This window comes from Chelonia mydas, chromosome 11 (assembly GCF_015237465.2).
Source record: "Chelonia mydas isolate rCheMyd1 chromosome 11, rCheMyd1.pri.v2, whole genome shotgun sequence".
Classification (NCBI taxonomy): domain Eukaryota; kingdom Metazoa; phylum Chordata; order Testudines; family Cheloniidae; genus Chelonia; species Chelonia mydas.
The window spans coordinates 4,773,102-4,876,199 of record NC_051251.2 but is presented as its reverse complement, the minus strand read 5'-3'; the positions used below and the strand labels follow the sequence as shown (position 1 = coordinate 4,876,199).

Genomic DNA, 103,098 nt, shown 5'->3' with positions numbered 1-103,098 from the left:
CACCCTCTGTTTGCTGCAGGCCTCAGATTAACTTGTGACTGTGCTGGCAGCCATGCAGTTACTGCGCAGACCCAGGGCAGTTTTATACATTTGCTAGAATTTCATAGACGGGGAAGAAACTCCCTAGAATTCATTAGTTGCCTAAATCGTTCAGGGGATCATTTGAGAGTCCCCTGTTCCTTCCATGCTAGTGATAGTAGAGGAGAACCCACATCTACCCATAGGACTGAGAGAGAAGACAGGGTTGCATACTGGAACCCACTTACTCTTTGGTTGTGTCTGCTCCACACAAAAATACCCTCATGGCAGCGACTGTGAGCCTCGGTCAACTGACTCCGGCTTGCAGGGCTTGTGCTCCGGGGCTAAAAATAGCTGCGTAGACAGTAGGGGTCAGGCTGGAGCAAGGGGGGAAGGTCCCAGAACCTTGGCTGCAGCCTAAGCCCAAACATCTGCTCTGCTGTTTTTAGCCCCTGTAGCGTTAGCCCGAGTTGTTTGTGCTCTGAGACTTCTGCCATGGGCTGGGGTTGTGGGGTTTTTTTGCAGACGTACCCAAAGACTCCTTGCTGTTGTTTACAGCTGTACGAGGGAGCTTCCCTAGGAATCCAACATTCTCGACCATTGTCCCTGTCTGTACCATTTGAAAGTGGGGTTGCTGAGTCTGGTTTCCCCTTGCGTCAGTAGAAACATCAAAGGATGTGCATCCCATGCTGACTTACTCAAGAGCAGTCCTGCTCTTCCTGGTAGGGGAGGGCAAACCCTTAATTAGACCTTCTGTGTTATTTTCTCTTGGCCAACAGCGGCTACTCCTTGAAAAAAACTGGCTCATCTTTCCCAGTAAGGGCTCAGTGGGGGACAGAGCAGGAGAATAAGACCCACCAGAATGGACACAGAGGAGACCTAGCTTCCTTACAACGAAGTTCAGGCATCCGTAAAAGACTGGTGGTACCTTATTATGTTGTCCTGAAAATGGTAAGCGGGTGTTCCTGGTATGACGCATGTTGCCATGAGGGAATTCCCTTCCTGGAGGAGCAGATACGAAATTCCTCCTTCTAGTCCAGAGTGAAGGTTGAGGGGGCTCAGGATCCTGTTGTGATGGGACAGGACCAAGGTGCTGGACCTAGGGAAGAAGGTCGTCAGCCTATTTGACCTATCACCTCCAGAGTTGTTGGGACACCATTTTTCAGGGGAGTATAAGAGATAAGTAAACAGTTTCTAATAGTTGCACTAGCACAGGGGTGGGCAAACATTTGACCCTGCGTAGGCCACTCCTGACTGCACCCTTTCAAGCAACAGGCCCCAGCCCTTCACTTCTCTCCAGGTGAAATCCCTTGATTCACCCCGCTGGTAGATCAGGCCTACAGCGTCCCTGTGTACTAACCATGATTCTTCCTCAGGTCTGGCCATGTTTGGCCACCTAAACAGATTCACTTTTGGGAGCGATGACTATGAGATGATACAGAGACTCAGAATGGCATCTTCAAACCAAAATATTTATTTGTATCAGTAGATGTGACAGGATCCCTGGGGTACAATCTGGGACTGCTGTGCCCCTTTAACTCTCCAGCGTAGACTGGCTCTCAAGATGCTTTGCTAGTGACAAGCAGTAAAACCCCTCCAGGTGCTGTTATCACTTAGGAGCATACAGAGACACACCCAGCTAAATTGCATGAATGGTCTGTAAGTCACTCATGAACTGTATAGAAAGAGACACCAGCAAATGCCCCCAGCCAAGTCTATTAACTGCAGAAAGATAGATTTTAAGTGATTATAAATAAGGCTGTGATGAAGTCACGGATTCCATGACTTCCAAAGATTTCCGTGACTTCAGCCAGCGCTGGCTGGAAGCTGCAGGGTCCTCCCCTGCCTGCGGAGGCAGGGAGCTGTTAGGTACCCAGGCAGCAGGAGCCCCCACAGGTCCCGGCCACCGCCAGTGGCAGGCGGACCCCCTACAAGTCCTGGCCATGCGGGTAGCAGGGGGATTCCCGCAGCTCCCCGCTGGTGGCAGGGGGGATTCCTGGAGCTCCCGGCAGCTACGGGTTGTGGAGGGACCCCTGCTGTTCCCTGCTACCGTAGGCAGCAGGGGGTATCCCCAGAGCTCTCAGCTGCCGCAGATGGCAGGGGGGACTCCCAGAGCTCTCTGCCTCCGTGGGCAGCAGGGGGGACCCCTGGAGTTCTCTGCAGGAGGCAGGGGGGACCCCTGCAGCTCCGAGCTGCCAGCAGAGGGGGACCCTGGAGCTCCCAGCCCTCCCGCAGCTGCCCAGGCTGCCCATCTGGTCATGGATATTTTTAGTAAAAGTCAGGGACAAGTCACAGGCTTCCGTGAATTTTTCATTATTGCCCATGACCTGTCCCTGACTTTTATGAAAAATGTCCGTGACAAAATCTTAGACTTAATTATAAGTGGTTAGAGATGTTTACTTTTTATTTTCTTAGGTCACTATGCATTCTAAATCCTAAATGCATAAGAACGGCCATACTGGGTCAGACCAATGGTCCATCTAGCCCAGTATCCTGCCTTCCTGCAGTGGTCAATGCCAGGTGCTCCAGAGGGAATGAACAGAACAGGTCATCATCAAGTGATCCATCCCCGTCGCCCATTCCCCGCTTCTGACAAACAGAGGCCAGGGACGTCCAGAGCATGGGGTTGCATCCCAGACCAATGCTAGCCATTGATGGACCTATCTTCCATGAGATCATGGAGGTGATCAGTTAGAAAATACAGCTAAGAGGGGATATAGATTAGAGAGGAATAAAGGAAATAAAGGGGGGGCGCTTTTCTTGACCTGCTGCTCACAAACCGGGTAGAATTAGTGGGGGAAGCAAAAGTGGATGGGAATCTGGGAGGCAGTGACCATGAGTTGGTTGAGTTCAGGATCCTGACGCAGGGAAGAAAGGTAAGCAGCAGGATACGGACCCTGGACTTCAGGAAAGCAGACTTTGACTCCCTCAGGGAACAGATGGCCAGGATCCCCTGGGGGACTAACATGAAGGGGAAGGGAGTCCAGGAGAGCTGGCTGTATTTCAAGGAATCCCTGTTGAGGTTACAGGGACAAACCATCCCGATGAGTCGAAAGAATAGTAAATATGGCAGGCGACCAGCTTGGCTTAATGGTGAAATCCTAGCGGATCTTAAACATAAAAAAGAAGCTTACAAGAAGTGGAAGGTTGGACATATGACCAGGGAAGAGTATAAAAATATTGCTCGGGCATGTAGGAAAGATATCAGGAGGGCCAAATCGCACCTGGAGCTGCAGCTAGCAAGAGATGTCAAGAGTAACAAGAAGGGTTTCTTCAGGTATGTTGGCAACAAGAAGAAAGCCAAGGAAAGTGTGGGCCCCTTACTGAATGAGGGAGGCAACCTAGTGACAGAGGATGTGGAAAAAGCTAATGTACTCAATGCTTTTTTTGCCTCTGTTTTCACTAACAAGGTCAGCTCCCAGACTGCTGTGCTGGGCATCACAAAATGGGGAAGAGATGGCCAGCCCTCTGTAGAGATAGAGGTGGTTAGGGACTATTTAGAAAAGCTGGACGTGCACAAGTCCATGGGGCCGGACGAATTGCATCCGAGAGTGCTGAAGGAATTGGCGGCTGTGATTGCAGAGCCCTTGGCCATTATCTTTGAAAACTCGTGGCGAACGGGGGAAGTCCCGGATGACTGGAAAAAGGCTAATGTAGTGCCCATCTTTAAAAAAGGGAAGAAGGAGGATCCTGGGAACTACAGGCCAGTCAGCCTCACCTCAGTCCCTGGAAAAATCATGGAGCAGGTCCTCAAAGAATCAATCCTGAAGCACTTAGAGGAGAGGAAAGTGATCAGGAACAGTCAGCATGGATTCACCAAGGGAAGGTCATGCCTGACTAATCTAATCGCCTTTTATGATGAGATTACTGGTTCTGTGGATGAAGGGAAAGCAGTGGATGTATTGTTTCTTGACTTTAGCAAAGCTTTTGACACGGTCTCCCACAGCATTCTTGTCAGCAAGTTAAGGAAGTATGGGCTGGATGAATGCACTATAAGGTGGGTAGAAAGCTGGCTAGATTGTCGGGCTCAACGGGTAGTGATCAATGGCTCCATGTCTAGTTGGCAGCCGGTGTCAAGTGGCGTGCCCCAGGGGTCGGTCCTGGGGCCCGTTTTGTTCAATATCTTCATAAATGATCTGGAGGATGGTGTGGATTGCACTCTGAGCAAATTTGCGGATGATACTAAACTGGGAGGAGTGGTAGATACGCTGGAGGGGAGGGATAGGATACAGAAGGACCTAGACAAATTGGAGGATTGGGCCAAAAGAAATCTGATGAGGTTCAATAAGGATAAGTGCAGGGTCCTGCACTTAGGATGGAAGAATCCAATGCACCGCTACAGACTAGGGACCGAATGGCTAGGCAGCAGTTCTGCGGAAAAGGACCTAGGGGTGACAGTAGACGAGAAGCTGGATATGAGTCAGCAGTGTGCCCTTGTTGCCAAGAAGGCCAATGGCATTTTGGGATGTATAAGTAGGGGCATAGCGAGCAGATCGAGGGACGTGATCGTTCCCCTCTATTCGACACTGGTGAGGCCTCATCTGGAGTACTGTGTCCAGTTTTGGGCCCCACACTACAAGAAGGATGTGGATAAATTGGAAAGAGTCCAGCGAAAGGCAACAAAAATGATTAGGGGTCTAGAGCACATGACTTATGAGGAGAGGCTGAGGGAGCTGGGATTGTTTAGTCTGCAGAAGAGAAGAATGAGGGGGGATTTGATAGCTGCTTTCAACTACCTGAAAGGGGGTTCCAAAGAGGATGGCTCTAGACTGTTCTCAATGGTAGCAGATGGCAGAACGAGGAGTAATGGTTTCAAGTTGCAATGGGGGAGGTTTAGATTGGATATTAGGAAAAACTTTTTCACTAAGAGGGTGGTGAAACACTGGAATGCGTTACCTAGGGAGGTGGTAGAATCTCCTTCCTTAGAGGTTTTTAAGGTCAGGCTTGACAAAGCCCTGGCTGGGATGATTTAACTGGGACTTGGTCCTGCTTTGAGCAGGGGGTTGGACTAGATGACCTTCTGGGGTCCCTTCCAACCCTGATATTCTATGATTCTATGAAATGCAGTTTGTTTTACTCTAGTCGGGCTGCTCATGCACTTGCAGCTGTGCTCCTAGCAGTTCAAAATATGAAAGGCAAACTGCAGTGCTTCTACCATGCCTGTGCTGGGCATTAATCCAGCAAATCCTGGTTTAGCTGGCACAAGGAGACCATGCTCTTAATTCCTTCCTTCCACCTGCTGTTTCAGTGCATCTCATCAGACCATCAAGGTGGCAGCTTCCAATCTGATTGTTAACTGTGGCATTTCTATGGCATATTTATGATGTTAAAAAACTATTTGCAGTGAGTTGCCTTTCTTTGTAATTAGATACAATTAGTGGAACCCTGGAGATTTTCCTTAATATTTAATGGTAGAAGAAGTGTGTGAGGTGTCAATAAATGCCACTGATTTTGATAGCACCCGTAGAGTTTTATTCAAATGAGTACCCCTGTAATTTAAAAATGAGCATCATCAGGAACCAGGGCACTAGTGTCCACATAGAACAAAGAGCAGAGAGAGGGGGGTTGTACTGTTCCCAAAGAACATCTGTAATAATAAGATACTTTAGTCTGTCTGGTTTCAGAGTTTTAGTCTGTCTGTCCTCCTACAATGTGTGTAGCATCCCTGCCCTCTACCGAATGACGTGTTAGACCTGATCAAATGTCTGTGAGAAAGGTTACTTTGTGGTGACCAAATGCAAACTACACTAATGCTCTCTCTGAAGTGTGGATGATTATGTTGCCCTCTACTGGTTGCAGTCCACAGAGACTATAAACCTTGATAAGGACTGTTTGAAATATCTTGCTACAAAATGAGACATGCAACGATTTGAAATTTATTTTGAAAATCCAATTTTTTAAAAAAAACCCACGTTTGTCAAAAGTCCCAAAAAACTCCAAATTTTTGCAGAAACGAAGTCTCCTGGCTGGAAATTGCAAACATATTCACATTTCCCTCCACCATTTTTGCACAGCCACGCCTGTGATAGTTTTGTGGATTAGCACCAGGTTATATACACGAAGAACAGAATCTTTGCTTTTGAATCTGAAACAATTCTGGCTGCGATTCAAACAGTACTGCATATAGCTCCGCTCCGTTGCATTGCCTGACTCTCTGACTATATAAGGCTGCTTCCAGTGCCCGAAATGGAAGCATATTAGGGTTTATATCAATGAAAGGCTATTTATAATAATTAAAGGCTAAGAAAAGGCTACTCTGGAGGCTGGCCATCATGTCAAGCTGCATCACATCCTAAAATATCCTACTTCTGGGGTGCACAAACTAGATAATTGCTCCGATAAAAACTGCTTCCCCAACCTTCATCTTTCCAGCATAATTCCAATCAAGTTCTAGTAGCTGGAAGTTAAGTGGGACTTCCAGAGTGGGTTCATCCATTCCGCTAGGAAAGAGAGTCACGTACAGCCTTTGCAATGCAGAGGTTTGCTCTCTGCCTGCCTTACAGACAGATGAAGAATCTCTCTCCCCCGTCCCTCAGCCGTCTCTCTCTCTGATTTGATGAATGTGGGACAAATTCCTCTTCCATGAGGACTAATCTGTGGCCCTCGTGAGTGTGTGTATGCGTGTAGGCACACTGTTGGTGGGGGTGGGGATGGTGGGATTTAGAGGATTTCATTTATTCTGAACCAAATGCAGAAGCTTGATGGCATTAATTATTTTAGCCATGTTGCCCAGAAAACCACACTGCGTGAAAGCATTTCCTAGGAAAGCAGCAGCTGCATCTGGATTGCTAAAGGCAACAAACAAACAATAACCTACTGCATAAACACAGGAATGCAAGAGAGCTACAGATGACCTGATTGTGAAACTGAGAGCACGTAAAGAATAAGAAGTGTAGGATGGTGCTTCTGAGATAATCTAGTTTTCGGTAACCTATAGCACAATAGTGGCCAGTGCCTCACTTCTAGGCAGAATGTAGCCCTGCTGAGTTCTACCATGCCTGTTTTTTTTTTCCTGCTGTCCAAATTGCAATGTCATTTGGCCCCATATTTATTATCTCTTTCTCACCTATTTACCTTGTCTGTTCTCCTTTATTCCAGATTCACCCAATCTATTTGCTATAGTTTTGAAAGGTTTCCACTCCTCCTACCAACCTGGAGCCATGACCTTTGATAGAAGAACCCTCTTGACCTACTGTTTAAGGACCCAGTCCTGCAACCCTTATATAAGCAACCCTAGTGAAGCCACAGGGGCTACTCATGAATAAATAAAATCAGGCACCAAATTGGAGATAGCAATATAAATCATGGTAATGCAAACATACGTTGGAGCAGATTTATACATCTAACCCAGCAAAATCTACTTCAGAATTATTTTAATACCAGGGACAGCTGTCAGGTTGCCAGTAGCTTTACAATGAGTAATATTTTGCCTTTTGCAATACTAGAATTAAAGTGTCTTTCATCGTCTCCTTTAGAAACTTTTTGTTAACCCAAGGATTTAGAACTTAGTCATGACATCAGTACTCGGAGCAGAAACCCGGTGTATCAGGGCTCTGCCGCGGGGGAATCTTTTAACAACAAATGTTTAAGAAGTGGAAATTCAGGGAAGGGCTGTTGGGTTTTTGTTTTTTTTTTTTTTTAGTCTAGGGTACTTTTCTGCAGTTGTTGAATTCATAAATCCCTTTGCTAAATTTGGGATCCTACTACAAAAAATGTACTGGCTGGTGAGTATGTTACTAATCCCCTGCACAGGAGAAAATGCTTGATCTGCTTAAATGTGATCATGTTGCCCTCCACTGGCTAGTCTACAAAGAGGAAAAATAACCTAACATAAGCTACAGTGACATCCAAAAAACTATGTTAAAAGATCTTTAAAGTTGCAAATCAAGAATAAAAAAAATTAGGAAATGCCAGATTTAAGGTTTAAGGTCAGGCTTTCATCATTATAACTTGGGGGTGGGGGGTCAAGATTTTCTCCCACATGCATCATAGTACCCTGGGCCTGCCGTTAGCCGCTTGCTTCACTATGTGAAACCTGGGGCAGACTCCCAGGTCATGTCTTGTTTTGCAGGCCCATGTAGTTAAGGCTCTGCCCTGTAAGAGGACCCAGGCAGGTCTCCTAATATGATCTGATGTAACCCTTCTGTGAAAGGTTATTTATTTCAATAAAGTTATTGGGCTGTTCCCCCAGACTTTAACACTCCCCACTCCATTTCCCACCCTGTGGAATTTTGGCTGCAGGAACCCTTAGTCAGGATCTACATTATGTTCTATAGCTCCAGCAGGGAGAAAGGCGAAAGAGCTATCGCTCACCTCACCCTGAACCCATTCACGCTTGACAAGGGCTGCCAGGCCCAGCTGGGTCACAGCTGCAGCTGCCTGGATAATGCACTCCTTCTTGTAACAAAACAGGGAGGCTATTTTCCTTGCTCCATTGGAAAGGGGCTGAATGAAGTCAAGCAGCCTCCTCATAACTACTGTCTTAGGCTGTGTTTGTTCAAGCCAGGCCTTGTTTTCCTGGGGTACCAAGAAAGAACCAAAGGCAGAAAGGAATGAGAGCACCTTCTGTTGAGGAAGGTGACGAGACTAGGATTCCCAGTCCCTTTGTTGCAGGCAGGATTATCTGGATTGCCCTGGCTTCTTCTTCTGTGTAGATTTCACATGTTTATTATTTATATCTAGAGCCTGGCATTCTGTAAAATGAAAATAACCAATTAATCAAGTCTCTTTGGCAGGCATTTTAAGCAAAGACATTTCAGTTTCAATCCAGGCCAGAAATGCTCTGGCATCCCCAGATGGAGTCCATTAATCAATCCTGATGACAAGGAGGCTCTGTGTAGACTTGCGGGAGATGAGATCAAGAACTGAAACTTGATTCAGAAGTGATTAGAGAGGGTTTCTTTCGATGGTGTAAATAGACCCCAGGAGGTGGGGAGTGAGGTTGTTTGGGTTAATTGTCTGTGTATTTCACTGAGATATTTATAAAATCACATATATTCAAGGATGGATATTAGGAAAAACTTTTTCACTAGGAGGGTGGTGAAGCACTGGAATGCGTTACCTAGGGAGGTGGTGGAATCTTCTTCCTTTGAGGTTTTTAAGGTCAGGCTTGACAAAGCCCTGGCTGGGATGATTTAGTTGGGGATTGGTCCTGCTTTGAGCAGGGGGTTGGACTAGATGATCTCCTGAGGTCCCTTCCAACCCTGATATTCTATGATTCTATGAAGAGACAGTAACAAATGCCTACTGCAGAAGAAAGAGGATTACAAATGGGAGGAAGATTACATGGTTTCAACTTTTAACATTGAGTCAGTTTCACCAGCCTTTCCGCACATCTGAGCCAGTGCCTAGGACCAGGGTTCATTGGGGAATGGACGGAGATGGTTCTGAGCCAACATCTGGAAGAAGGGTTTTGGCACAATGCCTGCAGCTAGGTTTCTAGGTCAACTCTAGGGTTTCAGGGGAACACCTAGGCCATGGTTCAGAAAAAACACCAGGATATTGAGCAAATGCCGGGGGCTGGAATTTCATCCTTTACTCTGGAATAGAGTAACCAAAAATCAGGACCTCATTATCCTCTTTCAGATCCCTCCTTCAAACTCTCCTTTGCTGTGAGGTGTACAAAAAACTTTACAATGGTTAAGAGGCTGGTGCACTGAGACCCCTGTGGATTACACTGACCAATATTGTCCCATTGTTTCCTTGTATTTCCCCATCCGTCTGTGTGCCTCCATCTGTTGTTTCTTCTCTTATGTTCTCAGGGTGATGAACCTGAGCAGTGAATGAATAAATAAGGCAGTGCCTTGTTTCCCCCCCATGCAGTTGTTCCCCGGGTTTTCCCTGTACCTGCTTTCCTGTAACATTTTCACTACGCTGCCTAGCTACCCTGTATTTCTGGACAACGGGAGTGTGCTGGGGTGAGGGAATCCCTTAAGCACCAGCATCCTCAAAGCAGGCTGACACAGGATTGGCGCATTGGTGGGTTTTGGCGGGAACTGTGTTCAGAGATCATTGGACAGTAAGACGAGGATGCCATATATGATAGACATGGAATTGCTATGTACTAATCTATGAATTAGTAACCGTTTTATGAAGACTGTGTATGACCAGGCTAGTGAGGGGAAGTGATTGTATATTGGGTTCCTAGAATTTTTTTTATGACTGTATTGCTTTAATTTATTAGGGGTCTGTGGAGGGAGCAATACAGCAGATCTAGGTAAGGACACCCCGGAACACAACTGAAAGACCACTGGTCAAGCTGTTAGCGTCAAGAATCTTGTCTCCAGTCCCAAGTAAGCTGCAAGTTTTGTTTTGCTGAAGTTAGGCAGCTAGAGATCAAAAGAACATGAAAGAGCTAAAAAGTTTTTCTTGGGGGACAAAAGAGGGTTACTTGTCAGCAAGTCTAGGGAGACGGCTGTGACAGAGACTCTGTGGAGGGCGTCTAAGCAGGGGGCCTTCCCAGAGCCAGGGAATCAATGGCTGGAGATGCAGACAGAATGTTTTATCGCTTTTAAGATATGTTTTTTCTGAAATGCTTTCATTCTAAATCAGTGATACTTTGCTTTAAGGAGGCTGTGTGGTCACTGCTTGCCACTGTCATTGCCCCAGCAGGGACAGAACTGCAGGGTCTGCAATGAAGTCAGATCTGGTGAGGTCAATCAGAGCTGATACACAGAGGACTGCAGCAAAGAATCACCAGACTCCACTCTGAGACTCCCTAGAGCACCCCACAGTGGGTGAGGGGACTGAGGTCATGGAGGCTCAATTTAGGGGTGGGTTCCAGCCCTGGCCCTCCTCCATTTCACCTCTCCCCCTTTCCCTCTACCTTCTCCCTCTCCATCCTCCCGTTCTCCTCTCCTCCTTTCCCTCTACATCTTCCCCCTCCGTCCTCCCCTTCTCCTTTCCCCCTGCACCTTCCCCCTCCATCCTCCATTCCCCCCCCCTTCCATCTAACTTCCTCCCGTCCATCCACCATCCCCCCTTCCATCTAACTTCCTCCCGTCCATCCTCCCCTTCTCCTCTCCCCCTTTCTCTCTTCACTTTCCTCCCTCCATCCTCCCCTTCTCCTCTCCCCCTTTTCCCCTACACCTTCCCCCTCCGTCCTCCCCTTCTCCTTTCCCCCTACACCCTCCATTCCCCCTCTCGCCCTTTCCATCTTCACTTTTCCCCCTCCATCCTCCCCCTCCATCCTCCCCCTCTCCTCTCCTCTCCCCGTCTCCCTCTCCCCCTTCCCCCTCCATCCTCCCCCTCTCCTCTCCCCCTTTCCCTCTTCACTTTCTCCCCTCCGTCCTCGCCTTCTCCTCTCCTCCTTCCCCCCTCCATCCTCCCCCTCCCCTTCTCCTCTCCCCCTTCCCCCTCCATTCCCCCCTCCCCCCACACCTTCCTCCTCCGTCCTCCCCTTCTTCTGTCTCCCTTCCCCTTCCATCCTCCATCCTCCCCTCTCCCCCTCCCCCTCCATCCTCCCCTTCTCCTCTCCCCCTTCCCCTCTACACCTCCCCCGCTCCCCGCCGCCTTGCCCCGCCCGGCTGCAGCGCATGCGCGGGGCGCGCGCTAGGTGGCGCTGTGGGGCCGGAACGCGAGCGCGGCGGGGCCGGTTGCCGGCCGGACGCGGAGAGCGCGGGACCCGCCGGCCCGGTTCGGGGCGCGAGATGGCGCGGGGAGGCGGCAAGGTAAGGGCGGGCGCGGGGGGGCTGGGCAGGGCAGGGCCCTCCGCGGTCCCATAAGGCTTCGGGCCCCTCTCATCCCTGTGGAGCGGTTCCCACCCCCCCGCTCCCGTGAGGGGGGCTCGGGCGCCGGCAGCGCTTCCTCCTCGCTCCGACCGGGGGCGTGAGCTGGGCCCGACTCCCTCTGCTGCCGGGCCAGCGCCCCCCCCCGGGGGGGGGTTCCAGCCTCCGCCCGGCCAGAGGTCCCCTCCCCCCCCCGGGGTCCCGGCCTCTGGCTGGTCAGTTCCCCCTCACCCGGGTCCCCATCCCCCCTCTGCCCACCAGTGCCCAATCCCCCGCCCCCCCCCCCGCGGGTTTTCAGCATCTTCCCGGGCCGCGACCCCCCCCCCCCCCCCCGGGGTCAGCCTCTGCCAGGTGGGGATGAGTCTTTACCCCCGTTGTACAGCTGGAAATGGGGGCGGGACTGGGCCAGGACCCCCCCCCCCCCCGGGCCAGGCTGCGGCCGAGCTGGGAGCCAGACCCTGATCTCCCCACTCTTGGCCAAGTGCCTGCATCACCAGGTTGTCCTTCGTTCGTAGAGGGTGCCCGGTGACGAACCGCTGCTGAGAGTGCCTTGCCCGCTCCGACCATTGGCCTGTGTACCCGGGCGTGCTCCCAGGGTGCAGCTGGGTCACTGCCAGGAGTGTGAATGCACCTGGTATTGACATACCCACTCCAGCTAGCTCCCTCAAAATAGAAGCGAAGACGTTTCAGTGCCGGCTGCACAGGCCTGCTTACCCCTTCTCTCTTGTGCAACCAGCACTGAAGCCAGCATCACGGTGTCTTCACCTTTATTGCTAGTGAGAGTACTAGTAGGTCTACACCAGGGACAGGCAAACTTTTTGGCCTGAGGCCTACATCGGGTTTCCAAAATTGTACGGAGGGCCAGTTAGGGAGGCTGTGTCTCCTCAAACAGCCAGGTGTAGCCCGGCCCCCGCCTCCTATGCAACACCCCCCACCTTCTTGCCCCCTGGTGGCTCCCCCGGGAATCCTGCCCCATCCAACACCCCCTGTGCCCTGACCACTCCCGGACCCCCCACCCCTGACTGCTCCCTGCCACCCCATCCACCCCACCCTCATTCCTTACTTGCCCCCCGGTACCCCTGCTCCATCCAACCACCCCTTCTCCCTGTCCCCTAACTGCCCCCAGAACCCTTGCCCCTGACTGCCCCCTGCCACCCCATCCAACCTCCCCCTCCTTCCTGCCTGCCCCATCCAACGCCCCTGCCCCAACTCTCCTGCCTGCCCTGCCCCCATCCACACCCCCGCCCCCAACTCTCCTGCCTGACCCCTCACTGAGCTGCCTGGAGCACCGGTGGCTGGCGGCGCTACAGCTGCGCTGCCTAGAGCACCAGGTCAGGCCGCAGCTCTGCAACTGCACTGCCCAACTGCCCAGAGCATTGTGCTGCACTGAGGCTGCAGGGGAGGGGGAAAGCAGGGGCCGGGGGTGAGCCTCCCAGGCCAGGAGCTCAGGGGCTGGGCAGGAGTGTCCCCCAGGTTGGATGTGGCCCACGAGCCGTAGTTTGCCCACCTCTGGTCTACACATTGACCTTCACATCCACAGCTGCAATGTGGATATACCCTCATCCACTTTGCCTGAATCCAGATCCCTTCCTTGGTTAAGCACTGGGAGAGTCATGAAACTAGGACCTGTGAACTGAGGTTTAGGACTGTAATAGTGCCTTTCTGTAAAATGCCACCTGGTTTCAGCTTAGATATCCAGAAAGCTTTGAACACTGTTTCAGATATTGTTAATCCTGTCTGCATTAGGAAATTTAACTGCTGCCTGAAAGGGGTTCCAGCAATGGATCCTTGAAGCTGATATTGAAAATTAGATGCAGGCTAATCATAGAACTGGAAGGGACCTTGAGAGGTCATCTAGTCCAGTCCCTTGCACTCAAGGCAGGACTAAGTATTATCTAGAGTCTTCTAGACCATCCCTGACAGGTGTTTGTTCAACCTACTCTTAAAGATCCCCAATGATGGAGATTTCACGACCTCCCTAGGCAATTTATTTCAGTGCTTAACCACTCTGACAGAAAGTTTTTCCTCATGTCCAATCTAAACTGCCCTTGCTGCAATTTAAGCCTATTGCTTCTTGTCCTATCCTCAGAGGTTAAGAAGAAACAATTTTTCTCCCTCCTCCTTGTAACAACCTTTTATGTACTTGAAAATGTAGACCTGAGAGAGTCGTTTTCAGCACTGTTTCAGAAAGAGTGTTTGCTTGTTGGAGAGTGGTGTCTGTCAAGTTCTCTGAAATGGTATTGGAAACAATTTTGTCTGATCTATCATTCAAACCATTTTCAGTATCAGTTTAGGGAAAACCATTGTAAGCACTCTTCCAGTGTGGACCAGGTGAGTGATCCATCCAATATAGTAAGTAGCCTGTCTCTGACAGTAACAGCACTAGATACTGCAGAGGAAGAGTGCACAAAGCTTAGTAATGAACAATAAAAAAAGAGACAAGGTGGGTGAGGTAATATCTTTTTTTGGACCAATTTCTGTTGATGAAAGAGAACTCTGGGCAAGCTCAAAAGCTTGTCTCTTTCACCAACAGAAGTTGGTTCAATAAAAGATATTACCTCACCCACCTTGTCTCTCTAATATCCTGGGACCAACAAGGTTAGAACAACACTGCAGATGACACACACAAAAAGAGCATTAAAAGAATTGTCCCTGTGCATCTCTGGCAGATTAAATTCCTTAAAGACATGCTATCAGCTTGACTTTTTAAAAATAAATTGTTTGAAAACATAGTTTTCACAGACAGCGCCTTTTAAATAGAATGACCTGAATTTTAAAAAAGTGCCTTTGGACAAGTAATAAAAAGGGGAAGTTTCTTGCTGATACTTAGAGGGGTGTTTGGTGTTGCTCTCAGGTCCACCCAAAAGGTATTTAACTCTCCCCCCTCCTTCTTCGAGCATGTGCCCCCTTTTCAGTTTTCTTTCTTGTTACTTGTACTGGCAAACACCATCCAAGTGAGGTTCCCCTGCAGAGCACTGCACAAGAATAATCTCATCATGCTGGTGCATGAGGGAGGAAGTGCAGTTGACGATACACAAAGTGCTGTTAAGTGCACAAATAAACTGAACAAAAAGGGTTTTTCTTTAATCTTTCACTTTCAGTAAAGTTAAATGCAACTTATTACAATAGTAGGTATAAAATGTTCAGATGGAACTGTGGTTTTTCAAGTGTCATTTTATACCTTTTCCATAAAAAAGACAGCAATAGAAAAAGAACATTTCTGCTGTTTCTTTCTGCTCCACTGTCTCAGAAGCCCCAAAAAGATGAGGATAACAACTTATTTTTGGCAAACTTAAAGTGAGACTTTTTCCCAGCGATTTTTGGCAGCATTAGATTTGTTACAATCTCCTCCCATGGAGAAAGTAGATCTAGCTAGTGACTTAGCTACCAGAGACTGGTGTATAAACCCAGGTACCACTGTTTACCTGGGTATCTTTGTACTCAAGGTGTAATGCAGTTTTGTGTTTGGTCATGTCTACTTAATATAATCTATACATTTCCTCACCCCACCACTTAACAACTGCTGCTACAAACTCCAGAAAATGAAGTGCTGTGTTGTTCTACAGTCAAAGCTGTCTATAAATTTAATAAATCTCTCTAAATGTATAGCGTTTGATTATTTTCTTCATTCTTATTGGCTATAACATTTCAGTGTTTTACTTAAAATAGTTTTGCAGTATTACCTGGAAGTAGAAGCAAAAGATGAGTAATAAAACTTTTCACTTCCAGTGGAGGATCTCGAAGTGCTCTGAAAATGTTAATGAAGTTTTACAGTATCCTTAAGAGAACCAGGAGTTAAAGTTGATGCAAAGGGATTGACTTAGCCAGGTTAACACAGCAGGTCAGGGACTATGACCAATATCTATTGATTCTCATCCTGTGCTTTAATACCCAGATCCTTCCAATTCTGTTACTTGGCCATTCATTATTATTAATCATGTTTATTACTGTAGTGCCTATGGGTCAACCAAGAATTGCGTCCCATTGTGCTAAGCATTGTAAAAACACATAGTCCCTGTCCTGAAGAGCTTGCTGTTATGGGTTGGGTTAAGGCTTCTTATGGCCAGGCATGCTGCTGCCTTATATTTGGAATAAATGTAAAGAAGCCATTGTAATCAGGTGGCTGAAACAACAGCAGTAACACCCCAAAACACAGGCACATGGAAAAGCTGAGTAGAAGCTTAATCTAAGAGGGTTCAAATGCAAGGGCTAGAGCTTTAATTGATGGAACTGTTTTGGTCAGCAAGTGAGTATCTGTTTGAGAGAGACAGCAAAGGGAGAGATACAGAGAGCAGAACGAAAGCCAAGCAGATACAGCCTGGAAGCATGGTGGGTGGCCCTGGGATAAGCCTAGAGAAAAGTTTTGCATCAGAGTGCTGGCTGAAAGAGTTTGATGCTATGAGCAGGGAAGCTGTTTGCTGATTTTTGGTTCCTTCTGTGTTTGGAGAAACAGGACTTAAATTCTTTGTAAATAAACAAGATTGAATCAAAGATATCTGAGTCCATCATTAATTTCTCCCAGGTGGAACAGCATGAAGGGCCCCGAACTTAGACTAGCCATTTGGATCAAAAGGGATAACATTACTATCTAAATAGAGCAGGTGGACACAGGGTACGGGGAAGTGGTATAACAGGAAAGCAGGGTGAACAATGTGATGGCAGCAAATGTAATGTTAGATGTACACTCAGATGTACGTTCTTTTCAGAAAAAAGATGACTGACTCCAAGCTAGAAAAAGCCCTATTTACCAGCAACCCAGGAAAACCAAACATTTTTGTTCTAGGCTTGTGTAATTTTAATTTGCTGCCCACCAGACAAGCTGTTGAAGAGCACTTAAAAATCCTTGGTTCAGCCTGTGGCTGAAAATGAAAACTGGCCTTTTGTCACTTTCTTTGCAAATGCCACCTAAGGGCATAACAAATGGATGATTTGCCCATCTAGCTCCTTTGCTGAATTAATCTTCTGGCTTTGTTCATCCAGATGACACAATTATTTAGCAAAAAGAAAAGGAGTACTTGTGGCACCTTAGAGGCGAACAAATTTATTTGAGCATAAGCTTTCGTGAGCTGCAGCTCACTTCATCGGCTGCATTCAGTGGAAAATACAGTTATTTAGGTTCATCAAGACAAGTGGAGACTGAGGAACTTCAGAGGGACCTAACAAAGCTGGCTGAATGGGCAACACAATGGTAGATTAAACATTAATAGGTCCAAAGTAATATTGCTTCCAAAACTGACAAACTGTTTGTGTGGACCCTGCTGACACACGTTAACTGTCTGTTAATGTACTTTGATCTAGTCCCATTTCAAAGAGGATAGATCAAAGCGCATTACCCAGGTGTTAATTCACGTGAACAGGGTCCACGCAGAGTTAGTCGGTGCAGGCTAGATTCAAACCCCAGCTTGTCGCAAACTAAGGGTTCATGTAGCTAAACCCTGAGACATAATACTGGACTAAATGGACCACTAGTTTGATCCAGTATGGGAAGTCCTATATTCTTATCCTCTGCACAAACATGTCAAATTAGCAATTAAAATAACAATAGGGATTAGTAATGCAGTAAAGTGAAATGTATGTTTTATGTTGATCAAGGAGTGAATTAGCTCCTTTAAATGATTTCACTTAAGTGTGCCCCATCATATTCTAATTGAGTTTGGTACTTTCTTCTAGGCAGCCATAGTGCTGTGTATGGATGTAGGCTTTGCAATGAGCAATTCTGCTCCTGGAGAGGAGTCTCCGTTTGAACAAGCCAAGAAGATGATGACGATGTTCGTGCAGCGACAGGTACGTGTGATTTCCGTTTGAGTATGATACACTTAAAAGGTTAGAAATGAAAGAAGGAAAACAGTGAGGCTTGCTAGACTCTTTTCTTCGCTCTTTTTATTTGATTACATTTTGTTTAGCTGGGAAAGTAGTTAGAATTATTCTAAATGACTGTTTCATGTGAGAGCAACACTAGCCTTTCTCCCAGCAGATTTTTGTGGATGACAAGTGCACCAAATGCATCCGATGAAGTGAGCTGTAGCTCACGAAAGCTTATGCTCAAATAAATTTGTTAGTCTCTAAGGTGCCACAAGTCCTCCTTTTCTAAGTGCACCTAGCTTGATCACTCCCTTTTTTTAAGCTAGAGGAGACTTTTATGGGAAAAAGTGCTGTCTTCTTATAAAATGTTTCAGCATTGTTAAAATTTAGCATCATGTAGAATTACTCTAGGAACTGAGTGATCTGATTTTACTCATTTCCCCCATATGTTGATCAGTAGTACTCATAGCAGCATGCTAGCTGAATTTAATTCTAAGTTAATGAGCTCTGCATATGCATACATTTTGGAAGGGCTGTGTATGTGGTAACATGGAGTCTGCTGTAATTGATACCTAGTTGCAAAATTTGTATAATACGTTTTCTATTTTACATATGTATGTACAACACAGTGTGTATTTTTGGATTTTTTTTTTGTACCTTCTCCATCTCCAGGTGTTTGCTGAGAGCAAAGATGAAGTCTCTGTAGTTTTGTTTGGCACAGATGGTACAGAGAATACCCTTGCCAGTGGTGATCAGTATCAGAACATTACTGTACAGAGACACCTGATGCTACCGGATTTTGATTTGCTGGAGGACATACAAAACGCGATTCAACCAGGCTCTGAACAAGCAGACTGTATCCTCTCTGGCTGTACAAAATCTCTGAACCAGATAAAGTTGCATGGAGGACTGGGAGCTTATGTTGTGAAACTGTACCAGAAGTGCTGTTGAAGTCATAACTACTATTAAACATATATTGTCCTTTTGAATTTAGGAGTTGACAGTTTGCACAAGGGCCAGTTTTCCAGATTAACCAATTTTCAAAGTTCTTTATAAGACGTTAGGGGGAGTCTTGGCCCCAGTGAATTGTTTCTAGTATAAAGTGATTCTTGTATCTTCTCCATGAGACTGAGAGAGAAAAATATACAGCAAAGAGACAATGTCAGATTAGGGTCCAAAAATTTTTTTCAAGGGACTTAAAAAGCCTAATGCAAAATAGGTTTTCATCAAATTAAACCTATGGAAACCTTTTTTAAAAAAATCAACGCTCCCACCAAAAGGGAAGCCCAACACAGTTGCGTGTGCATAGGCATTTCAGATTGATCAGTCCTCATTTCACTGTGAAATGCACACATTATGAAAAGTCACTTTTGTTAGTAACATAGGTGAGAGTTTTTCAAAGTATTCCTCTGAACATTTCATTTGAAAGTTTTTCCCATTTCTCCCTGTTCTCCTTCTCCACCCAAAAACTAATTGTTTCAAGCTGTAGTCAGGTTGGCAGAGTAGCATCAGGGGAGCCTGCAGCCAGTCAACTGTATGTTGCCACAACCTGAATCATATTCTCGGTTTGATGGGTAAGGAGGTATGTACATGGATGCGCTCTATCATGGGACTTAGGTGTGTAAATCCTGTTTTTAGGCACCATTGCGATTCACAGAACTCCAATTCAGCTGCCCCCTAACCTGTAGATGCCTAAACTCACTTGGTACCTAATTTTTTTCCTCTGGGTGTGTACACTGCAGCCTCACTCTAGGTGCCTGGTCACCTACCTCCCACCTGAGCATGCACACTACTGCCTTGCAATAGGTCATCTGGACACCTCTCTCTCATGTAAGCCCCAGAGTAATTCACAGACTGGGAAATATAGGCGTCTGGCTGCCTAAGTTGCATGATGGGGTCTGATCCAGTAGGTGGCCTCTGAGTATTGCTGCTGGATCCGGGTCCCTCAGGTGAGTTCACACACAAAAGCTGGGGATGGAAGGAGAGGAACCTCTTGTAACCTTTCGCCCGGTGGATAGGGTACTCACCCAGGATGTTAGAGGCTCCCGTTTAAGTCCCCTATCCTCCTGAGAGAGAAAAGGGATTGAACAAGGATCTGGCCCCTGTCAGGCTAACAGTAGGCTATGGAATATTCTGATATGGGTCTCCGTCAGTCTCTCCAGTTGAAGTTGTTCCACTTTTATTAAACAATTGAACAATTAAATATGAATTGAACCAGTGAAAAAGTTAGTGTAACTATATAGCCTAGTGGTTAGGGCCTTCACCTGAGAGGTAGCTGATCCCTCAGGAGGAGGTGGGACTTGAACTGGGGGTCTCCCACATTCCGAATGAGTCTCCTATCTATTAGGCTAAAAGTTATAAGGGAGGTCTGCCACCCCAACCCACCAGGCTGTTTTGTTTCAGACCCCCACACAAACTTAGGTGGCCTAATGCCTGCCTTCCTTCAAGTCATGGATTGCTATCAGAGCTAGGCGACTCCTTGCAGCCTGGACTAATGTGCCTATCTCTGAGAGAGGGGTGGGACTTAATACCCCCCCTCTGGTTGGCATCTCTCACTGGCTAGCTCAGGCGGCTCCCTGCCTAGTGTGCTGGCTTTGTTGTTCGCAGTCTAAGGTGCCTGTCTCTCCCCATTTGTTGTATGGGTAGCCTAGGTGCCTAACTCAGTCTGTGTGGTTGGCAGTGTTGTGCCCGTGATTTTCTAGGCACCTAAAAGTTAGGTGCCATGATGCTCAGTATTGCGGTGCCTAAGTCCCTCTGTGGATCTGGGCCACAGATCTCTGAGCGCAGAGATAAGAGCACATCTTCAATTAAATTACTTGAGAAGAGAAATGTATCAAGATGTCAGAAATAGATGTTTATTATGAAAAGGGGAATTAGCGTGAAAAATTATGTCATATTTTGAAACTACATGTAGTTTTCAGTCATGGATTCCAAATAAAGAGATGATAATACAAAAAGTCTAGGTGATAAATGTTTTCATTGGGCTCGATCCTGCTCCTATCACAGCTTTGCTCTTGACTTCAATAGCAGGATTGGTCCCTGGTAACAGTCTTCCCTTTAAAAGTGCAGGGAAAATAGAGGGTTGTAGGAAAGGGAATAGATTGTTTTAATAGGTGCTAGTTTGGTTGTCATACACTAAAATGCTTTAACTGTCTCTGCAACCGCTAAAATAAAGAGAAAAACCATGCATGTTTGTGACACAGTCTTGTTCTAAATGTCTTTTGTCTTTAACTCACTTAGTCCTGGATGCACTTGTCGTGTGCATGGACTTGCTTCAGAAGGAAACAATGTAAGTACTACAGCCTGAGGACTTGCACAAGAATTCTGAAATGGAGTTTTGAGATCTGAGCTGACTCCACTTTAATGCTTCAAGGTTGTGTGACGAGGGAAGAAGCTGCTTTTTAAAAAAATCACCACAATGAAAAGCTATTCCTAAAAAACCCACTAGAGAGACCCAACCTCCCCAAGCAATTTAAGTCACTTGAATAAGAGCTTGCCCACATAGGGAAGTTATACTGGTATAAACTAAGGGCTTGGTTACACTTACATTTTATAGCGCTCTAACTTGCTGGCTCAGGGGTGTGAAAAATCACCCCCTGAGCGCAGCAAGTCAGAGCGCTTTAAAGTGCTAGTGTAAACAGGCTTCAAGCGCTGGGAGCCGTGCTCCCAGTGCTCGGAGCTAATCCCCTCGTGGAGGTGGATTACCAGGAGTGCTGGGAGAGCTCTCCCAGCACTCGTGTGCAACCACACTTGCACTTCAAACTGCTGCTGCGAGAGCACTCTTGTGACAGCGCTTTGACGTTTCCAGTGTAGCCGTGCCCTAAGATGTGAATCTAAACCAACATAATCATACCAATCCAGCTCTTTGGGTCGACACCCATATTCTGGTTATAAGAACGCTTTTGTTGCTTGGGCGGGGTTTAAGATAACTGAATAAAGCCACTCTTAACTGGTAAAACTTTCCTGTGTAGACAAGCCCTAAACAGGTTTTACAGTGTGCTCTTCAGATCAATAAATTTGGACTTGTTTGGACTAGTGAGGGAAGTAAACCCTTGAGAATACCTTGTATCCAACTGCCTAGGGATGAAATCCATATACTTAATTGGAGCATCCTAGCTAATTGTCACTGTCAGGAAGGAGCTTAAGTGTACAGAAGTCGCCTCTAAGGGTATGTCTAAACTGCTGCTGAGATCAGGCTTCCCAGCACAGGTGGACAGACATGCGCTAGCTCTGATCGAGCTAGTGAGCTAAAAGCAGAAGTGGGGCTGTGACAGCCCGGGCAGCAGCTTGGGCTAGCCTCCTGAGTATATACGCAGGGGGTTGGGTAAGACGCACTCTGCTGGCTAGCCTGAGCCACCTCCCCTGCTGCCAGTGCCTAGTGCACTAGCTGGAGGAGTATGTCTATGCATGCTGGGAATTACACCTCCCAGTGGCAGTGTAGACAAATCCTAGAGACCTGCCTAGATAAAGAAAAATGCTTTTTTCAGTTGTGTGAGCTTAACAGGATTGGGGGGAAAAAAACCCTTAACATCCATGTAGACACAGTTTAACACCTTTATAATCATGGTCTTGCAGCCTCGGAGGAATTAGCCAGCACCTTTAATAAACACCACAGACCAGATCTTCATTGGTATACACTGGCATAGCTCCATTGACTTCAATGTAGTTAAACTAATTTATGTCAGCTGAGGGCTAGGCTTTCCATTCACTTGGTGGGGAAAACATCAGAAAAAGGACACGGACTTCCCCTGAATAATAATAAGAAAGAACAAACTATGCTGACTGGATGTATTCTTCTTGTACTTAAGGGCAGCATGTCTTGATGTTTATGGACTTCTGTTACAAGAAGTCCTAAACTTTATTAGAGACACAGTTTTACATTTTTTTAAATAAGTGTTCAGCAAATGATGCAACAGGATTGTTTTATTTCTACAAATCTTCTGTTTATATTGTTTAAGAGGAAAGAAATATGAGAAACGACACATTGAGGTGTTTACAGACCTTAGCAGTCCCTTTAGTGAGGATCAGCTGGAAATTATCATCGCTAACTTGAAGAAAACGGGAATCTCACTGCAATTTTTGTAAGTGTGGAAATAGCTCTAAAGCATCTTTACAGCTCTGTGCCATTTTCATTACATAATTATAACCATCTTAAATTGCTGTTGTGGTAAGATGCTGTGGTTTGGTGTAAAGGTGCCACTCCCTGTAATATTATTATTTGAATTACTGTAGTGCGTAGGAATCACAGAACAGGACCTCATGGTGCTAGGAGCTATACAAACTCGGAAATAAAAAGATGGCCCCTTCCCCAAAGACCTGGCAATCTCAGTATAAAACAAGAGACAATAGATACAGACAGACGGACGGATGTGGGGAATACAAGGAAACAATAAGTATTGGTCAGTAGGATAGGCAGTAGACTCAGCACACCAGCAGCCAACTATTCTCAAGTTTTTTTTGTAGACTTCAGAGAAAAGGAGGATAATGAGGTAACTTGATTTTTATGGGGAGCTCCTCCCAACCGTGAGGGGCAGCATGGAAGAAAGCACAAAGGTGTTTGAAAATTAAACAAGTAGGAAATTTAACAGTAGAAAATATACGGGTATTGTCAGGGAGATGGAATAGATCACCTCACAGGTCTTTTTCTAGACGGGCTTCTGTTATTCTTAGATAACTTAATGACATTGTTTGGGGTACAGCAAAATATCATTTCCTCTAGAGATGCTAGTTAAACTCTAACCCAGATTGTAACCTACAGGAAAGTGTCAATTTTATTCATGAATTCACCAGCTATTACAGGCTATTAAAACCTCCTACAGAATAACAGTTATTACAGGAATGATGAATAGCATAGCTATAATTAAGGGATTGGGAGGGTACTCTTTGCTGGGGCTTAGAACTGACATTTGAAAGGGCATCAGGCTGAAGAAAGGGTCAATCCAAATGCAATTTTTGTCTCTTTTTTTTAATCATCCAAAATGAGTTAGTTGTTTTAGTTAAGTAGCAAAATAAATTAACTGTTTTTAATTGTATTCTTAGCTTGCCGTTTCCAGTGGATGATGAAGATGGAAGTGGGGATACGGGCGATGGTCGACATTCTGATATGTGCAGAAACTCTTTTCCAAGGAAGGGCTTAACCGAGCAGCAGAAAGAAGGCATCTGTATGGTGAGAAAATTGATGTTTGCTTTAGAGGAAGAAGGAGGCCTGGATGAAATTTACACTTTCAGGTAAACTTGAATACTCCCCTTTCAGATGCTGGAAGTTTAGTTTCTAATTTCATCCACAAAAAGCTTTAATGAATGAGGTGGCATTTTGTAGTTGTGTAACTTATCACAAATTTGGGTGGGTCCTTTAAATCAACTTCAGTGGCTTTGATTCAAAGAACAGATATGAGAATTATATAATGGAAAGTGAATTTTCCTTCATATGGTACTCTGTCTTTATAGAAAGTATCCCTTATTCCTCCTCTGTCTTGTGTTTCTCAGAATTTTTTAAGGAGGGTGATCCTCTAAATGAGACTTCAAAAACATATTGAATATAAGGTATTTAGCAGATGAATGCTATTTTAAAATGTGTGTGCAGTGCATGTAAAGCATTTGCACATAATGGTAGCCCTGGTTTCCTGATCTCAGATTGGTTGCAGATCAACTAGTTTATCAAACTCCCCCAGACAGATTGTGACTGATGGTTGCTTCTTGAAGCTCATGGCTTAATAGCAAACTGCTGTGCTATTGTGTCTAACAATGGACTGTTTCAGTAGAATTGCTAATGCGAGGATAGAAAGATTGTTTTACGGTTTGGTGTCTCCACAGTGAAACAATAAAAATGTGTGTGTATCTTAGAAACACTGCAGTTGCTGCTATGCCTGAGACTTCTCCCCGACGTGTTTTAGATTGGTAGCTTCCTCCCCTCATCCTGCCCAACTTATCATTTGGTACCTCTCTTCTTTTGTAGCCATTATATATTTTTCCTCATCTCGGCCTCCATGGCTGGTTAGAGTATGTTATATGAGAAGGGAAATTTAGACCTTTTATTTGTGAGGAAATATAACACCACTGCTACGTATTTATTTTCTATTTGACTACAAAGCAGCCTGAGATTTTTCAATGGCAATAAGAACAGGCTTTGTTGCTGCACCCCAAAACCAAACCAAACAATATATTTTTGATCATGATTATCCTTTAGGATAATCCACATGCATGAAACTATCAGGTGTTCTAAGTCTCCCCCGCCCCAAAGCCTCCCCCAGCCTCCTTTCTCAGTCACTGTGGAAATACCACTATCCTGCCTGTCACTCAGACCTGTAACCTGTGCATCAGCTTTGACTTGGACCTTTCTCTGTCTAGGTCCTCACCTCAGGCTATATCTAAATCCTGCAGATTCTTTTTGCATAATGCCTCTTAGCATGTAGCCTTTCTTATTCAGTCACACAGCTAGAACTTCAATGCAGGCTCTCATCGTCCCGCTTCTTAATTACTGCAGCATCCTTTTTTCTGGCTGTGACAAACGCAGTCTTGCCCCACTCATATGCATTCTGTCTATAGCCATCTGTAGTGCTGCCTCTTGTCTTATACATAGATTATACAGACTCTTCGGGGCAGGGACCGTCTTTCTGTTCTGTGTTTGTATAGCACCTAGGCCAATGGGATCCTGTTCCTTCACTAGGGCTCCTAGGAGTTATTGTAATACAAATAATAAATGCCTCTTTTATCTTTACCTTTCCTATCCTGGGCTATAAATGCAGTACAGCCCTGCTTACTCCCTGGTTTCAGGGGAGGCCTGAAACCTTTGGATAAATGCGGGTTTGGCTAACAGATTAAAGCTTTAGTGCAGTTTAAGTTGTTTAAGAATATATGAAGCTTTAGGTCAGTTTATTCAGCTTTTATAAAGCAACCTTGCAAAACTTTCATGAAAATTTACTATCCCAGACACAATATCTCCTTTCCTCTTTTTACTATGCTGCTGATCAAAAATATTTTTCCCCCTTATAAAAATAAATAATTTATCCAAGCAGATGGGCAAGTAGAATTTTGTAATATGGTTTTAAGGTCTGATATTGGTTTAAACTGGAGGGGGGAAGTCAAGAAACACAATGTGGGACCAAGAAGGCTGGCTACAGGGCAAGAGGCATTTATGCTGTCTTTAGGCTTTTTTTAAAATACAAGTTTATCAAAGTCCACGTGTGTGTATATATGGAGTTGTGTATTATGTAGTAATCAGTTAACTATTGGCCTGTGCTGTCTGCAAGTCTACAGGGGCAAAATTTGCTTATGGACTTGGTCTTCACTGTCGGGGAGAACTGGAAATCTATTTCTTCTAAAAAACATAGGAAATTAAATCTAAAGAACTCTGTTAATACAGAATTAAGGTAGCACAATTAAGCATTAAAAAGTTAAGAAATGTAAAAGTTAAAATTGAGTTTTTTACTTTAACTTAGCCCCTTGAGTGCATGAATTATAATAGTTTTAATTACATGGACACAGGTTTTTAAATACACATGTAACCTAGGTTGTACAAAATGCTATTGAATTATCTTGCATTATTTGATATGACTGTGGCTATGTTTATATTGCCAAAAGGGTGTATTTTTTACAGTGGGATAACTAACATGTGTTAGGTAGTTAAAACCTAATGGAGACAAGATGCAGGTAGTTTTTACTGCATTGTGGCTAGGTGAGGTCAACATTATACTCCCCAGCTGTGGTTGACCTCTCTGAGCTACATAGCTGTAAAAACTACATAGCCTTGTCTCCACTAGGATTTTACAGCAAGATAACTACTATCTAACTGTAAAAGCATGCCTTTGTTGGTCGTGAAGACACATCTTTGTGATCATACAAAAGATGTAATGTAATAAATATTCCCTGAATTAAGACTGTATTTTCAATCTTAATTTTCACATGTTCTGACTTTGAGCTGTGCAACCTTATGCAATGTTGTGTTTTGTAATTTTAATGTACAGTCATTTAAAAAAAACTTTTTTTGCCTTATGAGGTTTTTTTATCTGCTGTTTGGCTGAGAGATATTCAAAGTAGCTGATTTTATCCTAACTGAGCTGCGAAAAGAGTGTGTATTCATTAACAACTTATTAAAAATGTGTGGAGTGTTAAATACTAAACAAACAAAATAATGTTAATTGAAACAGGATTCTTTATTTTTTCATCTCCAGCCCAGGAAACATCTTACCAGTCAGAGGTGTCTTTTGTAATTTGGGCTGTTCAGCTAGCTAAATTACTTAATTGGGTTAATGTTAGCTAACTGCAAAATGCTTCCTAAACAACTGTGTAATCTCTTCTTCCCCATAAGAACTGACATGCTGTCTTTAACCTTAATGTCATAGAGATTTTAGATGGAAAACACCTACTAGGTCATCTTCTCTGCCCCCTTCTTACTATGATCAGTAACAGGAATGTTCTATGTAGTTTATTTTCTAGTGCTTTGTGCAATCCAAGCCAAGCCAGTTGGGCTTCCACCCTTTCCTGAGGAGATTGCATTTTCTGGATTGTTTTATTTTAGCTTATCAAAGAATTCATCTCTCTTTTTTTGATTCTTTAATTTAGAGAGAGCCTGGAGCGTCTTTCAATGTTTAAGAAAATCGAAAGAAGACCTATGGCTTGGCCTTGCCAGCTAACTATAGGTTCTAATCTGTCTATAAGGATTGTGGCATACAAATCAGTAAGTTACTAAAATCACATATTTAAGTATACTTTGGCAGGAGCATAGTTAGCTGCACCTTCATTTTTTCCTTAAAGACAAGAAAATTAAATACCTTAAGCTAGATGAAGGAAAACATTATGGTGAGATTTTACATGCGCAAAAACCAATAAATCTAAAGTTATAGTTCTCACAGCAACCATAACTTTGCCATATTAGACATGCATGTTAAAGCATTAAAGTTAACAATATTCAGAAAGAGAAAGTAATTCCTATCCACAATGTGACATTTAATTGTATAAAATTTACAAACCTGACTTAGGGTGCTGCATTCACATGGAGCATTCCAACTGGCTGTCTCTGAAATGCCCAGAAATAAATGAGGCTTAATATTTTCCTTATTTCTCAGGGGAAATTGTACTTTTTTTTTAGAAATAGTAATAAGGTTACCCTCAATTTGAAATCACATTTGTGGGCATAAGTGTTTTACTTACTGTTGTTACAAGTCACATGTAAGATTCTAATAACTTTAAAAGATTAGTGAAAATATTTTCACTCTTTTTTCAGTGTTTGCTTTTTGCAATTTGGCAGGACCTTACATATAGTCAGTTTCACTGTTCAGTCTGTTTCCCCTATTGTTTGTGTGGGTCTTTCACACAGCAATAAGAGGAAAAACATTTTAAAAGTAGGAAAACGTGTAACACCTCAGCTGCCTATCATGTAAATAGTAGCTAGGCAGCCATGTAGTTCAGTGATACTGAAGTGATTTTGGTGAAATAGAGTTTAACTGGTTCATCACCTGAACCTAAAAATAGGATTCTCTTCAGTATTCTGTTGCTTCAAGGCGAAAGACTCTAATTCAGTAATATGCCTGATGTCTAGAAGGTGGATTTATTAGGCTTGGGTAAGGTCTAATCACTACAGGCTTCCCTTGCCAGCTTCCTGTTTCTCCTCATTTATAATAATAATTATTATAATTATTTGATTATGGTGTTGTGCTAGGCACTATACTAAGGCAGAGTAAGAGACAGCCTCTACCCCCAAAGACTTTACAATTTAAATAGGCAAGACCAGCAAGGGTTGGAGGGAAATGAGAGCCATTTGTTTAATCTGAAATGAGAATTGTCAATATAAGTAGAGCACTAGTGATGGTCAGAGCAGCAAATGCTGTTTATTGGTAAAATGACCCAGCACTTGGTCAAGAGAAATGATTCTAGGAATTGATTCTCATGTTGTGGTGGGGACCAGCCCCAAATGAGATTTAAATATTCCTTTTCTTTCAATGTTGACACAAAGCTCACAGAAGAGAAGGTGAAAAAGTCCTGGACTCTTGTGGATGCCAAGACCTTAAAAAAAGAAGATGTGCAAAAAGAGACTGTCTACTGCTTGGATGATGACGATGAAACAGAAGTTCAGAAAGATGATCTTGTTCAAGGTATGGGTTATTCTGTCTGTGCCCTCTTAAGACATTTAGGCTTAAATTTTAGGACTTGTTCTCCTAAGTCACTTAAGTGTATTTGAAAATCCCACCCTTAGGTGCCTAAAGACGGATTTAGAAGTCCAACTGTGGCCTTAGATTGTAAACTCTTGGGTGTAGGGAGCTTGTCATCTTGTATATCTGTAAAATTCATATTGTTGCCACTGTAGCTAGAGCTGCATGTTTTTTACAAAGACAAAATAATACAACAACAAAAAATGGATACAGCAAAATAAAACAAAAAACCTCATCCTGCAGTTGTGGCTCCTGGTGCACTAGGTCGCACTGCCACTTCATCATGATCAGCGTATGATGGCTGGCGGGATTGCTGGGCCAAACCCGAGCAGTGCTGTGACCCCGTGCGCCAGGTCCAAATACCCAGAGCAGGAAGCCAGGCCCAGCCCTGCAGGACCAGAGCCACCACTGCAGGGTGAGTGAGGGGTGGGCTCACTCTCCAATCCCCACCTCGCCCCAGAATTCCCAGCACCCTCTCCACTCCCCATCCATCCCCTGTGTGGATAAAATGTATAACACGAAATAACACAAAATAACCTCCCACCCCAAAATTATAAAAAAATTAAAAGAATTTCACGGGACTCTAATATTGCAATAATAATAATGCCAGGTAGGAACTAGAAGGCAGTGTAGCAGTTCCCAAGCTGTGCTCTGTGGAGCACTTGTGCTCCGTGGTGGATGGGCTGGTGGAGGGTGCTGACTTTTTTTGTTTCCAGGTGTTAAATTGCATCAAAATATATCTAAAAATATATCAAATACCTTCCTACCGTTATAGCAGTTGCCTGCATGGAAAAGTATGTGCCACAAGGATATTATACAATTGTGAATGGAAGGGGCTGTGGTCTCTGTGATGATGAAAAGAAGGGGGTGTTTAGGGGATAATCTCTCTGTTAGATGTGGTTCTCACCATGAAAAAGTTTGAGAATTAGCTTTACCATTTAGACTAAAAGGAGGTTTGAGGTGCCACAGTGACGGAATGCAGGACAGTCCTCACAGCATGTAAATTTGTGTTTTGCACAGTTTAGTTTCTCTTTGAATGCAAAGAATTCAATTTCTTAGATGAATAAAGGCACATCGTCAACTTGAAATACAGTCCATTTTTAAAAATTTGAGTTAAAAATTGTTTCAAGGGCTATATCTGCTTCTCAGTCTCCCTGGGTATGTCTACCCAGCAAAGAAAAACCCGCAGCTGGCCCGTGCCAGCTGGCTTGGGCTTGTGGGGCTGTTTCATTGCTGTATAGACTTCCGGGCTTGGGGTGGAGACTGGGCTCTACGACCCTGTGAGGTGGGAGGATCCCAGAGCTTGGGCTCCAGCCTGAGCCTGGAAGCCTACACAGAAATGAAATAGCCACAAGCCCAAGTCGGCTGGCACAGGCCAGCCGTGGGTGTCTAGTTGCTATGTGGACACTCCCCTATACATTTTTGAGGGTACACAGTCACATTTTGCTATTTTAAAAAATGTTTCTTTCTCTTGGTGCTATTTAAAAGTCTTACACAAATGGGGGAAATAGAATAATTATACAGGGGAGACAGTGCATATGACTACAGAAGGTCAAGTGCACCAAGTAAAATGAAAATATAGAATTTTTTTTTCTCAACTCCTTTAATTGTACTAATCTTAGGTGTTGTTTGTAACAATACACCAGACCCTCGCTAGAACGCGCGTCTATATAATGCGAATTTGGATATAACATGGTCGTGGCCATGGATCCCAAATTTACGGGCAGTAGAGTACAATTTTTTTGAGTATAGACACGATAAATCGACTGCTGAGCGCTCTCCTGTCAACTCTAGTACACCACCAGAATGAGGAGCACAAGCGCAGTCGACGGGAGAGCGTCAGCTATTCATGTAGCTGAAGTTGCGTATCTTAGATCGACTCCCCGCTGTGGTGTAGACAAGCCCTAAGACGATTGCTGTAGGCCTAGAACGCCATACGAATGTAATGTAATAATAATTTACAGGTACAGTACTGTATTTATCTTTAGAAAGATGTCAAAAATGTCAGGCAAAAGGAAGGCTTACTCAGTGCAGGAGAAATTGGACGCTCTCGAACCACTTAGAAATGGCGAAACCCAGGCAAAGATTAACCGCGATATTTGCATTAACGAGTCCACCTTTCGTGGATGGCTAAAGAATGCTGACAAGCTTGGACCTTACATTCATAACCTGGATGAAGAGCATGGCCTTCAAAGAAAATGAGCCCGTTTAGCGAATGATGCTGATCTTGATTCTGTGGTGTACATGTGGTTTGTGAAAGAACAGCAGAAAGGCATTCCGATCTCTGGTCCGCTTATAGCCATGCAAGCGGAAAAATTCGACTGGGAACTTAATGGCAAATTCAGCAATTTTAAGGTGAGTTCAGGTTGGCTATGGTGATGTCAGAAAAGACACGGAATCTCTCAGATTGCAGTTTCGGGAGAAAAACGCTCTGATGACGACGACGCGCAATCGTACCCTGCAAAGCTGAGGGAAATTTTACAGGCAGAGGGTTACTCGGTGGAACAGGTTTATAATGCAGACGAAACAGGAATTTATTATAAAATGTTGCCTGATAAAACCCTGGCTGTCAGAACAGATGAACGTAAGAAAGAAGGATATAAACAAGCAAAAGATTGCCTTACTTCATTGTTTTGTGTGGATGCAACAGGCAAGCATAAATTAAAACCATTGCGCATTGGAAAGTCTCTCATGCCTCGGTGCTTTCATCACGTAAATGTGAATTGCCTGCTGTTTTCATACAAGAACTCCAAAAATTCCTGGATGACCAGAGAGATTTTTGAACAATGGTTCTTTACCGAATTTGTCCCTTTTGTGCGAAAGCATTTGCGGGCAAAACGCTTAGAAGAAAAGGCCGTTCTTTTGCTAGACAACTGTTCAGTGCATCCTCCGGCCGAAAGACTCAGAACCGGTGATGGTAAAATATGGGTTGAATACTTACCTAAAAACACGACTTCCAAAATCCAGCCGCTTGATCAAGGTGTTATCGCCATTTTTAAGCAGCACTATCGACAGAACTTGGTACGACAAATGATAGAAAGCAAGTTGTCTGTCACCGATTTTCTGAAGAAGTTGACTATAAAAGACTTCTTTTACATTGGCGGCAATTCCTGGAATTTATTACGCACTGAAACGATAAACTGCTGTTGGATGGTGGGACTGAGAGAGTCATTTGGCCATCCGCTCCTGGAAGAAAATGAAGAAAGCAGATGACAGTCTGACAAGGAATTCGACTTTGAGGGGTTTACAGAGGAGGAAGTTGGAAGAACAGACATGGAGTGGATGCAGGAGCTGTGCCAGCAACTGTCCGGGCTCGGGGTAACTGTTCTGCCACAAAATATTGCGTCCTGGATAAGAGGCGACGATGAAGCAGAAGAATTTTGTCCCGTTGTTGAAAGTCTAACGGATGACCAAATTCTTCAGGCCGTACGACCAGACAACATTCCAGAAGCTGAAGAATTGGCTTTCGCCATGGAAGAAGAAGAGGAAGATGAAGTGGACGTCGTTCCAACATCAACTGCGACCGTAGCTGGCTTAGAGACTGCTTTGAGATGGTTTTAGGCGCAAGACGTTGAGCCTATAAAAATCATGCAGCTACATAGCCTTTTGCAGTTTGCTAAGCGGAAGCAGCACAGCAGCAAGAAGCAAAAACAACTCACCGACTTTTTAAAGAAAAACTAGACTAGTTTATTGTAATGTCGACTTTAGATCTCTAATAAAACAACACTTTTTTTCTCGTTTATTGTTTCCGTCAAGTAGGAGTTTATTTTCTAAGGTTTTCTGTACTTTATGGATGTGACATTTACTGTATACAGTAATTTCATTTTAACGCAGTCCCTGCTATAACGCGGTACTTGGCATGGATCCCAAATCCCACGTTCTAGCGAGGGTCCGGTGTGGTAGGTTAAAAATGTTCATACATTTGTGTGATTTTAAGTTGACTGTGTCTCTTTAAGCAGAGATGATGTAGTTAGGAAAAAAGCTAGTAAGTAATGTTAATTTAGTGTTCTGTACATGTTTCATAATTTCAAACTTAAAAAAAATCCACTTATAGGGTAGATTTTAGGTAGGGTTCTCTTCGAATTCCCCAGCATCTTTTCCTGCTAAATTATTGCCATCACTCCAGTTAATTTGGGGACACTTTCTGTTTCCTTCAGTATGCTTAAATGTTTCAGATGAGTTTGTAATGGCCATGTCTTCAGTGAGAGCAGGATTGGGTCTTAAATATGGATCTATCCATGTAGACTTAGTGGGGGGGGGGGGGTGTACATTTATTTGCCTGTTAGTAGTAGTTCTCTAAGATGGCACTGTCCTTGGATCTAAACTAACTCACCTCTGGATAGTTTTTATATTTTGGGATTTGATTAATAGACTTTAAGGCCAGAACTGACCATTATGATAATCTAATCTGACCTCCATCGTAACAATGGGATTTTAGAGAGCGATTCCTGGACCACATCCACATGTTGTGGTTGAGCTACAGCATATTTTAAAAAAGAGGATAGAAGTTTATAATGTTGGTAACAAGGCTACGATATGTTACAATATATTGAAACACTCTTGATCCTTCCTCACACCAAAGCTGCTGCCTGCTTCCTCAAGCAGGGTCAGAACATTCTAGAAATCTTTGAGCATTCCTGACCTCCTTCTGCTGAAGTCCTGATCTGTGAATGCCTGTCAGATACTTTCTTCAGAGAAAAGCAGTAGTAAATAGGTACAATTTACTTTTGATTCCAATATCAAAATAAACTAAAGAGACCAAAGATGTCTTCACCCAGTGGCCTGACGTTCAACTGCAGTTAAAGAGCTCCTGATGTTTCATAGATATTGTTGGAGAACATTCTGTTTACAGAGTATTCTGCACATTGAGTGTGTTTTTTGAGTTTTGCTTTTTCATTTTCTTTTCAAATTCCTAAGGAAGTGTACATGCAAACAAGTTCTTCATTTTGGGATGTTCATTGCTTCTGGTGTTTATTCCCCACCTGAAGACATCATCCTCAGGCTCTGACAGCATCATCAGCTAAACAGAAGCTAATTGTGGTATTGCAAGCAGAATATTGTAACTTCAGATTGGGGAATAAGCAGCAAGAACCAGGTGATATGCTCCTAAGAAACAAAGATCCTGATTTCATGCAAATATCCCTAATAATAACAAGCAAAGGAAGCCAAATACAGAAATAAACACTAGATCAACTAGTCTCTTTACAGAAAGGTTTTTGCTTTTCCATGAGGCATCAGTAGTTCTTTAATATCCATTTTAATGGCACTTGGTCTCTGAATTTTTTGTGGATTCCTTTCTTTGAGTCTCCTGCTGATTTGTGTTATTTTTTGCTATTTTTATTTGCAAGGAGCGCTCATGCTCTTTTCACCGAGTATTGTTTTGTGAGTATAAGGTGTTGGGCAGAGTGATAAGTAAATATTTTTTTCTTTCCTGATATCTGCAATAGTAGGTACATTATATAAAACGATGCACAAGGAGTGTAACTGTTTTTTGTGATTTGCAAATTGTGTCTATGGAGTGTGTGATTATTTTGTTAACAAGAGAAAGTAATTTGATGTAAATTACAAAATTAATCGTATGGGGTATAGCTGTGGGGCATGCATGCATTGTTAAAATATTTAGAGTGCTAATTTCAGTGTAAGAAATGTAGGCCCTTATGCTTAGCAGATGCTCATCTCTTCTTCTCCAGGGTTCTGCTATGGGAGCGATATAGTTCCTTTCTCTAAAGTAGATGAGGAGCAAATGAAATACAAAACCGAAGCGAAGTGTTTTTCTGTACTAGGATTCAGCAGATCATCTCAGGTGCAGTATTGAACTTCTTCCCACTCAATTACTGGATAACTGTTGAATACAGGTCAGAGTCACCAGGGGACAATGATGCTGTATTATGCTCCAGTGAACAGGTGCATGTTGTGTGGGTGGCTGTTATTAGGTGTGCAGGGACAGTTCACATTTGCTGTGTCCAGTGGATCTGGACTCCACATAGATCACTATAAAGGGGGCATTTGAGCAAGGTTCATCGGTGTGGCCTCTGGCTCATGATTATACAGAGCCAGTGGTCACAAATCCTCACGTAGGGGTGGCGGAAGTATTGCAATCCCTACTTTAGCCCAGGAGCTGAAGTAGTGGTTGAAGAAGAAGCTTCAGAATTGCCCCACCCTCTGCCAGTGGCAAGGAAGTGGATTCCTCCTTCTCCAGTCCCTGGATAGTTCCCTGCACAAAATCCTCTGGCTTTGTCCAAGTCTGTGTGTTTATTTCACTGTACTACCAATAGAAGCTCACCAATGTTTGAGAACTCTTGGAAGCTAAGTGTCTTAATTCTAACGCTTTTAGGATTAAGCTATGAGCTGTGGTTTTCCTCTTGTTTTCATTAAAGTAACAAAAATTAAATGTAGTGATTGGTTCACAAAATTAGGGCTCAGAAGCAGTAAGTGTCGGAAGATTATTATATCTTTTAAAAGTAGATACATACACTATAGAGATACATTAAAGAGTGTTTGTGGATATATTCTAACTCTTTTTATTGGAAGCATTCATTTTGCCATGCATCACCATGGCATCTGGGAGCCTTACAAGGCTTAAAATGAGACATTCCCTATCTCAGTAAGAACCAAACACTTTGCCTTCCTGCTATCTACAACTTCGACAATCAGCTAGGAAAGCAGGATTTAATCATTTGGGAAGTCCTGGACAACGAGATATCTTGCCTCATGTTCTAAAAATGGAATATACACATACGCATACACATGAAAGCAGTAAATTTTAAGCTGGCACTACTCTTCCCTTTCCAGGAGATCCCCAATAGTGGTTATGGGCATCTACGCATCCCCCTGGAGTCCCACAGGGCTCAGTCAGGTTGCTTCTTTTATTCACTATCCATGGTGAAGTCATTGGGGGGACCATAAGATACTGAGCCTCAGTGCTAGCAGTATGCTGAATGCTCCCAAATCTACTTCTCTGTCTTGTCAAGTCTCCCAGATGATACAGTGTCTTGACAAAATAGGGACCTGGATGAAAAGCAGAAGGATCATTAGCCATCATCATGAAAAACAGGTGATGCTGGTTGGCAGAGGGCAATACATAGAAAGCTGTCAGACGCTGCAACCATCCCTCTATTGTCCACAGGTGCTCAGCCTCAGTCTTGCTAGATGTGTCCGTGAACTCTTTTATAACAGCAGTGGCCCAAAACATCTTTGACTAGACAGGAGTTTGTGCCATTTCCTTTCACGTGAGAATCTAGTTACAACAGCCCATCCCTTAATCACCTCCAGACTGGATTATTATAACACGGTCTGATCATGTGGGCACCCAGAAAGTAAAGCTTCTACTTTAGAAAGCTGCCTTTCTACTAAGCAAAACAGACCAGTGGGAACACACTGCGCTAGCTCTTCACAGAACTACATTAGTTACTTATCCCGTTCTGAGTCCAATTCAAGATTCTGAGTAGCTAAAGTCCCTTATTTGTTCTAGAAAGGCCTCATCTACCATCTCCTCCTGATTTGTCCCTTTAGAACCTAGTTTAAAGCCCTCCTCGTTAAGTTGATGAGTTGTTGTGTAAAGATGCTTTTCCTCTTCTTGGTCAGATGGGTCCCATCTCTTCCCAGCAGTCTTCCTTCCCAGAACAGCGTGCTATGATCAAGAAAGCCAAAGCCTTCCTGTCAACACTGTCTGCGCAGCCATGCATTCATTTCCAGAATACACATATTCCTGCCTGGGCCCTTACCCTCAGCCAGGAGGATGTACAAGAACACAGCCTGCACCCCTGACTCCTTCACCTTCACTCTGAGAGCCCTGTAGTCACTGCTGATCTTCTCATGGTCAGACCTGACAGAATTATTTGGTGCCCACATGAATGAGCAGTGTGGGGGTAGAGGTCAGAGGGATAGCTGAGCCTCAGTAACCTTTCTGTAACATCTTAGGTGCGGGCTCCAGCAGGCAGCACACCTCCTGGGACATCGTGTCACACTGGCGGATGGGTGCTTCCGCCCTCTCAGAAAGGAGTCCCTGGCTTCCACCACCCTACTCTGCCGCCTCCTTGGGTGCAGTGGCCATGAACTTCCCTGCCTTGAGACAGGTGGCTCCTCCTCCTCAGCCATTGGGTCTGCTCCTCCCCTCCTTTTCCAGTGCAGCATACTGCATGTAGCATATTAACCAGAGAAACTGGAGCAGTTCCAAATACAGGATTAAAGAGGGAATAAACCCACCTTATATCATTTTCTCAATGTACCGAAGCAGCTTTTTCAGTCATTTGCATCCCTCAGGAAAGAAGATCATAAGGCATCTTCTTATTGCTGTTTTTTAAACTTTGATTTTTAATTTATAAGCAATACCATGTAAATCAAGAAATCATAGAAGACTTTAAAATACAGAAAGGAGATGTTGGTAAACCAAAGAAAATGCAGCGACATATATATCTAGATATATGTGATGCTCGACACCATAATATTTTAGCTCCTAAAGACAAAGAGGAAGGAATAATAGTAGATACAACAGGTTGACTTCAAGAACTTCAGGAATGGTGCTGATTTCTGAAGGTTAGATCCTCATCTGGCATAAATTGTCATTGACTTAAATGGGGTTACGACAGTTTACAGCTGCTGAACATCTGCCTCCAAATCTACATCCAGGAGCCTTATTATCCACACGTTCAAAGATTTTTAACATACTGAAGAGAACCAGTACCAGGCATACTTCAATCTTGTCTGTAACTTTCTAAATAGTATTAAATAACATGTAGAACTGTTCACCCCAAGACAAATGTTCCATGAGCCCAGTATTTCATTTCTTTATTGCCCATTCATACCTAGCAATGGCTACCAGATATCCTGGAATTTGTTAGTTCAAGTCTGATCTCAGATCTGAGAATTTTGCCAGGTTGTAAAAGCAAAATGTGGATGCTGAATCGTATCTGTCCCAGTGAAGTGTAATTTTCCCTTTGGCAACCACTGCCACTCTCCATACAGACTAATAAGGCTAGTGCAGCACCTTCCAAACATCATTTGATAGGATGGCAGTTCTCTGATGAATACTGCAAAATATGAGTAGTGTTCCACGTTGTGTGGTAAATGGAAACAGAGCCACGTATAAGTTTTATGGCTACCGTACATAGTAATTAAATGCTCTGGCCTTACATGTGGGTATTATGTTTGTTTGTTCTAGTGTAGAATTAATTAGTTGGTACAATTAAAAATGACATTTGTTTTAGATCAAAACTAATAATTTTAGAAACTCTAATTTATAGATCCAGAGGCATCACTACATGGGCAACCAGGTTCTGAAGGTCTTTGCAGCAAAAGATGATGAGGTAAGATAAATTAATTTTAAGTTGAGTGGGGGCTCACTGTGAATTAATGGTAATGAGTCTGGCGGTAATGATGGTGTAGGGGTCCTTTGGTGTTACTAAAACAAATACATTCTTCACTATGCAACTTACAAAGGTCCAGATCCAGCTCTCATAGAGGTCAATGGGAGCTGAATTGAGCCCAAAATGAATATCATGTGTCCAATCAGAAATGAGAAATTTGTAAGTTTCACTGTTGTTTGTTTATACCTGGAAAGGCTACAAGTGTTTGTAAATGGTGGCTTGATTTTATGCGGATCATTGTATCTCAGACTGTCTCATGGGAATGCAAAGTGTGGTTTGTATTTTTTTCAAAGTTTGAAATGTTGCAAGCTGATGTAAAACCTCAGCAGAAAAAAATACAGAGGCAGTCAGCAAGGTTTCTTTCCCTTCAAGGGCTAATGATTATGAGGAAAAAGGAAAATAAATTACTATAACCAGAAAAGGAGCCAAAACTCTCCAACTTGGGTTTCAAGCAAGCCTTATTACTTCCTAGCAGCCATTTTATAGTCCTCCCTCTGAACATCTGTGCAAGAGGACAGGGAACCTGACTTGAGGTTTAACCTTTTGTTCACTGGTGACTATGTAATACCCCTGCACTCAGTCTCTCTCACATTTAAAATGAAATCTGGGTCTACTCTCAACATTCAAGAAAATAGGAACTTCAAAAACAAAGCCCTGAAAGTACCATTTCTTCTTTCCTTTCTATCCTGCAGTTTCACTTAGAACCTTTTCCATGTTTGTTTTGAAATGGTGATATGTACAGGATCTAAAGATAGTCCCTACTTTTTAATATATCCACTGTCGTGACCAGATTTGAACTGTGCCTATTGCTGTGTCTTTTGGAGGTAAAAGGTGGTGTTTAAGTCAAGCTGCTGACTAAAAGTGGAGAGGTCCTCGCCAGTGCTTTTGGATTCAGTGTGAAAGTTGGTCTGAATAGCTTTTAACGAGGGCTTGTATGAACTTGCAGCTCTTTCTTGACAGGCTGCAGCAGTTGCTCTTTCTGCCCTGATTCATGCTTTGGATGAGTTGGATGTGGTGGCCATAGTGCGTTATGCTTATGACAGAAGATCTAATCCTCAGGTTGGCGTAGCCTTTCCACGTATCAAGGATGCATATGAGGTAACATTTTGACCTTATATAATGCCTTTCTTCAGAGAGTCTCTAAATCCATTGTTTGCAAACATTAATTTATGAAGTTTTACAACAAAGCAAATTACATATGAGTTTGCAGTATGATAAGGCAGGAAAAGAGGCCAGCGTGATTTTGGGTTGGACACAGAGACATCAAGACACAGAGCAAGGAGATAATTTTGTTTTACTATAAATCTGTGATGAGCCCATATCTGGACTATTGCAGTCATTTCTGGGCATCTAAATACCAACAAAATACTAAGAAATTGGGAATTCTGAGCAGCTAGTTAAAATCATTAAGATGCTGGAAGAAATAATTGAGACTAGAACCAGTAGAGCTCTGCTAGAAATGTTGTTAACTCTTGCTATATCCCCCCCCCCCCCCCCCCCGGCCCCAGAATCTGTGAAATTTGGGGGGAGATTTGAAGGGTTTGGGATATTCTTTAGGGTGAACTCACTGCAAGTGCACATGGTAGAACAAAACGGTATGTTTAAACGTGTGTCTTTATTGTATAGTTTTAATAATAATGACTTTTATTTTACCCTATCTTATTTTTAAAAATGTCCCCCTCACCTCTCTGACATCTGTCTTCCCCCCAGATCTTTGAATTCCCCCATATCATTGGTTCTCAACCTTTTCCGTACCATGAACCTCTTATAACTGAAAAATGTTTCAGGACCTCATTGCTATCCTAGCTATAAAGAAAGGGAGGTGTCCATGAACCTGCTAGAACTTGTTCGCAGCCCCTGGTTGAAAACCCATGCTCTAGATCTTCAGTCAGACATTTGATTTTCTTTTCATAGCAAAGCAATCAAGAAGGGAGGGGACAAGAAAAAACATTCAGTATTTGCAACTTTAAAAGTTGTGGTCAGATTGTTCACTGACTTATACTCCATGTAGCGCTATAGGATGCATGTTAATGCAGAATGTGGGTCTAATAGCTGTCAAAAGGGTTTTCAGACATGTCTCGCTGCACTGAATAAAGCACATGAGTGGGAAGTTTGTGCTAAAGTAATCAGTAGTGAAATAGTTGACATTTAATGTTGTTGTCATTAAGTTTTTTATTTGACATCCCATTGAATTGAATGGGGGCTGGACTTGAAGACTTGCGTGTCGTAGGTGGTCGATAAATCTATCACCACTGTTCCGGTTTTTAGATTCCACTGGAAGCCAGCCTCAGCGTGACTAGTAATGACAAGATCCTGGTTGTAGCAACTCCATCCTGATCTGAAACCAGCCTGTTCCTTTGGCAGGGTGGCCTCAAAGATGGAGTGAGATGGACCAGTAAGACCCTCTCCATTAACTTGCAAATTGTGGAGAGGAGTGCCTTTGGGTGATGGCTGGTGGCATCATTTGTTGGTTTCCCATGTTTGAGGAGGGTAATGACTACAACCTTAAATCAGCTTTTTGGGATCTTTATCTTGAATGTAATGCAGGGACTAGGTCTGTGAACCTTGGTTGTCCGTTTGGTTCCAAATTCTTAAGGAATTTGTGGTAAATATGGGCCTTGCCAGCAGCTTTTCCACTTCTAATGGCCATGAGGGCCTTGTTTATTTCTTCTTTAATATATGGGAATGATAGCGGTAGAGTGGCAGGGCTTTGTGAGACATTTAGAAAGACCTCTTTCTGACCCTTCTGTCTAGTCATCTTGTCAGTTCTGGTCTTCAAGTTATGGAGAAGGTGTGAGACAACAGCACTGGCCATCGCTTTTGATTAGTGGTGTTTTACTAATCAGCAGCTCCAAGTTTATGGTGTGCCCAAGCTTTATGACTGGAGTGGGTGAACTCAAGACTCCCCACTGTCTAGTTCCGGGGTCGGCAACCTTCGGCACGCCAGCCCACGCTACTTCCTGTAGCTCCCATTGGCTGGGAATGGCGAACCGCGGCCGCTGGGAGCTGCAGGCCACTGTGCAAATGTAAACAACCTGTCTCGTGGCCCGCCAGTGGATTACCCTGGTAGGCCGCAGGTTGCCCACCACTGGTCAAGATAATACTTAGTCCTGCCATGAGTGCAGGGGACTAGATTACCTCTTGAGGTCCCTTCCAGTCCTATGATTCTATGACTTCTCAAGGTCCCTCGCAGCCCTACATTTCTATGATTCTACATTTTCTTTATTTCATGTCTCTCAGAGATATTGTTTGAGTTAGTCTATAGACTCTGGAAGATAGTGCCGGATTGTTTCACATTGCATTTGGGAAGGTTTCCTTTGAAACTAGAAGGGCTAGAAATGTAGTTTTTTAAAAAAAATGAATGCTTTACATTACACACACCCGCACCCACACATTGAAATACAAAAAAATCCCCAGTGAGCCCCTAAAAGCTGTACAGTATTGCAGAATTTCTGCAGCATATGTCTCCAGTGATCTTACTTGCAAGAGACTGTTCAGAGAGCTAAATATGTATAGTTTGGCTAAGCAGTGACTACGGTGGGGGTGGACATAAGTCTTTGTATTTTTAAAGGGTATAAACATCAAGGATGGAAAAGAATTATTTCGGGTGCCCTGAGCTGGAGGAGGTATATGAATAAACAAAATTTAGGCAGGGAATGTCAAAAACAGCTTTTTCTGATGGTAAGATGGAGTCGGCTACAGAGCAGTCTCTCACGGGCAGTGATGAAAGCTCCATTGCATGGCATATTTAAAGCTGGTCTGGACAGAGCTGTAGGCAACAATCCTAAACTAGCAGGATGATGGACCAGGTGAGCCAGTAAGTCTCATAAATGGCTAGAGCATTACTGACCCAATTTTTTTTAATCATCCTGATATTGGTGAAAGTAATAATTATGTTAAATATTGTACTTAACATTTGTATTGTACCACAGTTTTTAGTAAATCAGACTATTTCACTTTGTACAGTTTCTAGATTTCTGATTTCCTTATACTTCTGCTGCCCTTACTTCTGGGACTAACTTTGAATTTTCACTTCAAGTTCACTTTCTTCTCTCTTGTTTTTCCCCCCCTTAGTGTCTGATATATGTGCAGTTACCCTACATGGAGGACTTACGACAATACATGTTTTCCTCTTTGAAAAACAATAAAAAGTACACTCCTACAGGTGAGTTAGGTCCTTACTGATTGGCTGCAGTCTAATACCATAACTTTAAGTCACTCTAAAATACATGGAATGTTTGACTTTCCCTTGAAAACATAATCTGGTTTGGAAAAAGTCATTTTGGTCAGCTCATCAGAACTTTGTCTGGTTAGTTGGAGACTGAGTGGCTCTAAGGATTGTACACAGCCTTTCAACACTGTACTGCAGGCTAAAGTCTGGCTCAGGTTAAATGATCACAGGCTGTCATCTGAACCTTTATGATTTTAGGGAGAACTGGTTAATCCTCTATGACCCAGTCAGTCTTTGGCCTCTCTTTTGAGACTGTCAGCAAAGGGTTTCTTTGTGATGGAGTTCACACTGTAGACCTCTGTATTTTAGGAACTGGACTGAGAACCAGCAGCTCCTTCAGATAGGCCAGGGGTGGCCAACCTGTGGCTCCGGAGCCGCATGCAGCTCTTCAGAGGTTAATATGCGGCTCCTTGCATAGGTACTGACTCCGAGGCTGGAGTTACAGATGCTAACTTTCCAATGTGCTGTGGGGTGCTCACTGCTCAACCCCCTGCTCTGCCCCAGGTCCTGCCACCACTCCACCCCTTCCCCCAAGGCCCCTGCCCTTTCCCCTGAGCCAGCCATGCCCTCATTCCTCCCCTTACCCTGCCAGAGCCTCCTGCACACTGTAAAACAGCTGATCGTGGCCGGTGGGAGGCATGGGGAGGTAGGGGGAGGCGCTGATTGGCAGGGCTGCCAGTGGGCAGGAGGCGCTGGGGGCTGAAGGGGGGTAGCGGTTGGGGGGCTGCTGGCATATTAATGTGGCTCTTCGGCAATGTTCATTGGTAAATTCTGGCTCCTTCTCAGGCTCAGGTTGGCCACCCCTGAGATAGGCCATCTAACAGCCACCTTCATATGCATCCTATGATATAATCTACAAGTGCAAAGCCGGTGTTTAAATTTGTGTGCAGGCATTAGTGCTGAAGAAGCAGGCACACACAGGTGCTGGAATTCAGACAGGAGGCCAAGGTGAAACCCCACAGTGTTTGCTTCACTGTCCCAAGAGTCTGGAGTAGGGTGGATTACTGGGGTAATGTGTAATCCAGACTGTGCTCTGGATGTTCTAATTTGTTGTAAGGCCCACTCTGAAAAGGAACAAGAATCTGACAGTTAGGACATGAAGGATACTATGCGATTCCTGATTCGCTTTCCATTTTTTGCCTGTAACAGGCAGTTTGAAAGCAAAAATTCAACAACCCATCTTACCAAGGCAATAATTGACTATTGTGAACTGAGTTAATTTACATTCGTAACTTTTAAAAGTTGCATTACTCCATTTAGTTCTCCAAACCAACTGTTCTCTTCATTTTCCAAGTGGCCTATAAACCTTCTGTTGCAAATAAAAACATCTTGGAAAAGAAGAAAAATGGAAGCAGAAAGGCAGCAGTAACTGAGATCTTCACAAAACTGAAAGGCTGTATAACTTCGTATTGTAGTCCTTAAACAATGCAGGGTTTTCATTACTGTGTTGATTATCCATGTTCATTATCAGCCTGTCTGTATCCCCAGGGAATATAAAGCATAGTGAATTCTTGGGCATTTGATGCCTTTGTTAAAATCTCATATTCTGAAGTGAATCTTTGTGGGTGAATTATTACAAGCAGATCCTTCTGCAAGTGTATTTAATCTTTTTTGTGCATATTTGTATTTGTTGGTTTAGAGGATCAGTTATCTGCAGTTGATTCTCTGATTGATTCTATGAGTTTGGCTTATGAAGATGAAGATGGGGAGACAACCGAAGACCTATTTAAACCCAGCAAAATCCCAAACCCTCAGTTTCAGAGGTTGTATCAGGTGAGATGATAAACCTGCAGGTTAAAACTTTTCCTGTTTCTACACACCCCTCCTTCTCTTTCTCAGAGTTGTATGAAAAGACTTGGATTGTGACAGGTGTAATTTAAATTAATTAGTCCCTAGATCCTGAGTGGCTACGAGCTTGTGCCTTGCCACTGGCATCAGTTTCAGACTGAATATTTCTAGCTCCCTGCATCATAAGGGTTTGAACAGGCAGTCTAAACAAAGCCTTATCTAAGGAAACCGAGGCCAGTCAGGATATGTTGGGCCGTTCACAAGTAAGGTATGTGCTTGAGAAACAGCTGTATCTTCTTTCTAGGGATAGAACCCATGTCCGATGTTCTGTTTGCCACTGTAGACCAACTTATGCAGAATTGCCCACACAAACGCTGTCCTTCACTGCCCTTCTACTTGCCTGGTCCAGTGCAACATAATCTGTGCAGTATCCCTTGTTATTTATTTATTTTACTTGGCAACAAACTGAAAGTGTATGGCCAACATAAAATTTGTTTAGTATCAGATTTTTATACTGACAATGCATAACTGCATGATAGAAATTATTGCTGGGAAACTGGAAGTTCTAACAAACTGGGTAATAGTTGGGGCCTTTGTCCCTCAGGAAGGCAAGTTTGTTTTGTGTTTTAGCAAGGAGGAGGCAGTTAAAGAGGGGATGCCCCACTCCCCCTTCTTTTAGGCAGGGGCAGAGATTGACTTTAAATCTTGGGAGGGCCTTAATTCTTCATTGTCTACCCCAGCAAACTTTTAAAACATCCACCTGCACCATCTGCTGCTGCATCCAGCAGTTATAGATAAGTGTGTTAGCTTGATGTTTCTGCTAAAATGATCAGCTGTGAAACAGTTAACAGTGTTGACACTTAAAGTATCCTCATTGGGCTTCAGAGTTAACACATTTTAGAGATAAATGGAGCAGTTCACACTTGATTCAGAGCTATTGTTTCAAACAGTCTGCATTTTGATTTACATTTGTTTCACATCTGAAGGTTTTCTTTGCAACCATGAAGGCAAGAGACTTAATTATGCCCCAGAATGTAAGGGTTCATTTTAAAAAAAGATGTGACAAATTCAAAAAGATGGGCAATTATGATACAATTTATGCAGCTGCATAATCATGTTATACACAGGGCCATGGATAGAATCTTGTTGAATGTGGGTTTCTGCTCTGAAAAGTGACTAAAATGGCATTGTGGGGTCCATCGTTATTGTGTCTCAATGATTCCAGATGAAATTTGCGCATTTTACAAGTTAAAAAATGTTTTTCCTACGTGTCTGCAAATTCAGCCTGGGTTCTGCGACTCATCCTGGGTTTGTTCTTTTTACTGCATTGTCACCAGAAATAGAAGGTTCTGTGGGCCAAATTTTGTTTTCAGTGACACAAGTGTAACTCGACTGTCTTGAAATCCTACCCTCAATGACCCATGCAGAACCCAGCATTCTATTCAAGTTCTGCCCACAGATTGATTGTACAGAATGCAACCGATTGCAAGATTTGGCTAGCAGAAGCTTTGTTACTTCGTGATGATATTTGAGATGGAAAGACCCCAGCATGAGGCAAGCCCCAGTGGGAGTTTGCAGAGTTGAGAGGTAGAAAAAAAACAACCATGGTTTTATTAATAAATGGAACAATGTTTTGATGGAATTTCCTCTGCTTTTTACAGATAATATTTTAAACTCTTGCTTCAGTGGACAGTCATGTTTTGGAGATATCTTTGCTTCGTGTGTCATTGACTTCCAGAACATAGAATCATAGAATATTAGGGTTGGATGAGACCTCAGGAGATCATCTAGTCCAATCCCCTGCTCAAAGCAGGACCAGCACCAACTAAATCAGAATAATGGCATTATCCCAATGACTGATTTGATAGTACTGCTGGAGGGTCACTGTGTAACTGTAAACATTTTGGTTTTAGAGGAAAATAGAGGGAAAATAGGACTCCCTAGGAGAGGTTGCTATTGGTGGGGCATTCATTTTATTATTTACGCTAGTGGCCAGAGGTCCCAGTCAGGATTGGGACCTCATTGGGTACGTCTACACAGAAAAGAAAAACCCAGGGCTGGCCAATGCCAGCTGACTCAGGCTCGGAGGGCTCAGGCTTTGGGGCTGTTTCATTGCTGTGTAGACTTCTGGGCTCAGGCTAGAGCCTGGGCTCTGGCACCCTCCTACCCCACAGAGTCCTAGAGCCTGGATTCCAGTCTGAGCCCGGAAGTCTACATATCAATGAAACAGCCCTGCAGCCCCAACCCCGTGAACTGAGTCATCTAGCACAGACCAGCTGCGGGTGTCTTGTTGCTGTGTAAACATACCCAGAGTGCTAGGTGATGTACTAACAAAATAAAATACAGTACCTGCCTCAGAAAGTTTACAGTCTAAATAGTAAGCCATAATCTACTAGTTCCTTTCTGCTTATCTCCTAGTTCCTGCCATTTCGTTAGTATAGGTCTATTTTAGCACAGTTTCTAGGTAGAATCCCGAGTGTCATCTGACTATCCAGCCATGTAAAGTGCAGCAAAATTGCTCTTATTTTTGAATTTGCTGCCTAGCTGCACTCCAAAAACTAAACTTGTATTTTTTTTTAAAAAAAGAGTTGTACCTATTGCTCGTATGGGTTGCCAAGAAAACCTTTACAATATGCTGTGAATATAACCAGTACAGTGATGTCTACATGAATCCACACACAGCCTGAGAAAATGCCTCTGAGAGAAGCAGGAACTGCCCCATTCATCTCACTGAGGTGTTACCTCATGAGGGTACTTAAAATGAGTAGCAGTGAATGTTGATGTTGAAGCAGAAGCATTTAGATCAATTACCTTTTCATCTCTGGAAGCAGTGGCTGATATTGGTGTTGGTCCTGCTTTGAGTAGGGGGTTGGATTAGATGATCTCCTGAAGTCCCTTCCAACCTGATATTCTATGATTCTATGATATGAGAGGGTGCAAAGGGATGGTAAATGGCTGTCAGAGTTTGCTGGAGTGGAGGATGAGGAATTCAATCCTCCCTCCCCAATACAAAAGCTTCAACTGCCTCCTTGATGCCAAAAAACCAAAACCAACTGCTGTATCTTCCTGGGTGGGAAATAGACTCTCCTATCTAGCTATCAAAGCCTCCAGCTTCCTTCAACATCTTCTGTGATGCAGTTATTTCTTTTCGGTACAGAAATCAGCAGCACATTGTAAATTTGGGGGCAGCGTACAATAAGATACATTTAATATCAAAATAAAGAAGTAATAAGTTACACCGGGCAGATTGTGCTGTACTGGGACTGGGTGAGCAGGAAATTAATGAGGGAAAGAGCTTGGATGAGAAGGTGCTGCATAATTTAAGGGTTTCTGCTGTACAATCCAAGTCTAATATCCCACATAGGACATTGCCCCTGTTTATATGTTACATTTAATTCACCCCGATGTAAGCACTGAGCCTGTAGGTGCTCCTGCACTGAGGTTTTTAGGCTGTGCAGCCGTGGTGGGAGATGTCTCCAAAAAGGTCCATGTGGACATGGCTTTTGACTTGATGCAGAGGACAGGTGGCAGAAGGTAGCCAAGAGAGGTTGAAACAGCGACTGTGGGGCACTCTCATTGGAAATGAGACCGGAATAGATCTTTCAAAAGGTTGTATTAAACCAGTTACAAAAACAGATCTCACTTGAACTTCTAGACACCTGGAGGTTAGCCAGCGTCCTAACACTTTGAGGACCAACTGGTTCAGAAGCGTTTTGTTGAGGCTGTCTGCCTGCTGCTAGGGAAAGCAAGTCAGGACTCTTCCCTGCAGTCAGTCGAAATTGGCCCTGTCCATCTTACCTATCTAGAGACCTTCATTCTGTATGCATCACTATGGAATCTGAGTTCCCTAGGGAGCCCTTTCCCTGTGAATTGCCTCCTTCTGCTACCAAATCCTGATCCTTCCTTCAGGCTAGGAATGCAAGGCACATCTGGGGTTTAAACAGAGCAGACAGTACAAAGCTGACAGCTTACACAAATGGGAGAGTGAGCCTGGAAGCAGGGTAGCAGCATGAAGCTGCCTGGTTGCCAAGGGAAGTGGAAGAGGAATGTTAGGCTCAAAGGAAAGGGGAAGCAGAGTGGGAGGGACAGACTGAGATAGAAACTTCAGGATAAATATACAGAGAGTTCTAACTATTTAGCTTAGGTGTTTCCAAGGTGCCTATCACCTCGCTGACCTGCTCCCTCACTCGGCAGCCAGAAGCCCTCTTTCTTGTGGAACAGTCTCTTATCCTCTTATTCTAAGGGTTAAAATAACATCAAAAGCCTTCGCAAAAAGAAAAGGGGTACTTGTGGCACCTTAGAGACTAACCAATTTATTTGAGCATAAGCTTTCGTGAGCTACAGCTCACTTCATCGGATGCATGCATAAAGTGGCTGCTACTCTGAAACCTATCAAAAGCCTTGTCACACCCACAAAAGCAGCTGGGTGTAAATAAATGTAGGCAGCTCTTGCTTCTCAGTCCACCCTGTTACTGCAGCTAACTCACAGAGGACCTTAGGATACAGTAGCCTACAATACATATTCAAATCAGATTCACAGTGTCTTGCTTTCGTGAGTTTAATTCAGTCCCCTAACGCTGTTTTAATATTGTTTTTGTATTAAACGAGCCATGGCTACAGCTTCTAGCAACATCTTTATTCTTTTCCAAAATAATTATGCCTTAAATCATTACAAGTGTTTTTCAATCTGTTGTTTTGTGTGACTGTCTCCTTTGGAAAGTGTATGCTAATGCGGATTGGACTCTGAATGGCAGCATGAAAGAGCATCAGTATTGATGTGTAACATATGATAGGGATTGGTGTTATTGGCACCTCTTCAGCATGAATGTGGAGGGTTTTTTTTTTTGTTTTTCTTTCTTAAATTGAGGTCATGCCTGACAGCCAACAAGGGAGCATAACTCTGTTTGCTTGGCATTTTGAATACTTACCCACACATTTACACCTAATATATATTGTACAGTGCATTTCAGTAGCAAATGTTCCTCAGATATACCAACATACATCTGCACTGGCTTCCCACTCATTTCTTATCAATTCAAAAGTGCCTGCTTTGTTTTAAAACTCTCCATGGAAATTCTTCAGCCCACCTCATTGACCTGGTCTCTCTCTGTCCTCCAGTTTATCTAGCACTGGCCTCCTCTTTGTCTACTGTCTTGACACTGTTGTGAAAGAACCTTCTCTTCCATAGTTCCTGCCATCTGTTCGAGCCTTCTTGTGCCTCTGTCAGCCTCGTCCGTTCTCTCACTCTTTTCAAATCTAATCTGAAAAAGTATCTATTCTCTTTTCCCCGTGCTTTTAAATTTCTCTCTCTCTCCATTTGCATAGATACATAATGACTTCTGTTGTGAATATCCAGATATGATTGACCCAAGAGGAAATGTTTTCTTTGAGGGACAATAAAGCTTGATGTTTACTGAAGCAGGAAGTCAATGTATATATATATTGTTACCTGTATTCAGAATGTCTCCATCAGAAATATCTGAAAATCTCTCACACATGACCATGAATTTAAACAGTCATTTCCTTTGAAACTAACATTTTAAAGGTAAATTGAAGTTGGGCAGCTGGACGGAGAAAGCAAGTGTTTAGTTCCTGGGAGTTAAGTAGTAATTTTCACAGAATTTATTGCAGCCTTTGAGGATGCACTCCTTTGCTTGTCTGAGCTGTTTGGTTTATATTGTTATTGACCTGAGATCCTCGGGAAGTTTGTCTCATCATATGACTATTTTCAGCCAATCCTGAGCCAGGATATTTCTCACCTACGTAGTAATATTTATTGTATAAAATTAAAAGATGTTTTGCCAATATGGATGAATTGTAAAATACAACCTGAAAACCCTTCTCCTCACCAGCCCATTCATTATCCTGACAGTGCCTGCAGCATAAGGCTTTTCATCCTGACAAGCCGCTGCCACCCATTGAACAGCACCTTTTGGAAATGTTGGAGGTACCTCAAGAGGTGAGAGAGAAGTGCCAGGCTCCTCTTGAAAAAATAAAGGCACTTTTCCCCCTGAAAGATGCCGGCAAGAAGAAAGAACAGAAGACTGCTCAAGATGTCTTCAAAGACAAGTAAGTTGAAGGGGTTTTTATGGATTTTTTAAACTAAATTGTTCTTGAAGCATTTCAGATTGTTTTTGTTGAATATAGCAGGCTTGAAATACTTCGTACATGAGACCAATCACTTGTGGGTAGAATATCTTGTGATGCCAAACTGTCTGTAAATAGAGCACACTACCACCAGGTACTCTGTCTGTGTAGGATATTTGTTTTTGTTTTTGTTTTTTTGGTCCCAGTATCTAGTTCCCAGGGTGCAAGGGATTGTGAACTCTGTGGTCTGTGGAGACAACACATACAGTTTCATGGGAACATGTGTCAGAAATGGGAAGGAGTCTAAAAAAAATCTGGCGAACGTGTACAATGTACATTGTTAATGTATGTATGTGTTTCGTTGTCGAATGAATAGTAATAAAATGCTTTGAATAAGGACAACAAAAGGTCTCTTTCAGTTTAAGATCATATGCATTATAAATATTTCAGAGCTTTAAACTAGTTTTCCATCTTGGTATGCTGTTTACTTTGTTCAATAGCTTCTATTAGAATGCCAAGTCAAAGGAAAAGCAGCTTGATTTTCATAATATAGTCTGCTATGTAATACGCAGTAATTTCTGGAAAAGCCAAGTCATTGTAGGCTCCTCCAAAGACTTGTTCTGATTAACAATTTTTAGAATAGAAATTGTTGCTGCTATTATTAACTATGATGTGTTTGCCTCACTTGTATTTGTACAGTTAATGTAGTTAGTCCTTTCTCTCACCCCTGGGGGCAAGGTCTCACAGCCCCCTCTGGACTTTGCTGTCTGTCAACTCTCTGGTTAGCTCAGATAGTCTTTCATCCCCTGGTGAAGGGTTCTCTGCAGCCATTTCCCTACGTTGTGCAGTAGAGCTCCTTCTGCCTGGCTGTTATGGGAAGATCACACTAAGACTTCTCCTGTCCCTGGTATCTAACCCAGGTTCTTCTTTGACCCTGGTCCTCTGCTTTTTCCTGCCTCTGTCTAAGGGATTCTTATGTCTAGATGCCTTTAGATCACATGCTTGCTCCTAGTCATATGAGTTACAACTATGACTCCCAATTTCCAGTGGCCAGAGTCTGTAACAGATGAACAGATCACCCAAGGATCAGTGCTCTGTTACAGATATATTTACCTTTTAAACTACAGTATACAGAGGTGGCATTAAATTTTGGGGTTCCCAGTGAAGCTGATCTTATGATGTGTGTGAGTCTCCAGCTTCTTTCATATATATCCTGCTCTCCTTGTCCCTAGTTCATGGTCTTCAAAGTGTAAACTTTCTGGGACAATGCCAATAGTTGGAACAACCTCTTTCCTTTCCAGTTGCAATAGGAGGATCTACCTTCTGCCTATCACCACTGCCCTGGGAGAGCTGCTTCTGGTGTTGGAAGCCTTAAGAGCTGGTTCCCACAGCTGACCTATTTTCTCCCCTCAAGGAGATTTGATGGGCAGGTGCCGATTATTGTAAAGCACTGTGAAGTTTCTGTCAAAGTGCTATGTATTATTATTATTCTACCACTGTTATTGGAACCAAATAACTTTATTGACATAATTTAAGGTTCTGACCTATATCATCTGAAAAGAGGAGATTTGGTCTGAAATCAGCAAGATGAAATTCAATAAAGACAAGTGCAGAGTACTTCAGTTAGGAAGGAAAAATCAAATGCACATCTGCAGTGAATGCTTAGGTCGTAGTACTGCTGAAAAGGGTCTGGGGATAATAGTAGATAGCCCATTGAATAGGAGTCAGCATATTCAGAGTTGTGAGAAAAGCTGATATTTTGGGGTATATTAACAGGAGTGCCATATGTAAGACACAGGAGGTAATTGGCCTGTTCTGCTCCAGCTGAGGCCTCACTAAGGCCAAGTACTGTGTGCAGTTCTGGGCACCACATTTTAGAAAAGATGTGGATAAACTGGAGAGAGTCCACAGGAAAGCAACAGAGATTATAAAAGCATTAGAAAATCTGACCTATGAGGAAAGATTTAAAAAGTGGGTGTATTTAGTCTTGAGAGAGGAAGACCGAGTAGTGACCTGATAATAGTCTTCAAAGATGTTCAGAGCTGTTAGAAAGAGGACGATGATCAATTGTTCTCCATGTCCCCTGAAGGAAGGACAAAAAGTTATGGACTTAATCTGAAGCAAGGAAGATTTAGGTTAGATATTAGGAAAAACTTTCTATTATAAGAGTAGTTTAAGTTTTGGAATGGGCTTCCAGGGTAGGTTGTGGAATCCCGTCATTGGACGTTTTTAAGAACAGGTTGGACAGACACCTGTCAGGCATGGTCTGGGTTTACTTGGTCCTGCCTCAGTGAAGGGGGCTAGATTTGATGACCTCTCGAGGTCCCTTGCCACCTTACATTTCTGTGATTTGTAATTTGAGCTATCACTGTGTTCCTAACCTTAGTGTTTATGGTACTGTAGGAGGTCTTAACTGAATCTGTCCTGGTTTGTACCATTGTTTGTATTTCAATGTCTAGGCATAGAATCATAGAATATTAGGGTTGGAAGAGATCTCAGGAGATCATCTAGTCCAATCCCCTCCTCAAAGCAGGAACAACACAAACTAAATCATCCCAGCCAGGGCTTTGTCAAGTCGGGCCTTAAAAACCTCTAAGGATGGAGATTCCACCACCTCCCTCGGTAACCCATTCCAGGGCTTCATCAATGGGATGAATTACACAGTGTGATGACCTTAGTTCAGGGGTGAGCAAACTACAGCACGGGGGCCACATCTGGCCCTCCAGATGTTTTAATCCGGCCCTCAAGCTCCTTCTGGGGAGCAGGGTCCAGGGCTTGCCTTGCTCCATGCGGCTCCCGGAAGCAGTGGCATATCCCTCCTCCAGCTCCTACGTGTAGGGGCAGCCAAGAGGCTCTGTTTGCTGCCCCAAGCACCACCCCCACAGCTCCCATTGCCCGGGAACTGCAGCCAACGGGAGCTGCAGGAGCGGTGCCTGCGGACAGGGCAGCGTGCAGAGCCACCTGGCCGCACCACCATGTAGGAGCTGGAGGAGGGACATGCTACTGCTTCTGGGAACTGCTTGAGGTAAGCGCTGCCCAGAGCTTGCACCCCTCCTGCCCTCCAAACCCTGCAGTCCTAGCCCAAAGCACCCTCCTTCAACCCCAACCCCTCATCCCCAGCCCTACCCCAGAGCCTGCAACCCAAGATGGAGCCCTCACCCCCCCTGCACCCCAACCCCTGCCTCACCCCACAGCCCCCTCTCACACCCTGAACTCCTCATTTCTGGCCCCACCAAGAGCCCGCACCCCCAGCCGGAGCCCTCATCTCCCGTACCCCAGCCCCCAATTTTGTGAGCATTCGTGACCCGCCATACAATTTCCATACCCAGATGTGGCCCTCAGGCCAAAAAGTTTGCCCACCCTTGCTTAGTTCTAAATGTCCTTCCTTTTGTCACTTTGAGTTAGTATCTGTAACATTTTTGTTTAGTAATAAATATTGAGAAGTAATTTTAAACAATTCTCATTTAGTACTTTGTGCCCTTTATTTTATTTACTCCTATTGAATATTCAGTTCCACTGTCGGTAATGCTCACCACTTCTTGTCCAAACCCAGATTGTTAAATACCTTGCTTTTTTATTTCATTCACTGCTTTGTTTGTGCCTGCTTGCCTTTGTGTTAGCACTATGGTAAGGTTTATTAATTCAGGATTAGAATTCTGGTTCTTCCTTTCTGTGTTCCAACCAGTAATATAAATACTTGGTACTTTTAACAGGTCAGTTTCACAAAGCTGAAAATTTTATGAACCAGATCAACTGGGAGAACAAATTTAAATGGAAAAATGTGAACAATAATTGAAAACTGTTTAAGAACATTTTACTAGATGCCCAAAAAGCCATAATCCCACAGGTGAAAAAACTGGCCTCGTTTAGGGGGGAAGTAAAAGCAGCCAAGAAAAAAATCAATGAATAACAAATAGAAAAAAGGGAATGTTGGTAGCAAAGAAAAATCTATGGCCAGCAGATTTAAGGACAAAAATAAAGTTTTAAAAATATATCAGAAACAAAAGACATTCTGCTACTGGTCTATTGCTAGATGTGTCCAGTTCCTCTCTAGAGCTGAGCCATCAGTGGTGGATCCCCTGATCATTAATTGATCGTTGGTACAACACATCAAGAGTTGTGGTGGATTCCCCATCACTAGAAATATTTAAATCAGGTTGGATATTTTTCTAAAAAATATATTAGAGTTGAAGCAGGAATTAATTTAGGGAAGATTGTGTTACGTAGGAGGTCAGACTAAATGATCACCATTGACCCTTTTAGCCTTTAATTAATTAATGAAACTGTGAGAGAGATTTCTGTTTCAAACTCACTAAAATTCAGAAACCTAAACTGGTATTGAGAAGATGCACAGTGCTATTAAACATTTGGTTTTGATTTGAAAGAAACAGTACTTTTTTCTTTGATCTAAATGTAAGTGTTGTTTGCACAGTACTTTGTGTGTTGATTTGAGATATGTTATTGTTTATCACTGTCTTTTAAAATAAGGCATTATGTGTCATGTGAATGTCATCAGTACAGTTAGGACATTCCTTGGAGGGAAAAGTCCCAATATTGGCAGCGTAGTCCAGTGGACTGGATCCTGGACTTGCAGTCAGGAGACAGGGCTCTGTTCCTGTTTGTACCACTGACTCTGTGTGATCTCGGCCGAGTCATTTCACCTCTTTGCTTTTTAGTGTCTCCACCTGTAAAATAGGGATAATGACACTTGTGCAACTTTGTATGACTCTTTGACATCTTCAGATGCGAAATGTTGTTGTTGTTGTTCTTAATCACCAATACTATTCATGGCAAAGGGTCCTCCAATACGTCTGTTAGTCTATAGGTGCCACAGGACTCTTTGCCGCTTTTGCAGATCCAGACTAACACGGCAGCTTCTAGGTTTTTTATTTGATGTCTCCCATCCAAGTGTTCACCTGGTCCACCTCTGCTTTGTTTTTGAGATCTGATGGGATCACAGTATAAGGTGCTGCGGACTAGAGGCAAGCTATTTTGATGTAGATTTTAATATTCAGTATTCATTAAGCAGTTTCACTTTTGTTGAGCCCTAAAAGATAAGAAGTTCAGTAAAACAGAAATTTTCCTTTTTCTTCCATGGGGTTGCACTGAAGAGGTAGGAGTCACCCCTAACCTCACAGTTTGGGAAAAGCTGTTATATTAACTTAGTAGTCAAGTATCAGAGGGGTAGCCGTGTTAGTCTGTATCCACAAAAACAACGAGGAGTCCGGTGGCACCTTAAAGACTAACAGATTTATTTGGGCATAAGCTTTTGTGGGTAAAAAAACCCACTTCTACAGATGCAACTTAGAAGTGGGTATAATAATCCAGCCTTTAAATTAATTTTAAATGGGCACTTCATTAATTTTTCTTAAATACTTTTTACATTTCTAAAATGCAGCTAGCTAATCAATATATTACGAGTAACAGATAAACTTTAAGAGCCACATCTTCAGCTAATGTAAACTGGTATGTGTCCATTGGCTTCAGCTGAACTACACCGATTTACACTAGCTGAGGATCTGGCCCTAAGTTTAAGTACAACTTTATTTTTTTCATAGCACTTATCATACCTGTAATATCACAAAACACTTAACAACATTAAAAATAATGGCAGAGGGACAAATAAAAAATGAAGCACTCACAAGGGTGGAAGCATGTTTTCAGAGGAGATTTTAAGCGAACATTGCACTGCTATAGTGCCTTTCATTCAAGGATCCCAGTACTCTTTAATACATTAATTAATTTACCAGTCCATAACCTATGCCGTGTTAGGTGAGTATTACTTTCTCCATTTTACAGATGAGTATATGGAGGCATAGCGTGATTAAGCAATTTTCCCCAGTGTTGCTTGATATAATATGCCAAACTTTTACAGTGAGTGAGAAGCAAGGCTATGTCAGATGACAGGAGTTGCAAAGGAGGAGGATTTCATCCCAACAGTGACAAAATTAAGGGAAGGGACAGAGAAGACCAGTGATAAAATTGAGGGAGAAAAGTAGAGATAGTTGTGGTCTATAATGTAGGTAGGAGCTCACTATGGAGGGTGGTAAACAGGAGGGTTGGAAAATTTCTTTATAAAATTAGAGCACTACATTTCATATTCATGGGATTTTTAAAGCCAGTTTCCAGTTACTAAGAATGCAAAACATTGCCTGGCCTAGTGTCTTTTTCTCGTCCTTACCTTTTTTAGCTTCTGATTTTCTTTGCTGTAGTTTCAGGTCTTTTCAGAATAACACTTTTATTTGGTTCTATTTTGGGTTTCTTTGAACAACTGTTAACAGTAATGGATGTCTAATTCGCAATATTTGTAATCGTTCAGTAGCTCTCAGTCATTCTTACCTCAGATTGATTGTCCTGTTTCAATAGCCTCTACATTTATACTGAAGAGCAAAGAACAAAATTATACACATCTTTGATTTTTCCCATTATTATTAACTTGATTTTCTTCTCCCGTCGCTAAGATGTGCTGTTAAAGTTTGCCATATTATATTAGGTGACAGAATTCATTCTTCTGTTTGAGTCTTCACCGTGGAGTATGTTATCTGTGAGGACAAAGTTCGAAGATGGCCTAAAACCATAATTAATTTAAAAAAAATAAAACTTGTCTTTTGAAAGTATTTTCAGATATAGTTTAAGGCCGTTCTGAGAAAGCTCACTCTCATACCTAATTGGGGTTTGTCTAGTAAGTTTTGACAGCTGTAAGTGGAAGTTGATAAAGCTCTGGAGTACACTGATGCAGAAGATGGGTTATTAGACTCTCAGCTCTCTGTGTACACAGATATCTAATAGCTATCAATTCCATGACAGGAACTGGCAAATAATATTTGAAGGGTAAATGGATTTCTTACTTAAATGTTAAGTTTCCATTACTTGCTCTGGCAATTTCATCTTTAAAAGGAATATGATGTGAATGCTAATGATCATGAATATGCTATAAAACTAAGCTGGGCTGCCTGAGGATGTGGACTTCACCATAATGGGTCTGGCAGTATCCCACATTCCTGGTGGTGGGAAAAAGTCTTTTGTCCAAATTCAACCCTAGGATAGGTGGGCACGTAATCCATTGACTTCCGTGAGGGTTGTTCTTGCTTACACAAAGGTTGAATTTGATTAATTGTTTCTGCTGGCGGGTGCCCTCTCCTCCTGTCTGCTGTAGGAAGAATAAGGTATGGAGATTTAGGTTAGATATTAGGAAAATCTTTCTAACTATAAGGGTAGTTAAGTTCTGGTATAGGCTTCCAAGGGAGGTTGTGGGATCTCCATGATTGGAGGTTTTTAAGAATAGGTTGGATAAACTCCTGCCAGAGATGGTCTAGGTTTACTTTGTCATGCCTCAGTGCAGGAGGCTGGACTTGATGACTTCTCAGTGTCCTTTCCTACATTTCTGTCATTATATGGCTTGTCCATAGCATGGAGACAATCATACAACAAAAGTGTCACCCTGGTCTTCTCTTTTCATCATATATTGCACAAATACACTGACTTGTTGCTCAGGTGGGAGGTTGATTTGTTTTGATTTGCTGCATTTAGTTTTTTGTCATCTTCACTTCCAGCAATGAAGATGGACCCAGTGCGAAGAGGGCAAAAGCTGAAAATGAAGAAGGCAGCTTTAGCATCGCAAACCTTGCTGAAGGCAGTGTCACCACTGTAAGCACATCTTTACAAATCCTCTCTTTCATGGGAAAGACTAGTTCTAGAGCCTCACTTGGGGACTCTTTCTATATCTTAACTGAAATATATTAATGGAGGGGCATCTCTCATCTGAAATACATTTGATTGAGAATTTTGAGATTACTTTCTGCTGGATGTAAAATGAACTGACTAGCCCTGAATGTAGTAGCCAGCTAGCTCTGACTGCTTTTAAGGCAAAATTCTTCCTTCCCAACATGCATGGAACTCCCAAGAGCTATTCCATAGGTGTAAGGGAAATAGAATTTCAGAACTGAGATTCACTGTTAGATACAAGAGCAGAATTTGTGCTCTTTGTTTTCTCTTGTATCTTCTTTAAAAAACAAAATAAAATCCTTCATATTCCATTTTTCCAAATGTTGCTATGATTTCAGAACCTATTGTTTATATTGCTTGGGGATACAAATCACGAAATTGGTTAATTCTGCCACCAAAGTTAAACAGGTAAATTAGCTTCCTATCTGTTAGGCTTCATTGGCATGCAAGTGTGTGTCGGAGCTATGCATCTTCCTTTGCTTGCTAGATTTTGGTGTCAGAGAAAAATAGTTATTTTATATAAATTAAGATAAAAGGATATCTCAGTTCTTTTCAACACTTGAAATATATGACATGATTAAAAAAGAAAGAGGGCTGTGCTCATTTCACACCGAACATAAAAATCAGATTTTCTAATAGCATAGCATGGTATACTTTTGGAAAAAAAACAAACAAACCCCAACCCACTAACAGATGGGCTTTCAAAGAAGCAATTTATTAGAAGATCTGTGTAAGAAATGTTTGCTTGTAAAGCATTAAAATATAAAATAAATTTAGAAGAATTTTGACTTACTGTTTAGGGAGCAGAATTTAAGTACACCTTTTCCCTGAAGCCAAAAGGGGGCCCCTCAGAGGCAAAGTATTACAGGATGCAAATTGCAAATGGATTGGCTACATAGCCTTTTTCCATTCCCAGACCTTTACTGTGAAAGTTACTTGCAACCTAAAAAATTATATACCTTTTCCTTGTATTCTTTTCAGTTTGCTGTTAGAATACTAGGGACCAAGTACTTCCCTCAGATCCACAAGCCAGTACTTAACAGAAGGCAGAATTTGGCCTTAAAGAAGAATATAACGTTGTGGGTTAGATTTATCAAGTAGGGAACAAAGCCAAGAGCATTTCTCCTCTACCTTTGGAACAGTGGAACCTTTCGAAGAGAAGACGACTGACCTCATATTTTGTTCTGACTCAGAGTTAATGTGGTACTCTGGAAAAAGGATGCTAAGCAGTGTAGATGTGTATTTCTGTAGCTCTTCTGCCCATTTGTGCAGTGAATCTTTCTTTATGCCTGACGTGCTTTTAGTTCCCTTAGATTTTGTGAGGTCTCTGCACTTGCATGCTTTCTCAAAGTGTCAGTTCTGAAATGTCAGACTGGACCAGAAGGGGCAGCTGTTAGCTAAATTGAGTATTAGCTTTTCATTTCCAGTGTCTTACTGGAGGGCCAAACCAACTACTCTGTACCCACATTGCTAAGAACTCTCACTCCTAATTAAGCATGTGTTAGGACAGTGGTTCTCAAGCTAGGGCCGCTGCTTGTTCAGGGGAAGCCCCTGGCAGGCTGGGCTGGTTTGTTTACCTGCCGCATCCGCAGGTTTGGCTGATCGCGGCTCCTACTGGCCGCGGTTTGCCGCTCCAGGCCAGTGGAGGCTGCGGGAAGCAGCGCAGGCTGAGGGATGTGCTGGCCACCCTTCCTGCAGCCCCCATTGGCCTGGAGCGGCAAACCGCGGCCAGTAGGAGCCGCGATCAGCCAAACCTGCGGATGCGGCAGGTAAACAAACCGGCCCACTCCGTCAGGGGCTTTCCCTGAACAAGCTGCAGCCCTAGTTTGAGAACCACTGTGTTAGGATGAATAAGCAGTCTTTGCTACAAAAAGTCTGAAAGCTGAACTAGCCAGCAGCCTGAATTACTGTACTTCTGACCTCCAGTGCCTAGAGAATGTGATCAGTTCATAGGAGGGAAGTACAGGAAGTGTAAGTTCATCTTGTATAGCTGTTCATATCAAACCTAGCCTTTGATCAGGGTTAACGCTGCATCCTAAGAATTGTCTTTTATTTGACCGCATAATACCAAGAAATGTAGCTTCTCCATCCATATTAAAATAAATTGAATTGTAAATATTTCTGTTGATATACAGGAGGAAAGGGGAGCTGTGCATTGTCATGTAGTATAATCATTCCTCAATCTTTTGTAGGTTGGAAGTATTAACCCTGCAGAAAACTTCTGTGTTCTAGTGAGGCAGAAGAATGCGAACTTCAAGGAAGGTAAGTTGCTTTTATCGGTCTTAACTCTATTTAACAGCATCTTCAGTGTTCAAATGTCCATAACAGAAAAATCATCACCACAGTTGGCACTAATTGGCTCTCTTGTTGACAGCCTCAGCTGAGGGCAGGGATTGCATGAATGGTATAAACTGAACATTCTGCTCACTTATGGAGAAGTGGTTTTTCTGGATCAGGATTGAGGCATGTTGGCAGGACAACATGTGAGAAGTCTGTCCTGCTACTGCTGATTTATCCTGTTCTGTGAAGAAATAAGAATTTAGTTTCTAATAATCTGCATAAATAAATAGGTATCCCCTATTACTCTCGTGAGTGAGTGAATGAGGATAGGTGAAATTAGGGGAGAAGTGAAAGTGAGAGTATGAATAGCTAGTATATGAATTATGGGAGATAGGAAGGCAGCACTTGTATGTATTAAATGTGCACTCAATCAGCCTATTATTCAGCACTCAGAAAAGAAAAGAAGGGGGACATTGATGTAGAGGCGAGAGAAAGTGCAGACTGCAGTGACCAGTCCATTAACTGTGATATTTGCATGTCCTGATCTTGAAATTCCAAGTACAATTTCCTCTGTGTTTACACCATTTCCCTCCCCTCACCCTTCTGGGGTTGGCCATCCGTTTAGCATAATCTCTAGGAATCCTGAAAATATTCATGGAGCACAGTTACAGTGGATTGAGTAAAAGACTTAGAGCTGCAAACGAGATCCAACCTGGAATACAATGAGAAGAGTGATCCTGTACCAAGGCGCAGACAGGTGCAGCGGTTTCAGGTGGTGCCTCCCAGAAAATGTTAAAGGGACCCTCTGTCTCTGAAAACCTTGGCTTTCAGGTATGGGCAGAATGTGTTCAGAAATAGTCTTCACTTGTTTGAGAACCTGCTCTTTTGCATTAAAGCCCCCTTCTGGTGACTGATAGTGATTGCATGTTAGGAACAAAAGCACAAGAACAAATCCGCACAGACACACCCCTAGAATCCTGACCAGGGGTGTTCTATCTGCTACCCAAGATCCATAAACCTGGAAATCCTGGACGCCCCATCATCTCAAGCATTGGCACCCTGACAGCGGGATTGTCTGGCTATGTAAACTCCCCCATAGGCCCTGCGCCACCAGCACTCCCAGCTATCTTCGAGACACCACTGACTTCCTGAGGAAACTACAATCCATCGGTGATCTTCCTGAAAACACCGTCCTAGCCACTATGGATGTAGAAGCCCTCTACACCAACATTCCACACAAAGATGGACTACAAGCCGTCAGGAACAGTATCCCCGATAATATCACGGCAAACCTGGTGGCTGAGCTTTGTGACTTTGTCCTCACCCATAACTATTTCACATTTGGGGACAATGTATACCTTCAAATCAGCGGCACTGCTATGGGTACCCGCATGGCCCCACAATATGCCAACGTTTTTATGGCTGACTTAGAACAACGCTTCCTCAGCTCTCGTCCCCTAATGCCCCTACTCTACTTGCGCTACATTGATGACATCATCATCTGGACCCATGGAAAAGAAGCCCTTGAGGAATTCCACCATGATTTCAACAATTTCCATCCCACCATCAACCTCAGCCTGGACCAGTCCACACAAGAGATCCACTTCCTGGACACTACGGTGCTAATAAGCAGTGGTCACATAAACACCACCCTATACCAGAAACCTACTGACGGCTATTCCTACCTACATGCCTCCAGCTTTCGTCCAGACCACACCACATGATCCATTGTCTACAGCCAAGCTCTACGATACAACCGCATTTGCTCCAACCCCTCAGACAGAGACAAACACCTACAAGATCTCTATCAAGCATTCTTACAACTACAGTACCCACCTGCTGAAGTGAAGAAACAGATTGACAGGGCCAGAAGAGTACCCAGAAGTTACCTACTACAGGACAGGATCAACAAAGAAAATAACAGAATGCCACTAGCCATTACCTTCAGCCCCCAACTAAAACCTCTCCAACGCATCATCAAGGATCTACAACCTATCCTGAAGGACGACCCATCACTCTCACAGATCTTGGGAGACAGGCCAGTCCTTGTTTACAGACAGCCCCCCAACCTGAAGCAAATACTCACTAGCAACCACACAACAAAAACACTAACCCAGGAACCTATCCTTGCAACAAAGTCTGTTGCCAACTGTGTCCACATATCTATTCAAGGGACACCATCATAGGGCCTAATCACATCAGCCACACTATCAGAGGCTCATTCACCTGCACATCTACCAGTGTGATATATGTCATCATGTGCCAGCAATGCCCTTCTACCATGTACATTGGCCAAACTGGACAGTCTCTACGTAAAAGAATAAGTGGACACAATTCAGACGTCAAGAATTATAACATTCAAAAACCAGTTGGAGAACACTTCAGTCTCTTTGGTCACTCGATTACAGACCTAAAAGTGGAAATTCTTCAACAAAAAAACTTCAAAAACAGACTCCAACGAGAGATTGCTGAATTGGAATTAATTTGCAAACTGGATACAATTAACTTAGGCTTTGAATAAAGACTGGGAGTGGATGTGTCATTACACAAAATAAAACTATTTCCCCATGTTTATTCCCGCCCACCCTACTGTTCCTCACACGTTCTTGTCAACTGCTGGAAATGGCCTACCTTGATGATCACTACTAAAGGCCCACCCCCTTCCCTTCCCTCCTTCCCCTCCCCCCCCCGCTCTCCTGCTGGTAATAGCAGTTTAAGTGAGAAAGAAACTTCTTTGAAATGCTGGTAAAAGAGAGAATCTACTATTTTTAGGGGGAGGGGATTGGGAAAAGATTTTCACTTATTTTGGATCATGAATTCTTTCTATGACACCTTGCTTTCCCTTTCCCCCCACGATCCATTTGTTGGTTTTGGCTGTGCTTTTCTCCTGCCCAGGGAAAGACAGGGCTCCTACCTTGGTTGCTCCCCCAGTAGGAGGTACTTTATTGGATTCGCAGGTGGCCTCTAGACAGGCGGTGGTCAAAGTGCAGCCCATAGAGTTCTACAAGGAGGCTCATGGTTGCCAGCTTTTTTATGGATGTTTGGCTGCTGGAAGCTACATTCTTGGGATGCATTCGTTGTTCCATCTTGATCCAAGCAGCCAGGTCTCTTTTCTGAATGGGCAGTCTCCGACTGCCACACCTCCATATTAATTTCAAGCTACTCTGTTTTTTTGCAAAATAAATGCAGCAGTCAAGATTAGCAGCGGTAAAGCAGAATACCTACCAAGATCCACAGAATGTCATAGTTTGATGTGCTGATATAAAAGCATAAGAGGTCACTGTTAAGATTTTGCATTAAAGTATAAGTTGGATGAAGTTGGGTATGCATTGCTGCCTGTAGGAGATAGAAGTGAAAGCCTTACGGAGGGTGTTAACAATAGTGTTTTAGGCAAAATGAAGATGGAAAGGGCTGCACAAGTCTTTCTGCTTAGTATTTTCATTCTTTTAAGGTTTTGAATAGATGAAGTATGTCCTGCCACAACCGACTGCCACTAAATGTGGTGTTTGTTTGCTAATCAAAACAAAAGGTATCAGCAGAGTGTAGTTCATGGGTATTTCACTCAGTTCTTTGCACCTTTGAAACATAGATTGATGTGTATGCTAAGATGTATATTAATTTATGAATACCGTCTGTTAAAGCTTAAATCACAGTTTATTGCTCAGAAGTTTGATAGTCAAAACTCACTTAAATTATAAAAAAAAAAATGGCCTGTTTTTTTAAATGGTTTTTAATTAAAGCAAACAGCAGAAATCCCCTCATTCAGAAATTGTATTTGACGTACTTCCAAATCTCAGATTCATCAAGATGCGGTGGACTATACTGTAGGCTAAAGTGGAATCCAAATAAAAACCATAAATAAAATGCTCTGTTGCAGCAATTAATTAAATCATGCAGGAAAGCGATTTAAGCCACAAATACTAAAATTTGCATAATGGACATATTGAAAACTGTTTATATTTAAGGTTATATTTAAACTTGTCCGTTATTCAGTAGCTGTCCCTGAAATGGTTGCCATCTGTGTCTGGATGGCTTTTGTCGCTTCCAGCAATCTGCCTTCATTTTGTGTATGATATGGGCTATAATTACAGGATATGGTTGTAAGGAATGTAGTTCAGATACCCATTAAGGAAGAGAGATGGGAAACACTGTGTAAATAAAAACATTTTCAGCACATTCATTTTTCTTCTTTAAAGCCTTAATAGTAGCTTGATATATAAAAAAATTATAGACATACTTTTTAATGGCTTGATATATTGCTTTCTTGTGGTGTATAATAGTGGACCCTGCCTTCAACTTACTGAATGGTTTTGGATTTTTATTCTTTTGATAAAAGAACAGGAGGACTTGTGGCACCTTAGAGACTAACAAATTTATTTGAACATAAGCTTTCGTGAGCTACAGCTCCATTATTCTTTTGATATCATACTTAAGGAGGGAAATATTTTTTTCTTGCAGGAAATGTGAAATGTAAAGCCCCTATGCAGAGAAAGATATATTATGTGACATTCAAATAGTTTATTGAAAAAAGTAGCCAGATACCAACCTCCATTTCATTATTTTAAAATCTGACATACAAATGAGAGAAAAAAGAGATTGTGTTCGATTTTGCTTCTTTATGAGGTAGAAGAAATGCCTGAGAGTCTTCCATGCCAGGCAGAATCTCAATTTCTAATGAAAAATAAAAAAAAACCTGGAATAAAAAAACCCCCCTGTGCTGACTGAAGACCTAGTCAAATGACTGTGCAAGAGCCAAGAGAATAAAAATTGAGCTAATAAGAGGAGAAAGGATTTTTAATCTGACTGTTTTAATATTTTGGAGAAAGGAAGGTATTTTTTAGACATTAAAGTTATATAGGTGTTAAAAAAGTAGTATTTTAAAGATCAACCACGCCACCACCTCCTTTCTCCATTATTAAGGTGAGGACACTAATGATACACATCTTACACCATCCCCAGCAAGTTCTCCAGCAAAACCATTGAAGCCTGGACCTGATGTTTCTGGTATTTCCCAGGTTAAAACAACAACAACAAAAACCCAAGCATGAAAAAACCCTTCAGAAAGGCTTGACAGAATATTTTTTGTTTTAAAGACACGAAGAAGGATACAAGCTGGTCCTGTGCAGTGACTATGCTAGCACTTTACAAGAGTGGGCTCTAGCTTTATGGCATTCATGGCAGAAAGCAGTGTGCGTGCCAAGTAAACAGAGGGCCATGTGCTGAGTTTCACACTATACACAATGTGTAACCCTTTTAGTTAGCAGAAGCCAGCTCATTGAAAGTATATTGTATCTATTGGGGTTGATTAGAGAATGTCCTGATTTCAGACAGGCACAAGGGTTGTCCCAATTTCAAACAGGCAGGGGCAGAAGCACTGTCTGAGACTGGCACTCCAATTTGTTGTCAAACCATAATCATCTTCACTTTGTAATTGAAGCGTTTGTAGTTTGTCGCTGTACAGTACCACTTGTGGCTGACATGGTCTGCTGTATTTGAGGAGGCCAACTTACTGGTGTGATAATTATTGCGGATGAAGCTGGCATTTTTCATAGTCTGTGTTTTTTTCAAATAGCTTCACTATCTTGTTTACTGTTCATGGCCACAAATATGTCATAATATGCAGTCTTGCTTAGAGTAGGTTACAAGTGCTCAGTCATCCACAAAGAGCAGTTCCTCTAATAAGGGCTTCTGACAACTTTGTCAGTGCATGCAAATAAAATAGATTAGTTTATCTGAGTGAAATCGAGTCTTTACTCCAGGGATAGATCACGAGTTGCTTCACCTACCGTTGCTGCAAAGAAAAGTCTGAAACACAGCAGGGACATTATGCACCCTGCCATCATTATAGTGCCAAAAGGGTTGAACATCATTTTACCTGGATAGACTTTTACAAGCATGCTGTTTATTCTCCAATTGTTGGATAATAGTGGACATCTTATCCTGGCAGCCATATTTTCTTATAAGTCCCCAGAGACTAGGGTTGCTGACAGACTTGAGTTGGATTGATAAAAGAATGTGCAAAGATCTTTGTTTTGTTCTGTGAATTTTCCTTGCAATTGTTTAGCAGCAAAAATCTTATCTGACAGCCTCCATTGTGTCCAAAACACATGCTGGTTCTGGCAATGTGGTGTCTGATGTCCAGCAATCAGTTCAGATTAGAAGAACTTTTAGTATTCTCCGAGTAAAGAGGCATTGCTGCAATTACAGCTGTGGAATTTATGGTGAAGAGCACGGTAGAAATGCCTAGAAAGAATTAGTAATACCACTGTCACTCTTTGAGCCTTTCTGCTTGTTGCAATGTTGTCAATTTTTCTTACTCCCAGACATTGCAGAGAAATGACATTAGAGAGTCAATCAGTGCATTACATCCCCATGTATAGATCCCAGCAAGTATCCTGCTAGGCCTAGGAGACTCATAGTGTTTCCATAGCTTTGCAAATCTTCTCATAAGTAGAAATTATATCCAGGTGGTTTTACATCAGATTGTTTCATGTTAGTAAGTGAATTGCTGTGATGATAGATTTGATTTGGAAATTTAGCAAATGTTCAAACTGGGGTGGTACTTTCTTGATAAGCATCTCTGTATAAAGAAGTGCAACAAAGATTTTTAAGGTTTATTACAAGACACTAGTATTTCTTGTTGGTATGTATTTGATTTTAGTTCACCTGTTTGCTTACCACCCCAGGTATCTTTCATATATCAGAGATAGTTTGGACTTTGCTGCCAGATATACCAAAATCCATGACTGATTTGATGAAAATACTTAAGCCATTAGAAGATTTATGTATTAAATTGCTTGGAAGTTCTTTGTAAATCTGCCTCTTATCTGCAGATTATTGGTCACCCAATGCAGTCGCTTAGCTGCTACCAGTTATACCTGTCATTGCATGTAGTCTGTTTCTCCTCAATATCTAATCAAGCATTGTATGTTGTATTGTGTTTTGGCCCAAACACAATACAAGATTATATATCAGTGTTTATTCACTACTGCGTCTTTAAAGCAATGCAGTTCTTACTTCTTAACTACTTGGCTTGAGGACTTTAGAAGTTGAACTTGTATGTATGTTTATAGTCTTGGAACAAAGTAGCTACTGCTTGATTGATTTTACCTGCTAAGGTGACACTTTACTGAGGTATGGTAGTTGCATTGTACAAGAAACTACTTGGAGAGCCTTGTGGGCTTGGCTACACTTGCAAGTTAGAGCGCATTAAAGCAGCCCTGGGCGCCCTAACTCACGACCTGTCCACACTGGCAAGGCACTTAGAGCGCCTGGACTCTGCAGCTGGAGTGCTCCTGTTAATCCACCTCCACGAGCAGCATCAAGCTTGCTGCGCCTTGGCTGAAACGCCCCGGCGTCAGTGTGAACAAGGTGTTGCATTACTGCACTCTGATCGGCCTCCGGAAACGTCCCATAATCTCCTTAAGTCAAGTGGCCACTCTTGTCATTGTTTTGGAATCGCTGCAGGAATGCGGATATCCCCTTTCAAAGCTCCGTTTCTGACAGCCGGCATGCTTATCTGCTGTGGGATAAAGCAAACCATTACTCTGGAATGCTGTGTTTGAGACAGAGAGGTTGGCGAGAGGGGGGTCTGCTGCTGTCTGAACTTACAAGACAGCATGCTGACATGCTCTCAGCCCCCCAAAACACACTGTCTCTTCCCCCACATACGCACAACACACTCCCTGTCACACTCCCCACCCACCCCCCATTTGAAAAGCACGTTGCAGCCACTTGCATGCTGGGATAGCTATCACAATGCACTACTCTCTGTGGCTGTTGTAAGAGCTGCTAATGTGGCCACACCAGTGCGCTTGAATCTGACAGTGTGGACACACTGCCTCGCTTTCCCTACTGCGCTCTCTGAGGGCTGGCTTAACTCACAGCACTCTACATCTGCAAGTGTAGCCATGCCCACAAACAGGAATTGAGAATTCCTTGAAGGTCAACTTTGTGGAACCATTCCTAAATTAAATGCCACCTCTTACACCTGATGATGGAGATGATGGAAGTCTCTAAAAAGCAGAACAGTTTTCCAATTAGAATCTAATTCTTCACATGCTTGAGTTACAAATTGATGATCGTCATGGTGTAACAGTTCAATATTTTTTCGTAGTTCCTGTAACTGATGAGCTCTTACTCTGAGCACTGTCATTTCATTACAAATCATTATGATTGGAGCACTGGATGATTCAGGAGATTGGTTATGGGGAAGGGAGCCTTTCATCTGTGGATCAACTAGCTCTAGTTGATAGTGCCTGATAAGTTTTATCATCTGATGGTGAGTATTTTGATACGGAATCTTATTCACTAAGAACTGTATTAGGACCACAAAACAACCACCTCAGGTGATGCCAGTCAGTACCCTTGTTGGCAAGGAGGACAAGGGCTGAACTGAATAGATATATAGAAATTGACCTGCACTTTCAGCAGTGGGGTAACCCCTCCATGTCAGGGCAGCATGAGCAAGCTTGGGCTGCTTTGCAGTGGATAAAAAGAGGACAGCAGTCTCCAGTGGAGTCGATCTGGCGTATTTCACTAAAGGTTAAAAGAACAGGAGTACTTGTGGCACCTTAGAGACTAACAAATTTATTTGAGCATAAGCTTTCGTGAGCTACAGCTCACTTCATCGGATGCATTTTTTTTTTCCCCCACTGAATGCATCCGATGAAGTGAGCTGTAGCTCACGAAAGCTTATGCTCAAATAAATTTGTTAGTCTCTAAGGTGCCCCAAGTCCTCCTTTTTGCAGATACAGACTAACACGGCTGCTACTCTGAAACCTTCACTAAAGGTAGAAGCACTAGTAAATGTATCTTGCAACAGAGAATGTCTCCTCCATTGGCAGAGAGATGGACTGGATGAATTAGTTGCTCTTCTCCTTCTCTAATATCTGATTCTGTAGTTTGCCCATCATATAATCATGGAATTCCTTATATAACCCAATCAGCTGTACCATGGGAAAGAAGTAGGGAAGACCAAAACTTTCTGGCGGTGAGAGGGAAAATGCTGACAGCTGGGACTGCAGGTCAGGGTAACACAGGAATTCCATCTCCTGCAAAATGAAGTAGTCCTTCTCTCTAGATAGAAAAATTACAAAAGAATGTATCACACCAATGTTCTGAACTGGATAAAGGCTCTCAGTTCAGATCAGGTAAGGTGTCCATTCTTAAAGGCCCTCAGTGTTTGGGGCCCATATATGGTACATCAGAGACCAACTCTCCGATCAAAAGACACCAAGACAGCTGTGCTTCTCTGGGACAGTTCAGCTAATTGTGTCCAGGGTGAAGCTTGAGAGGCCAGAGATAAGGTATTCTTAGCCAAGAGCCCCATCTGTGGAATGACCTACAGCAGGAGATAAGGCTGAAGGGACACCTGAGTCTTATCAGAGCATGTTGCAAAACTCATCTTTTGCCAAAAGCACAAAGGCTTTCCCATGACAACCAAAACCAAGAAATCACAAGCGGGGGCTGGTGGGAAGGAGAAGGAAAGGAAAGAAATAACAAGCGGAACTGTCAAAGCTATCAGAGGCAAAGAGCAGAATCCACTGTGAACGACTTTGTGCAGTCCTTAGTTACTGTATTCTGCTCTATCTATCTAATGGCAGCCTAAAATCAATCGCTAGGTAGACTAGCTGGAGCAGGGACTGTGGGACACTTGTGTCCTTGCATGTAACGTTCATTAATCATTGCTCTTCTATCTGAGGACAGACTTGTTTTTGACCAGGCTCTCCCATCATATTAAAAGAGTCTCACTTAAAACTATGGTACGGCCCCTTCCCCACATTATAAAGTTGCATCATGACACAATTTGGGTTTTTTTTAAGTCCCCTAGGACAAATCTCACAAAGTAGCAGTCCAAGATTTCTAACATGTAAAATTCCATGTTCTGATGCCTAACAATGCTACAGAAATTAAAAAAAAAAAGAAAGAAAGAAAGAAATGTGAAAGAATAAACGAAGTGTCTGATAATTCCTAGCAGTGTGCAGGAATCATTCTGACAATAAAGACTCGTATTATACTCTCTTAGTGCCTGGGGTTTTAATTTAACACATCAATGAAAAGGCAGCATTTAAAAGGAGAGAGGGGAAAAAAACCAGCAGGACTTGCTTTTATTAGTGCAATTTGTAAGAAATTAGAACATTTAATGAGAAAATCGTTAAGCATGAAAAAATGGACTGACTTAACTTGTGGAGTTCAATTTAGTTTGTTAGTTACTGGTAAAGTAAATAAATAAATAAGTGTTGTGACCATCCTGTGTGGAGGAGGGGTGAGCCTTTTGTGTATTTGAATTCAATTTTTTGTGCCATCAGCCAAGCATTGTACAGAACCATCGTACATTTCCTCCTCTATGGACATCATAGATTCAACAGATAATGGGGAGAGAGTGGGGTGCCTCTTGTTTTTCAACCTTTGTCAGAATAGCTATTGTCCTTTCAACTAAGTTCAGGTGAGTGTTTTGCAGAACATGAAACCGGTGGCTAGTTGCATATGTGGTTTAGAGTCTGGAGAAGAGTGAAAGAGGAGTAGAATACAGATTCAACAGTTCTGGAATCTTCTGTATTTCTCTGACCCCAAACTTAAACCAGCGTGTCTACCAGTGCTACCCTTCTTGGCTTTTCCCAGTGCTCTAGCTCAGTGGTTGTCAACCGTGCTATTGCCCTGCTTGCTGCCCCCTAGTGCTGGCCCTGGCTTTTAATCTACTGGCTAGGCAGAAAAACAGTTGTGGCACAGGTGGGCTGTGGCATTTTTATAGCATGTTGGAGGGGCCTCTGAAAGAAAAGGGTTGAGAACCCCTGCTCTAGCTTGCCTCAGCACACCTTGGGGTTGGTGTCCACTGCTTTGATGAGATAATCCAATGGAAAATCAGTACCATGTGTTGTCACATAACAAGCTTATGTCTACTGCATGTAAGAGAGTTAGGGAAAAATCCTGTCTTCCCATCAGAGGGACTGGGGTATGCATCATAAGTAACAAGAGAGAATAATGTATTGGTTATTGTATGTGTCCAGTAGTTCCCATGGTGTGCCGAGTGCTGTCCAAATAAAGAAGGCATGATGCCTGCCCTGAAGAGCTCACAGCCTAAGATAGACAAATAATCAGAATGAAGGGGGAGGAGAAGAGGGAAGCAACTAATATATGATTATTCTAGCAAATATATATAGAAATAAGACATGTTAGTTACACTTACTTCTTAAATTCTTTTTTAGCCTGACGGTATGCTTGGACTGTGGTTTCCTGAAAGCACCTATTAAAATACCCTATATGTTCTCAGTTCTAGCAGACCTTTTGAGTAACTGGTTATGGAGTTTGTATGTTATAATGACTACTCTAGTGATGATGGTCTTTATTAGCTATTAACGGAAATTATAAAAGCATTATCATTTGCTTTAGTTATTATCCTGAGTTGCAATGGATTGGGACTTGCAAGTATGTACGTATAATGTATGCTTCAGCAGACTGAACAGCACTTATGATAAACAAGCCTTAAAATACAACATTGCTGAGTAAGTAAGTCTAAGTAGAATGTTTTTTGGGGCTTGTTATATATTGTACTTGCGTTTTAGTTTCATTGGTGTTGTAGATGAAATATGAAATGCTTCAGAATTTGAAAACTAAATAACTTCTCCTCATCCATCTCTGCTATTTTGTACTTCACAGCATCATTTATCACTGGGAATCTTATGTATTTAACAGTATTACAGTAAAATGCAGAAGTTCGCCAAATGAGTATAACATATGGAGAAGAACTAGAAAAGCAAAACTGTAACTTAATCTGAGCCTTTTCTAAACTTACGCAAAGGGAAATCCTTCATCTGATTACTAGAGTTGCTGCTTAGCTGTCAGAGTTATCCTGGGTATGTCCCATTGCCCATGTCTGTAGGTAATGATTAGGCATCCTCACCATGACCTTTTTGGGGTGTATGTACACAGCAGATGAAGTTGGGCAAATATTTTTCACTAACCATTAAGCAAGTAAAAGAACAAAATGTGGGAGAATACTCAGGACTTCCACTGTCTTTATTTTTTGGCATTTTACTTTTCACATTTTCCAATATGTTTTACAACTGTCTGCCTTCTGAGTCACTCAGCAGTGAGGATTCAATTGGTATTCCAGTTCTTACCATTACATGTCTGTCTGTCTCCTTCCCTCTGTCTCTCTCTCTCTCACACAATTTATGTAAATGTAGATATATAGACACATCTTCCCTGGTATTGTTTACACTATGTTCCACTTTGAAGAATGATTAAGATGACTGTACTGAGGGCTAAAATGTATTCAGAAGGCCCTGGTAATAAGATATCTCTAGTAACATCCACAAGTGAGAGTCTAGCAACCAGAGATTATTCTGTTGCTGCAGCTATGACATTATACCACTTATGGAAAACCTAACATGTTCACTGAAATGTGTGTCTTTCATAGGTGGTTTAGGCATTATACTTAGTGAAGTAAAACAGCCTCTCTCAACTTTCTGATAGTAGGTGCTCCAGTTCTACTGTCCACCAAGCAAGCAGGGTCAGTGCTAGTTTTCTTGATCTCAAGTTGTAAATTCTCCTGCCTCAGCCACATTGGGATTTGTTAGAAATTTTATATATTAAATTAAGATTATTTTCTGTATCTGAGAGTAGGGACTCCATTACTGGGTGAGATGAGCAGCTTGATGCAACATTGATATGATTGACTTTTTTTACCAATAGATGTGCTGTAGTTACAGAAGAACAGACTTCGGGAGAAACAGGCAAAGTACAGACAGCTAAACAGAAGGATTTGCTTCCTTCTGAAAGCATGCATTCCCTCTTTTTGTCTTCCAGTGAGCCAGCAGCTGATAAACCGCATTGAACAGTTTTTGGAAACTAAAGGTTTACAGTACTACATGAAGAGCATCAACTGTATTAGAGTTTTCAGAGAGGAGGCCATTAAGGTAATGATAATATGCGAAAACTCTACTCTGTGTCAGATGTCAGGGCATAATGTGCAGACCTACTATGTTCCTTCAGCGATTATGACAAGCTAGCAACAGGACAAGATCAACAGACCTAAGTCAATTATACCACACTGGAAATTTAAAAGAGATTTTAATGTTGTTTTGGTCCTTTGGCCTCAACAGAATAAGGACCAGATACTGTTGTGGCTTCTTAATATGAAAAGACAATACCTGAGACCTAGTGGTTGCAAAGGAGAAATGTGCCACTCTCCAAATATCTTCTTAGACAAAACTAGTCACAAAAGGGTGTGTGCAGCTTTGTGAAATGCAGTTTCTTTTGTAAAAAGAAAAGGAGGACTTGTGGCACCTTAGAGACTAACCAATTTATTTGAGCATAAGCTTTCGTGAGCTACAGCTCAATGCATCCGATGAAGTGAGCTGTAGCTCACGAAAGCTTATGCTCAGATAAATTTGTTAGTCTCTAAGGTGCCACAAGTCCTCCTTTTCTTTTTGCGGATACAGACTAACTCGGCTGCTACTCTGAAACCAGTTTCTTTTGTGACACCCTGCACATTAGAAGCTCTGGTTCTGGTGGAGCTAGATGAATGTGCAATGGCTTGGAATGTCTTTTTTCCTGTTCCCCATGTTAGGTGTCTTTATGATACATTAAGATTACAGCTCTTTGGTATTAAGCTAACTTTATTTTTCTGTGTTCTCTTTGTTGTTGTTTTTCCAGCTGGCAGAGGTGCAGTGCTTTAATGATTTCCTCCAGGCCCTGAAAGAAAAGGTAGAAGACAAAACCTTAGCTGATTTCTGGGAGATTCTGATACAAGGTATGATGACAATTCACTCTCCCTCTGCATCTCCCACACAATTTTTCTTCAAATGGTAAATTGTGTGAGGGGAATCTACATGTTAGCAGTTGGACGCTGAAAATGAACACAGACCAGCATTTCTAGTGTAGAGAGTTGGTGCATACCATGTAAAACTTGTCTTTCGTTACTATATAGCTTTGTTTTGCACTGATTTCATATAAACAGTATTTCAGAATGCTATACCAAGTTAAATTCAGTTACAATGGTAAATTGATAGCACAGTGAGAGAAAAATTAAATGGTGCAGTGCAAGGAAGAGACAATATTTCAGATACATTTTAAAATAAACGGAGAGCTGATGCACTGGAGAGAGAGAGGAAGGCTCTCCCAGATGGCAGAAGCTGCAAAGAAGACTCATACACAAAGTGATCAGTGACATATTTCAGTGATGTAAGAGTGACCTGCAGGAAGGAATATGTAGTAACACAATGCACTGATGATTAAACTGAGGAGGAAGGCAGCATACTTCTAAAAGACTTGGATGGACTAGCAGCACTAGGCAAATAAGTGAGGATTTTTATGAGCATGAAAAACCTGATGCTCTAAAAATTCTTCCCTTTAGTTGGCACGAGTGCTTATGAAAATATACTCTAAATGCACAGTTGCCTCTTTTCATTTTACGTATGGTAATATATAATTTGCTTTTGCATAGCACTTTTCATACAGAAGGACTCCCAACTACATATAGAGGCAACTTGCACCCATTGCTGAAATCCAGCCGTTGCTGGGATAGAGCATAGCAGTTGTTCAGCAGTGCACAGTAACAGCTTAGGACATCACAGGAAGAATATCATATCCAGTTGAAACTGGGGAGGGAGAAAACAGGCCTGAGGAAGTTTAATTAGACACATAATAAACCTTTTGAAATACTGGGTTCATAATGGAAATTTGGACCAACCAAAGTCATGCTGGTATGTTCTGTTGTAATAATTTACAGATAGTACAAACCAGAATTTCCAGCAAGATGAACAATTTCGGGAGGAAGAAGAATTTACAAATACAAGTTGCACTATCTGAGATTTGCATATTGGGAAGATAAAGTGTTTTCTGCATAATCTGTCTTGTAAACATTGGTTTGTGTGGCAGAAGTGAACTTCTCTTGGATGATTAGAAGTTGGAGGGTCTACTGTATGTTTGAAGTATGTTGTTTGAAGTATAATTTTTCCCTAGATTTCATATTTGATCTATGATTTCAGTGTCCCAATAATTTGTCATAATATATCCAGTTACTTAAATGGATGCCTCCAGTAAAGTATAAATATGCATTAATTGTACTTGTATGTCACCATAGTTGACTCACCTGTGAAAACTACCGTGTCCTTTTCATTTGAGATTTTTTTTATTTTATTTTTGTCAGTGATGACACATTTAGAAGTTTGAATTCGAAACACTTTCCATTTGTAACATTGAGTGGTTTTCAGGTAAAGCTTTATAATGATATTTTGATATGATTTGATTTTCCTCAGATGGAATTTCTTTGATCTCCAAAGATGAAGCAGAAGGTAGTTCAGTGACTCACGAGGAAGCCAAAAAGGTATTGCTTTTAAACTTTTACTTATCTGTATAAAGCCTTTGCTATTCCAGAGAAGCCATTTTCTTATCTGGACGAACCTTTAAGTGAACGAAATAGGGCCTGGATGAATGGAGAATGGAGTCCTTGGACAATAGAAGTTAAGGGGCCTCAACTCGGGGAAATTTCTCCCTTAATGCGCACTGTATTATATTGTTTCAGACTGCCTGCAGACAGGGCGTGTTATTGTCTAGACATATTTTCCAGACGAAACACTTCAGGAACTCAGTTTAGTGGAGCGGCAACAGGCTGTCAGTATGCACAGGACCATTGCTGGCTTCTGGCATTCTGAAACCTGTTAGAATGATGTCCTCCTTGATCTGGGAGAAGTGTAATCTAGTTATTAGAGCATGCATGTGGAAATCAGGAACTTCTGAGGTCTAATCCCAGCTCTGGCACTGACTTCTGTGGCCTTGACCAACTGACAACCTTTGTGTGTCAGTTTCCCCTTTTGTAAATGTTGCACAACAGCGCACTGGAAACAAAAGGTGTTAAATGTTTGAAGGTATTCCTTATGCATAACAATATTGGCAGCAATGAAGGTGCAAAGCACTGCAGTTAGCATAAGGGACAGAATGGGGCATGCAGGGCAGCCTGTTCCAGTGAAGGCAGATTGAAGGGAAAGTAGATACAGTGGTGGCTGAATCAAGAACTATTTTTGTATTTATCTTCAAGAAGATGAACATAAATCCTTATACCCAGCTGGCATCCATGGTTTAAACATAGCTTCAGAGGGAGAGGGCTTCTGTGTATAGATTCTGCTGTTGAAACCCCTAAACATTTCAGCTGGAAAGCAACTTTCCAGCTGAAAAAGAACTGCTTGGAACTGCTCAAGCCTCATACTATTAAGCAGCAGGGTTTGGTGTAGATTCTTCATGTCTAGTGAATAGATGTGAGGCTGTACTCTGGAGACCACTGTCCCTTTTCACCTGAAGCAGCTGCAGAGACATATGTGCACCTTAAGATGACTTTGGCATGTTCACATCTCACTTAACATGAGGAAAAACACAGAAAAGTTGATAGAAAGGGGGTCAATGAAATGCTATGGTACTATAATGAAATAGGAAAATCCAACACACTGAAGCTAACACATATACAGATTAGAGTTGTCAAAGCTGTCAAGAAATTGGTTCAGCCAGGAAGGGTCCATGGCCTTTTTCTGGTCATACATAACTATGCAAACTATATTTCTCTTCCCAGCCCCATGTACCGAGAGAGGTGGCATTTAGTTATTAGTTTTATTAGTTACTTAAACATTTCACTCCGAAGGAACTTCATTGTCTAGAACAAAACCAACCCTAGTGTCCATAATATACACTACATGAAGTTACCTTTCAGTTCTTAAAGCCCTCTCTGTTCTAACAAAGAAAGCACAACAAACCAACCATTGGCTGAAACACTGAGCTTGCCGTGGTTGTACAATACCATGCATCCATTCACACACAACACAGAAGCAAAGCCTAGTAATAGGTATTTGCTTGTGGCTTCTCATCTAAACTAGGGAGAAACCTGTGTAGACTAAACTCAGATCTGGCTGACGTGGTGCATTGCAATTAACCATTATCCTACAGTCAGAGCTCACAGGTACATTTTGTAGTATATTCTGCCTTGCAAACAATTTGGGCTCCTTGTCTCACTGCACCACTAAGTGAAACAATATTCTGGAGGAGCAAGAAACAGGGCTTCCCCATCAAAGTAATCTATTGGACAATGGCTAGTAGACCGTGAGTTCAGGTCTCACCTCTCCTATTCATTGGTGCATTTCAACCTTTCTAACCATGGCCTCATATCCTCACCATAGAAGGCAGGCAACTATCATTAATTTCCCCTAATTTTTTAAGATAAGTTAACTGAGATGTTGCACAGTTCTGGCATAGCTAGCAATAGAACGAAGATCAGAGTTTTACAGCATGGCAGACCCAAGTCTCAGCCACGCTATATTTCAGAACGAATGTGCCAAATCTGTTTGCTTGGCTATTTTGTCTGTAACCACTACTGACCCTAGACGACACCCCCTTCCCAAACCCAGGAGGAGAATCCTGATTCCCAGCATTTTATTGTTCTCCAGATTCCAAGCATCCTGTGCAAGGCCCTTTTCCTTAAATCCCCACCGGTAACAAATTGCAAAAACAGTTCATTTGATTCACACACTGAGAAAATATACTTTGAAATAGATTTTATAGTTAAAATCCACTAATGTCAGTTATGTCACAACATGCAACAAAGTACAGGTGTTCCATGTTTCAGTAATTTGTCACACATTTTGATTGCTTGTGTCTTGCACTGGTAAGTTTGAAGGTTGAGAGGTGTGCTACCAAGGCAGTGCCTTGTTTTAGGCGAGAACACACAAACCTCTGCTCAGGAGTACTCGGTACTATGTGAGTAGCTTCAGAATTCCCAGAATACATTAGTACAGCATGAGATGTAAGGCACATGCTGTATATGAATGCTGCATGAGGGAGAAAATTAGAGCAGAAGGCTATTCAATACAGTGGCAGCGCCTTTGGGGTTCTTTTTCTTTTAGATAAACTATATTGCTCTAGTGTATTTCCTTACTTTCCTTCATTGAGAAAAATGGTCTCATTGTCTAGTCTTTTCTGTAATGATGCAGATGGGAAGTTACTCTTTAGAGCATAGAGATGATAGGTTAATAGATCAGACTTGCCAAGTGCTTTTTCTGGTTGCTTTGGGAAAGATAATGGATTTCAGCACAACTATTATATGTAATTTGCTTCAGCATAAATGCAAAACAGATCTTGTCAGAAAAAATCAATTGCAGATGTTTAGTACTTGATGGAAACTTAAAGCTTCAGGTTATTGCTAAGCAAATTTTCATCTCAGATTTCCTTAGATTGTAAAGTGTTATTTACACCTAGTTTAGAGTAAAATGTTAATTCTGAGAACTCTGAACAAATGTGCAACTCTCACAGATCCTATCTGATGTCAATTAACTATGTAAAAACGAATTTGCTCTGGTGAAAAAACCCTTTCAAAGCTGACAGTAGCATTAACTTTAGTTTGATTATATGTGTTCTATACTACCAGACTCAAACCAGTAGGAAAAGGTGCATGAATGCATAGTGTATTGGCACTGTGTAGTCCTTCCAGCTCTGTAACCTTTTCCTATTTGTGTTGCCTCAGTTACAAAGGCAATAAGATAAGTTGAGCAGTGTATGTTAAATGTGTTATGATGTAGAATAAAGTTTCTATACAGTTCTCGGCATCTGCTATTCAAATGTAAAAAGGATCTGATCTTTGGATAGTGAGACAAGTAAGGTGGATATTGTATACAAAAATGATTAAAAAGTGACATCACATTTCTTTCTTATTCTGGTGGATGTGATACAGGGTCCTTTCCCTCTAAATTAACTTTCTGTATACACTGAAGCTGGGTCAGAGGAAGAGACCTAAAAAAAATTGGGACCAGTAGATATGCTTCTGGTGTGTGGGTTTTTCCACTCTCCTTGGGGATTTAGAATTAGGGGGTTCAGAGAATGAGGGACTAGATTACTGCCTGGGATGGTAGCAGAGTTCAGCAGATATTAGAAGGCCAGGGTAAGTGCTGAAATCCTTTTTTCCTCCCCTTTCCAGAGCGGTGATTTATGTTGTTCCTGGAACATTTTGTAAAAACACATTTTTGCTTCTTCTGAGGGTCTGGCTACGCTGCAGAGAGTTTATCAGCATAGCTGCATTGCCATAGTTATGCCAGCAGAACCCTGTAGCGTAGACCCAGCAGGGAAAGGGTTTACCTGTTGGTGTAGAAACACCACCTCCCTGTGCAAAGGTGGCTAAGTTGATGGAAGCATTCTTCCACGACACTGCTGTGTCTGCTCTGGGGGTTAGGGCAACGTAGTTGTTGGTCAGGAATGTGGTTTTTTCACAGCCCTGATTGATGTAGGTATGTAGACCTAGCTTTTAAGCGTAGGCCAGGCCTAAGTGTGAAGTGCTGTCTTAACAGTGATGGATAATGCTCAGATCATATAAAAAAGGGGCATTCTACCTCCTCCGCCTACTTTAACTCTCTGATTTGTATCTATTTATTAAAAAGAAAAGGAGTACTAGTGGCACCTTAGAGACTAACCAATTTATTTGAGCATAAGCTTTCGTGAGCTTCATGCATCTGATGAAGTGAGCTGTCGCTCACGAAAGCTTATGCTCAAATAAATTGGTTAGTCTCTAAGGTGCCACTAGTACTCCTTTTCTTTTTGCGAATACAGACTAACACGGCTGCTACTCTGAAACCTGTCTATTTATTGTTACCCTTATTTACACATCTGACACTTCAGATGAAGGGAGAATGGAGATATTTAGCACCATTAATCCCCCACTGTATCTATCTCACCTACCTACTTACATGATCCCCCTTATTGTAGTGAGCCGGTACGACATCGTGCATCAGCTATGGGAAAGGGACTGAGAGACTTTTTCCATTGGACCATATGAACTGGAACCATAAACTCACTGAACATTAAATCCCACCAAACGAGGGTAGATCCATCCTCATCCTCGTATCCACTCATTATACTCCACACCTGAACATAGCCATTATATGGACAACATACCCCCATAGCTCAATGTCTGTACTTTGACCCGTTAAACTTTTACCTCCGATCGGGGAGATTGCAGATTATGTATTCCTTACGCCACCCGCTCCTAAACCGAATTTCGCACCCCTTGATAATCTGTACCTTATTCCCTGATAACCAGAAACGTCTATGCCTAAACTTTGTACCGTTTTCTTTTTACTTCAACATTATCTTAATAAAATTATTAAATCTGAAGTCCTCAGATAATCAGAGATCTGCTTCAGAAGCCAGCTGTGTTTGTGTAATGAAAACCAGCTAAAAATTCAAACAGGTATTTACAACCCTTCTGTTTTAAGTTTAATTCTTCTCAGACAAAAATTTTCCTTTTGCTTCTTACCTAGAGCCACTGCTGCAGCACCCTTAAATTACAGAAGACAATGCTGGAAAAATTCCTGTAATATTAGATGCTTTAGTCCATCTCCACTGCCACTTTCTCATCTAGGGCAGGGTTGTTCCCAGATACATATTCTCAAGTGTTATGTACAGTCTTCTTTTAAGGGGCCCAGCTGTGGAGAAGGAGGGGATTTCCACTTTTTCCATTAGGATAATTGCTAAAATAATATTAACTAATAGTAAGATCTTCAGACTGTGGAACACAATTCACTTAAGTCATGTTCTGTTTTTGTGTTTTCTTTGCTATTATTGCTGATAACTTCTTGCCCTTATAAAGTAATGGAACAAATAGTAAGAGAGAGAAATAACTTAGAGATAGTTACACTTTAGGAGCTATCTATATATGGACCTCATTATCATAGCATCTGAGCTAGTTATCTTTACCCTTTTTTTATGATCTGATACGCTAAGTGGAGGGCATCTAGTGAGTTGCACTGGCTTAGTGAGATAGAATGTTTGGGCAGGTTTCAGAGTAGCAGCCGTGTTAGTCTGTATTCGCAAAAAGAAAAGGAGTACTTGTGGCACCTTAGAGACTAACCAATTTATTTGAGCATAAGCTTTCGTGAGCTAGTGAGCTGTAGCTCACGAAAGCTTATGCTCAAATAAATTGGTTAGTCTCTAAGGTGCCACAAGTACTCCTTTTCTTTTTAATGTTTGGGCACATTCATTATGTAAAGATCTATTTGATAAAGAAAATCATTCTAACCACCTACACATTTGAGGTTTTGTTTAGATCCAGGTAATTAATTGAGTTTAGTGGAACCAGGATTTGGTCCTTGGATTTTATTTAGCAAAAATTTCTAGTCTGTAGACTTGCATATGTGTAAATTATTATGAAGGGGAAAAGTAACTTTTTTGTTGTTCGTCTGTCTGTTTGTTGTTGCTGTTTTTAAGCATTCATAGCTTCAAACATTATTGGTCATAAAATTATCTTAACTCCCTGTATATATGCACCCCTCATCCTTAGTCCTGAGGAAATTTTCTGAGATTTGACTTTAAAGTGCTACAGGTTGGTGATGAGGATGAAAACTCAAACAAAACTTCAGCGGTAATTATTGGAGTCTTTCTATATGGAATTCTCAGCTCACGTGGGGTTTTGTTTTGTTTTGTTTACACCTGTCAAAATACTTTCCATTCATTTAATGCTAAATGGCTGACTTTTGTCTCCATAACTCAGACGAATTTTTTTTTTTCAGTTCTTGGCCCCCAAAGAAAAACCAGCTGAAGCTCCGTCAATGGCTGGTGAAGGTGGTGATGTGGATGATTTAGTAAGTATCATGAAGACATGATATGGCTTTATGATTAAAGTAGTTGGATTGTTTCAGTGAGAGGGATAAGATTTTAAAAGCAACAGGGGAGAGGACTTGCCATGGACTTGTGTCCTAGAAAACACATAAGGAATTAAGGCACAAAGAAACCCCTACAAAATACTTAGTTGCTATTGTAAATGTAACCAGATAGTAGTGTCATAATGGCAGGCACTGGGCTGTGCTGTTACACTTGCGCTGTTTACATAGATTAATCCTCTCCTTCCCAGTGTTTTAAAAAAAAAAAAAAAAAAGCCAATCAGGCTACTCTTTTGATAGCAAATTGTTATCATTTAATGTAACAACACTTTGGAAAGCCTGAGCTGTAGAGCAGCTATTTGTGTGGGTTGAAAAATAAAAACCATTAAGAAAAACATATTTTAATCTGCTCAATTAACCTAGTACAGACAGGCTTGCGGAAATTCAAGCATTTAATGGGTTTATTATGTATAAACAATTTAGCCTCTTTTTTTCCCCTTTTTCATGCGGAGTCATTACAAATGAAACATATCTGCAAGGCTTCAGCCAATAGTCCATCCAGTCTTAGAACTTTCATGGCTGGAAGCTTTCTTCATTTGCGCTGTGCTGGGTAGCTTAAAAAAAAAAATCTATACATTGCATTTATGACTTTGTGGTAATACAGTTTTGGCTGATTCTCTGCTCATTCATGAAGACATATAGAGTACAAGTATTCCACAGGCCTTTCATATTTTATCATAAAGTGTGTATCCAAGTGCGTTAGGCTGTACATACTTTGTTTTCTGATTGCCATCCCTACCTAACCTGTGAGAGCAATAACTTGAAGCCAGTGCCTCTTATTCCAAATTTATCATTTTCTTTTGCAGCTGGACATGATGTAAATGGCTGGACAATATATGGAGACCTCTGAAGAACTCTGTGGCAGGGGGCATAAAATAGCCATTGAAGAGAAGATCCATCATCCATTCTTCTGTTGGTAGAGGTTTCTTGAGAGAGAACAGCAGTTTCAAAGGCACTTCTATTTGGCATAAACCTCAGAGCTGAATCAGCTGCAGTTAGTACAAGACTTAATGTCGATTATTTCAATCTTCTGTACATTTTCTGTAGTAAATCTTTTTTCTAAAAAGAAGTTGTTTCACTCTCAATATTGTAATGTTACTATGGTATTTCAGATTCCAGCTAACCACCACTAAATTTTAGTGAGGGCCAGTGTTGGTGTCTTACATCATTGGTGTATTGTTTGGAGAGAATGAAGTATGGAGGTCGGAGTGAAATCACAAGATAATATAGAGGAAGTTTTAATAAGAGTAAATCAGTAGCTTCCTAATTATAAAGGAAGAAAGACATCACTTTTCATGGTCTCTGTCAAATCAGGAAAGGGAAAACCAGTAGGTATTTTGGTTTAAAAAGAGTAACTTAAAATATTTCCAGTCCACAGATTCATAATGTATTTGCTCAAAATATAAAACTGAGTCTACAGTACACAGCAAAATATTTCCATCATGTTGATTTGTCACAGTATATCCCAATCAGTGATTATTCTTTTGTTTTTCTTGTTTGGATCCTCTTTCCCAGCATGAGACAGTAACAACGTTTGTTTAGAAGTTATCTTTCATTTTACTCTTCAGTCTCTGCCTATTTCAGTGAGGACCATCACCATCCATTTGTTATGTTCTCCTAATGTACCTGAAGGCCTCATTCTCTGCTTGATGCACCTTCAGGTCCTCCACAGACTTTAACTGGTGCATTTATCTTAGCTATCTCAATCCTAACACAATGAATGAGTCACTTGTTCCCCTCTTGTGCATTGCAGCTAATTGCTAACAAGCTTCAGAGGAATCTTTTAGAGTTAAAAAATTGAAAGTACTCAGCACAGATGATTATGGTATTCCAAAAGATATATTGCTACACACAGTGCTTGCCACAAGCAACCAGAGTGAAGTAAGTGGTTCAGTTAGGATTGAGAAGACACCTGAATTCTGCTTGGAACCAGTTACTTGGTCATGGTATCCTATGATAGACTTATACTGCAAACACTTTTTCTGGGATTAGTTTAACGCCTTATTCATTGTTAAAAATATGTGGTCTTGTTATTGTTAACATAAGCATACTATATGGAAGGAGGCTGAGACAACGGTAATCTGTAAGACTCGGGCTATGCTTAAAATGAGCTTTGGTTTGGAATGTCTGCACTTCTTATAGAGTGATTCCAGGTTCAGGTAGCACAGTGTCTCCTCTCCCTTCCTGGCCACACAGGAACACTCTCTCTACCCTACTCTCTCATTGCCCCACGTTTGGGTCACATGTGGATGATGGCCACCCACACTGAGTTCAGAATGAGTTTCGTAGATCCATAGATATTAAGGTCAGAAGGGACCATTATGATCATCTAGTCTGACCTCCTGCACAATGCAGGCCACAGAATCTCACCCACCCACTCCTGTGATAAACCTCTCATCTGTGTCTGAGCTATTGAAGTCCTCAAATCATTGCTTAAAGACTTCAAGGAGCAGAGAATCCTCCAGTAAGTGACCCGTGCCCCATGCTACAGAGGAAGGCGAAAAACCTCCAGGGCCTCTTCCAATCTGCCCTGGAGGAAAATTCCTTCCCGACCCCAAATATGGCGATCAGCTGAACCCTGAGCATATGGGCAAGATTCAGCAGCCAGATACCCAGGAAAGAATTCTCTGTAGTAACTCAGATCCCACCCCATCTAACATCCCATCCCATTGGGCCTATTTACCATGAATATTTAAAGATCAATTAATTGCCAAAATCTGAGAGCATCCTTTGGAGTTGGCTTCCCCTGGGGCTGATTGGCAGCAAACAGACTGTTGGCCGAATCACCAGAGCCTTAGTGTCCCCCAGAATATTTTTTTATAATTTTAAATAATATATAACTGGCTACAAATCCATTCTTTTGAGTGTTTTTTATATCAAATATCCATGTTGTCCACTGGCTGGTTTTTACTTTTCTTATTAAAAAAATTGGTTAATACAATATTTCAAGGGCCTTTTTTTCAACCCATTTTGGCATTCTTCAGAGCCATATCGGCTAAAATCAGTTCATGATAGACTGTTTCCTACCTTTTTGGAAGAGATATATTATGACTGTTGGGGTGGCCTCTTAAGACTGGAGGTTGCCTAATGAAGGTGGTCTTACACAGTTTTCATTTTAAATAAAGCTAGCTCTGAACGTGAAAAGCCCTGTATAAATGTCAAGTGTGATTCTGTTGTCTGTGTTTTACAAACATTAATCCCCACAACACCCCCATGAGGTAGGTATCCCCATTTTACAGAGATATTTAATGGTCTTGGCCAGGCCCACAGGGGGATCTAGAAGTCCTTCTGTGAGCCAGGATTAAAAACAAACAGTGAACATACATAAGTCAATATGGTGGTATCCCACGGGACAGCCTGCTGCTTGCACAGTACATTTATACTCAGAGTTGCTAGATCTGAAGAAGGTGAACAAGGATTTAAAGGATTTAAGGAAGGTATTAAATGAAACAGAATGGACTCCTAGGAAGTACCTGAGACTCTTTCATTCATTCTAACTCTCCCATCATTACGATCGTAATAGTTCAAGATGTAAAAGACTTGCTGCATCACTGAGTCCATTACCTTGCAAGGACATGGGACCAAGGACAGGGTAGGCCCATTACTCCATGGGCCAGGGGAGAAACAATAACAGAAAATGTGGGAATGGCAGAAGTGCTAAATGGCTTTTTTGTTTCGGTTTTCACCAAAAAGTTTAGTAGTGATTGGATATCTAACATAGTGAATGACAGTGAAAATGAGGTAGGATTAGAGGCTAAAATAGGGAAAGAACAAGTTAAAAATTATTTAGACAAGTTAGATGTCTTCAAGTCACCAGGCCCTGATGAAATACATCCTAGGTACAAGGAGCTGACAAAAGAGATATCTGAGCCATTAGTGATTATCTTCTAAAAGTTATGGAAGACGGGAGAGATTCTAGAGGACTGGAAAAGGGCAAATATAGTGCCCATCTATAAAAAAGGTGAATAAGGACAACCCGGGGAATTACAGACCAGTCAGCTTAACTTCAGCACCTGGAAAGATAATGGAGCAAATAAGCAATCAGTTTGCAAACATCTAGAAGATAAGGAACGGTGAGCATGGATTTGGCAAGAACAAATTGTGTAAAACCAACCTAATAGTTTTCTTTGACAGGGTAACAGGCTTTGTGGTTAAGGGGGAAGCGGTAGATGTGGTATATCTTGATTTCAGTAAGATTTGTAATACTGTCTCGCATGACCTTCTCATAAACAAACTAGGGAAATACAGCCTAGAAGGAGCTACTATAAGGTGGGTGCATAACTGGTTGGAAAACCATTCCCAAAGGTAGTTATCCATGGTTTGCAGTCAAGCAGGAAGGGCATATCAAGTGGTGTCCTGCAGGGATCAGTTCTGGGTCCGGTTCTGTTCAATATTTTCGTCAGTGATTTTGATAATGGCATAGAGAGAACAAAGTTTATGGATGATACCAAGCTGGGAGGAGTTGCAAATGCTTTGGAGGATAGGATTGAAATTTAAAATGATCTGGAGAAATGGTTTGAAATAAATAGGATGAAATTCAATAAGGACAAATGCAAAGTACTCCTCTTGGAAGTAACTATCAGTTGCACACGTAAAAAATGGGTAAATGACTGCCTAGGAAGAAGTACTGCAGAAAGGGATCTGGAGTCATAGTGGATCACAAGCTAAATATGGTAACACCCATTGTTTCATGTTCTCTGTGTATATAAAATCTCCCCACTGTATTTTCCACTGCATGCATCTGACTGAAGTGAGCTGTAGCTCACGAAAGCTTATGCTCTAATAAATTTGTTAGTCTCTAAGGTGCCACAAGTCCTCCTGTTCTTTTTATGGATACAGACTAACACGGCTGCTACTCTGAAAGCTAAATATGAGTCAACAGTGTAACACATGCAAAAAAAAGCTAACATCATTCTGGGATGTGTTAACAGGAGTGTTGTAAGCAAGACACAAGAAGTAATTCTTCTGCTTTGCTCCGTGCTGATTAGGCCTCAGCTGGAGTATTGTGTCCAGTTCTGGGCACCACATTTCAGGAATTTCATGGACAAATTGGAGAAAGTCCAGAGAAGAGCAACAAAAAATGATTAAAGGTCTAGAAAACATGACCTATGAGGGAAGATTGAAAGAATTCGGTTTGTTTAGTCTGGAGAAGAAAAGAGTGAGGGGGGACATGATAATAGTTTTCAAGTACAGTAGAACCTCAGAGTTATGAACACCTCGGGAGTGGACGTTTTTTGTAACTCTGAAATGTTCATAACTTTAAACTGAACGTTATGGTTCTTTCAAAAGTTAATAACTGAACATTGACTTAACACAGCTTTGAAACTTTAGTATGTATAAGAAAAATTTTGCTTTTAGCCATCTTAATTTAAATGAAACAAGCACAGAAACAGTTTCCTTATCTTGTCAAATCTTTTATTTTTAAACTCCCCCCCCCCTTTTTTTTTAGTAGTTTACATTTAACACAGTATTGTACAGTATTTGTGGAGTGTTTTTGTTTGTTTGGGGTTTTTTTTTGGTCTCTGCTGCTGCCTGATTGCATACTTCTGGTTCCAAATGGGGTGTGTGGCTGACTGCTCAGTTCGTAACTCTGGCATTCGCAACTCTGAGGTTCTACAGTACATAAAAGGTTGTTATAAGGAGGAGGGAGAAAAATTGTTTATTTTAACCTCTGAGGATAGGACAAGAAGCCATGGGCTTAAATTGCAGCAAGGGCGGTTTAGGTTGGACATGAGGAAAAACTTCGCAATTGTCAGGGTGGTTAAGCACTGGAATAAATTGCCTAAGGAGGTTGTGGAATCTTCGTCATTAGAGATTTTTAAGAGCAGGTTAGACAAACACCTGTCAGGGACGGTCTAGATAATTCTTAGTCCCTCCATAGAAGACATATCCTAGAACCAAAAGGCTGCAGAGTTCTTCTGCTAATAATATGGGAAGAGCTAACCTTTTTTCTGTCTCTGAATGTTGGAATCTACCTGATCATGGAGCCGAATACTAAATTTTACCACTTTTCTCTTGGTGCTAGGGATCCCTTTCCTGTTCTAAAGAAGTCAATAGGAATACTACATTCAGTGCAGTGACTTTTGTAGGAACGTACACCTTTGTTATGGGATGAAGTGGTATAAAACTTGTGGGGATGGGGAAATTACCAGCGTTTTATATAAGTGCCTGGAGTTTCGACTTAAGAGTGTCAGCTTTTGGGGCAAGAACAGTCTTTTTGTTCCGTATTTGTACAGCGCCTAGCGCGATGGGCTCTTGGTCCATGAGTGGCACTCCTAGGTACTGCTGCAGCACAAATAATGTATGGGAGGGGAGAAATTCTCTTCTGATGTCAGCTGGTCATAATCCTGAAGCATGAAGATTGCTAGCCATTGTCTATTTTGTTATAAGCACATTAACCTAGCTAGCGAAACTGCAGATGGTACTAAGTATCTGATCTTCTTCAGCTAAAATAAGCAGTTATTCATACCTGTTAATTTATTCCAGAAGAAAACTCATTTTTTCACTGAGGTCTTGGCCTCTATACCCCTTCCCTCCAATCTTCATTCTGCTCCCATTTCCCTCACTTGGACTGCAGAACAAAGCAGACAGGCACTGGAACGATGTATATCCGTAGTGGTGGGAACATATGCCATGAAAAGCCTCCCCTCTGCCCCAGATAACATCCGAAATTCTTTGAGGACCAAATTGCCAAGAAAAGTTAAAGTGCCTTCATTGGAAGGGTGACTGCAGCACTGGCTGCTGCAGAAGAGCATGGTTGGCTTTATAGGTTGTGTGGAATATGTACATAGCATTTCAGAGCACTGTTTAGTAGGCAGAGTGGTCCCATGGGTGAACTACATGAAGCATGCCTGCCAGCCAGCCTTGGGAAGAGCATGTTAAGGTTGTAGGCAGTTTGAGCCATTTTTGGCTTTTAGTTATCAAACCTGAAACCTTCAGCGGCCTAGGTTGCCTCACGTTAAAGAAAACTACCTTGGCTTTTCTAGTTCTTTTATACAAGAACGAAAACAAAAGAGATCAATGACATTAAATATGAAGCAAAATTGGAATCAGAACTGTAGGGGCAAAACATTAGGCTGAAAGACTGTCCAGCCTAACAGAAGCTAGAGCTCTCAAAAGCTGAAATGCTGGATGTTAAACTTAGCTTTTGAGCATGTTCTGGTTTAATCCTGTATGTTTGAGTGGTTATATTTTCCTAGGCAGTGAATTCTGGTGTATTTTCTATGTATTCAAATTTTCTAGGCAGCAAATTCTAATGCACATTGCGGTCCTCAGCAGCAGCCCTTGTCAGTTCCTTCCGCTGAACACAGGCATCGCTAGTTCACCCTGTTCTAGTCTTTCCCAGGTGCAGATCCTGGGAGCCTTCTCAGTCAGACTGGGAGCAGCTGGGGTTGGAATTGATGCTACTGGGTTCTCTGCTGTCTACGGTTAGAAGGAGAGAGATGGGCTGATTCTGCTCCCCTCCTGAGGCATAAGGCCCAGCCTCCCTATACACTGGAAGACAATGAAGCCAGCTCCTGTCAGGGTGGGTGAAGATCAGGACCATAAAAGGTCTGGCACTCCTGCATTTTTTCTTGCTATCCCCAGTTTTCTTTTACTCGTTCCCCCTTCTGGCAAACTGACCACTTCTGTGATCACAGGGACATAAGCCTTGCCAGGCTGGATCAGACCCCAGGTTTATCCAGCCCAGCAACCTGTCTCTTGAAGTATCCAGTGCAGATTTTCATAGTTTCGTAGGTTCCCAGGCCAGAAGGGACCGTTGTGACCATCTAGTCTGACCTGCTGCATAATACAGACTGTAGAACTCCCTGAAAATAATTCCTAGAGCAGATAATTTAGAAAAACCTCCAATCTTGATTTAAAAATTGCCTGTCATGGAGAATCCACCACGACCCTTGGTTAGTTGTTCCAATGCTTGTTCCACATTTGCTGCTGATGGGTTTTTATACCTTCTTCTGAAGCATCTGGGATCCTGGGAAGCATAAATAGGGGGACCTCGAGTATGAGCAGAGAGGTTATTTTACCTCTGTGTCTAGCACTGGAGAGGCCACTGCTGGAATATTGTGTCCCGTTCAATTCAACCCACAATTCAAGAAGGATGTTGATAAATTGGAGAGGGTTCAGAGAAGAGCCACAAAAATGATTAAAGGATTAATGCCTTTTAGTGATAGACACACAGTGCTCAATCTATTTAGCTTAACAAAGAGAAAGCTCAGGGGTGACTTGAATACTGGCTATAAGTACTTACATAGGGAACAAATATTTAATAATGGGCTCTTCAATGTAGCAGACAAAGGTATAACCCAAACCAAGGGCTGGAAGTTGAAGCGAGACACATTCAGACTGGAAATAAGTTAGAAATTAGGTGTACAATTTTAACAAGAAGGGTAATTAATCATTAGAACAATTTACCAAGAGTTGTGGTGGATTTACCAAGGGATCTGCTGTAGTTCAAACAGGAATTAATTTGGGGAATTCCCGTGGCCTGTGTTATACAGGAGGTGACAGTGATCCCTTCTGGCTTTATAATCTATGAATTACTTTTCATTTATTGACAGTGAACTTCATTTGCTGAATTTTTGCCCATCTACCTAGCTTACTGAGGTCCTTCTGAAGTTCCTTATAGTCCTCCCTGGTACTGATTAAGCTAAACAACTTTGTATCATTTGTATATTTTGCTACCTCACTACTTGCCTTCCTTTCCATATCTTTAATAAATATATTAAGCAATACGAGACCTTGTATAGAACCTTGAGGTGCTCACTGTTAATCCTTTGCCTTGATGAAAATTAACCATTTAATCTTACTCTTTGCTTTGTGTCTCCTAGCCAGATTTTGATCTGAGACAATACTTTGCCTCTCACCTCATGACTACTTAGCTTCTTGTGTAGCCTCTTGTGCAGAACCTTGTGGAAGGTCTTTTGAAAGTCTGCATAAATTATGTCAATTGATTCTCCTTTATCCACTATTTTATTGACATGTGAAAAGAATTCTAAGAGATTAGTGAGTCACGATTTTCCTTTGCAGAAACTGTGCCGGTTAGATCCTATCCTGTCATGATCTTCCTGGTATTTTGTTGTTTTGTTTTTAATTATTCCACCAGTTTGCCAGGTACAGGTGTAATACTTCCCCAGATTACCTCCAGAGCCTTTTTAAAATATAGGTATAATAGCATTTGCTACCCTTCAATCCTCTGGAACAGTTTTTAAACAGCATAGAGCCAGAATTGCCTACACGATAGGACTAATTTTGGTCATGTGACTGTGTATGTGTATAGCTCTTGTGGCAGAGCTCCGACCTTGTCCCCGTGGGTCCCACGCTTCCAGGCGGTTTATGCTGGCCTCAGAGGCTCACTCCAAGCCTCCATGTAGCCCTTCTCTCTCTAGGGCCAGGGATACAGTCTACTGAGCCCTTTTCATCATAAGCCAGCAATGGAGGTTGGTGAGAGAATGCCCACAGTCTCTATTGCTCCTACGGCCTCATGCCAAAACAGTTTAGATGCCTGTCCTGACAGGGGCCTGTTTTCCCCTCCCAGGAGGTGTTTCGGTAGTGGTGGGTTGCGGGGAACCCGGGCCCGTCCTCGACTCTGGGTTCCGGCCCAGGGACCCTAATGGTAGCAGCTGTCAGCAGCCAGCCTTTTACTGCCAGAGCTGCTACATTTCCCTGGGCCACTTCCCCACAGCAGTCCTGCTTCTCCCTTACTTTAGGGCTCCCTTACCAATGACTTGAGGGTGTCTTCATTAACTAGCCCTTCAGCTACACTTCCTCTCCTCTCTGCCTGACTGGAGTGAGCCCTTTTACATTATCAGAGGGGCCTTAATTAGAGTCAGGTGGTCACATTAGCTTAATGGCCTCACCTGACTCTTTGCAGGTTAATTGGAGTCAGGTGTTCTCATTAGCCTGGAGCAGCCCCTGCTCTGGTCAGTCAGGGAACAGAAAACTGTTAATCCAGTGGCCAGTATATCTGCCTTCTGCTACTCTGCTGTACCCAACTGGCCTGAGTCTATCACACTGTGTATATATAACCTTAGCCCCAGCACTTTAATGAACTTTCCAATCATGGTCTAAAAGCTAAGCAGCTCCTTCATTTCTTATCCCTTCATGGATGGATGGGCTGCAGTTTATACATAGTGTAGGGAATCTGTATAGAGAAATTTATCAAAATTAACAACAAACAGCGGATAAATCATACCGGCCTCAGAGGAGAGGGAGGAAAGGAGGCAGGAGATTTTAGGGAAGAAAACATTTTAAGTGATGTGGCAATTTGCATATGATTGATGCACTTGTCTCTGTGCCACAGTCAGCCCGTTGAACTACAAGAGCCCGCAGTGTTCTCTGTAAACCGGGACTGGGTTTCAATGGGATGCGGCAGTAGTAAATGCAAAATGTACTTATGAAACAGCAAAATCGCCTTGGAATGCATGTGTGTTTTATATGAAGGGTTTGATGAAATGGCTCCTGGTAGCTTTCTGCTCTAAGCTTCTGATTTTTGCCAGCAAACGAACAAGACTCATGGAGATCTGCACTTGCAAGGACCAACATGACCCATTGCAGCGAATGGCAAAGTGGTTTTGCGCATCAATGGTCTGCTTTTTTAAAAAAAGCTTTATATTGCTATGGCTGCATTACAACGAGAGAGGAAGGTCTAGTGGACAGACTCTATAGCCAGGCCTTCAAGGAGGGGAGGAAGAAGGCTGTGTTGTAGTCCTTTCCATGCCTGGTTTGTTGAGGCCAGGGCTTCAAGAGACCCTGTGTGGTGACGCTAGGCAGCAAGGCTGTATTTAGTCAGTCTAAGAGCTGCAGAGCCAGAGAAGCACAGTGTCTCCGTCTGTGTCCGGCAGCTTCAGGAAAGATTTCCCATTGTGCTGCTTACCGCGGAGTCTTTTCCCTACCGTGAGAGAGAGACGGCGGGAGTCTGGTGGTTAACATCGAGGACTGGGAGTCAGGAGAAATGGGATTTCTTCCTGGCTCTGCCGGAGACTCGTTGTGTGCCCTTGGGCCACTCACTCAACCTCTATGTGCCTCTTTTATCCTCCCATTGCAGATGGGGAAACTTTTATTTCCTTGCAGTGTCTCACAGGGAAGGCAGTCAGTGTAAAAGAGCTTTGAGATACTTGGCTGAATTGCAACCATATTGTGTATGTAAGTACAGAAGTTTACTGTTAACGGAGTCGTGAAAACTGACTTAAGGAGCAACATATTTGTGATGCCAGTGAAACTGGAGTAAAACATGGTCATAAAGGCTTGAGGAGGAAAAGATAAAATTTCAGTAGTAAGTATTCCAAAGGCAGCAGCAAAACTTGTGACTAAAAGGGACTGGTGTTAACAGCAGAAAAGACCCAGGAGTTCTGGAAAAATGCCCAGTAGATCATTCTACTTAATAATTTTTGAAAGGAGATAGATGATGGCTCCGGAGTTTACACCCACCACCTGGCCTCTTATAATATTGGGAAGCTGACTTAGAAGTACGTTGTGGTTGATGACCGTCCAAAAAGACCTTTACACAGTGAGCGTTCACCTACCATTCTTGGGGACACACTCTGGCGTACTTAAAATCCATTCATGCAGGTGGTTACAGAGACACTTTCAGATGGTGACAAAATCAATGTATAGGAAGAGGGGTTAAACCAGCAATGGTCTATAGCTTGTCCAGGATAGATTTTTTTCTGCAGGTGAGAGTGACAAAGGCTTGAGAATTAATGGAAAATAACTCTTACCCGTCAGATTGTCTTTAATCCCTAGTAACCTAGCAAGGTAGATCAAAGCACATTAATGAACTGTTAGTGCATGTCAGCAGGTTCCACACAGTTAGTGCGTGGCGAGAGTGGGTAGATTTACCCCCCAGCTTGCCACGACATAACTGTTCATGTAGACAAGACTTAAGATATGTGATCTTCAGTGCGAAAGTGAAAAGGTTTGGACTACAAACAGAAAGAGGATAAGAGTGGTGAGGAATCCCCATTCTTGACAACAGGTCTGTATAGATGGAAACATCATAGAAGCAGTAGACGTGTGTTTACCATGGGGAGCTGGTGCAAATTAATAGAGAGCAAAGCACTGCATGTGTATTACAGGAAAGGAGCGTGCTGGAAGGCACAAGGTCAACTTCAGATTCTAGAGAGCTGTGGATACCTCAAGGGGAAGTTATTTTGTTCTCTGGAAAAGAATCATGGAGCAGAGCCTCGCAGCAGCACAAGGAGAATTGAAAAGCAGATACTGGCTGCATGGACAAGCATGCTCGTTGCGTATTTCAAGGAGAGACTTGACGCTGCTGTTTGCCACTTTGCATCTCAATGCTGAGGCATCTTTCATTTCGGATTTGCCATGTTACTGGATCCATCTAGGCTGGTATCCTGTTTCTGAAAGTGGGCACGTTTTGACGGTTTGACTCCAGCCCAGATTGAAAATGACCCAGATTTGTCACTAAAATGGGGGGAACGTGTCACTGGATTGACTAACCCATTAATAAGGATTCTGTTTCTGATCACCGAATTTCCGTTTCTCAAATGGATTTTTTACACTAAAGAGGCATGAACACAGCTGAAGGGAATTTGCCGGTGAATATGCATTCCAATTTTTTAACTTTTTTTTTTTTTTTTTTGGTAGCATTTACCCAGTTCTGGTTGTTCCCATCCACTGGCTTTTCAGTGACCTGTGTGCCATGATTCGTGAGTCAGGTGTTGATAATCCCATTACATAATTGTCACGGCCTCCACTCATTTTCCCCTGTGTTTGCAGTCTTTGCACAGAAGCCAAAGACTGTGAATGGGATATAGTGACAGAACCTACCCTGTCATGCCTGGAGATGGCCCTTCTGGGTTAGGTTTGAAACACATTAGCAGGACAGTGAATGTGGGGAACCTGACCAGCTGCTGTCCGTGCTCTACCTGTTCTGTGTCTGTCAGTCCAACAGCTTTCAGTGTGCGCCATGCCCAGAAACGCACACGCAAAGCAAATGTTGCTGAGAGAGGGAGGCAGCTAGTTAGACAGTACTAATCAGTGACTGATGGAGAAAGTTAGTCACAGAATGATGTCTGGAGATAAGGAAGGTGAATGAGTGAGGTCATAACATTTACTAGGAGAGGTGGAGAATAATACCTAGCTTTTATATAGTGTTCTTCACCAGTAGACCTCAAAGTGCTTTATAAAGGAGGTCAGGATCATTGTCCCCATTTTACAGGGGGGGAAACTGAGGCACAGGGAAAGGACATGACTTGTCCAAGGTCCCACAGCAGGCCAATGACATTGCCAAGAATAGAACCTAGTTCTCCTGCCCGCAACAGGGAAAATAGGAACAGATTGCTCCTGCATTAATCAAGCAGATGCACTCAGGCTCTGAGGACCATATTATTGAGCAACAGAAAAGTCCTTGGGTTGACATCGTTTCTTCAGCTTTGCAGAGTGCCCACAGCCTTCAGCTTCAGGCACTATATCCGTCGCAGGAACAGGTTTTACCATTGTGCAGTCTTTTTCTGCCACTCCCCTTGGATCCTGGCATTATTTGTAATGTAGTCATAATGCACATGCATACACATTTACACTCTCTCCGCACGCACGCACAAGTCATGTCCCTGCCCTGTGCCTCAGTTTCCCCATCTGTAAAATTTTACATCGTAAAACCTCACTGATCTATATGCCCAGTAGTTTCTCTCCCCTCACTTCTCAGCAAAGTTTGCCCAGCTGGGACGGTCGTGCTGTGGTGAGGGCATATTGCTAAGGATTCATAATGTACAAGGATATGGATTCTCTGATGCGTCAATCTTTTTATAAACATTTTACAGAAAACTGTCTAATTGAGCAAAGTTCTCCAGATGACACAGTATCCCTGGCTTTAGTGTTCACATGGGGTCTAAGGGCATGATTGGTACTTGCCCTAACGCTGCTATAAGAACATAAGAACAGCCAGACTGGGTCAGACCAAAGGTCCATCTAGCCCAGTATCCTGTCTACTGACAGTTACCAATCCAGGTGCATTGGAGGGAATGAACAGAACAGGGAATCATCAAGTGATCCATCCCCTGTCGCTCATTCCCAGCTTCTGCTGTGGAGGGCAGTTAAGTGACCTGCCTGGGTGTCCCCCCTACCCTTCTGTGCAGTTTGTCTCGATTGCTGCTCCAGGTCCAAGGGGGAGAACAGCCTTGGTGGGTCACTGCTTGTCCCTGCAAATAGGTGAGGAGAAGGTTGAAAAGTGGCAAGATCTATACTCTCTCTCCCACCCCACCTCTCTCTCAGCTGAGCCAGTGCAAAGGGGGAGTACGCAGCCTCGAAAGACTCCAGGACTTTACTTCCCACCAAGAGCGTGGGGGAAGTGGGGTTGCAACTGTGATTCTCTGAGTTTTCCTAGGGCTGTTCCTGAGGAGAGGTGCAGCAAGGTGCTACCCCTCACACAGGTCGAGACTTATCTCTTAATCTAGCCGTAATTCACAAAATTCAGAGACGAGGAAAAGGTGTCCCCATCCTTAATGTGAATGAGCCATGTCTTACTGCAGGTGCGTGTATGTATGAGGCAAGAAAGTGCGAAAGTGTGTGTTACAGAACTGCTAGTCTCTGCTCCAGGGCACTGGCCTTTCTCCGCACTGCGTGTGGCCAGACTTGGTCAATATCTGATGATATAGAGGCCCAATTTTAATTCACTTTGGGGGGAGCGGCATGCATAAACATAAGGGCAGAAATTCCCTGTGGGCACACATGTGTGCATGTGTTTCGATACGCACCCCCCTCCTTTGGTAGCCCACCATAAAAAGAGGTTGATGCCTCTGAAATTGATTTCTAAAGCTTTGAAATAGACCCATTATACACCTTCCCTCTGTTCTCCTGCTGCTGTAACTTTGGATAAGAAGCAGCGAGTAGTTTGCTCCATGCTATAGGCTGAGGGTACTGCTTTGTTCACTGGCACATTGCGAGTTCTGGAGTGTGCTTATCGGCTGGCCAGCTGGCTGTTAATACCCCGAGAGGAAATGCATAATTTATATTTACTAATAGAACTTGGAGATATAGTCACACTGCTCTCCAGCTCAGCAGGCCTTTGGGCACAGAATATGCTTTGGGTACTTTGCCTCTTATGTATGGAATAAATGGCAAAAAGCACTTCCATTGGATAATACTTTTTTTCCCCGTGATTTTAAAAGAAAGATAATTTGTTGTTCGAAATAACAGCAGCTTTGGTAACTGGTGTTTGAACAACTCAAGTGTTTCATGCTGAATGTCTCAGGCTGGAATGTGCATGGCGGGGGCAAATTTCACAGCAGTGCTCTCCGGCTCGCTCGCTTTGGTCCCCCTCTGCCCCAGTCTATCTGTTTTATCGATCCGTCGGCATTGGCCTGCGAACATCTCGAGTAATGCTGGTCATTCACAGAGCGCTGTGATACACGCAGCGCTTGGAGTGTGGAACTGATAGACAGCAGTGGGCGGTGTTTAAGTTTCGTTAGCTCCATTTTTTACAGATGGGGAAACTCAGGCAGAGAGACTGTTATGTGTGCTTGGAAACACAGCACTCATCGGCAGAGATTCTCAAAGGTGCCACTCGCTACCCCAACAGGTGCAGTGTGAAAACCCAGATTACTTAGATTGTCAGCTCTCTGGGGGCAAGTGCTATCTATTTGGTGTATGTTTTGTACAGCGCCTAGCACGGGGGTGTTGCTCCATGGCGAGGGCTCCTAGGCAGGACAGTAATAACTAGGTGGACAACGTGAAGCTTCGTAGGGCTTGCTGGTTCATTGGTAAAAGACATCGTTTAGAAATATGGTGTGCGGGGACCACCTTGACTTTCCCCTTCCTGCTTATCTGGCTTTCCTGCGGTGCTCTTCCGGCTCCTTGGCGTGAGTGTTACAGCAGCTGCTCACCTCTTAACTTGGCCCAGAGAATCTGGGTCTCCGCACAGCTGCGCTGCCTCATCTCGCTCCTCACCTGGCAGTCTCCTTCCATTCCTTAGCTCCAGCATCCCCTTGTCTTCTGGTTGTGACTCCACGCTCCTGCCCTCTGGAGTGGCCGGCGGTGCCTCCTGCTGCTCCAGCTGGTGGATTCTTCCACACCAAAATGGTCTGTTGCAGTGAATGGCAAAGTGGTTTTGTACTTGGCGAATGACCCCAGGGGGCCTCGAATGAAACTCCTCAAGCCCTTTTAACTTGTGACTTGATCAGTATTTCCAGCCTGATCTCCGCTGTGCTGAGCCACCTAGCAACCCTCTTTCTTTAGCAGCGTGCCTCGCTCTCCAATTGAGTACTGCGTATCTGTCATGTCAATTTGTCCTCCCCTGTGCTAGTACCACTCGGGTATGCCATTTCCTCTGGCTCCTCCTGCACAACTAGTCTCTGATCTCCTGAGCGTGTCACCATGCTGACCTATAATCACCTCTTCCTGAATTTTCTTGTGATCGCTACCTCCTGAATGTCAGCCTGGCCTGCAAGATGATGCAAGTGTGACGTGCATTGCGTTGCTGTTATTTAATACTTGACAGTTTGGGTGTTGCACTTGTGCATTTAATTTAATCAGAAACCTCTGTAAATAATGGCCTGAGGATTCTATTTGCCTGGTTTCTTCCGTCTCTTTCCCTTCTCTGTCGTATTTATTACGCTGTTTATTGTACTCTCTGGCTTAGTTTTTCCTTTATCGGGAATCTTCAAAGAAAGATTTCAGAAGTATCTGTACGTAATTATTAACAATAGAGTCCCATAAGAGTATGTCATGTTTTACCAACACAGAATGTCACTAATTCTCCGTGTTTATTGCTCACTTTTCTTTTGAAGATTTCCAAATACTTTACAAAGGAGAATAACTGTTGTCCCCCCTTTTTTCAGCTGAATAAACTCAAGCCCAGAGAGGCTAAGGCCCAGAGGTATTTAGGTCTTGCTGCGCTCAGTGTTGCAATGCCTAATTAATTTAGGAGCCTAAATCTCATTTTCAAAAGTGATTTAGGTACTTAGGTGCCTAATCCCATCAACAGTGAATGGGATTTTCGCTCCTAAGTCCCTTTTGAAAACTATATTTAGGCTCCTAAATTAGGCCCATATTTGTAAAGGTATTTAGGAGTTACTGCGCTCAGCATTGCAATGCCTAAGTGACTTGATTAATATCGTGGAACAAGTCTGACTAGGGGAGTGTGGGATTCAGGACACCTGGGTTCTATCTGCAGTTCTGACACTAATGAATATGCTGGCTACCTCGCCAAAGACACAGTCCTTACCCCACTTACTGGGGGCAAGGTGACACTAGAATTGCTCCAGGGCGGAGTTGCACCAGTGCTGAGGTTGGTGTAACTTACATCACTTGGGGATAGCTTTTCTATGCCTTTGAGTGACTTAAGTTATAGTGAAGTAAGCGCTAGCATGTACAAGCCCTCAGATGAATCCAAAGCATCAGGTGATTGCTTAGGAGGGGAGAGAGCTCAGTGGGGAGAGGCTGTGCAAAAGGAGTGGGTTTTGAGGCAAGGGCTGAAGGAAATTAGGGTGGGTGGTTGGCCCCCGGGAAGTGGGAGGCTGTTCCAAGCATGGAGTGTTCTAAGATAGAAGAGTGAGGTGTCAATTCACTGTATGTGCTCGTCCATTCTCGCTGCACTTCACAAAGCAGGAGTATTCTGGTGCATTGGAAAACGCATCGGACCCGTTCCCCACTGGGGACCCCGGGGGTGGTCTAACAGGGCTGTGGAAGTGTTTGAGTTTAAAACTGGTTAAACTGTATAACCGTGGAGGGGGAGGGGCTCATTCCCCCTAGGGCTGTACATGGAGCTTGGCTGCATGTGCCCCTCACCCTTCCCATGGGCGTGGGTCCCATCCCCCTCCACCCCAGGCCCTGCATGTGGGTGGAGAAATAGGCCAAGTAAATCCCCAGTCCAGCACTTAGTGGGAACTCTGAAGAAACCTGCCAACCTCACAGGTTCTTTCTCCCCACAGGTATTTCCAGGTAGGGGGGTGGATGATCTAGGCCCAGACTTTAACTTTGTGCGGCGGGGGAGCTAGCTTACTCTCTGTGGCTCGCACAGCCCTTCTGAATCTCTCACTGGTTTTGAAAGTGCTCCCAGTTCTCAGAGAGCAGGGGTCCTCCCAGGATACCGGAAACAAAAAAACGCCCTGTGCACCTTGCCAACTAGTATGAAAGCTATTATGAAAGTAGGACAGAACAGATGGTCTAGTGAATAAGGCACCTGATGGGAACTCAGGAGACCTGGATTTGATTCTGGGCTTCCGCCACTGACTCTGCGCATGGTCTTGGTCAAGCCACTTAATCTACGCTGTTTCAATCCCCCATCTGTACAATGGGAACAGTAGTACTTCTCTGCCTCCTCGGGGTACAGTGAGGTGCTCAGATACTACAGTGATGAGGGTCGTGTAAGTACATAAACAGAGAGAAAGCTGGCTTCTGATCAGGGTTTGGCGCGTGTATTTCCCCACAGGTACTTTAAATTCGTTGCCAGTGCTTCCTCTGTCTCAGCACAGCTGCTGCTTGGATTTGAACTCTGCTCCTCGAGCTACCTTGAGTCAGCTGGCTTCGTGCGTTCTGCTGAGCAGTCGATCCACTAACACGGTGATGTTATAGTTCAGATAAGATCAAGCCCAGATGATCTCGTAATGAAGTGGTCTTTGTGCCTGATGCTGTTAACAGCACACGGAGACAAATACACTTGAGCTGTGAAGAGCCCCTGCAGGTACAGTTCGATGAATGAGGAGGTTCATATTGATCTGCAGAAGGAAAGGAAAAAGTGACCCATCTAATATTTCCAAAAGCCAAAGATAATGAAGTTTGCAGTCAAGCAAACCTCGGTCCTGTTCCTAATGCGACATGACCAGCCAGCTCACTTTGCTTTCTCTGGCATCCACCTGCCGCTGCTTCTCTGCAAAACGAATGTCCTCATGCTAAATTCCTTGAGGCCAGACTCCAGCTGTCAATTAGGCCTTGTCTACACTTAAAACTTAGGTCAACACAGTGATCAGAGGTGTGCCGACTTAACTCCCAGTGTAGACGCAGCTAGGTCAGCGGAAGGATGCTTTCGTGGACCTAGCTACCATCGCTTGGGGAGGTGGTGTTCCTACGTGACAGAAAAACCCCTTCAATCGCTGTAGTCTATGTCTGCACTATGGGGTTACAGTGCACATGCATTGTGTAGACATGGCCTTAAACTGGGATTGAGGGGAAGGTGATAAGTGAGGCTACAATGCAGATTCTGAGTGAATCCAGATATACACTGATGTAACCGATCACAATCTAGCCTTGTATATTCAAAATGTACATCTATACTGAGGCTAAAGTTCCTCTATCACATCACCAGAATCCCAAATTCAGTAGTTCTGTAATCTCATCTAATTGAATCCAATCTAATCCCAGAATTTATATCGACTGATCACCTTAGTACTGTCTGAGCACCATGGCCAGGCCACCTGGTGATAAAACTGAGCTCTTACGATGTGCAGTTTAAAAGTTCCCAAGTCTTGCCGTGTATCTGTGCTACATATTGGAACCAACTGTGGGAGAGGCAGAAACTGCAGCAGGAAAAAAAGCTGGGTTTTCTAAGCACATATGCTTGTATATTGCCCCTTTAATCTTCATAGCACTTTGCACACGACTCATGGATACTAATAATACACGGCACTCCTGTGGTGTCTTTCCTCCAGCAATCTCACAGTGCTTCACAAAGGTGGGCAAGTATTCTCTTCCCTTTGCAGAAGAGGAAACTGAGAAACTAAGTGACCTGCCCGGGTCTCTCAACAAGCTACCTGTGTCATCAAGAGCGGAACCCAGGACTCCTGATTTTCAAGTTCCTCGCTCTAACAACTAGATCGTGCTCGCCCCCTTAACAGTTCTCTGAAGTAGGGGATATTTTTACAGAGGGAAAACAGAGGCCGAGAGGTTAAATGACACAGCCAAAGCAAGGATCAGAACAAAGAAGTTCCTGGCTCCCAGTGCTGTATTTGAGCCACCAAGTTGCCTGTGCCTCTCAATTTACAGATTCAAACCACTCATGGGTTGTGCTGTTGTTCAAACCCTCAATGAAATTCCTGCCTTGTTCCCGGTCCAGATTTCCTCCCTTTGTTCTGGACGCTTTACAGTGCTGAGAGACAAGGAGGGTGAAGTAATATCTTTCATTGGACCAACTTCTGTTGGTGAGAGAGGCAAGCTTTTGAGACACACCGAGCTCTTCTTCAGGGCTGGGACCTGCCTGTCTCTCCAATATCCTGGGACCGACCTAGCTACAACTACACTTACACTGCTATTTATTTATTTGGCCTACGCAATCCGGTCAGGCCAAGTCACAGCGTTCTCATCAACGGTGTTCAAGGCACAAAGACCTCCGGGGAGTCGGGTCCTTTTGCAGTCCTCAACAACAAGTGTCATGCTTTGCGGCTGCCCAAAACTGACATGGTGGACTGTCTCTCAAACGCCACCGAAATTCCGCTGCAGAACAGATTCCAGGGCTGGTACGAAACCAGTTCAGAAAGCACCATTGCCTTTATGGTCAGTCAAACCTGGGTTGATGTTGAGTGGAGTCCGAGACAAGATAATTATTTGTCACTTTCTCTGCGGACCGTGAAGCTTTCCATTTAGAGTTTGCACTCACATAGCTGAGGCACTGCAAACTGATGAGTAGTGTGATGAATAAAACTGGAGGAACAGTCAAGTGATTCGAGGACTGAAGAAAATGCCTTCCAGTGAGAGACGTAAGAAGCTCAATCAGTTCAGCTTATCAAAAAGACAAGAGAGGAGACCCCTTGATTATGGTATATAATGGGAGAAAATACTGGACTCTTTGATCTGAGAAAGACGCAACAAGAACCAATGGCTGGAAGTTAAAGCAGGACAAATCTGAATGAGAAATAAGGCACGAATATTTAACAGTGAGGGTGATTATCCATTGGAACAAACCAGCAAGGGATGTGGCAGATTCTCCATCTCTTGAAGTCTTCAGATCAAGACTGGATGCCTTTCTGGCCAATGTGCTTTAGTCAAACACAAGTTATTGGGCTCAATTCATGAGTAACAGGGTGAATGTCTATTGTCTCTGATATACAAGAGGTTGAACTAAATGATCTACAGGTCCCTTCTGGCCTTAATATCTATAAATCTACAATACATGAACTTGCCTCCTGCCCTCAAACACTACACACATGCCCTGGAGCCAGGGCAGAATGTTCCCACACTCTGCTAGTTCTCAGTTAGTGTGTACTCCCTTAGGGACCATAAACCTACTCGTGTATGGTAGAGCAGTCTAGGAGCTGCTCTAATTGACTCTGATTGTCTGGGGTCAGC

At 42.8% G+C, this 103,098-nt stretch overlaps 1 protein-coding gene across 2 annotated transcripts; it reads left to right on the top strand.

The window, feature by feature from the left end:
* The first annotated feature begins 11,544 nt into the window (after positions 1-11,544).
* XRCC5 (X-ray repair cross complementing 5) lies at positions 11,545-82,927 on the top strand. 2 transcript variants are annotated; one of them, XM_037911994.2, is made up of 21 exons: positions 11,545-11,687; positions 17,415-17,528; positions 18,219-18,402; positions 20,787-20,835; positions 22,505-22,627; positions 23,586-23,774; positions 27,108-27,222; positions 28,498-28,636; positions 34,384-34,496; positions 37,936-37,998; positions 39,019-39,156; positions 42,133-42,223; positions 43,929-44,062; positions 49,950-50,146; positions 57,718-57,811; positions 60,082-60,151; positions 72,980-73,089; positions 73,829-73,925; positions 75,433-75,500; positions 81,712-81,783; positions 82,668-82,927. In XM_037911994.2, exons 1-21 carry the CDS (start codon positions 11,553-11,555, stop codon positions 82,680-82,682), a joined length of 2,310 nt encoding a protein of 769 aa, XP_037767922.2. In that variant the 5' UTR covers positions 11,545-11,552; the 3' UTR covers positions 82,683-82,927. The 2 variants fall into 2 exon arrangements, with proteins under 2 accessions (XP_037767922.2, XP_037767924.1); XM_037911996.2 differs by lacking the exons at positions 42,133-42,223; positions 43,929-44,062 and having other exon boundaries at positions 11,577-11,687.
* Positions 82,928-103,098: the final 20,171 nt, after the last annotated feature.

Coding starts and splice junctions, on each gene's coding strand:
- XRCC5 (XM_037911994.2), top strand. CDS start 11,553: ATGCGCGGGGCGCGCGCTAGGTGGCGCTGTGGGGCCGGAACGCGAGCG. Junction 22,628..23,585: donor GGAATCTCACTGCAATTTTT/GTAAGTGTGGAA, acceptor TTGTATTCTTAG/CTTGCCGTTTCCAGTGGATG. Junction 73,090..73,828: donor TCAGAGAGGAGGCCATTAAG/GTAATGATAATA, acceptor TTGTTTTTCCAG/CTGGCAGAGGTGCAGTGCTT.